Consider the following 113,897-nt stretch of genomic DNA (forward strand, 5'->3'; position numbering starts at 1 on the left):
GGTTGCGTTTTGCTAATCCATAACATTTTCTTTTGCATAGGCTTACGAAATTTCAATCATCTTCCTCTCAAGTCCATACCCTTGATGATATTATCAAGAATGATTCCTACATAACTCACTGAATTGAGGGCAAGATACGTATGGATATGACAGCCGTAGTATTAATTTAACTGAGATTTGAGAGCAACCCTCTTAGAGGTAGTGGTGAGTCTAATGCAATGTTGTAATACTCAATGTAAATTAGCAAAAGTCCATGACCATGAACATGATGCTACTAATATGTTGTTTTTTGGTCAAGCAATCAAACCATCATTGGATGAAACCCAATTTAGAAATTTAATGTTTATCATTCTTCCATTTGAAATACTGTGAACCCTTCCATCTACATTCTAAGAAAATGTCAAGTTTGATATTTATAGAGAAGAAAAAGAAAATGCCATGATCACGGTCAAATTATGGACAATTTTCTGGCACTGCTCTGTCATGGCAAAATTGGCAAGTCGACTTGTGGAAGTTGGCTTCCATCGCTTCCATGAGTATAGCAATTTCATACCAAATCCACTCTAGAGCATTCAGCCCCTAATCCTGGAAGTGGAAGTCATGCAACAAGTGGTTCTCTATATATAAAATAAAGTATAATACAGATGTAAGAAAAGTGACTTCAAATGCCGACTGAAACACAATGAAATTCTCTCAATGCTCCGTCAAACATAATGGGATCCCCATCAGAATCTAATGCCCCTTAAAAAATTGGGGAACAAAATACTCTTCCAACAACTCTTTTTTACATCACGAGAAGACTGCACAGTTTGACGAAAAGCACAAGCATCACCGAACTGGTTGTATTTTTCTTTACAAGTCAGGCCTTAATTCTGTAGAAACAAAAGAAGCATTGTGCAATTTTCCCTAATATCAACACAACATTCCATTTATAATATTGAAGAAATACAGAGGATGTAATCATATCACAATTACGAAAGAAGGGGGCAACATCCAACCTGCTGGCTTTGAGCAAAAGCATATTTCACAAAATCCTATGGCATCCAACTTTGGATCTTGAGATTATCCACTGAGAGTTCTCTTTCTGACACCAGCTTTAGTTTCTGCAAAATTTAAAAAAAAATATTGACAACTAAATTGGCTGTTCAAATATATCAGAGCTAAATCTTATTCTCATTGAGCAAGGATCCAGTTCAAGGAAAGAAAAAAGGAGCGAAAAAAGGCATGTTACTTGGTTCCCACTGAAAACTAGAGTGCAAGACTTAAGTGTGATCAATTTTGCAAATCCACTTTTTCTTAAGATGAATGTTCAAAAGCAAAAAAGCTTGAAATGTTTTTATGAAGTGAGCGTAAACAAAAATGACCATAAAGGAAGTGATTGGAGAGGCTTGGTTTTTCCAAGCAAAAGATTAGAAACCAGGAACCAGCTGGTACTTTTGGAGTCAATTCAAACTCTAAAATCATCAATGTTTCATAACTGAATGGAAAAATGTTCAACCTTATGTGCTTAAATGATCAACTGATTTACAATGTTAACTAGAGAAAAATTCTTTTTAACAGGGGACAAGTTAGAGAGTATGCTTCATTCAAGTCATCGATATAGTTTCTCTCTAAATTTTCTCCATCTTTGGCTAGATTGTAAATGGCCAATTAGGATTCTACAAATCAAATGATGCCACTCAAGGTGAAAGACCTCTAGGTAAAAGGCCATATGAGGTAATGAGAAAAAGAATGATGAATAGGCATTTTATTACCGTGATATATAGAAGCGGGTCATCAATACTAGAAGAACCCAGGACTACTTCCCTTCTGAGTTTTGTTGTGAGCTTGTGACAAACTCGTAGCTGGCAGCAGTGTCAGGAAAAAATATCAGGTGAGAACCGAAATTTAACTGGAGCTCTAGAAACAAAGAGAACTTCTTTAAAAAACTTACCTCAGATCTAGTAGCCCCACCAATGATAAATACAAAAATTCGTTGGCCCATCTTCTTGAATTCGTTAGATGCAATCCTTAAACTTGAGTCACTACAAAAGGTGGCAAAAGAGTAAGAAGTTGAAATCTCAGCATTATTGAGATGAAAGTTGCAGTTCTAATCAGGGATGGACCCATGCTAGCAGAGAAGAATAAAGAAAAAAAAAAAAAAAAAAAAAAAAAAAAAAAAAAAAACTCCAATAGACATCCATATAGTATTAAAAAATTATAAATACTTAAAACTGTTGTTTCAAAATATATTAAGATGCAATTATTTACCAATAAAGACAAAAATAAAAACAAAATAATATATATTTTTTTAATACTAGGCTGGCCATGATTTTTTTTTTTTTTTTCCAGTTGAAATAAGAGCATTCATAATGGTGGTGCTAAAATTTTTAATTTTTAACAACTCAAAAAACTTATTTATCTATTTTACTACCTAATTTTACAATACACCCAATATCAAATGTTCTATTTTTTTTTTATCACTTTATTTAAAATAATATAAATAACTCACTAAAATAATAAAGGAAGCAAGAAAATTTGAGTTTTTTAATTGAAGAAAAAATATAATTTTAATAAAATATTATATTTTATTTTTAACAACTTGTTACAGTCAATTGATATTTATATTAGTTTACTATTGCAAAAAATTTAGCTTTAGTTTCTCCAATAACACATAATTTTTTGGCTCTTTAGTAGTAAAATCTTTTTTTTTGCTAAAGTACAATTACCATTGTGATCGTCTTTATTGTTTTTGTTAAGTTTTTGTGTTGAGTAGTTGTAATTTAGGTGAGGCTAATTAAGCTTATTGAGGAAAATGGGGACTGAGGTTTTGGAAAGGTGCCAACTAAAAAAAAAAAAAAAGAATATATATAATAACTAAAAAATAATTGGAATGGGGCCGGACTCTCTTGGCCCCCACCTGGGTCTGTCCCTGATTCTAATACGCAGGAGCAACCTCTAAACTGTTATCATCAATCATCAACCAAATGCTTTAACTAGATAAGATGTGACATATTGAACATATAACAGAAAATAGTAAAGAGCCCATGGGCTAAGATCATGTTAACTGAATGATCATACAGGTTACAGGAAGAACAGATCTAACAGATTGTCTATCTGCACTGTGCATGCTAGTCATGGACATAGCAGATTACTCCAAGAACTGGGATATAGAATTGTGAAATTACCTTGAGTATCCATCATCAGAATTTCGAGGTCGTGCCCAATTCGTAGTCCGTCTTGATCTCATTGAATGGGCAGAAATTTGACTTGGCTGCATTGGTGCACTCGGGGTAGATCTCCGGGAGCCTCCTCTCTCAAGTGGACTCGGTACATTCATACATGAGTATTCATTCTTTGGTAACTCACCTTTGCCAAGATCTTCAATAAGCTCCTGAGACAAAACGATGTTATGTTAGACTGTCAATTAAAATATAAGACCATGCAGAACATAGTAACACATGTTTATCTAGATTCCATGGCTTCTGAATCCTAATGAAAGGTAAACACGGCACAATCACAATTGAATTCCACTTGCTCAACAAAAAATTCAGTTGTGAACAGGAATAACCATTGAATCCCAATGAAAGGTAACCACCCATGTTTCATACTATATACTCTTTTTATTTTCTTCTTTTAAAATAAAATGGGTGACAGCTACTTTTATGAAAGTGGACAGTTACACAACTAGTTTATACCTTTCATATCAGCAATGCCAAACTGTCAGGCAGCAGGCTGATGATGGGTGAGCAGAAATGGTATAGTTATCAGCCAAAACGTCTATTGCCATGGTATATTTACAAAAATGATACAGCTACATGATCATGATTAGGCCATAAAAATGTACAAAAGAGGTAGGAATAATAAAGTTTTTGGTCTCCCACAATACTAATCAGCATCACCATAACTAAAATTTGAACAAACTATATTTATGTAGTTTGATCACCAAGGGCTTAGATAGTGCTCATACAATAAATGTCATCCTGTTTCAAACTAAATAAAAATAAAAAAAGTATTGCAATGCGGCAAAAGGTTTCATCAATACACTAAAGACATCAAAGAAAGCATAGCTGAACTTTTATTTAACTCTCCGTAAAATTAGGCAATGCTAAACATCTGAAGAAATTTATAGGAGAAGAAGGATACAACTCTATAAAGACATGTAGTAAGCAACAAAAAGTGGAGAGGCTTGCATCATGTGATATGATACCTCTAGCATGGGATAAAATCGTGATAACTGCCATGTCTCTTCCTCACCAGAGCGATCCTTTCTCACTGCCTGCTTTGTCTGATAATCAAGAAAGTATATTTATCAACTGTTAGGTTTTGCATCCTTTCCCCCCTCCCCCACCCAAACTTTCATCTAGTGTACACAGGATCTTCATCAAGCATTCCAATTTTCAAAAATGTGTTTTACCTTCTGAGCATTGAACTGGAGTGAGAAGCTACCAGTTTTCTTTTTATCATCTGATGATCCCCCAAGCAATCGCATATTATTTATCACCGTCATGTCCTCACGTGGTAATCTAGCCAACTAGTTAAATAAAGGGGAAAAAAATTAATATAACTAATTGCAAAATGAAAATTTCTCTCAGCTGTACACAATAATAATAGAAAGGTGTTAAAGATGATTACTGTACTTGTAAGAAATTGGAAGATTAATGAGGCAGGGAATTTTTGGGTAAGTAAGAAAGTAAATTAAGAAAAACTGCATAAGTAACTCAAAAAAAAAAAAAAAAAACTGTATAAAAAGGAAAAAAATGATAATTGAAGGCTCAGCGAAACCAATAACAAAAACACTTCAATCAGAAGCACTAGACTTTTGATGACATTGGAATATTTCCTTTTCACTCTTATACAGTTATACTACTACATTTGGATTAAATTAAATCTAATCAGATTCAAATATTTTCTTCTATTGATTCCACACACAATATTTTTTTTTGAATAGATCACATATATATTTTTAATGATTCCTTTTTTAAAATGTTATTTTGTACTGTACAATTCCTTTGTTTGTGGATCCATTTTCACATAAGAGGTAATTTGTTTTGGACAATATATATATATATATATATATAAAGGATATGATTCAATCTCAAATCCATTTGAATGTAGCAAATAATAGTAACAGTGGGGCCTGACAATTGATGTACATTCGAATCATAGGAGCTAGTACTCGGTGATATGCTCATATTGTTTCATAAGTTGAGCAGTGTTAATCGTGATACACACTCATATCAAAATTGTTTGATATATAACTATATTTTTTCTTTTTACCTGTTGCAAATCATAGTTATAAAAGAATTGGTAAGTATAACTGTATAAAGTATCTCCTAATAGTATGAAAAGACATCTGGAACATATTTAAATTTTAAAGCAACTAATTTATTTTCATTGTGAACTAATGTAGGACAAGATGAGTTTTAATTTTTACCATTTGTATATTTTTTAATTTTTATATAATTTTCTTAATTTTAGGATATAGGATTTATTTTCTTAATTTTAGTTGTTTTTAAGGGTTTGTTGTTCAAAATAGAGTCCTATGATGGCATTGTATCAATTAGGATAAGTTTAGGAATATTTTTACTTGAAAATAAGTTTTCTAAAGCCTTTAAATAGGCTTGCAATATGTAAAAAAAAAATAAATTTAGAATATCAATAATATTTTTAGAGAGGTTTTTCACCTTTTTTTTGGGTGGATTACAGAGTTTTTCCTTATGGATTCATAGAACCTTTATGGATTTAAGGGTTTTGTTAAGCTAAATGAGATCTAGCCCTGTTTCATGTTTCCATCTTGAGTCATGAACAATGAGAAAAAAACATGCCATTGAGCCCATATCCTCTCTTGTTTCTTAACAATTGGGAACTTGGGAAGATGACCTATACTTTATCCTTGCTCAAAAAAATGAAGACTAAAATTTGGGAAAGAATAACATATCTTTTTTTACTGCTTCTACTAGTGTTACTTTAGGTCTTCATCTACCTTTCTTTGTTCTCTTGACTTGAACCAAATCACTTTTCCTCATCAATTCATTAATTGTTCTTTACATATAACCAAACTATCTCAAACGAATTTCCCTCATATTTTCATTAATAGGAGACACTCGTATCTTTAACAAATTTCTTCATTTTGTAGCTTATCTTTGCATGTGTTTCCACTTATCTATTTTAATATTCTCATTTCAGCAATGCTCATTTTATGGACATGTTGCTTCTTGATAGTCAAACATTCAATAACATATATCATAATTGGTCTTATAGAAATTTTTTAAAAACTTTCCTTTAACTTAAATAGGTATTCTATGATCATACAACACTTCTGATGTAATTTTCCAAATCATCAACCCTATTCTTATCTTACGATTCACATATTCCTTGATCTCTCATATTTTTATGAATTATTGATCCAAGATATTGAAATCACTTACTATTTGGTATCTCAAGAACATCAAATTTTACTACCTCTCCATCTTTGTTTCTCCTTGTATTAGACTTATATTCCATGTACCTAAGACTTTTTTATTCTAATGCATCCCTCTAGATTCCTAAATTGGTGTCAACTCCATGTTTAGTTTCATCAACTAAAACTATATCATCTACAAAAAAACATATAAAAAGGGACTTCATCTTGCATCGGTCTAGTAAGTTCATCCATAACTAGTGCAAAGAGATATGAAATATGAACTCAAAGTTGATTCTTGATGCAAACCTATTGTGATAGGAAATTCACTTGTCCTCCACTCAGCAATAGAGGTAAGCTCATGGAACCTAAGGTCAAATCAATGCATTACATTAAAATTATCCTTAATGGGAAGCTTAAAATCAAATTTAAGGATCCTCAAAATGAACTTCCTTTTTTACTATTACATTGCATTCAATTGCAACACGACAATCAACTCATGGCAATACTGCAGATCTTAAAAAGAAGTAATTTCAGATCTTTTTATTTTTGATAAGCAGAAGTAATTTCAGATCTTAGAATGAAAAGTAACTTCTTGAGGTGAAATGGAGATGCAGATAAAATAATCAACTAAAATCAGCTTCAAAAATCATAACAATCATTGGTCCAGGTTTACTTCATCAGCTGCATTTTTTTTTTTTTAATAGATTCTCCTCGACAGAAAAAAAAAAAAAATTATGTATCTATAAAAATACAAGAATTGGAATTCTGTGGCTACCTGCATTAGCTTTGAAGCTTTATCACCCTCAAACTTCTCAGGATAGACAGATGCATAAATCATCAACAAACGCAACTTATTTTCAGGAGTTGCATCCTGCATTAAAAAAGTCAACAAGAATAGATATTAGCAAGTATTTAGAACAAAGGAACATCCCTTTTTTCAGCAACATGGGCTTAGTACATTACCTGTTTTGTCCTCAGAAAATTGATAACATCCTTGGCTCCTGCATCTCCAAAAACTAGATCCTGTTCCAGCTGCCCAAGTTCTCGCAGTCCCATTTCTCTGATAACTCTGTTAACTTTTCCAGCAATCTATAATGAAATAATCAAGTAAAACAATCAAAATGGAAGAAACATGCTCCGATACTCTAACAACTCCTTATAATCCTAACTTTGATATTTATCTCTGACAGTACTTTTCAGACCAAACTTTCAGATGACAGTTCTATTCCAAATTCTAAAGTCCAGTTTTGGAGATAAAACTTCAAGAAAATTTAATAGAATTGCATGTCTGCTCTCACTTATGCATAAGAGCCTTTTGACCCTTTTTTTTTTGTTTTGGGGGGGGGGGGGTTAAATACTTGAAAATTTACAGTGTTTAAAATGCCTTGACTCCAAATATACAACAATGAAACAATTAAAGATTTTGCTATAAATCTTTTTCTTTTTTCTCTTGGTTCAAGACTACAGTAGTTGTTCTAATAATTTTGCAGCATTGTGAACTTTCTTAAACACCCAAAAGAACTGGAAAAAAAGAAAAGAAAGGGAAAAAAATCACTCAGATTGCATCTGGATGAATAAAGTACTCATATTTCTCCTTGAAGTAAATGCCAACATGTTTCATCCAACAAGGAATACAAAATTTGATGAAGGAAGAAAACAAACCTCCACATGGAGAGAAATCTTCTCAACTTGTTCAGCGTACTGTGGCAAAGCTTGAACCATTTTTTGCAAGTCTCGTGTAGATATTTCGCCTCCATCTCTAGATAAAATCAAAGAATGTCATAAGTGATTGAAGCTAAGTGCAAAGCTGCATGATGAAATTTTTTTAAAAAACTCTTGACACCAGGTATTTTTCCCTCCCTGGTTTGAATCCTACTTAATTTCTAATGAACTCAGCAAGTCCCATGAGAAGTAGTAAAATCTGTATAAATTGCATTTCAAATATCATAAATCTAAAGAATGGTTAGAAAATCAGAAAAATTCAAGTCATACTTCACAAAGCCCTGGAAAAGAAAATCAGCACCTAAATCATGGCTAAACTCAACCTAGCCTGCTCCACATACCATAGACATCTACCCTTCATTTTGTGGGTGCGTGTGTGTGTGTTCCATGTTCCTCACTTCTCACATACCTGATAGAGATCAGATGCATTTTGGTCACCTCTTAACTGCATAACCTTTGCCTCCCTAAGTTCTATGCCCTCTTTATAATACTTAAACAATTACCTAAAGGATCCTACCATTAATGAAACTAAAACAGCAACCTATCTGACGCAGGGCAACCAGAACAAAATTAAACAACATGAAATAAAGATAGGAATTTAGGAGTCAGCACCTAGACTTGCTTGGAGTTGGGAGTCGGCACCAGACCAAAGAAACCAAAAGGCAACTTTTCATTCATCTCTAAAAGTTCTCCAAAAGGAGTACAATACTTTGCTTATATAGGAAAACTAAACCCTAGTTCTAATTGGCTTAGGAAACCCTAATTGCCTTATTATAAAAATAACCTTGCTTCCAAATATTAAAATACTAATAGCTTAATAAACTACTAGAGCCTAGAACATAAAAATACTATTGACTTGAAAAAATAAATAATACTAAACTAAAATAAAAGTCTTCTTGTGTCTTCTGCATCACTATCTCTTACATAATCCCTCATCAAATTTGTAAATTATATATTCTATCCTGGGTTTACTTATTTTACAATCCCAAATACCATATCCTTCCACACTTTTCATTATATTCCACAATATATTTAACTCTTGAAAGAGAGCAACCTTTGTAATCAAAACACAACTGGACCCTTATTAATGTTAATTTTTCACTCACAAGCAAGAAGGTTACCAATTTACTAGATAGTGACTTTTGACTTAAATGCTTCCTTTTTATTTGGCAAGTAACTTAAAATGCCACTTTTTTATTATTATTATTATTGACAATTAGATGCATCCTGTGGCTCTTGAACCACAACATAACCATCGACCTTACTTCAACAAGGGAATGAGGTGCCATTTGAGCTAAATCTCATTGAGAACTTAAATGCATAACTATAACAAGCATCAGTTTCATTTTCTATCCCCAAGATATGTTTTATCATCACTGACTATCTCTTGTCGCCGCGAAGATTTTATTTTCATGGTTCTTTGTTGTCTAGATTGACATATTCAATTTCACACCACAACGTTGACACTCAGATGGAGGAGAATTCAGTTCTGAAATAGCAGAAGATCTTTGTCCTATTGGACATATGCCATGGTATTGCTTAGAGAAAAAAGAATTTTAAAATAGTGAAATAAACAGTGATAATGTATTAAAACTTTAACATTAACACTAATAAGCTAAAACCTTGTAACATGTAAAGTTCAACCTCAAAAAGCCAAAAAATCAAATAGTACAAATCCAAGCCTGCACCAACCTTCCACTCTGTTGGATTTGTGCAGCTTTGTTCTTCGATACGAAGTTGCTCATCTTCTCATACAAACGTTCACTAGCCTGATACGCCAGTTAGTGGAAAAAAGAATTCATGCAATATATCAAAAAGAAAGACTATAAAGTTGACCTTTTATAATTTATAATCAAGGTGGATAGAAAACTAGGTTATTTAGATATTTATTAGTTTAGAAATTGAACCATAAAAAATTTATACTGAGTGTTGTACATATCAAAGAAAAGGTAAAGGGGTGATGAAAACAAAAGACTAAAAAAGAGGTTTAATGATATTTTAAAAGAGGAACCTAGTTGAGACTTTGACTTATATAAACAGAAATAAAAGGAGTAATAGTTTCTGAAAGAAAAAATAATCTTAATATTCTAGGATTTAAAGGAAAAAAAAAAGGCAATTAAATATAATAATTCATTAAATATTTAAAATAAGCACAGTTTTTTATTCCTATAAATAATAGTCATAAGAAAACTTTCTGAAAAAATGTTTATTATAATTATGAGAATTATTAATTAAATGTGGAAAGAAGTCTGCTCCTTAAAAATTATTTATTATAATAATAAATAAATAAAAATTATAAGGGGTTCAACTGTATATGCATTAGACATACATCTGCTATGTGTGCATGGCGAAGCTCAAGCCAGACTGGATCATGGTCCTCCAAAAGGACCTCTTTTCTTTCAGTTTGACCATCTTTTTTGCTGGGAACCTAATATGAAATATATGCTATCCATTAAAATAAAAAATAAAAAGACAAAAAAAAAAGGGGGGGGGGGGAATGAAAAGGAAAACATAATGGGGGAAAACACAAAAATGACATGAAGACTTACCTCATATGCATATTTATTTCCATCCATATCCAATAAATCATGACACATAGCATCATAAGTCCATTCATGTATGACAGGAGCAATCTATACATGTAAGTTCAACACGCTCAATAAAATCAAACTAAAAGAGCATACCAAAATAATGTCATAACAGGAGAATTAATATAACCTGATCAACTGATCTATCCAAGATTAGCAGCTCGCATGTTTCAGTCTGTGGAAAGTTGGGAATGGAAGTTTTATACTTCAAAATACAGTTCCAAACTGCAGTAGCAAGCTTTGTAGGAACTAAATCACGAAATGCTGCTGCTGTAGAGTCATCAGGTGTCTTGGCAGCTCGATATCGTACAAATGGCAGCTCCTAAGAAAATGCAAAGGTATGTTGAAAATTCCATAGTAAATAAAGAAGAGCACTGAATTGATTATCAAGGAGTATATGTTTCCACATATAAAAAATATGATGAATTCAAATATTCAACCGTCAATGCCTACTCCAAAAAATAAGTTTCAGTGCTTAATTTCATGCTAAAGCTATGCATTAATCTATGTATCTTTAACTTAAAGGTCTAACACAGCCAGACCCAAGCCCATGTAATGAGTGTGGTCCCATGTTTGCCAACCTGCATAAACTCATAATTCAATTCATTCTAAACATGAATCCAAGGTTTCCTCCTGCATAAACCCATTGCTCAATTCCTAAACATGAATCCAAGAGGTAATGACTCCAACCACCTAAAAATAGTTTTGCTAAGGCTTTGTTTTGTTCTATTAATCCTAGTTAAACCAAACTGAATTGTATAACCACCATTGCAGACTTTACACATGGCCAAAAAGATAGAAACATGGTCATTCTAGTCATCCTCTTTTGGAAAATTCAACCAAAAAGAGAAGACTCTTAACATATGCACTAAACTCCAATAAAACACTGAGCTCACTGTTATCATTATTTATTAAGAGCTTCTTAAACATATGCATATGAGTGATAAATTCGATGTTGAACATGACTGAATCAGAAGATACAAATTGAATAATGAGAAAGAGAGGAGCAGAGAATATAATTCAACTTGCTTGATCTAACCAAGGACAACAAAAATAAAGCAACAAATGGTTGAGTGAAAATCTGTAAGGGATATTGAAGACTAATGCAAAAGGATGGTACTAAAGATTAGTTGCATGCAATATCAGTGCATTTGTGGTAACTAAAAACTTAGTACTGGAGTAGATCACAAGCAGAAACACAATCAGAAATATAAGAGTATTTTTTTATTGGATAAAGTTTGGCTCCAAACATGTTTGGGGCTATCTTTTCCAACCCATTACATGACAAATTATAAGACTATCCACGTGTATTATTTAAACAAACCACATGACTCGTTAAAAAACCATGTCACTAAAACTACACATGGATGATCTATTCAATTGCCACATAATAGGTTGGAGCAAGATAGCTCCAAATATGTTTAAAGCCAAACATTTTCCTTTTTGATTTACCACTAAGGAAAAAGTTTGGCTCCAAACATGTTTGGGGCTATCCTTTTACTATTAGAAATATGTGGTTAAATGATTAAATTTATCATATCTCAATAACTTAAACTTTTGGGACAATCGGTAGTTTAATATGGTATCAGATCATGAGATCCTAAGTTTGATCCTTGTCTCCTCCACTCTATCTCCCATTTAAAATTCTCATGTGTTGGGCCTCACTTATTAAAAGGTAGTTTTAGCCCACACGTGAGGGGGGAGTGTTAGAAATATGTGATTAAATGATTAAATTTATCATATCCCACTAGCTTAAACTTTTGGGACAATTGATAGTTTAACATTTACAACCCACTATGTGGCGATAGAATGGAGCATTCATGTGTAATTTTAGTTCTTGACTTTGTTAATGAGTCATGTGACTTGTTTAAATAATTCACATGAAGTCTTATAAGTCAACACGTGATGGGTTGGAAAAGATGGCTCTAAACATGCTTAGAACCAATTTCCTTTTTTGCAATTATTGGTGATTTAATAAATGGTGGCCACATGTAATACATAAGCTTACTTTGAATATAAGTAATCACAAGAAAGAACATTTTTAGGATAAGATTCATACCTTCAATGAAGCAAAAACTGTAGAAATTCGAGTTGCCATCGTATTCAAACAAGCATCAAACTTTCGAGGGTTATCAATATCACCGAAAAGTTCCTCCAATGCTCTTTCATGATCAGTGACAAAAGCCTGCATTGAAGGGACATTGCTTAATTAAGATTTTTTTTAAAAAATTTCTTTTAAATAGCTAAAAAAAAAAAAAAAGTAAAAATCAATATTGTTGGGATGCTCAGCAGTAACTATAATCTTAAATGTCATTGCCTACAGAGCACTTAGGGTAGCCAAATGCAGGAGTGTCTGTAGCCAAATGTACCTCACAATTTACATACATATTTTGTAAATTTCACTTATATTTAAGCATTTCAAAGCAAAGCCCGGCTCCAATGTCTCAGAATCACCAGCTAATGAGACTTCAGCTTATGCTAATTACAATCATGATTAAACATTTTTGACTATTCATTAAAGAAAGTCTTCTAACTTGAGGACCATCTGTCACCATGCCTACACTCTGCAAACCTCAATACATTATATGCAATGATGTGGTGAGGAGAACATTAACACAACACAAATTATATTATGGAAGTGTTTTAGAAAAAAATTCCAGCAATAACACAAGATTACAGTCAGGAGAAGAAAATATAACCCAATTTTCTGAAGTATAATCCAGAAAGATAATTCTGGACACAATTCACCAAAGTTGTGCAAATAGGAACTTCTCATATAAATAATATTTTCTTCATAGTGTATTCATAAGTTGAGTACAAGAAGATGGTGTTTGCAACAATGGAGATCTAAAACTAAACAGAATAGTTGATTCCCTAAAATTAATATGAGGCAAAATGATCAAAATAGCATCAGGAGAACTGAAAGAAGGTATTGTCAACAAATACCTGATTATCTATGGGAAAGTACTCCAAATTCATCTGCACAAACAAAGAAAAAAAGATTGCGCACAATATAATTAAAAGGGAAAACTACCAAACTTCTAACAAGAATCAATAAAATAACAATGAAGATCTAGACCTCTCTCAGTGCACGTATGCGAGGTAAGACACTTGTATCACTCTTGATGTGATTTACAAATTCCATTGGGACTGGTGAACTGAAAAATACAAATGCCCTGGAACCCAACAAGCAGGAAAGGAAAGAAAAAACAAAACAATGATCACAACAACGCTGGCTGAAATTCTAAAAAGAAATATAAACTAGAATTTTCAGAAAGCAGTATCCTTTGCATACTTCTTGTATAAAGGCTCCCTTCCAGACATGTCAGACAAAAACATAACAACACTGCATGCTAGCAAAAAGACAGGGTTAAAATGGATCCATCTTATCAATTTTGTGCATTAAATTCCAAAATTCATAAGCAAATGCAAGATAAGCATAAACTGTGGATATATCCACATAAAAAAAAAACTAAAAGGGAATTGGTAGAAAAATCAAACTGACAAGTAGGCATACGAGGTATTAGTAAATTAGTTGAAAATTTACCAAGCCCAGAAATTTTCATTTCAGTAAATGCATGGAACTACATAGCAAAATGCTAGATAGTTTTCAACAAAAAACATATTTGATGAACACCTGATTGGTAACTCTAAAGTTCCAAACATCAAGTGACATTTCTCTTTCTCGATCTGAAAGAGAGGATCCCTGCATATTTATCATAGAGCCCCTGCTTGACTTTACTTAACAATATACATCGAGTATGAGAATTAGATGATTTTAAATCTTTGTGCTATCTGCTAGTTAATTTTGGTAGTATGATAGTGCAATTATAGCGGCAGCAACATGTAGCTCAAAATGTATGATTACTGTTACAAACAAGGACCAACATGAGTGCAACATTAATGATTGTGTATGTTAAAGAATGTATATAAGCATTTTCTCTTGAAGGAAACTAAGGAAACAAATATGACTCATAACTAACCAAAAGAAACAGAAGAAGAAGAATTTACTTTTCTTTTGACGGCTGGATGAAATAAATAGCATCCATGGATGGCAGTGGTTGCCTTCTCCGGAAAAGGTCTTCGACCACTACAATGAAAGAAGATCTCTAGAAGTTACAAAGCCAATAACCAGCATCGATGAGCCACATTGCGCAGTTGTTTGGTGCAATTGTTGAAGTGGGTTTCAAGATGATGACATGCATAAATTTTTTCAATTACAAAGTTACTCATTCTCCTAATAAGACTTAATCCCATGACCTCACCCTCCACCCAGTAAGTTAACATTATCAATAACCAGTGTTGAAGAACAAATTATGAAGTTGTTTGGAACCATTGTTGAAGTGAATTTCAAAATGATGCCATGAATAATGATGAATGCATTTTGGAGATGACAAGGACCACATTACAAACACACTCAGTGAGACTCAATCCCAAGACCTCAATTTCCACCCCATTTTTATTGATGAGAAAGTGCCATTTAAGTAGAGCCCAATAGCAAAATGATGACATGCATTATTTTTTTTAATGTTAAGTTACACACATACCAAGTGGGTCTTGAACCCATAACCTGACACTCAATCCCATTATTATGGGAAGATGAAGTACTGAGTCGAGCTAAAGCTCATTGGCGATGACATGCATCAAATCAAAATGAAAAGGACCACAAATTGAAAGCTTATAGGTAAAAATACATTTAAAGCATCATGATGGAACTCTATGAGTGTGAAACATGGAATATCAGAGTTTGCATTCAGCCAATGTTGAATGCAACAAGAAACGTGTAAAAAACAAAAGCTTAATCCACAAATGCAAAAGCAAAAATTTACAAAGAAAAATATATTTTGATGCTTACATGAAACTCCTTGGTCTGTGATGTCAGCCATTTTACATGAGTGAGACATGACTTTCACCGTAACTTTATCCATGATGAGTACCTACAGAAAAATCACTTGTTTGAATAAAATAAACTGTCATGGTCAACTCCACAATCATAAAAACCACACAAAGTGCTATCCATGTATTCAGAATAAAAAAAATGAGGACAAGTCAAGTACTGGTCTGACATCATAGTATGGATGCTTGTAGTTGTAGGTATTAGGTAAAGGCAGCAGCAAATGTCAATGAGATTCCAAAAGAGAAGCAGCTAAGGTCTAAACAGTAAAAACTCTTTACTTTATCTTTCTTTTTTTCCTTTCATTTTTATAACTAATTTAGAGCATGTTTGAATATGTTGAGACGTACTATTAGAGTTATAGTTCAACAATTAAAAATTCATCAATTTCTAACAGCTTAAGTTTTTGGGATGATCATAATTTATCACTTTTTATTGCCACAATGTGGATAATCCTAGCTTCATTTAGTGAGACAACATCCATAGAGAACAAATCAAGTTCTGCTATAGAGTAATTAAAATCATGTGTGAGTATTTTTTTTTCTCTCTCTAGCATAACACTATTAGTAAACAACCAAAAAAACAAGCTTCTTCTACAATAGAAATTCGTTATTGGCCAGTTTGAATAATGGGGAGGGGGCGAGAGTAGAGTAGAGTTGACCCAGAATTACCCTGACCATCCAAACTGACCCTATTAGTAACACAGAAAATCTTTAACAAGACAACATAAATGAAAACACACACACACTGAGCGCACCTTCCATGTTGACTTTGAATCCCCAGTTCTAGTTGATCCAAGCATTTCATTCAACAAACCTGAAAAACCCCCCAAAAAAAAAAAAAAAAAAAAAAAAATGGTAAACGACTACCGTTTAGCTAAGTTACACAAATGACAGAAATATTTCCGTCGCTTCATTCAGCTCTTTTTTAGCTCTAATCAAAACGACTACAAGTTTCTGCAGTTTTCTATTCCCACTAAACGACTAATATTTCTTCTAAACGACAATAAAAGAAGTTTTAAAATATTACCATTCTCGTTTCAGTTATTGTCAACTTTTATTGACAAAGCTTCAACGTCGGTTGAACTTGTAATAACGCAATAATAATATAATATCCTAAAATTCGAAAATTTTCTTTTTCAAAATTTTCTCGGCGACCAAACGGAGTTTAAGATGAACCTGAATTCCGGAAAATTTTTAGTTTCATATATCCTAAACCTCCATTCGGTTGTAAGAAAAAGAAGGCGAAAAAGCTCAAAATATTGACTCAGATTTTACGTTTTAATTTTGATTCCCTTTCTCTTCCTACATTTCCTCAGGAAACAAACGGAAAACGAACCGGAATCCAAAAACAAAATTCTAAACAGAAAGAGAGAGCTTACGATCACGGCTAATTTGGCGGAAGCCTTTGTACTCTGTGGCTCCGCCATGAGAGGACGAATCGGAATCCGAGAATGACATTGTCGCGGCAGCAGATTTGGATTTAAAAAAAAAAAAAAAAAACACGCAGATTCAAGGAATGGAATCCCAAATACAGAGAGAGAGAGAGAGCTGTGCGCGTGTGTTTGCTAAACGAGAAAAGTTTGTTATATTTGCGTGGGAACGTGTAATTTGGAACGTGAAGGTCGTTAACGTTTCAGGGACAAGCAAAGATGCCTCGAATTTTTTTTATTTATACATCTCCATACTGCGTCGTTTTAACACTTTAGGGTGTGTTTTATGACGAATGTGCCCTCCAGAAGTTTTACGTCCATAACATTTTTACAACAAATGATAAGTGGTTAATTGGTTGTTATTGGTTATAATTTGAATTTACCACTGAAATTACTTTTCTACCTTATCAATAACAACCTGTAACAACCTGTCACATAAAATTTGTTGTGAAAATATTGTAAATATAATATTTCTCATATGCCCTCTTACCCTTAATAACCGTCTATGGACTCTTAACAAAGATTGTAAGAACCTAGCCTCATGCATGCGCCACTTACAATACATGATGCTTGAAAGGGTTTTTGAAATTTTTCGGTAGTAGGATAAGCGGATAACTATGGATCAAAGATAAAATATAGGCTATAAATAGCTAGTTTTGTCGAATATTGAATGTTCAAATTTAGTTAGATAATAACTATAAAATGTTTAAATTTGACTTGAACTTAAACAAAGCCTAAAAAATATGTTTGAGCTTTTTAGGTAATCCAAACGCTTGAGTTTGGCTTGGTTTGACTAAATTCATTAGTCAAGTTTAGCTTGAGCTCAATATCAAGTTTTTGAACTTGAAATCCAAAACAAGTACATTAATAAGCTCATATTAAGCATATTATGAACTCATTTGGTTAAGATATGTGGTTTCAATGCTCAATTAATTAAAAAAAATAGTAAGATATGGATTTATTTTTCAATCTCATATTAGGCATATACCAACCTAAACTCAGCTTATTTTTTATCAAGCCCTAATGTTTTAGGGGCCTGTTCATGAACAATTATTTTATTCTATTTTTTTGCTTGAACTTGGCTTGTTTATTAAATAAGTCTAAAATTAAGGCTCAAGTTTGGCTCATTTATAAACAAACAAACAGGAATATGTTTTTCATCAAGTCAAACTCAAACTGTTTATGAATAGCTTAGTTCATTTATTGCCCTATTAAAACATGTGATATGTAGTTAGATATAATTAAAAAAGTTTTGTTTTGTTTTGTTTTTTTTCAATTTAACTATTTTCTCTTGTCTCTCATTTTATTCTAATTTGCTTAGAACCATTTGCAATTATATTTTTTAGTTCTCCATTTTTATTTTTAGAAAAATATATTTAAATTATGTGGTCCAAAACTCCATGTAATCGAGGGTTGAATTTGGACTTACCAATTGACATGAGAAGGTTTCAAGTTTTAATTGTGATAACCTCGATTGATATCCCTAGACTTCTCTTTTTTTTTTCCTTGTTACGCTTTGTTATTCATATGGAGTAAAGAATAATCCTAATTTCTAAATCAAACTTGATTACAAGAGGATTAACATGGTTTTCACAGGATGAGGTACCGGTAGAAGTTAACCTGCAAGATTAGGTATGAGACAGGGCTGATCTGAGATTTTGACACTCATGATTGGTTGAAATTCTAGCCAAGTGCACGAGATCAATTGACAAATTCATCTCATGTCAGAATCTTGAATAGATCTAATTTAAAATGAGCGTAAAATAACAGGAATCATTGTTTGGTAACATGTATGGCTTGCATGAACATTTCAAGAGGCAGTGTTTTTTCTCCCCTTATTAAAACTCTAAATCAATCCAGATCAATCAATTATTGTAGCCCTAGTATAGAGTGAGGTCCCTCAAAGAGCGCCCTTGACCAGATCATAAATAAGTTGTCACGAAATACAGGGCGATTGTTAATATTATTATCTAAGCTTTTATGGCTGCATTGGCTTCTTCAAGATGTATGAGTTTTCTTGTCTTCTGCCACTTTATTTACTAGAATAATTGGAGTAAAATACACATCGTACACAATAACGTCTTTCATGAATAAACCAAATGTATTGAGATTAACTGTCCCTTTGATTGTCACAATTTTTTTTTTTATAGTACTTGTTACCAAAAAAAGAACCATTTTCAAAGTACCTTGCCAATTACAACTCGATCCATTCCCTCTTATGATAATGCCAACATCTTTGCCAAATCTTATCACTAGGTCGGTTCTATGATCTTGTATTGAAATTTAAATTGGCAACTTGTGACCTATCTTGAGTTGAGAGAGGTTGTTAGATTACATTAGACTATAGCCATATTGGTTCATTGTCCTTTTCTAGCTTGTACAACCCTCACTTATATATATTGCACTAGTAAAATATCTCTAAATAGGACTTCCTTATGAAGTTTAACATGAAATTGAATAATACTATAATTATCCTTTCAAAAGTTAACCAAAAACCATAAAATCCAGCTTGAAAACTTCATTTTTGATTATTAAAAAAAAAAAAAAAACCCTCCCCGAAGCAAATCTAGCATATATGAGCTTAGCTTTGCTGATCCATATTCCGTAACAGCACAGATTCGATAATCTCACATTTGATAATGTCATGAGCCACACCTTCTACGTCATCAATCTAAATTTATACATCTATATATATATATATATCGAAAATATAGTATTTATTGTTATTACGCTCTTATTAAGTTACATTAATAATTACATCATCACCACAGCGCACCCTTGGTACAATGGTTACTCCACAAGTACAAATGCTTGTGGGGTGTTGGGGGTAAGGGTCGGGATTCAAGTTTTCAAAAGGGAGTTTCACACACATATATACTTAGATTAGGTTAGAATAGAAATTTTATCTTGTATTTAAAAAAAAAAAAAATTACGTCATCCGCCCATTTTCAACATTGTTTCTCCTATTTTAACTATTTTTTTTCTTATTAATTTTCCAATTTATTGTTATACTTTCTCTAACTTCTCCTCCCTCTTTTACATTTTCATCTCCCCACTACTATCTACCTTAATATCACTTTTCATTTATCCATTTATTTTCCTTTATTTTTGGCTTTTCTTATTCTTCTCTTCTTACTATCAATTTGCAATTCTCTTTCCCATTCTATATATAGTTTTCCTACAAACAAAAGGTTATTTCTCTCTCTCAAATTTTTTCTCATTTTTTTTGGTTTTTATTTTTCTTGCATCTCTACTTTAGGTTGATGAATTTTTGTATTATTTGCAACTCTACTTTGATTTGATGTGATTAAGTTTTATGTTTTTAAGTTTTTATCTTTTTTTTATTCCTTTTTATTTCATAGATGTTATCATCATATTGTATCATAAAGATAGTATATAAAAATATAATGTTATTTTATTACATAACATGACTTGGATAATTTGGTATTTATTACTATATATTTTATTTTTACTTTTTTTCTTCTCATATTATTTTCTATAAATTTCTTATTATTGTCTCTCTCTCTCTCTCTCTCTCTTTAATTCTTCATTGCAACTCTACTTTATATTGATGAATCATTGTGATTTTTAAAATTCTATTTTGGATTCATACATTTGGTATTATATTTTTTAGTTCCTCATTACAAGAAGTCTCTTTCTCTCCACAATAAAATTTTGAGAATAAATTATACATATTTAGAATAAGTTTGATATGGGTTTTGATTGTCATAATAATTTATTTTAAAAGAATGTGTGGGAGGTTCGAGGATAGCACTGGTACTAGGCCATAACCGAGGAGTGCACAGGCCCATTATGGGGTATCCAAGGACGGTGCCCTTATTGGGCCACGACCGAGGAGTGTATGGGCCCAACAGATAGATGGAAAATGCTGGGAGAAGGGAATCAAACAAGGACCTCTCACAACCCCAGGAAGGAGAGAGGAATGCTACCACTACTAAGAGGTTCGGATTGAGGCAAGTTGCCTTGGCAAGGGACAGAGAAAAAGGGACAGGATGCATGATGAAGAAGCCACCGCCCATCACCTTTGCATTAAATGCACTGCACCAATTAGGACAATTGCATTTATGAAGGAAGTGACGCCTGAATAGTGCTCGAATAGCCTGTAGCACACCTTGCATTTCCTTCAAAGAAGGGATGAGACAAGCATCTAGGGTAAATTCACCACCTTACAACTAGAGGGTCAGGATCAAGTGCAAACAACTATAAAATGAGGGGAGAACCCCATTAAGAAGGGGACACAAAGAATTAGGGAGAAAATTACTTAAACACATGTTGTTGTAAGTTGGTGTAACACCTTCCTCAGTCAACCAAGGGAACATTAATACAAGACTTTAGTTTTTCCCACTCAAATCCTTTTTGCTTTCTATCTGATTCATGTTTCCCAGTGTTAGACCATAAGACAAGGAATCCACGTGTTGGTCTGCTTTTCCCATCTTTAAATAAATTGATTGTAGTGGGCTCACATCCAAAGCCCAACTCCTAGCCTTTGGGCCTTTGGGTGCCACCTTTATGCCCCACATAGAATGAATAAGTTGAATAATTTATTTTAAAAAAATGACACACACACACACGCATACTTATTTATTTATTTTGCTTAAATATATAATCAACCCTATGCAATTCATTTAAAAGTAATGTCATTATAACAAATGAATAATTGCTCTAAAGATTACATTTGCATATTTATAGTCTTTATGTTTAGAAAGACTTTAATTTAAATTTACCGAATTGGACTGAAATGCTATGTTAATGTGATATAGTAAAAGGGTAACAATACTAAATGCTAAACTTAAAGATTTTAGATATTACAAGTTTAAAATTTATATATTTTTTAATAAAATTGGATATAGAATAGATGCTTTCAACCCAAACATGTTTTTTCCTATTATATATATAAGTGCACAAAATAGATTGAAGTGGATCAAAGTGAAAGTGGTCCAAATGGACCGAATTGGACCAAATACAACAAAGTGGACTGAATGGACAAAATAGGACTGAATAGGAACAATGTGGACTGAATAGAAACAAAGTGGGCCGAATAAGAACCAATGGACAGATAGGACCAAAGTGGACAGAATGGACCTATCAGGACCAAATTAGACTGAATAGGACTAAAGTGGACTGAATATAACCCGTGTAGTCTGAATAAAACCGAAGTGGACTAAATGAACCAAATAGAACCAATGTGGACCGAATAGAACTAAAGTGGATAAAATGGACTGATTAGGACTAAATTCAACAGAATGGCCCAAATAGAACTAAAGTGGACCAAAGTGGATAGCTTGTACCGAATAGGACCAAATATAACCAAAGTGGACAGGATGAACGGAAAAGGACCAAAGTGGACCGAATATGAACAAAGTGGATATAATGGACCGAATAGGACCAATGTAAACCGAATAGAACCGAAGTGGACTAGTGGACCGAATAGAGCCAATGTGAACCGAAGTGGACTAAATAAGACCGAATGTCCTGAATAGAACTCTAGTGGACAGAATGGACTAAATAGGACCGAATAGAACCAAGTTATATCGAAGAGGACATAATGGACCGAATAGAACCAATGTGGACTGAATCAGACTTTTGAATATTTATCATTTTTATTGTATTTTCAGGGATTATATTTCTAATTTCTAATATTTATTTTCTTTGAATTTTTTAACTTAAAATTAAAGAAGTTAGCCCAAATATAATAAATCATACTTTTCAACCCAAAAATTAAGGAAAAAAAAAGATTTTTTGAGTTGAAATTGAAAAGACAACCTACAAAAAGAATCAACTTATGGTCCAATTAGTCTAAAATGGACTTAAGGGGACTGAAATTGATTGGATGGACCGAAGTAGACCTAATTGGACCAAATGGGATTGAAGTAGACCTAATTGGACCACATAGAAACAATTTAATTTTAGGGAGAACAAATTATCTTTAACAAATTTTAGAAAAAAAATTATACATTATATAACGATACAAATTATTATTTATTCTCATACATCACACGGTTCTGCGACTAGTAGCAATAAAAGATGAAACTAGCAACTGTTATGCAAATTGCAAAAGAACTTATACATTAGACAACAGAGTGAGAATAAATCAATGCCAGACTACCGCACGCCTTACCTATAATTTTCATTGAGCAGTGAACTAGAGAAACCCCTTTTCTTTGCAGCATTGAATGGCTCCATCAAACATTTCATTGAGCCCATACTTGTACTTGAAGCCGGCATCTAAGAGCTTCTTTGATGAGAGACCCGCTACTCTATAACCTTTAATTTCCTTCAAGTAACTGCAAAAAGGTGAAAAGAGAAAACATTTTCTTCATAACTTTGTAATAAAAGGAAGAGAAGATTTAATATTTTAGTTTCTAAACGATCATGGAGAAGAAAAGTTGAACTTACTCTAGTGTTGGTATTTGAAATTCTGGGTATCTTTCAGTAAGAAATTCAGACATCCTTTGGAGTGTTATGGCCACTGAGGAACAAATGTACCTTCCTTCACAGTTGGACATTCAAGGAGAAAAATATTTGCTCTTGCCAGGTCATCTACGTGGACCATAGAAGTATTCAATAGATGACTGTATTGATCCTTGTCACCTACAAATGATATACGAGTTAAAAGCAATTTCCTTCCAGGAAAATATTGGAAAAAAAAAAAAAAAAAAACCTTGATGTATAAATAAAGGATTTCTTCTTTGCATTTCCATATGACAAGCTAGTGACACCTTCAAATTGACACCAAATCCCTTTTTATTGCAATCACATAATGTACAAACGAGAGCAGAGAAAATTTTGTAATAATTAAGGATTGCAAAAGAGATTGTTCAGAAAATTAGAAATATCTATATGAAAAAAAAAAAAAAAAATTTGGTCAAGTACCTTCAAGGCTTCAACATAATTGAATTGGTTCGTTTTTAACACTTATCTTTATGCTACCTCTCTTTTTTCTTCTTTCCTAGGCCTCTCATTGATTCTCACAATGCATTAGACCATGCAATAAATTATTCTCTCACTTTTCACCAAAACTAGTCTCTAAGCCATATGAAAATTTGACAAAATTAGTTAGAATGTATTTAGAGAAAGTCAACCCAATGTTAATCAAGATTTATTCGGTGTTTGGTTGCTTCATTCAATAAGGCAAAGTTTTATTAATTTGAACTAACATAGTTTAGCATTACTTATTTACTTGTAACTTTAAAAACCAATTGAATATAATAGATAAATGTTTTTTTCTTTTTTTCTTTTGAAGGAGATAATTGATATCATTGAATACAGTTCACATAAAACGCAACTCTATGCAATATAATGTTTTGGTTAAGACATATGAGAGACAATACATACCCAAGACCATAGACAATATTGTTCGAACTGAGCCAGGAAACTTGGGACAAATGAAGGGTCCAACAACAAAGGAAGGAATTATGGTTACCACATCCAATCCATGTTTTTCTCCAAATTCAAGAACTGTCCTTTCGGTCAATGTCTTGGAAATCATGTAAGAACCTCCAAAGTTCTTTAGGGATTTAATTAGATCTACATCAGACCAAAAGCTCTCATCCATTTCATCTTCATCCTTGCCATTAAACAGAACTGCTGATGCACTAGAAGTGTACACAACTCGCTTCACAGTCTTGGAATTCAGGCACGCCTTCAAGATACCTAGTGCTCCATCGATTGTTCTTTTGGTTACTATTTCTTCAGGTTCTTTGTCTTCAAAATCAACAGGAGTGGCAACATGAAATACACCTACACATCCTTCAATGGGTGCATTGAAACTCTCTGGATCGCTGAGATCTGCATTGAAGATTTGGAGTTTCTCTGATGCTCCTGGTAGACTTGTAAGGAAGCTAATGTCTTTCTTATTCTCTGGTCAAAGTGGTCATGTACATGAAATTCTATCAATTGTCTTTTGTTACACTATGTATAAAAAAATATAATTAACTGAGTTGATGTACTTAAGAACTAATTTATCATTTAAACATAATATAAACATAAAACTGGACCCAAAGAGGCATATAAGCGAATCTGGGCCATCCAGCATTTTTATCTGTGATAGAAAAACAGTACTTTATAATTCCTATACAGCCATCAAAGAGGCATATAGTTTATTTAGTAATAAATACATTTTTTAATAAGTTTGCGATCTGTATCCAATGAATTCCACTTTATTCCAATTTTAGGTGCTTGTGTGTGTGTGGTTTTATTTATTTATATAATTTTCAATTGAATCTAATAAATAATAGGAGTAACTAGAACAAAGGAATTAATTCTTGCTATATTCAGCAAGTTATGAGAAAAAATAAAGATGAAATTTGACATATATGTGGCTGAAAATAAATATTATTCTCATGAATCTTCTGAAGAGATGTGGACAAGCTTCGAAAGGGAAAAAAAAAATATTAACAAAATTACGGAACTGAGGCAAGATATATATAACATGAAGATACCCTCAAGCTCATTTTGCTCTTATATATGAATACTCCTTGATAATCAGGACTAGCATATTTGAGTTTTATATATATAGCCTTGGCAGAGATGTGGCTTACCTGGGTCAGACCGAATGGTGGTTCTAACATGGTAACCTTGATCAAGGAGCCTCATGATCATCCATGATCCTATATACCCTGTACCACCTGTAACACATACTGTACCCTTATCTCCTTCCATCTCTCTCTCTCTCTCTAAAAATGGATCACAAAAATACTTTGTGCCTTAACTTCCTTTATCCCCTTATCAAGATAGCTTGACTTTTGTGGTATGAATTATGATATGATCACCAACCAATATGAGTACTCTTAATTGCCACATGAAAGCAACACTCTAATAATCATTTAGTTAAGAAGGTCAAAAATAATTATCATCACAAAGAGAAGCAAATTAATGGGATCTATCACATTCATCATCTAGTTGTGTATGTACCCTTTTAACTTTTTTTCCTTTTTCTAACATCACTTATCCCTTCACACCAAAGTTTGTTTTGTGATCTGCATTAAGTCAAATGGTGTACTGTCCACAACAACTCAAACTTATATTAGATTAAAGGTCATTAATTTCGACTGTATGCTGTTAGTACTTAGTATCATGTACCGTGTGGAAAAAGTCAGGTTGATTTTGTAGGATTTATCACCGACTCTATTAATAGGCCAATGACTTGTTTTGAAGCATTTTGCATGTGTTCGATCAGTTTGCAAATCCTTATTACTAGCGTAGGCTGAAAGGTACACTATAACTAAGAAAAAGCCAATTTTCACTTTAGTAGTTGAGTTATTGACTTTTGACTATCGAAAAATGAAATAAGTTTGGCCTGAAACTTGTATGTAATCTGTTCCTTTACTTTTTAGGCGTGAACTTTATTGCCTGTTTCCTTTAATTGTAGTATAGAATATGTACCTCTTTTTTTTTTTTTTGTTTTTTTTGTTTTTATTTTTTTGTCTTGCTAACAGATGTTTTTAGGATAATTGCCAATAAATAATCTTAAGAAAATTTTGACATAACTTTTAAGGGAAATGTAAAAAGCTGTAAAAATTATTATTTTTTCCATAAAAATTTTTTTAAAATATTTTATAAACTAATACCCTTAGAATATCTATTAACTTTTTTCATTTGTTATATTAGCTTCTCACTTATCGTAGTAGTATGAAAAGTGAAAACTCAAACGCAAGTGCAAGTGGAATTAGAAGCAAGAGTGGTGCGTGATGCGTAGAAAAATGTGTGTAATATTATAAGTATCAATAAAAATTTCTCTTTTATTGAGATTTGGCTTGAGTGTGGTAAAGACATATTACAAATTATAAGACACTTTCTTCTTCTGAGTGTAAAAATTATTCCAACAAAATTGCAGCAACGAAATGGTGCTTTGATAAGGCACTTTCAACAGATTGTTCTTAAAGGGAAGAGAAATGGTGCTTTCAAAATTTTCTTGACATAGCCAAAATACATTGGATATAGAGTAATATGTTAGGAACCACAGGAGATAGAGTAAAAAAAGTAGAGGAGAGTTGCCAACTTCATTTGTGAGATTTGAGAGTATTTTAAATAAATTGAGTCGAGTTGAGTATTAAAAGTTCAGGATTACATGTTCAAACTTGAACTTGAGTTTAAATTTTTTATTTCAAACACAAGTCAAGCTCAAGCTCCCAATTAGATTACATGATCAAGCTTGGTTCATCTTCTTATCGAATGGGTTTGAGCTTATCCACAAGTTACTTGATTAATTTATTCTCTTCCCAAATATAGTAAATACTACAACTAAATTCCCCTTTTATGAATATATGCTAATAATAAATGACTAAATATAGTTGAAATTATCATTTGAGTTTGCAATGACAACTTCTGGTGTTTGCAACAAAAACATTTGAGGTTCAAATATATTAGATCAAAGAATAGCAATAAAAAGTATGAAGTTAAATATGATACGACAGTACGGAAATTGAGTTGAGCTGAGAAACAATAACAAATCTTATGAAATTTGCAAGTTTAATCAATTAGTATTCGACTTTTACCTAAAAAGGTCCTAAACCAAAACTTAAATTTGCGGTTAAGAGTTGTATAGCCAATGGGCACCTCATAATATTTTTCATATCTCTATTGTAATTATCAAATTATAAAAATAAAAAATAAATTTTTTTTTAAAAAAGTTAAATTTGTGTGGTATAATGATTTAAACTTAAAAAAAGATAATCACTCAAAAAAAGAAAAGAAAAAGATAATCTAACTCTTGGGCCTCTAGATCTTGACTATGGGCTACACTTATAATTGAAATAGTGATTTTTGTTAGCTGAACGCAATAAAATTGGGTTATCGTTGGATCTAGCTGTGTTTCGGGTGAAAAGTAACCATAACGAAGCATCCTCATGTTATTAGTCATGATCAATGGCCCATTATGTTATTTCGCCAATAGCCCAATACCATCCATTACACGTGAAAAATCTCTCCCTCTTTCTCAAGGAAGACAATTTTTTTTTCTTTTTCTTTTAAAAAGAATCAAGATCAATTAATTATTGAGTTTTTCTTCTTCAATTATTGGGGGTGATAATATATTTTTTTTTAAATGTACCTTATTTTTCTTAGGTGAAATATATTTATTGTACTTAATCATCTTTTTTATTATTATTATTATTATTATTATTATTATTTTTGATTACCTATACAAAATAAGTAGGCATCTCGTAAACATTTAAAACCATATACACATGATTTTTTTTTCTTTTTTCTATTTCTTTCTGGATAAATGATACACATGAAAGTAAAAACTCAAAGCAAAGCAAAAGCAAAGCTCAAATTAATATAGATAAAGGAATCCTCTAATTTCTACAAGATTTTCTAGTTTGGGATGGTCATTTCGAATCAATACATAAAGACATTAAGGCCCAATCAAAATCATGTCCAATAGTCTAAGTCCAATACTACTTGGTGTGTAAGCTAAAGAAAGCATAATTCTAGCTACCTATAGTTAGCATAGGATTTAGCTTGGTATAATTACTTATCAATGGGTTCATTATAACATACTGTTCTTAATAATAAAAAAATGTAACTATTAAAGGCTTTATGTCGTGGACGTAAGCAGGTAGGTTGTATCATATAAATTCCATTTCTTTCTCTTGCTTCCATTTTGTCTTTTAACATTATTTTATTTTTCTCCTTTTATTTTCGCATGACGTTAGGCTTTTTTTTGGCATATATTAATTCATATATTTAATCTGTAGATGAAGGTTTTCTATCTCTAACTACTCTGCAAAGATCATCCTAATTTATTTCCTACCATAGACAACATATGGACAATCTCATATGCGTATTTCGCAAATCTAATATTTTCTCACAAGACTATCTTGGTAATTTTAACTACAATCAATGTGAACATGCATATTTTTTGTGCACCTAATTTACCTAATTTCTTTTTGGTCACATGTCTTTATCATCTCCAAGCATATTTTTTTAGACCACGCCTCTAATTAGTAGCCTCCACAAGTATAATATGCATTTTACTCATCATTCAAGTCTCAATCATTGGCGCATTTGACTTTTATTCTAGCCTATCATCTACAGTACATCTGGCCTTCATTCTAAACTAAAGTTGTTTTTAAGCTTCCATCTTGGATTGGAGGTAATATTAGTGGTAGCTCTATGCAAAAATAATGTTATACCAATTAAAATTTGTAATCTTAAATGTTATGATATAGTTGTGAAATTTGTCATGTCTTTAGTATTATTGTTCCAAATGCTTGTCAATGTAAATCTTGTGTCTTACATATATATTCTTTAATTCTTTGTGCTAGAAAAAGATTAAAATAACTTAGATATGATTATTTTTGGGTACTAGAATAAGAGACTAAGGGCTTTCAAGTAAGATTACTCTTTTATTTCTATTCTAATCTAATTGTTTACTTTTATATGTGTGTGTTTGTGCATGCTTCCTTTTTTTTAATCACTATTTTTACAATAGTTTTTTTGTTCTTTTAATGTGTGTATTTGTTCATCTTTCCCTTTTTTTAATCACTATTTTCACTTTAGCATTTTTGTTCTTTATAAAAAAGAGATATTAGTAGATTTGAAGCGTGCACACAATAATTATTGAGAAATAGATATTCAGGGGTTTTATTTTTATTTTTTTAAAAGGATACTAGCTCTATGTTTTTTAGTATTCTAGTTCATAAAAAAAAAAAAAAAATTATATGGAAAACAATAGAGTATATTAGAGCATTAGCATTGGGGAATGCTAATGCCAAATCTAAAGGAAATTTAGCATTTTTATCCCCAAACCCCTTTGCATCAGAGAATGGTATCCAGCACTATTGCAAATTTTTTTGCAATACTGCTACAGTACAATTCTATGTTTAGAATTGTACTGTTCACAGTATTGTAAAAAAAAAAAAAAATTTTATTATGCTTTTCCCCGCGAAATCTTCTCTCTTCCTTCTCTGTTTCTCCATTTGCTCTCTTCTCTTCAGACCCAAACACCATCGCTGAAGCTTCACCAAGCCTCTCACCCATCTCCATCGCTGAAGCATCACTACCCACACCCACTGTCACCACAACCACAGCCACGACCACAGCCATAGCCACCACAGCCACCACCACCACCCACAATCTCAACCCCAACCACCATCAACCACCATAAACCAAAACCCACTCACCCACCCACCTGCCACCACCGTAAACCCCAACCCAAAATCAACCCACCACTAGCCACCACCACCACAAACCATACCTACCATCAACCAAAACCCACTTACCCACCTACCTTCCATCACCGTGAACCCCAACCCAAAATCAATCCGCCACCAACACCGTAACCCATACCCATCAACAACCCCAACCCAAAATCACTCCGATCAACCCACGAACCCAACCACAAAAATCAAACCCCAACCCAAAATCACTCCGATCAATCCACGAACCCAACCACAAAAATCAAACCCCAACCCAAAATCAATCCGATCAACCCACAACCAGCACCCAAAGCCACTCCGATCAACCCACAAACCCAACCACAAAAATCAAATCCCACCAAAATCAATCAAAACCCAACAAAATTAAAACTCACCAAAAAACGATCCACGATCCACCGCCCAGCCACACCCAGCACCAGAGAGACCCACAAACTTGAGAGGCAGTCAAGCATAGAGAAAGGAAAATGGAGGGGCAGAGAGAAAGTGACAGAGAGCATGGGAGAGAAAGTGAAAAAAAGATGAAAAAAATGAAGAACTCCAGCAATCTGAAAAAATATAGCGAGCAAGTGACAGAGAGCATGGGAGAGAGAGTGAAAAAAAGATGAAAAAAGGGAAGAAGTTCCAGCAATCTGAAAAAAAATATAGCGAGAAAGAGAGAGAGCATGGGAGAGAGAGTGAAAAAAAGATGAAAAATTTGAAGAAGCTTCCAGCAATCTGAAATTATATAGCGGTTGGAAATAAATAATAAAAAATGGTTAAAAAATAATATTTTAATAAAAATAGAGTTTTTGGATGTAGGAGAAATGATAAAATGGTATGGTATAATGATAAAGTAGTGTTTTAGAATGGTAAAATAGGATAGCATTAGCATTTCCCAATGCTAATGCTCTTATATGTTGTCTTGAATCTTATTATATTTCTCATTCTTGAATTCTAAAAAAAAAAAATTAAGTTCACGTTTTAGCCCGAAAATTGAAATTATGATTTCGTCCCTCTTGGTACATAAAGTCTTTCAAAAAGTAAAACCAAAACTAGAAAACCCAGAAATTGCATAAATAAAATCGAGCTTGACAACATTGTTGAAAAAAATCAAAAGGCACACCATATCCACAATCTTCGCATAAGCAGATCTAGGGCAAAAATGGCCATATAACTTTAATTTTTAAACCATATGGTCAAACAACCCTATTTTTATACTATTTAGCAAAATATCATTGTTTTAGAGCTCGACATTGTTGATGTCAGAGTTCCTGCAGAACTTGATATTAATAATTTCAAATCTATGCATATTTTGCCACTTAAATATTTTTGAAAATTTTGTGCAAAACTTGACACTTTAAAATATGCATAGAATTCGATATTGTCGAGTTCTAATCAAAACTCAACATTAGTGACATTTAGTTCCAAAAGAGTGGTATTTTGCTAGATAATTTGAAAAAAATGGTTGTATGGCTGCATAATTTAAAAATTAAGACTATTTAGCCATTTTCCCCCAAAACTAGCATGTACTTTTTTTTTTGGGGGGCTGAATATGAGCTTTAACTTTGCTTAAGCATTCACAGCAAGGTTCTCAAAAAATATAGTTTTTAACAACTCAAAAACTTACTTTATTTATTTTAACAACTCACTTTATAATATACCTGTGGAGCCCAAAATCTGCGGTCCCAGCCCACCTTGTATTAAGGGCCCGAAGCCCAGGCCAAGGAGCCCCACTACCAAGGGTGTATGATGAAAGTCCCTTAAAGGCCCAAGAATGTGGCCGAGGATGATCTCACGCTCAACACCTCACAAAATGCCTGAAGAAAAGGACAAACTCAGTACAAGAGCAGTACAAGTGAGAAAGCTGCCAACACCATAATGTGGAGCCCAGCGCTTGACAAGCCCATACTCCATATCATGCTATTCAGCTTTTCCCAACCACTCTGACGTAAGGATTGATAGGACGAGTAATTGCCCCAAACAAGGAAAAACTGACACGTAGATGAAGAACGTGAAGTGAATATTAGTATAAAAGGGAAAGTGAGCTAAAAAGAAGTGGAGGACAAAAAAAAAGAGAGGAAGAATGGTGAGAATGTAGTGCTCCTCGGACTAATTTCGAGGAGCCAAACCTTTCAAACTACATCGATGTAAGGCTCAGCTATACAATCCAAACCTACCTTTGTATGAGCTCTCATGAAACCAGGACTAGACCCCTGCTCAGCGCCTAAGGGCAGACCTTTCCAAACCCACTCTCTACAAATTGTATTGTTCGGGCCCTTTACATACGAGCCCAACGTCATTCTTGGGTCGTTAAAAATTGTGTCCCTACAATTGGCGCCGTCTGTGGGAAGGCTTGCGCATTGGCGCAGGTGGCGGTGGAGTCAAGTCTCTAGAAAGTAGAGGTTCACGAGGTTTCCTCCATCTCCGGCGACATGCAGTTGTCGCTCCGACATAAACTTCTGCTAGGGGCTACGCCTTGCAGTGCCAATGGCACGGACAGCTTTAGGGGCTTCCGACCTCAAGCCAACTCTCCCCGCCCTGGTCTAGGGGCTGACCTTCGAAAAATAAATAAATACAGAGAAAAAACTACTTAAAAGAAAAATTACAAGTTTTGGACAGAACCAAGGCCTTGTATGGTCCTCGGACTCAAGTCTATGGGGAAACCAAGTACTCAAAAGAAAAAATACAAGTTTTGGACAAAATCAAGGCCTTGTATGGTCCTCGGACTCAAGCCTATGGGGAAACCAACTACTTAACAGAAAAAATACAAGTTTTGGACAGAACCAAGGCCTTGTATGGTCCTCGGACTCAAGCCTATGGGGAAACCAAGTACTTAAAAGAAAAATTACAAGTTTTGGACAGAACCAAGGTCTTGTATGGTCCTCAGACTCAAGCCTATGGGGAAACCAAGTACTCAAAAGAAAAAAATACAAATTTTGGACAGAACCAAGGCCTTGTATGGTCCTCGGACTCAAGCCTATGGGGAAACCAACTACTTAACAGAAAAAATACAAGTTTTGGACAGAACCAAGGCCTTGTATGGTCCTCGGAATCAAGCCTATGAGGAAACCAAGTACTCAAAAGAAAAATTAGAAGTTTTGGATAGAACCAAGGCCTTGTATGGTCCTCGGACTCAAGCCTATGGGGAAACCAAGTACTCAAAAGAAAAAATACAAGTTTTGGACAGAACCAAGACCTTGTATGGTCCTCGGACTCAAGCCTATGGGGAAACCAATTACTTAACAGAAAAAATACAAGTTTTGGACAGAACCAAGGCTTTGTATGGTCCTCGGACTCAAGCCTATGGGGAAACCAAGTACTCAAAAGAAAAATTACAAGTTTTGGACAAAACCAAGACCTTGTATGGTCATCGGACTCAAGCCTATGGGGAAACCAAGTACTCAAAAGAAAAAATACAAGTTTTGGACAGAACCAAGGCCTTGTATGGTCCTCGGACTCAAGCCTATGGGGAAACCAAGTACTCAAAAGAAAAAATACAAGTTTTGGACTCAAGCCTATGGGGAAACCAAGTACTCAAAAGAAAAAATACAAGTTTTGGACAGAACCAAGACCTTGTATGGTCCTCGGACTCGAGCCTATGGGGAAACCAACTACTTAACAGAAAAAATACAAGTTTTGGATAGAACCAAGGCCTTGTATGGTCCTCGGACTCGAGCCTATGGGGAGACCAACTACTTAAAAGCAAAACTACAAGTTTTGGACAGAACCAAGGCCTTGCATGGTCCTCGGACTCAAGCCTAAGGGGAAACCAACTACTCAACAGAAAAATACAAGCTATGGACACGACCTGGACGTTATATGACCCTTAGAATCTACCTCGGAGAAGAGTTCCCCATTGATAGTTGGGCTAATCCCTAAACTGCATGGATTCCCCAATCTACCCTCGGAATCCTCAGCACCAAGGGGATCGATGCAATACAGGGCAATGTGTTGTAAAAAACACAGTCAAAATTCCTTACAGCTCAGCCACCCTCTCGGATGAATTATTTAGAGTTTATCGTTCTCGTACGATCGCCTTGCATGCATTACGAAGCGCTCAGCCGTTATCTCGGTTAGTTTCAGGAGTTTAATTTACTGGGAATTACCATTACTATACTTGATAATGTCAATAAGTTCAAATTAGTAGGAATTTGCTTCAAAGTTTTTCCTGCCCTAAGCATCATTAAAGGAAAATGCGCATTTAATATTCATGCACAAAGTAGTGATTGCAGAAAAGAAAAGTATTTGAGAGTAAGCAAATCCATTTCTTATTAAGACGAAGGAACAGTACAGTGTACAATGAAAGAGCTTAAATAAGCTCATACTGAAACTAACTACACAAGCGAAAAGAAAAGATACAAGGGAATGAAGAAAAAGCCGAAGAAGAGATGCAGAGAAGAGACGTGCTGCCACTCCAAAATTCTGTCTAAGGAAGCCATTCCTCAGTACTTTTACATGCCTATAACTCAGGCAGCAAAAGAGCCCAACTTTGGGGCTTGCACCGTTGAAGAAAAGGTGCAGAGAGCCTAACTTCGGGCTAGCGCTGCTGAAGAAAAGGTGCAAGGAACCCATCTTGCGGCCAGCACCGTTGAAGAAAAGGCGCCGGGAGCCGGAAGTTGATGAGCCTCCACGTAATCACGCCTGCAATAAAGCAGACGGCGCTGATGGGCGAAAAACCTTGCTTCTTACGCGCCAAGGATCTGGTGCGACCAGTACCTGCTTCGGATTTTGACTGAAAGAGGGAGAAATACCATTTCCCCCTTGTCAAAACGGAGGACTGTCTTGAATCTGTGCCTCCCTTGTCCGGACCACATCACCTTGAGTATCGGAAGGATTCGGTGCCTTTGAAGCGGGTGAAGACCTTTCATCCCCACCCACGCCTCAAACATATTGCTCTGAGGCAGAATGGCACTGAAGATGGAGATCGTGGGTATGGCAGAAGGATTATGATTCTGAAGGAAGCAGAAGGGTTTATATGTAAGGGGAGTGACCCCCTATCCTATTTATACAGAGAGCAAACCGGTGGCATTTAATCCATGCAAGTTTCCAAGGAATGCTACGGACAAGGCAGACTTGGCTCAATTTCCAACCTCATCCGCAGCCGTAGGATCTGAAGATCCTCGTGAAGGTGCGCCTCGAATACTGGAGCATCAAAGGGCTCCGTGTGAGTGAATAAAGGAATGCCTCTTAATTTGGCACATCTCACATGTAAATGGGAAAACAAAAATATTGGCAGAAGTACAGAATTTGAGTAAGCCATGATGTGGGCCCTATCTCACCAAAACCCTCCTCCCCAACAACAAAGCCGGGCAGTAGGATTTTGAGGGGCTATTGTGGGGCCTAAAATCTGCGGTCCCAGCCCACCTTGTATTAAGGGCCCGAAGCCCAGGCCGATGAGCCCCACTACCAAGGGCGTATGATGAAAGTCCCTTAAAGGCCCAAGAATGTGGCCGAGGACGATCTCACGCTCAACACCTCACAAAACACCTGAAGAAAATGACAAACTCAGTACAAGAGCAGTACAAGCGAGAAAGCTGCCAACACCATAACGTGGAGCCCAGCGCCTGACAAGCCCATACTCCATACCATGCTATCCAGCTTTTCCCAACCGCTCTGACTTAAGGATTGATAGGACGAGTAATTGCCCCAAACAAGGAAAAATTGACAGGTAGATGAAGAACGTGAAGTGAATACTAGTATAAAAGGGAAAGGGAGCTAAAAAGAAGTGGAGGACAAAAAAAAAAAAGAGGAAGAATGGTGAGAATGTAGTGCTCCTCAGACTAATTTTCAAACCACATCGATGTAAGGCTCAGCTATACAATCCAAACCTACCTTTGTATGAGCTCTCATTAAACCAGGACCAGACCCCTGCTCAGCGCCCAAGGGCAGACCTTTCCAAACCCACTCTCTACAAATCGTATTGTTCGGGCCCTTTACATACGAGCCCAACATCATCCTTGGGTCGTTAAAAATCGTGTCCCTACAATACCCAATATCAAATATTTTATTTTAATAAACAACACATTAAAATAATATAAATAAACAAATAAAATAAATATAAAAAACACTACACATGGATAGACTTGAGAGAGAGAGAGAGACTAATTTAATAATGAGAGAAGAAAGAGAAAATAATTTAATATTTGTAGCAACTTGCTACAGTGAGCTGCTACTACTAATAGCTCACTATAGCAAGTTGGTAAAATATTTTAAATTTAACAACATTGCTATTGGGTGTTTTTGTGTGTTTAGAGCTCTAAAATAACTAAAAACTATTTTAAAAGCATTAAAGTGAATGCTATCCAATACAGCACGGATTCGAGAATCTCACATTTGATAAGCATTTGATAAGGTCATGAGTCATGAGCCATCTTCCACGCCACCAATCTGTATAGCCACTTAATGAAGCTAGCAATGGTTATGCAAAATACTACTTATGCATGACAGAAAGAGAGAGACAAAATAAATCAATGCCGTAGTAAGGCACACCTTACATATTTTTCACTTAGTCACTTATTCATTTTACTATAAAAAGTTTCTTAAAATAATTTATCAACATAATCCTTTTATAAATACTGAAAATAGTAAAATACAGTACTTCGATCTTCTTCTAGTCACATACATTTGGCAGAATCCAAAATTCATTGAGCATTCATGAACTAGAGAAAACCCTTTTCTTTGCAGCATGAGCATTCATGAACTAGAGAAAACCCTTTTCTTTGCAGCATTGAATAGCTTCATCATACATTTCATTGAGCCCATACTTGTACTTGAAGCCAGAATCTAAGAGCTTCTTTGATGACAGACCCGCTGTTTTATAACCTTTAATTTCCTTTAAATAACTGCATAAAAAGGAAAAATATAATAATAATAATGGAACTTCTTTTTCTTAACTTTAAGTTTTTAAGATTAAAAAGGAAGAGAATAATTAAACTTACTCTAGTGTTGGTATTTGAAATTCTGGGTATCTTTCAGAAAGAAATTCAGACATCCTTTCAAGTGTCATGATCTGTGATGAACAAATGTACCTTCCTTCCGCTGTAGAACATTCAAGGAGAAAAATATGTGCTCTTGCCACGTCATCAACGTGGACCATAGCTGTATTCATAAGATATTTATATTGACCATTGTCACCTGCAATGATATTTGAATTAAAAGTAGTTTTCTTCCAGAAAATTATAGAGAAAAAAAAAAAATATATTCATATATAAATTAAAGATTTGGTTGTTTGCATTTCCATATGACAACTAATTAAGGTCTTCAATTAACACCAAAGTTCATTTTATTTTTTCAATCACATCATTTACCGTATGAGAAACTTCAAGGTAAGATGTTATAGCATATTTTTTTTTAATTTTCTTTTTTCTTGATATACCTTTTTCCATGAAATTCCAATTAAATTTCATGTTGCAAATATCTAACCACAGGCATAGGTTTGATACGAATTTTTTGTCAAGTACTTCCAACTAATTACTTAGTTGTAATTATTCTAATATTTATCACTTTCACAATACGTCAGGCAGTATAATAATGAACTAACATACTATTTATACCCTTTGAATTTGAGGTTGCTTCTAAATTGATCTATCAATTAACTCTTCAGTATTAGAAAAATATATATGTATTCCTTCTATAAACATCCGAAAGAATCTTATCATCAACTCATGCAAAATTGACATTGTTTTAAGAGAAAAAAAATGAGGTTGTTTTTAGGCAGGTTAATGGAAAAAATATGATGAGCCATAATAAAAGGAGCACATTAACATCATTAAGGGTGCAAATTATAAGTTTTAAAAGTTGAGAAATTGATTTAGAAGTAACCCCTAATTTGAAAGGTGTAAAATGCATTTTAGCCTAAATCATTATTTCACTTTTCGCTAAAATAAATAGACAATTATATCATTGAAAACAATTCACATCAGATGCAACTATTTGCAACATAAATGTCAAACAAGTGAACAAAAACATACCCAAAATCATAGCCAATGTTGTGCGAACTGAGCTAGGGAACTTGGGACAAATGAAGGGTCCAACAACAAAGGAAGGAATTATTGTCACCACATCCAATCCATGTTTTTCTCCAAATTCAACTACTGCCCTTTCTGTTAATGTCTTGGAATATACGTAGGAACCTCCAAGTGGCTTTATAGCTTTAATGAAATCTACTTCACTCCAAAAGCTCTCATCCATTTCATCTTCATCATTGCCATTATACAAAACTGTTGATGAACTAGAAGTGTACACAACTCGCTTCACAGTCTTGGAATTCAAGCATGCCTTTAAGATGCCTAGTGCTCCATTGATTGATCTTTTGGTTACTATTTCTTCAGGTTCTTTGTCTTCAAAATCAACAGGAGTGGCAACATGAAGTACGCCAATACATCCTTCAATGGGTGCATTGAAACTCTCTGGATCGCTGAGATCTGCATTGAAGATTTGGAGTTTCTCTGATGCTCCTGGTAGACTTGTAAGGAAGCCAGTGTCTTTCTTGTGCTCTGGTCATATATGTGAAATTCTATCATTTCTTTTTTGTTTTATTTTTTTGAGAAGCGTAAACTGGACCCAAAAAACTGAACTCAAAACTCAAGATGAGATTTCTATTAAGCTAAAGTCGGTCATCCGGCATTCCTCAGGAAAAATTATTTATTTTTATTCCCTTGAATGTCATAGAATAACTGTATTTAAATAACAAATTCATTTAAAGAATCTCGTAGTTTAATCAATATTTCTTTATATTTCCAAAGAAGACGTTCAGGTTCGAATCACTCCACCTCAATTATCGAATTATCAATAAAATAAGGGGAAATTACATTTTGCTCATCTGTGATTTGTCCGAAAAACATTTTGTCTATATGTAGTTTAAAAATGAGCACTTTACCTATTTGAGGTGAGCTTTGTTTGTCTTCTGTTACTCACATTTGTTAAAAATAAGGATAAATTTGTATTTTTGCTACTCTTTTATATATATATATATATATATATCATTCCAAAACGTTAAAAAAAAAAAAAAAAAATCTAAAAAAATTAAGAGAAAAAAGTTCTAAAAGAAGTTTTATAAAATTTAAAAATTTCCAAAGAAATTTTCTGAAGAAATTGGTCGACTCAATAACGGTCTTGAGCTTCTTGAGATATGCATAAAGGTATGTCGCATTGAGCTAAGGGAATAGACAAACTTGGTAGTAGGCTTGGAAGAAGACACACATGAAGTGATCTCACAACTGACTGACCAAGGTGAGAATTGCTTTACTCTTTGCATTTTGGGGATGAAGGACATAGGTAAGCTGGAATGCACGGATGCGGAAAAACTCACGCCGCACCCATGTCCAATGCGGCAACGCGCGAGGGACGTCGTTGCTCACGTGTAGGTGCTACGTCCAATTTTTTTTTTTTTTTCAACGACTCGCATCGACACAGCTCAGACTTGGGCCGAATCGTGCTGAATTGGGCTGATTCGCGTTGACTCGGGCCGTATCGGCTGTATTGGGCAAAACTGCCGAAATAGCCAATTCGGGCTGAAATTCAAAAAAAAAAAAAAAAAAGTGCAAAACGCATCATTTGAACTTAATAACAAACCTTAAAGGCCTAAACTCTCTTACGTACCATTTGTATATGTGCAAATCAGCTCTCTCTCATTCGTCTCTCTATGTTGTGTGGCTATATGCTCTACTGCTCTCTGCTTCTTTGTGCTGTGTGCTTTGCTCTCTGCCTTTCTGTCTCTAAGACATTCAGCCACTGAGTCACGCCTAAACTCTCACTCTCAACTCACTCTCACACTCACATAATCTCACTCAACTCACTCACTTAGTAGTGCTGTGTGCTCTTAAATTTGGTATATGTTTATATATTGTGAAAAAGTATGTTTAGCAATATATTAAAAATATAAAAAAAAATATTTTTAATAATTTTTTAATCGCTGAGTCCCGCCACACCCGCACCCACACTCACCTTTTTCAAAATTTGCCGAGTCCCGCAGTTACATTTGCACCTGAGTCTCGAAACGCACCCATACTTCATAGTAGTTAAAGACAACTCTAGCGAAGACGGTTTATAACCATAGAGCTATTCATCGCCACTTTGAATTCCGAGCCTGGGTGTCTCTACCTGATGAAGTGGCAGATGACAATGAACTCGAGAATATTTTTGGAAGGCAGATCATGTCCACTACAGTGGAGCCGAATGTAAAAGTATCTTGTAGTTCCGGACAACATCTCGACAAAGGAAGATTGGGATACTCTAAAATCAGCATTCCCGGAGAGCACAAATGGGAGCAGAATTGTGCTTAGCACACGATATAAGGATGTAGCTTCACATGTCGACCAATATAGCGTCTCACACCAACTTCGACTACAAACCAAAGATGAGAGCTGAGATTTGTTTACACAAGTGGTGCGCCTTCCGCCTGAAACATCTCAACCTGAAATCTCTCCAGACGTTGAAATACAAAAATTAAAAAAAATTGCAGAAGAAGTATTAGGAAGATGTGGGGGCTTTGCCACTTTCCATCTTACGTCTTGGGTATCTATTGTCAGGGACCAAAAGGGTACGTAAATTGTGAGGAGCTGTCCAGGGTATTAGAGCATATGGATCATAATCAAACACCATGGTTAGAGACCTTGGAATTAAATGAAAAAGACTTACCTCTTAACTCTCTCTTTACTCTGACTTAATTGACCGAACTATTGAAAGAGATCTCATCTTGCTTCTTGCATTTACACACACAGAGCAAAGAAATATCATTTGGTTGGATTATTTTTATTGTGCTAATGATGAGAAGAATACGGAGTTATCAAGATTGGTTGAATGTTCTTAATTTTGGTTGGAGTTATCAAGATTGGTTGAATGTTCTTAATTTTGGTTGGATGATTGTTTTGGTTGAATGTTTTTCATTTTTACAAAACTTTTCATACCCCTTTTTTTTTTTTTAAGGAGTGAAACGTAAAGGATAGCAATAATACAAATTTATCCATATTTTTAACGAAGGTAGATAATTGGAGATAAAGTGTAATTTGCCCATAAAATAAATAAAGAATACAATTCCTAATAGCCATCAAAGAGGCCTATAATTGTTAGTTTCAGTAAATACATTTTTTTTAGGGTCCGGTTAATGTGTGCCAAGAGCACACATTAAGTTTTTTATTTTTAAAAACATTTTCTTGAAAATTGAAAAAGCTGTCGTTACTTTTTTAATTCTTCAAATATTTTTTGGCCAAAAATGAAAATTAATGTAGGGCACACATTAGTAAAATCTTTTTTTTTTAATATGTTGGTCTTTAATTGATATCAACTAACGACCTGTAATAACTAATGACCAGAACACATAAATTCTTTCTATATTCATTATTCAGCGACTTATAATAAGAAGAAGAAAGAAAGAAAGATGATATATTTGACCTGTAGCTTGTCTGAAGAGATACAGACAAGTTCCAAAACCAAAGGCAAATAAAATTACAGAAATTAAACAAGATACCCTCCAAGATCATCTTGATCTTATGACTATTCCGTTAAGACATTGAAAGAGCAAGAGCTAGCTAGATAGCCTTGGCAGAGATGTGGCTTACCTGGGTCGGACCTAACGGTGGTTCGAATATGGTAACCTTGATCAAGGAGCCTCATGATCAGCCATGATCCTATGTACCCAGTACCACCTGTAACACATACTGCACCCTTATGTCCCTCCATCTCTCTCTCTCTCTCTCTCTCTCTCTAGAGAAAAATCACGAAAAATACTCGGTGGCTTGACTGTTCAAGATAACTTCGCTTTTGTGATATGATATTAACCTAATCCAATGACTTTATCAACATAAATTTGACAATAAAAAAATATGAACCTAATCCAATGACTTTATCAACATAAATTTGACAATAAAAAAAGAAGTATTTTTTTCAAGTACTTTGAGATAAATCTAAAAGAAAAGTATTTTTTTCAAATACGAGATAAATTATTAAATTTTACCACACTCAAATAGAATATGCAAAAGAGTTGTCAATAAAATAAAATTATTATTGATGCTTAATATATTAAACTCATTTTGCTAAACACACCATTCTTTACTATTTTACTCACTATTTATTTCATATCACTTATTTGCTATCTCACTACACTTCTTATGATAGCTTATATCATTTCTTGGATATTGGATTGGATAAATATAATCAGAGTCGAAGCTATATCTAGAACTTACAAAGCAAACAAGAAAACAGGGATTAGGGATTTGTTAGTAAACTATTTTAGATTTTTTTTTTTATATTTATAAAGAAAAAAAACAAGTAATGTTTTAAGAGCTTTTTTTTTTATTTTTTTATTTTTTAAATAATTTGTTCACAATTACCCTAAAGTTATCAGTTAACAGTGCCATAAAATTATTCTACAAAATTGTGATTATTGAAATCATGGAGTAGAAAAGTAAAAAAAAGGAGACCTTTCCTCAGTCTCCTACGTTATTGGCATTCTTCACAATTTCTGCACACCTTGTTTGTAGTCAAACATGCGAAATAGTCGAAGAGACTCTCACCAGCCTAGTGCTAGAGTAGGTAATGACTCTCACACACATGAAAGCAATACTCTAAACAATACATTAGGAAGGTCATACATTTATCATGGGACATTACGATCATAACAAAATGCTCATATATGACCATATCACAATTCTTTCTCCATTTCAATATTCCTCCTTGAAAAAAGCCATTTTGATTTCTCTTTTATCTAAAAGCCAAAAACAATTTCATTTAGTAATAATTGAAAATAAAAAGGGAACAAAAATAGTGCTTTGAAAAATTTCTTAGACTATATCACAATTCTTTCCTAGAATCAATCAAAATATTATTAGAAAAATGAAAATTTAACGAATGTCCTAAGGACATTAGTGTATGAAATATTTTTAAAATTCTTTAATTAAAAAAAAAAAAACTCATTTTTGACTATATTTTATATTTCCCATAAAAGTGGTATAATTATTGTCCATTAACAAATACCCTAAGAATACCCATTAACCAAATCCTTTGAAAAAAGAAGAAACAAAATCTTATTTATCCCCCCACCCCCCCCAAAAATAATGAACGTAAACTCAATTTAATGAAAGTACAATTTTTATTAAGTTCTCTCAAGTCCCTTCAACTTCTCTCACAATTAAAATTTATACTAAATTACAAATTACACTAGTTGTAGTTAAAAATTCACCCCAAATTAACCAATTTTGTGATTAAAATTTATCCCAAATTCCACCATTTGCGGTAAAAATACACCCCCTTTACACTTTTGCAATTCAGCCTGAATTACTTTTTTGGTTATAATTCATCCTGAATTATATATTGGTGACTAAATTTATCCTAATTAATTACACTTTTTATGATTAAAATTCATCTGAATTACACATTTATTGTTAAAATTCTTCTCTCATAATTACACCACTTGTGGTTAATAATATTCACCATGAATTACAACTGTGTGACTAACGTTCACCTCAAATTACATCTTTGTGGTTAAAATTCACCTCCAATTACACTCTTGTTGTAAAAATTCACCCAAAATTACTCATGTGTGATTAAAATTCACCCTCAAATTACACCTTTGTGGTTGAAAGTCATCTTGAATTCCACATGTATGATTGAAATTCACCATGAATTATACCCTTTGCCGTTAAAATTCACCATGAATTACACATTAATTTGTGGTTAGAATTTACCTTGATTTACACCGTAAATAGTTCCAGACTTCCATGTCACAGAAAACATTATTCCGCAACTTGTTTTTGGCTGATGGTAAAATACTCTCCAATCACAAAATGTGCTATCTTTTCTTAGCAGTGTTCTCTCACTTTTGTAAGCTCCACCAATGACGATCATTTATAGACACCTTATTTTGCAAATATTCTCTTTCTTTTGAGCAAATTGGTCTCAGAGGCCAAATGACCATTCCACATGTTTAACAAATTCTGTAAGTGATCCGAAGCTAAAATCCACAATACACTAGAAACGTGATGCCATAATGGTATTTTGTAAGTTAAAATCAAGGTTTAGACCAACATGATGTTGGGTGCACTGCACCATGGGTCCAGCCCACATGCTTTTTCAAGAGCTCGTTTAATGAGCATGTCACTCCATGACTTGTGAGAAGTCTGCTTCTCTTAATGAGTTATGAGAAGTGAGCCAAAGTGTGTTGGACACGCTGAAGACAAAAGAAAAGAAACAAGCAGCCATTCGGCCAATGAGAGCTGAAGAAATAGATTTTGGTTGAAGTAAAGTTACAACAGAAAAGAAACAAGCAAGGCAATTCAAGGCCATTCGGCCAATGAGAGCTGAAGAAAGAGATTTTGGTTGAAGCAAAGTTGAAGTAAGTGGCTTCCATTTATTGTGATTTGATGTAAAGAGTGTGGAAGGAAGAAAAGAAAGAAAAGGTGAAAGAAATAAAAGGGAAAGGCCATTCGGCCATTTGAAGATGTAGAAAAAAGAGGAGTCCTAGCAAGTGAGACTGAGGGCTAATTGCAGTTTGGCAGAACTGCGTCAGTGAGTAAGTAAAAGAGAAGAGAAAAATAGAGAGAGCAAGAGAAAATTGTAAGAGATATACAGTGAGAAAGAGAATAGTGAGTGAAAAGAAAAAGAAAGTATTTTTTTACTCAAGTTGTATTTTTAAGTGTTGTAATCTCTATTTAATATAGAGAAATTATTCGGAGTTTATCCCGTGGTTTTTTCTTCAAGAAGAAAGGATTTTTACGTAAATATTTGTGTTCTTATATGGTTGTGTTTCCGTTGTACTTGCTAAAATTTATACACAGTTATAGAGAATTTTTCCCAACACATGATACAAAATTATATATATGATTTCCATTAGACAAAGAATGGTCTTACAATAGTCATACATGATACATGCATGGAATTAATTTTGATTGATCCTAAAAAAAAAAAATTATTAGAAGTCAACTAAAAGCTTAATTTACATTGGATTAAATGGCAAGCACTTGTGAACATGCAATCATTGGATAGTCCTGTTAACATTTGTCCTTTCACTGTAATTATCATGGTTTTCTCGAGAACTTTTTGCCAAAGATGTATGGATTAAAGAAAACCCTTTTCTTTGCAGCACCGGATAGCTCCATCAAACATTTCTTGGACGCCATACTTAAACCTGAACCCAGTACTTAAGAGCTTCATCGACGAGAGACTTGAATGTCCATAACTTGTAGACTTTTTAAAGTGACTGTCAAGAGAGAGAGAGAGAAGGAAAAGAAGCTAAAAAGAGTTCTCTCATATGGAAATTGTGTTTTGAGTCAATGTGGAAACTGAAATTATGAAGAAAATAAATAAGAGAAACACTCACTCTTCCATATTTGGTAATTGAAATTCCGGGTATCTTGCCAAAAGAAATTCATACATCTGATGCATTGTCATTTCGGCCGAGGAACAAATATATCTCCCTTGTGCATTAGGATATTCAAGAAGGAAGATTTGTGCACTAGCCACATCATCTATGTGCACCATAAATGAGTGCATAAGATATTCATAATGGTCCTCTTCACCTGCATTCAAATGCTCTTTAATTAGTTACCGATCTCCTCGTGAAATAGTCTGGTCAAAAAATGGGAAAAAAAAATGTTAATCTCCTAAGGCTCTAACAACTCAAAGAACTAAGGTGAAATTGAAGAATGTATAACATGAGAAATGAAACAAACCCAAGATCATTGCAAGTGCCAAAGACACCGAGGAGGGAGTAGTAGGACATATGAAGGATCCAACAACTAGGGGAAGAACCAATGTTATAAGATCCAATCCATTTTTTGCCGCAAACTCTAGTGCTGCCCTCTCGGTTATGGTCTTGGAAAGCAGGTAAGAAGGATTTACAAGCTTGCTACTTCTACAAATATCAAGGTCACTCCATGTACTTTCATCTGTCACACTTAGACCTTTGTTGTTGTACAATATTGTGGCTGCACTGGAGATGTATATCACTCTTTTCACTGATCTCTTCGAATTCAGGCATGCCCTCAAGATTCCTAGAGTTCCTTCCACAGCCCGTTTGGTCACAGCTTCCTCCGGCTCTTTGCCATCAACATCCATGGGATGGGCAAGATGAAAGACTCCAATGCATCCTCCAATGGCTGTGTTGAAACTGTCTGGTTTGTTGAGATCAGCATGGAAAAATTGGAGCTTTTTTGAGGCTTCTGGTAAATTTGTGAGGTAGCTGATGTCTTTCTTGCAATCTGATCATAGTTTTAAAAGTCATCACCAAGTGCTAGATAACATATTTACGTGGTCAAAATTTTGCTTACAGAAATAGTTTCTTGTCCACATGAAGTAAACATCATGACTAAAACTTTATAACCATGCACAAATTTAATTTAATAATTAATAACTAATTTACAATTGAAATTATATTATTAGAGTTAACAAGATATAATCATTTTCATTTATTAACTTATAAAAGTTAAATTCACAAACCTTGTTTGGTAAGAAATCATACATAATCTTTTCTAAGAAATAGAACATTTATAATAATTAGTGAATTATAAATTAATAAGTTGACATCTTATGAACTTGTCTTAAAATTTTGATGATTCAATCTCACATCTATGTAAGAATTTATATGTTACACATTTAAACATATAAAGTTATATATATATATATATATATATGTCCTCAAATTAAAACTCATACTCACAAGTTTATTTTTGAACACATTATTATATTTGAATTTACTTCATTTAATTGTCAAATTTAAATTTAAGTTTGAGTTTGATTTATTTGTTATATAAATAAACATAAACAAGTTTTTCTGAATCAGGCCGAAATATTTAATAAATAGCATGGAACCATAGAGATTGTATATTCCTTTTTTATATATTTTCCATCATGTACAATATACATCTATCATTCTTGTATGAAACAATTTTGATGAATCACTAGTGGTTGTAGGTTCAATAAAGCACTACTCGTCAAGTTTGAGGCACCCCTTGTCAATTTATGTATAGCTTGTGTTTATAATTATGTTGCAAGGTGAAGTTAAATGGTTCTTATTACTGGAAAATAATATGACAACACCCCTTCCCCATTCTCCCAACAAAACAAAAAACCAAGGTGAAAGTATTATAATTAGAGTAATAATTCAGTATTCCAAGAGTAAAGTGACATGATTCTCTCTTTTCTCACATAAATGATAGGTTTTACTCCAACTATTAGATTAAATTCAAATGTACCTAACATTTTTAATAATTGTTATTAAAATATCCAACTTCAAAGTTCAAATAATTATAAAGATGGTTGACTAGCTAAAACATGTGGATTGGATACTCTTTAACATATATATTATAAGAGCATAGTGTATTTGTTTTTGTTAAATTAGAAAAGAAGAACATAAAAAATGATGTCAAGAGAGAAAGCGCAAGTAAGAAAATTAATGTATTTTGACTTAACAGCCATTGTCCACAATGGAAAGTCCCTACACTTTTTTACTATTCTAAATCTGTGTGTTACAATAAACAAATCGAATGCAGAGTATATATAAAAATATATTAAACTTAGGGTACGTTTAGTGTGCAAGAATGGAATGGTTTTTTTCTTTGTGATTGTCATTTAATTGTTTAGTTGCATTTTCATTATACGGAAGAAACATATATATATATATATATATATATATATATATATTTTTAAATGAGGACAAGTATAAGTCTAATCAATTTAAATTATGATATTAAATATAACAAATCAAACAAAAAAAATTATAAGCTCATTTTTTACATTTTATTTAAAAGTATGTATTACCATTTTTTTGAAGCATATATATATTTAAAATATATATCAAGCTTGTTTTTTTTACTTATCATCATTTTATTAAAACAAGTGAATTTTCATTTCCTAGAATTTAATTTTTAGGGGTGATGTTGTTTGATTTTTTTTTTTTTTTTAAATTGAGGTAGATAGCAGTTTTTGAACAAAAAATAATAACAAATAATAATTATCAATATAATTATTTAAGGGTATTTTAGAAACTTAATTGAAATTATATGACTCCATTTTATAATCACATCATATTATACCAAATTGTAAAATAAATATTCAAAATTTTATTCATGTGTCATCATCAAACATATAAATAATTATTTAGTTATATTTTCTTGTAATTCCGATAATACTTATTCCTATTTTCCAGAAGTCACAATTACCAAACATGCTCATATATGTTTGTGTATTTGTTTGTTACAAATTTGGATCCAAATAAATAAATAAAAGAAGAATTTCTCCAGGCAAATCTTGACTCCACCATAGCCGACTGATCATTTCGGCTTTCAAGCTCTCAGATACTAGACTGTTGGCTGAGTTATTGACTCTACAACATGATTTTCCTCTTAATACAAGTCATCAAATATTAATTCATTGATAATTTTCTTCTATTTAAAAAGACTAATTCACCAAAACCTAGAACTTGATACAGTTGAACTAACTCTATCACATGCATTTACAGTACGATACTTATTAAGGAGGGCAAAACACATTTTGACTCTTATATACTTCATATCCTGAAATCAAGTGAGATCGACCATGTTCCTCTTCTGTTTTTTTTTTTTTAAAATATTTTTTCCTTTTATAATAATCATCAACATGTAAAAAGTAAAAACCTTTCTTCCAAGTATAATATTTTGATGCTCAAGGTGTTCATCAATTTTCTGTGTATCACCTTGAACTCAAGGGAAACCCCATATAGATATCACAGAAAGCAAAGTTCATTAGGTATAAGAGAAAAGAATCTTACTTGCTGGGTCGGATCTAACTGTGGCTCGGACGGAATAACCATGCTGAAGAAGCCTCATGATCAGCCACGATGCTACATACCCCGTTCCTCCTGTTACACAAACTGTACCTTTATCTTCTTCCATCTCTCTCTCTCTCTCTCTCTTTCTCTCTCTGTGTTAATTTATCTTCATGTCATCCTCCCAGCACTCAAATAAGGCCAATTCTGCTGCCAATTGAGGGGTCACGTGGTTCTTATACGTGTATTATTACATTTTAAAAAAAAATTAAAAATGACACATTTTCATCATTACTTTGTAAATTTCTTTACTATGCAATTATATCAGTACGTGACGTCTCTCTCTCTCTCTCTCTCTCTCTCTCTCTCTCTATGTGAAGAATCTTGTAGTTCAAGAAACATCTCTCTCTCTCTCATGGTCTTTGTGAAGAATCTTGTAGTTCAAAACACATTTCTTGATGTTTCTAATTGAGATATCAAAGGTTATGTCATGGTTTATGTGAATCAAGACACATTTCTTTGGAAAATTCTTGGGAACTTCCGGAGTATGGATAAATAGTACTTTCTTCTCTTACATTCATAATGGATCTTATTATGAATGTAAGAGGAAGGAGTATCATTCTTTATGCTTGGAAGTACATAAAAATTACTCCGTTTCTTGATGTTTCTAATTGAGATATCAAAGGTACAAACTCCTAATAATTATAAGTATTAAATTATTTCTAAAAAAAAAACCTGTCATAATCTACGACTAGGTGTCATCTAGCTTTTAAAAAAAATATACACCAACATGTGCACATTGTTTATTAAACCCTTTTTTTTTTGTTTTTTTGTATATGACATAGCGTTTACGTTTCTATAATGTGAATTTATTCGTGTTAATCTGTTACAATACTTACCTTGCTAAAATCCACGTTAAGCTGAGTGATGCCGCTTTCTAGCATAATTGTGTTTATACTTTATATATATACCTATAGGCTCTATAATATGCCTCATTGTTTGAATTCTTGTTTATTATGTACTAATGCAAAATGATGAACCAGAAAATAAATCATCCAAACAGAGATAAAATGAGCATTAATTCTGATGTACATGCATTAATTAGAAGTGGAAGAACGTTACAATAGATTATGTAACTGCTGATCATTAAAGATGATTAGCCCAAATAACCGATACGTTACAAAATGCAGTAGAGCCTGGTTAATGACATAATAACAGCAGCCTATATGATCCAACCCCTATAAAAGGAAATCAGACAAATCAAGGAAAGGTACACAAAAAAACTCTAGAAACCTAAAGAAGCATTGATTACTTAATTATTGTGTGTTGGAATTATAATTCTAACTTGATCATCATCGCCGGATTTCTAGGGAAAACCCCACTGGTGTTTTCTCTACCAAAATCTCTCTTTCCCTTTATGCAGGTAGTGGAAGAAGATGTTGGCTCCGTTTGACGAATAACAAACCGAAGATTTTAGACATCATCTCACAAAAATTTTCTAAAAAAAATAAATCTACTAATGCAAAACTTTCAAAAGGTAATAATATATTTTAAAAAAGGGTAAAATATCACCGAGTGTTCCTTTCAAGTTTCAACATTCATTAATTACAAAGTAAACGAGTTGAAAATAATACAATATGACATCTAGCTAGCATGCTTTCTTTATAACCTATCCTTTTATTTTATTTAATTAAATATGATGTAGCTAGCGTAAATTAATCATAGGATTTAACTCTATAACCTTCCTGCAACGCCCGTTGCGCCGTTAGAGTTGGACGCCACTGGTTTTGCATATGTATGAGTTTTTTTTTTTTTGAAATGTGCATATGTATGAATTTAATTCATATATTCATTCTACATCTATTATTTACTAAATCTAAAAGCAAAGCAAACGATTAATAGTTTAAGAGTTTTGTATTTAATGACATACAAATTTGCTAATCTTTTTTAAAAAAAAATAATCAAATCAAATCATTCCTCCACCATTATTGTAATTATCAATTTAATTAAAAAAGAAATAAAGAAATAAAAACTCAATCTAAAATGTAGTCAACTCAGCCAAAAAATAAAATAAAAAGAATGAAAAGAACTCAATCTAATCGTAATTGCTTGATGATAAATCAATCCAAATGGCAAAATTATTCGCTAACCTTTATTGAAAGAAATTACATAACTTTTTTAATTTCCCCAAAGATTACAATTATTGAAAGCTAGATTTGTTTTCATTTGTTCTCAAAAGACAAAAGTGTCGTTTTCATCATTATAATTTCATGGTGGCCTTGGGCGTAGGGGACCCCAAATTATTAGTCATTTTCATACTGGTAGCTAGAGGGCTATATGATCAATATTGATGAGGCATTTTCCTCATAATTTAAAAAAAAAAAAAAAAATGAAAGAGTCAGCGCTCATTTACATGAACTTCCATGAGTCTATTTTTATATGGTATAAAAATTCTGCTTATTGTCGTTTGCTTCTATTCTATTCGAAATGAGCTGGCCCAGCTGTGTGCCAATCTGTCTGATTAAATAATAAAAACCTTGGAAAGCTACTAGGTTTTATTTTTGGTTTTGCAAACATAATATAATTTTGCTTCAGAATTTGAACATTGTAGATGCATGGCTGGTTTTAATATATATATATATATATATATATATATATTTGGCTATTGTTTTATTTGACGATTAAAAACTTTACCAATTGAATTAACTAAAATTTATTATATACAATCATTTTAAGTATGATTTTATAAATTATATACATTATTTATATCATCTTTTTTATTGTTAGTTGTAGTTGAAGTTTGCAACATAACTTTGTACCATTCGTCCTTACATTCCCCTAAAACTATATTAAAAAAAAAAAAAAAAAAAAATCACCCTACCCTGTGAACACGTACATGACGAGAAATCTTATTAGAAAGCCAACGCATTACATATCTAAAAGATTACATTCCTTGATAAGGCTAATACGTCAAACGTCAAACGTCAATCAAGCACGTATTCAGCGGAATATTGGGCCATTAGTGTTGATATTGAAACAGAAGTCAATTCATGCATAATGACAACAACAAAAAAAATTCTCTACACATGCCCTCAATGTTCATGGCCCCAAATCAGTACAAAAACCAGTCCAGTCCATCGGGCTTAAGTTTTGGGCCAATAAAGACGCGTAATGATATTTAAATAATAATTTTCGTTGTTTAAATAAGATAATACGTATTTTTACAATACTGTTTTATTTATATGTATTTTTAAAAATTTAAACAACATTATCAGGACAACATTATTAAAGAACAACATTAGCCTAAATTTGCATCTTTTAACTTAATAAGGCGCAAAATTAAAAAAAAAAAAACATAAAACCTAACTAGAGTCGGCAGAAAGCTCTACAATACGTCTCTATTCGACAGAGACAATGGGAAAAGTAGGAAAATACACTAATACTAATACTTCTATTTTTGGCCCAATCTTTGGATGGGCTTTGTCACATGATATTGGCAATAAGAGTGACTCGGGCTGGGGTTTAACTTCACATCAAAATCTCTGATTATTGTTCCTTTTTTGCTTTTTTTGATTTGGGCCAGACAAGACAAAACAAGACAATATAATCATCCTTATCCAAATCTAACATGTCATAGTAGTATAGTGCAGTTAATATGTGCCCTTATGGCACACATTAACTATCTATTTTAAGAAAGTTTTTATAGAGAATTAAAAAAACTGTCAAAACAATTAAGTACTTTTTTGTTTTTTCAAAAAAAGTTTTTAAAAATAGTTTATTAATGTATGTCCTAAGGGCACACATTTGTAAATTCCTAATTGTATTTAACAAAGTGTAAACCCAATATTTTTACAATAAATTATAGATAGTCGTTATTGATTTTAATTTGAACTCACCATTAAAAATTATTTTTTGCCTAATAGTAATGGTTAGTAACAATCTATCACTTAAGATTTATTATAAAAGTATTTGTAAAAATGTGTTGTGAATATAATATTTTCTTAGTCATTTGCTATCAAATAATAGTGAATCATGTGATTGTCGTCATGGTGAGAGATGCCTTAGTAATTAATAATTGGGACATTCATTCAACACATTTTGAGTTGTATGTATAATTCATTCTAATAATGGAACATGTCTTGTTTTTTCAACATTTATAATTTTATCAAATATTAGATTTCTCATTAATTCTCATCATTTTACAAGCTATAATTATTCGTATGATAGTATACTTGTAGTTATATCATTTGCTTCCAGGAAAACTTTTATTATTTTCACTTTTCTTAAATGTATTCTTTTCTAAACATAATTAGTGATGATAAATATTAGTCATAGAAGTAATTATATCATTTGTTCTTATGATACTAGGCATAGATCTATAAAAGAAACCATCTTACAACAAGTAACACGATTTGCATGGTATGGATTCTATGGAAGTTGATTGAAAATTCAAAACACTTTTGTCAAAGCAATACCCCGTACTTCAAGTTAATAAGGATGGAACTTGGAAGTACCATTTTTTGGGCCAAAGGTTATTGACTTAAATATTGTATATTTTCTCTAGAAGAATCATTTATGAATGACAAATAAAACTTTGAATTTCGTTGATATACCTAATAAAAATTGATGTTCATGGATTTCAGTTAACATAACTCGTAAAATCTCTGATGGTTAAATAAGAATTATGGGGTCCAATTCTCATTTATACCAAAATCTAATTGATGTCTTGGTTCGATGATAGCCTTTTATCACTAGGAGTTGACACCATAAGTTGTGATGAGGATAAAATTAGTTAAACAAGAGTGACGGACCAAGCTTGAGGAAGATGACGAGATGGAACTGCACCGTCGGCATTTCTTCAAGACTGACGGAGGAATGAAGGAAGATCACACATGAATCCGGGCATCCTGAAGCTGACGGAAGTAAAATTAGACAGACGGGAGTAAACTTGGGCAGACGGGGTTAACCTAAACTGACGGCGTCAGTCTACAGATTGATTGATCTGCACGTTTACGTATATAAGTGAAATAACTTGCTCCCCACGTTTCAAGGAACCTAAAGACTCCTATATGGAAAGAATCCCGTAAAATACGCCCAAGAAGACTCCTATAAGGAAAAGACTTCTACTCCAAGGAAGAGAAGTCAACCATCTACTGCTATAAAAACCCAAGCACCCCCACAAAACGAGGTACGCATAATTTACCCTCTCTAGCACTCTAGAGCAGTGAGAATAGTTTTAACTTGACCGTCGGAGGGTGTTTGGCCGATACCACACCGGTACCCTCTGCTAGGTTATTCCTTTTTGTTGTGCAGGTGCCATTTGATCGTACGGGGAACGTGTGACTTACTGGTGGTACTATTTCCGGCATCATCAGTTGGCGCCGTCTGTGGGAAACGTAGCACATTCTCGCTTCCTAGACAGAAGAGTTACATGGTACTCACTCGCTCAATGGCGACTACCAACGACGTTCAAGAAGAAGAAGCCCCTACGACTGCTCTTGAAAGACAGGTGAGGACACTCGCAGCTGCCGTAGAGCGCCTCACCAAACAAAACCACGACCTAGAAGAGCAACTGAGACAGAAGGATGCAGCCCCAAACAACCAAGGAGCAGATCAAGAGGGAACCAGCGCCGACAGGAGAAATCAGGAAGGGCCCCAGGCTAGCAACGCCCCGAGCAAACCAGAACGGCAGAACACGAGCATCCCCTCCCTCGCAGAAACTGCTCCGCCACTTGTTATCGCGGAGATGCAGGCCATGAAGGAACAAATGGAGGTTATGATGAATGCTCTCAAGGGACGAGTATCAAGCGACCTGGACGACCTTGTCAACCGAACTGACTCGCCGTTCACCACCACCGTCAACTCCTACCCTTTACCAAGTAAATTCCGCATGCCACAGATAGACAGTTATGACGGGGTCAAGGACCCGCTGGACCACCTGGAGACCTTCAAGACCCTAATGCACCTTCAAGGAGTAGCGGACGCCATCATGTGTAGGGCCTTCCCTACAACACTGAAGGGCGCAGCGAGAATTTGGTTCAGCCGACTGACACCAAACTCCATCAGCACCTTCAAAGAGCTCAGCGCTCAGTTTACCGCACACTTCATTGGAGGCCATCGATACAAGAAGTCTACAGCGTGCTTGATGAGCATGAAACAGCGAGAAGATGAAACTTTAAAGGCTTACATCTCCCGCTTCAACAAAGAGGCACTCTCAGTCGACGAAGCCGACGATAAGATCCTTGTTGCGGCATTCACGAATGGCTTGAAGAAGGGAAAGTTTTTGTTTTCCTTATACAAAAACGACCCTAAGACCATGTCGGAAGTGCTTTACCGCGCCACAAAGTATATGAACGCTGAGGATGCGCTGTTGGCTCGGGAAGAGAAGCCAAGGAAAAGAGAACGGCAGGAAGACAATCGGCAGGACCAAGGCCGAAAGAAGACAAGAACAGGAGACCGGAGGGAAGAAAGGCGCCCTAGACCCATGGGGGGAAGGTTCACGAGCTTCACTCCGCTAACAGCCCCGGTAGATCAAGTCCTTATGCAAATCAAGGACGAAGAGGCTCTGACATTCCCAGGAAAACTGAAAAGCGACCCCAACAAACGTTCCAGGGATAAGTATTGCCGTTTCCACCACGACCACGGCCACGACACGGCTGATTGCTATGACCTCAAGCAGCAGATTGAGGCCCTTATTAGACAAGGAAAGCTGCAGAGGTTCGTTAGCAAAGAGAAAGCGGATCCCCCCGTACAAGACCAACACCCCCGACGGGACAATGAGCGACCGAGGCCTCCGATCGGGGATATCAGGATGATCGTAGGAGGAACGGCTGCCGCCGGGTCATCCAAGAAAGCCCACAAGACCTATCTTCGGATGGTACAAAATGTTCAGCTGACGGGAGTCGTACCGAAGATAGCACGGAGAAAAGGTCCCATAATCGGATTCTCAGAGGAAGACGCGCGACGCCTTCACCATCCACATGATGATGCGCTCGTCGTCAGCCTGCGTGTGGGGGACTACAACATGCACCGGGTTCTGGTCGACAATGGCAGTTCAGCGGATATTTTATACTATACAGCGTTCCAGCAGATGAGGATCGACAGAGAGCGGTTGATCCCAACCAACGCCCCGCTTGTTGGCTTTGGCGGGAGCCGGGTATTCCCATTGGGCGCAGTCACATTATCCGTCATTGTAGGCGATTACTCTCAACAAATAGCCAGGGACGTGACGTTCTTGGTGGTCGATTGCTCATCAGCCTACAACGCTATCCTCGGGCGACCCACGCTCAACTCATGGAAGGCAGTAACTTCCACCTATCACCTAATGATCAAGTTCCCGACTGATTACGGAGTAGGCGAACTGCGCGGGAGTCAGATGGCCGCACGCGAATGCTACATAGCCATGATGGAAATGGAAGATCAGGTTCAGGCTTTAAGCATAGAAGAGCACCGGACGGTAACAGAGCCGGTCGAGAAGTTGGAAGAGATACCCCTTGACAATTCCAACCCTAGTCAAACGACCAAAATTGGAACACTCGCTAACACCATGATCCGTCAGGAGCTCATAGCCTTCCTCAGACGCAATCGAGACGTATTCGCGTGGGATCATGAAGATATGCCGGGGATAGATCCTTCAGTCATGGTGCATAGGTTGAACGTATCGCCCGCCTTCCCACCTATCAGACAAAAGAAGAGAGTATTTGCCCCCGAGCGAGACCGAGCCATAGCAGAAGAAGTCAGAAAGCTATGGGAAGCAAGTTTTATTAGAGAAGTATACTATTCCGACTGGCTAGCAAATGTGGTGATGGTCAGGAAGGCGTGCGGGAAATGGCGGATGTGCGTGGACTTCACCGATCTCAATAAGGCCTGCCCCAAGGATAGCTACCCCCTCCCGAGGGTCGATATCCTAGTTGACTCTACGGCTCGACACCAGCTGCTGAGCTTCATGGACGCCTTCTCGGGGTACAACCAAATCCGAATGCATGAAGCCGACCAAGAGAAAACATCGTTCGTAACCAGCCAAGGCCTCTTCTATTACAAGGTGATGCCCTTCGGCCTGAAGAACGCAGGCGCAACGTACCAGAGACTCATGAACAAAATGTTCGCACAGCAGATTGGGAGGAATGTCCAAGTCTATGTGGACGACATGTTAGTGAAGAGCCGAAGGGAGGAAGGTCATCTAGGAGATCTCAAAGAAACATTCGACACACTTCGCTCCTACAATATGAAGCTCAATCCAGGAAAGTGTGCCTTTGGGGTAACGGTAGGAAAATTCTTAGGATTCATGGTGTCTCAGAGGGGCATCGAAGCAAATCCGGACAAGATCCAGGCCATCCTGGATATGGCACCACCAAGAAATGTGAAGGAGGTGCAAAGCCTCAACGGAAAGATAGCGGCACTAAACAGGTTCGTGTCAAGGGCCACGGACAAGTGTTTACCCTTCTTCCGAACATTGAAGAAATCCTTCGAGTGGACTGACGAATGCCAGCAAGCGTTCGAAGAATTGAAGGCTTACCTTTCCTCCCCACCATTACTAAGCCCGTCGCAGCCAGGAGAGGAGCTTTTTCTCTATCTAGCCGTCTCCCTCGCGGCAGTTAGCGCGACCTTGATCAGAGAAGAAGAGAAAGTGCAAAAGCCCGTGTACTACGCAAGCCGAGCGCTTCATGGGGCCGAAGAAAGATACCCGCCCATGGAAAAACTTGCCTTTGCATTGGTTACGGCAGCCCACAAACTCAAACCGTACTTCCAAGCCCATACGGTGAACGTCCTGACTGACAAGCCTTTAAGGCGAGCAATGAGCAGTCCCAAGGCCGCGGGACGATTGGCATTATGGGCTATAGAACTGAGTGAATTTGATATTCAATACCGCCCACGGACTGCCATCAAGGGACAGGTCGTCGCCGACTTTATAGCTGAGTTCACTCATGATGAAGACAAGGGGGCAGCAGAGTCCCCTCAATGGAGTATATATACGGACGGGTCATCTAACAGACAAGCCGCAGGGGCCGGCATTGTGCTATTATCGCCCGAAGGAGACACCATTGAATGTATGGTCCGTCTTGACTTCCCTGCCACCAACAATGAATCAGAGTATGAGGCTCTGATAGCAGGGCTCGACCTCGCCAAAGCGGCAGGAGCCGCGAGGGTAGTCATCTACTGCGATTCACAGGTCGTCACTAACCAAATAAATGGAGACTATGAGTGCAAGGGGCGAAAAGATGAAGAAGTACCTTGGTGAAGTAAAGGCGAGAGTGGATGACCTAGAAGCTAAAGTTGTCCAAATTCCTAGAGAAGAAAACGAGCGAGCCGACCGCCTCGCGAAAGCCGCCTCAGCAGAACAAATGGTCATCCCTGGTAATGTACTCTCCTTCATACAGCTTTCTCCGCTAATAAACCTCAGCAACATGCAGGAAATATGCTCCGACAGAAGCTGGACGACGCCGTTAGTTTCATACTTGAAAAACGGGGTCTTACCAGACGAGAAGGAAGCCGCAAGGAGACTTAAGGTCCAGGCGGCGAGGTTCGTCCTGATAAAAGACGTCCTTTACAAAAGAGGTTTCTCCCGACCATATTTAAGATGCTTGGGTATGGAAGAGGCAGACTACGTCATGAGAGAGGTACATGAAGGAATCTGCGGAAACCACTCAGGGTCCAGATCGTTGGTACACAAGCTTGTGCGAGCAGGGTACTATTGGCCCACCATGCAGAAGGACGCCGAAGCCTATGTCAGGGCCTGCGACAAGTGCCAAAGGTTCAGCAACATTATTAGGCAACCAACCGAAGAGCTGACCCCAATGACGGCCCCATGGCCGTTCGCACAGTGGGGCTTAGATATTATGGGACCCTTCCCTACAGCAGCACGACAGCTAAAGTTCCTGGTGGTAGGCATCGACTATTTCACAAAATGGGTGGAAGCTGAAGCTTTGGCCACAATCACGGAGAAAAACGTACGAAGCTTTGTTTGGAGATGCATCATATGCAGGTTTGGCATTCCTAGAGTCTTCGTCTCGGACAACGGACGGCAATTCGACAACGACCCCTTTCGAGATTTCTGCTCGCAACTAGGAATAAAGAACCACTATTCCTCCCCCGCCCACCCTCAAGCTAATGGCCAAGTCGAAGTAACGAACCGATCCTTGCTCAAGATTATCAAGACTCGGCTCGAGGGGGCAAAGGGTATATGGCCCGATGAATTGCCAAGCATATTATGGGCTTACAGGACGACAGCAAGGACACCCACAGGAGAAACACCATTCCGACTGACGTATGGAGGCGAAGCGGTCATACCAGCAGAAGTTGGGCTCACAAGCTACAGGGTGCACAACCACGACGAAAACAAAAATGACGAGGCTATGCGACTACAGTTGGACTTAATAGACGAAATCAGGGCAATAGCAGAACAAAGGCTCGCTCGGTACCAGGACCGTATGGCTAAACATTACAACTCCCGGGTTCGACACAGGGACTTCCAGGTTGGAGACCTTGTTCTTAGAAAGGTCATGGGCGCCGCTAGGGACCCTACCCAAGGGAAACTCGGCCCCAATTGGGAAGGACCCTACAGAGTCACGTCGTGGTAAAGGAAAGGCACATACCATCTAGAGACATTGGAAGGAAAGAAACTGCCGCACCCGTGGAACACCGAGCACCTACGAAAATACTACCAGTAGGAGCGACAACACGAAGTTCAATTTTTTCTTATTTTATTTTACATTCCGGCAAGACTTTAGCCTCACTCCTCAGAACTATCATTTACTTTAATCTTTTGCAACAATTCTTCTTTTTAGCCCAAGGGGCAGGATTTGCTTTTAAATTACTTTTATTTGAATGTATGGCAATAAGAGGAGTTTTTCAGAAATTACTGAAGTGTATTTTTTCTACGGTCTAGTAAGTTCGCAACCAAAACCGCTAAGTCCATAACATATGGACCAAAAAGATGTCAAAGACATCAAGGCTAAGGCCGACGGTCCGGGAAATCTAAAAAGCTGACAGGCCAAAAAAAAAAAAAGATGTCAAAGACATCAAGGCTAAGGACTAATGGTGTTAAAAACACCAAGGCTTAAAAAGCTGACGAGCCAAGAAAGATGTCAAAGACATCAAGGCTAAGGCCGACGGTCCGGGAAATCTAAAAAGCTGACGGGCCAAAAAAGATGTCAAAAAAAGGCTAAGGACTAATGGTGTTAAAAACACCAAGGCTTAAAAAGCTGACGGGCCAAAAAAGATGTCAAAGACATCAAGGCTAAGGACTAATGGTGTTAAAAACACCAAGGCTTAAAAAGCTGACGGGCCAAGAAAGATGTCGAAGACATCAAGGCTAAGGCCGACGGTCAGGGAAATCTAAAAAGCTGATGGGCCAAAAAAAAAATGTCAAAGACATCAAGGTTAAGGGACTAATAAAGGCTTAAAAAGCTGACGGGCCCAAAAAGGGATGTCAAAAACATCAAGGCCTAAAAAACTGACGGGCCAAAAAGATGTCAAAAACATCGAAGCTAAGGCCGTAAAAATAACGGTAGGAAAAAGCTAAAAGCTTAAAAAACTGACGACGATTAGATGAAACAATCATCATATGGACGTAGCCCTCAAACCAAGACGTACAATAATAAGTCATCAAAGCGACGGATTTAAGAGATTGACGACCTTAAAACAGCATCCAGCAGCAAGAGCTGTAAACCGACGGTCACCAAGCCGACGGAGCTTAGAGCCTAGGCATGACATCATGCCAGCAGGGGCCTCCAACAGTACAAAATGGCTGACGAAATCCAAGTAGACGGGAATAATTACCAAAATTTCGTCTAATGCCACCATCAACAAAGGGATATAAAAGCTACGGAAATTAAACACAACAGTACACAAACAAAAGCCCGAAGGAAACAAAGGGAGCACTTAAAAATTGTTTGAAACTACAACTGATCTCCAAAACAACTATTTTATACATAATTTCAAACTGTTCTCCAATACAACTATTTTAGCCAAAATACAAAATAAAAGCTAAGGGGCAGGAACGTCAGCATCCTTGCCGTCAGTTCGATGGTCTTCAACATCCACAATCACGGCAGGAGAATCAGAAGCGGCAGGATTGGCAGCAGGCTGGGCTAGGACCACACTGTCGTCGTGCCTCAGAGTAGGCTGACGGAAACTGTCATCCCCGTCATCCATGGTGATCCCAGATAAATCCAACTCCGGGTAGGCCGACGCGACTTGCTGAAGACAATCTTCAAACCCGGTGCCATAATATTCACCACACGAGTTAAAGAAGGACTGCGACACTTTGAAATCTCTAATCGCGTCAGCCCCCGCCGTCTGCAGCTTTTTGCCTAGAGCCGTCACCTCTTCCTGGAGTTTATCATTCTGACTACTGACCTCCGTCAGCTTCTCCTTAACTTCCTGCAGCTCCTGGTTGAGGGTACGGACGACATCCTTATACTGGGCCTGCTGGTTCATCAGGTTGGTATTGTGACTGCGGACTCGAGTGACGACCCCCTCCTTCGCCGCACAACGATCTTGAAGGGCCTTGACACGCACCAAGGCCTAAGAAAACATATCCGTCAGTTGAAAAGTATACCAAAGCAAAGCGAAGCTTCCCCAAACAAAATTTTAGTAAACATACCCTGGTGAGGTCAAAAAGGACTGACGCCCCTAGTTCCTCCGTCCCCACCTAGTCACAAGGTTCAATATCCATCGGTTTGATCAGGGACCCAACCTCCCCGACGGCATAATCTTTGTGAGTCAGGAGACGGCAGGGGCCCTCACTGACGGGACCGGTGGAGGTCATCACCCCCTTGCCCGCGCCATGAATAGGCTTAGGAAGGGACTTCTCCTTCAGTGGTTCATCCCTGAGAGTGACGGCAGATTTCTTTGAGGGACGGCTGTCCTCACCGTCAGGCTTCCTCTTCGTCACCTTAGCGACGACCTTTGGAGTTGACAAGGCCTCCCCTGCTGCCTCCTTATTTTTTCTCTCCTCCTTCTGACGGGCTGCAGCAGCCCTTATCCTTTGCTTCGCAGAGTCAATTTCTACAACACAAAGAACACCGTTGGGGCAGGTAACGGAGGAATAAAACTGACGGGATAAATAAAAGCTTACTCACGTCGGCGTGCAAACTCTTCTAACCTTCGAGCTTCCGCTGACGGATCTGGGCCCCCACAATATAAGTGAAGGGTGTCAAGGGTGATCAAATCCCTGCACTTACGTTCTTCCAAAGGAATTTCCAGAATCCGTTGGATGAACTCCTCCTGCTCGTCGGTTATGCGCGGACGGGTATAAGCTGAAAGAAATAAAGTGTTGTTAGCGTCGCCTCAAGAAACACATGAGCCTCATAAGTGACGGGATTAACCTGAATCCCTGACGAAGGCCCAGGTGTTGTCAAAGTAACCACGGGGCATCGTCGCCCACTCCTCCTGACGGCAAACCCAATCCGTCCCCTCAACAAAAAAATGCCGACTCTTCCAGTTCCTATTTGAGTCTGGCATATCTGACACTAGCCTTAGCCCTTTCTCCCGGGCATTAAAGTGATACGTCCCCTTAGACGAGGCGATGTGGTGAGGCCTATAACAATAAAAGAATTCTCCTAATGTGAGCTGACGGTGTCCTCCACTAAGACTGCCCCAGAGGATTTCAGCTCCTATAAAAGTCCTCCAGGCGTTTGGGGCAATCTGGGTGACGGATATTCCAAGAAAGTCAGCGAGTTGACGGTGTAGAGCCGTCAGCGGTAACCTCAGACCCGCAGCAAACATGGCATCATACATGCCAACGTCAGCTGTCCTCCCGGAGTAGCACCTCTCATCCTCTGTAGGGAGACGGAGGGGGATATGATCTGGGATTTGATAACGAACCCGTAACTCCCTAAAAACTTTGCCACTCATCCCAGGTGAAAATTTGTTAACGGCCCAATCCTCAGGAAGGATAAAGGGACGGCTATCTCCGGGACCCTCCGAGGTTCCTTCACTGGATCTCTCATCCCCGTCACTATCCTCTCCGTCAACATCCACTCCATCCCCGTTATTTCCATCCCTTCTTCCCTCATCCTCATCTCCCTCGGCCAAACTCTCATCGTCGTCAGGAGATTGGGCTGACGACCCTCTCTCTGACGGAAGGGAGAAGTCTGACTCATCACCAGAACCAAAGGTTTCGTCGTAGCCCACTCCTTCGCGGACTGACGACTCCTCACAAGACGCGTTACTTGACATCTGACTACCTACAAGTGACGGGTTTAAGCTAAGTACCTAGGCTGACGACCATACTAATGAGGCAAAATAAAAAAGGGAAAAGAAGAAGGAAGGGAAGAGAAGATGAAAACTTACCGGTATGAAGGCCTTCTGGACGACTCTAAAAGACAGCGCCAGATAAACCGACGGAAGTGAAGCTGACGGAATGAGGGCGACGGTCTTTCTCTCCACGATCAGCAAGGATGAAATAGTGAAAAATGAGGGGAGGTGCTGTTTATATATAAAAAAAAAAATGGCGCGGAAGACGAGGCGACGTCTCGTCGAATGTAGAGCTAATAGGAGCAAGCCACCTGTTCGAGGCATTAAATGCACAAGATCCACACAAACGATATCCCAGTAAAACAAACTCCACAACCCATCAGTACAAAGTCTGACGGAGGTATGGAGTAGGGGGCAAGTGATGAGGATAAAATTAGTTAAACAAGAGTGACGGACCAAGCTTGAGGAAGATGACGAGATGGAACTGCACCGTCGGCATTTCTTCAAGACTGACGGAGGAATGAAGGAAGATCACACATGAATCCGGGCATCCTGAAGCTGACGGAAGTAAAATTAGACAGACGGGAGTAAACTTGGGCAGACATGGTTAACCTAAACTGACGGCGTCAGTCTACAGATTGATTGATCTGCACGTTTACGTATATAAGTGAAATAACTTGCTCCCCACGTTTCAAGGAACCTAAAGACTCCTATATGGAAAGAATCCCGTAAAATACGCCCAAGAAGACTCCTATAAGGAAAAGACTTCTACTCCAAGGAAGAGAAGTCAACCATCTACTGCTATAAAAACCCAAGCACCCCCACAAAACGAGGTACGCATAATTTACCATCTCTAGCACTCTAGAGCAGTGAGAATAGTTCTAACTTGACCGTCGGAGGGTGTTTGGCCGGTACCACACCGGTACCCTCTGCTAGGTTATTCCTTTTTGTTGTGCAGGTGCCATTTGATCGTATGGGGAACGTGTGACTCACTGGTGGTACTATTTCCGGCATCATCAAGTTGAAACTTTTTCAAAAAAAAAATTATGTCCATTTGGTTATCTAATAATTTTCTATAGCTTTTTAGTTAAATATGATAAAAAAAATAAATTTTAATAGCTTTTATACTAAATATGTGACAAAAAATTAAAAAGAAAAAAAAAAAAAAACCAAAATGCTAAAATTTGTTGCCAAAGAAAGACATTGATTGTGGAATGTCAACCATCCCGAAGTTTTGACCAGAAGCTAAAATGGTTTAAAACCACACATTAGCATTTTGATTTTTATCATAGTATACCAAAAAAAAAAAAAATTTCAAACAAGAAAACTAACCTCATCTATCATGTGTTTCTATTTATTATTATTATTTATTTTTGACTTGCCAGATAATGACTACCTTCTAGATTGCTATTAAGTAATACCAATGAATATATATATATATATATATATATATATATATATATATATATATTTTTTTTTTTTTCCTTGAAACGACAAAGGATGACTATTTCCATAGTTTATTCAAACAATGATACATTGATACTATTCCCAATCCCATAGTTGGAAATTTTGGAATACTGACACTTTCTATTTCCAACTTTATCTACGTATGATCTCAATTAAAATAAAACCCAGATGGCCAAATCCAATATCTTATTCCCACAACATTTCAATTCCAAAACAAAAAAAATAATACATAAAAATAAATATAAAAAAAACTTAATTTTCGTTCTCTCTCTCTCTCTCTCTCTCTTTTATAATACTCATGGATTCCAATTTTCAAACTCACCTAACAACCTCCATAAACCCTTAGATTCATTCACCCAAAAAAAAAAAAAAAAAAACAGGTAGAGTTAAGGTTGAGACAACCTTAAATTTTTTTTTTTTTTTTTCTACCTTAAAATTTGCTGTTCTGTTTTTCTGGAAAATGCACATATCGATTTTCCAGCTCAGTGATTGCGTGTAGATCGCAGCCTTTTGCTTTTGGAAATCACAGAAAAAAGGAAAAAAAAAATCACGGAAAGCTAAGAAAGAAAGTACTATTTGTGTTTCGAATTGTACTTTTTGTTTTTGGTTCGAGTATGCATAGATCTGGAGCTACGATGGCTTGGAACGTGTTCAAGTTCTGTACGGCTCTGCGTGGACTGGGCTCGATCATGATCCTTTTGGTTCTTGGGGTGGTGGGTGTCACCTACTACGCTGTCGTTTTGACTACTTATGGCCCTGCTTTGTATGAGGGTGGCCTCGATTCTCTCATTTCTGTTTCCATTTTGATCTTGTTCCATTGCTTGGTGAGTCGTCAATTACTGATCACTATTGAGCTTCCAATTTTTGTAAATTTTGAATCTTTTTGTTTTTTAGTTGATGGGTTTTGTAACATTTGTGCTTTCAAAATTGTTTCTTGATTGAACATTTGTTTTGACAAAAATGAAATATTTTGTATGGAATTTAGCTTTCTAGGAAGTTACATAGTATTTGCTAATTGAATGTCATTAAATCTGAAGGCTTTTTTTTTTTTTTAGTGCATTTATGGTTAGAGATGAGAATGTTGTAAAAAAAAAAAATGGTATCTGATTAGGATTATATCTATATGGAAATGGAAGAAACCGACACTAAAAATGGAAACTTTGTAATGCTTAATGCAGTTGGCGATGCTATTATGGAGTTACTTTTCTGTTGTCCTGACGGATCCGGGTAGTGTTCCTCCTAATTGGAGGCCTCCTATTGATGAGGAGAGAGGGGAGGCCGACCCGTTGAATGGGTCGGAATTCATTAACTTGCCTACAGATCCTACGAATCAGAGAATCCGGTTCTGTAGGAAGTGCAGCCAGCTCAAACCACCTCGGTGTCATCATTGCTCTGTTTGTGAGTCCCTACTACATAGAATTTCTTCATATGATTTAGTATGTATCATGGCATATGAAGTGATTTTGGTTTGTTTGATCAGGTGGGCGATGTGTGTTGAAGATGGACCATCATTGTGTGTGGGTTGTTAATTGTGTTGGGGCATTAAATTACAAGTATTTCCTTCTTTTCTTGGTATGTTTCTCTACTCCATAGTCCCTAAGATTATCAACAGGATGTTAATTGGGTGCATGTGTAATTACTAATAGGAAAATCTATATAAATAAAAAAAAAAAAAAAATTTTGATTGGTTTTTGCTCAGCTTTGGAAAATGCCATTTTCATAAAATAATAATACAAATCTGAAGTTATGTTTATTTTGTTTGTGCGACTGCATGACTCATGTTTTCTTGACGCTATAATAAAAATATGAATTTGATCACTTTTCATTTGTAAAATGTCAATGCAGTTCTACACGTTTCTCGAGACAAGTCTTGTAACACTGTCATTACTTCCACATTTTATAGCATTCTTTAGTGATGGAGAAATACCTGGAACTCCTAGCACCCTTGCGACCACTTTCCTTGCCTTTGGTAAGGTCTAAGTAACCTATATGTCTGACTTGTTTAATTAATTCTCTGTATTTCTATTTAACTGTTTTTGCTTTATTTGCAGTCCTAAATCTAGCTTTTGCGTTGAGTGTTTTGGGGTTTCTGATCATGCACGTATCATTGGTGTCCGCCAACACCACAACAATTGAGGTGCTTTATTTTCCTTACCTTTATAGATACATTACACAATCTTTTTCCCTTTTAATTTTTTAATTGGGCTGTGCTTTTATGCTACTTGCTTGAGATGCCAAAAGACTATGGACTTAGTCAAGCTGTTAGAGCAAAGTTACACATTTAGTAGTGATCTTGTGGGCATTTGGAAAAAACCTTAATTACATGGAGTGGCCTTTGTTGAATAAGAGCAACTTTGACATGGTGTCATGAAGGCTAAATATGGGGAGCAGTGGGGTGATTGGTCTACGGTGATCATGAATAGACCTCATGGTTTTAGCTCATGGAAAGGCATTTGGGCTGGTTGGAATGGATTTTCTGATTTTGTGTCTATTAGGGTGGGGAATGGCAAGAGAATCCAGTTTTGGCATAATGCATGGTGTGGAGATCAATCTTTACACATATTGTTTGTAGACTTATATTCCACTGCAGTGGAGGACTATCTGTGCATTCGTTGATTATGTTTGGAGAGGATGGTAGAAGTGGGTGTTGGAACCTTAGATTTCTTAATGATTTCTATGATTGGGAGCTAGAAGGGGAGAATGATCTGATGGATTTGCTTTACTCTGGATAGGTTGTAGAAAGAAATGAGAACTGCTTATTTTGGAATCCAAATGGGAAGGTGAAATTCAGTGTTTGGTCCTTTATGTTTGTGACGTGCACCTTTTTCTGTATTCCCTTGGGAAGGTGTTCGGGGCAGCAAGGTTCCGCTTTAGGTAGCTTTTTTTGTTTGGATAGCAGTTTTGAAATCTAGACTTGTTAGACAGAAGGTTTTTTGTTTTTGTTTTGAGAAGCTTGTTGAATGGAAGTCAGTGGTTGTTAATAGATGTGTAATGTGTAAGGGAAGTAGAGCACTGGCTGTTGCACTTTACTATTGCTAGGGAGCTGTGGTCTTTTGCATTCAGGCTTTTAGGGTACCTTGAGTAATGCAAGGCTAGGTAATTGATTTGATGACTATTTGGAGAGGGGTTGTTGGACATCACCATAACAGGATAGTGTGGCAAGCTACTTTGCATTGCATTACGTGGACCATAAATAGAGGAATTGCTGGACTTTTGAGAATAAAGAGCAATCTATTCAAGATATTAAAAATAGCTATTTGAGATCTATGTTTGAATATTGTGCATTGATTTTTTGTTGTGGGGGAGAGGGGGGGGGGGGGGGGGAGGTGGTATCTTTATAGTTCTATTATTGATTTTTGGACCTCATGAGTGTCCATTTGTAATTCTTTAAGGGCGCTTGCATTTGAGCAATCCTTCTCTCTAATAAATTATTCTCTTATCAAAAACAAATTGTACTAAGATACCATTCTGAAGCCCCTTATTAAGCAATGCTCTTCCTTAAGGAGAGGCTGCAGCAGATGTGTATTGTGTTGCTAATGGATTTATTGCAATGTGATCAGGCATATGAGAAGAAAACCTCTCCAAAATGGCGCTATGACCTTGGTCGAAAGAGGAATTTTGAACAGGTTGGTACAATTTACAACATATTGACATTCTGTTTAACATCTTCATAAAACTTAATCAACTGTTAAATTATATGGCGATATCTTCTCAAATTTGGTTGTAACTCACAGTTCTAATTAATATAAAGCTAGCATTGATGTATTATATTTGTTAGAATTACTATGTTTTGAATGCCAGAAATTTCTGAAGTATATTGGGATGAATTATGAACGCATGAATGGAAAAACAGGACAGCCTTACTACCCTCTAAAAGGGGGAAAAGAAAGGGAATTTCCCATTAGTTATTGAAGTAATTGAGTAGCCAAATGATTAGGACAACAAACCTCAAAGCAGGAAAATTTTGACAGTATGGCCAAACTTCTTAGAGACTCCTAATTCATGTAATCTTTGCGTAATTGACTTGTAGCAAAACACGATAATGATTTTCCTCGGGACATGAATCTGTGATTACATGGCATCAGGATATGTTAAATAGGAGAGTGGGGTGTAGTATTGATAGTCACGTATCATACATCTTTACACTTGCGTTCTTTTATAATGAACTCGCATGGTAAGTACTGTCAAAATTTGAAATTAATGGTAAGAACTTAATCTTGGACCCGGCTTCCAAAATTTGAGGATGATGGATGTGGATACTTCTGTTTCTTCACCACCTCTTGTTCCATTATCACCCTAGGCATCTCATGATTCTTAATGCGTTTGTTTTTTATTCTTTGATGTAAGAGGAACCATATGACTTTACTCTTAAACGTTCATTTTTCTGTTTGTGTATTAGGTTTTTGGGACAGACCAACGATATTGGTTCATCCCTTCTTATTCGGAAGAAGATATTCGACGGATGCCTGCACTGCAGGGGCTTGAATATCCATCAAAGCCTGACTTTGATTCACAGGAGTTCTAAGAAACATTGGTGCAGTATCTCAAGAAATCCACTATTCACCCTTGTAAAAATAGATATGCAGCCTCCCGAACTGTTCCTTAACATCTTAATTAATTGGACAGCTTACAACTAATTGGGCTCCTAACACATTCAATCCCACGGGCATCTTGTTGTAGTGTAACAAAGGGGGTAAAGAGAGAGGAGAGGAAAAGAGGTGTATCAAGGGGGCTGATCAAAGGAAAAGCACATGGACAGCCGAATCAATGTCAGTGGCATCAACACGTTAGATAATGTTTATTTCATGTTTTTTATCATATCTTTTGGGAAGTTTGGGAACAGAAAGATAAGGGCTGCAAGTTTTTCAATGTCAGTGGCTTCCACACATGTTAGAGATGGCCGTTCCAGTGTATGCTTGTCAGTTATACATTCTTGTGAAATATCTAATTTCATACCATATTTATGCTTCCTTTATTCTTTGATATATGGATGTTGCTAATGGCATGAAGATTGTGCCGTTTACACCCATGTGTTATCCTCTATAAGTTCTTTCAAATGTGTGGACACTGGCAGAAATGTATTTTGATGGCATTCATACTGAGCAACTTGCATCGAGCTTAATGAGAGGGTTTTTTTTTTTTTTTTTTTTTTTTTTTTTTTTTTAAAGATAATATTGTCATTATTGGTGAATGTTTGTTAAAGTTTCCTGAAAAGAACAAAGGATGGTTTCGAATAAGTCAACTTGATCTAGTACTCAACCATATAGTAAGTAAAGGATGGTTTCGACAAGATTGATAGTTGCCAACAGATTTTCAGCCTTCAAGCCAGACCATTATCAGGCGGTTGGCAAGCTTGAGTTGCCAATATATCTCCCTCTGCCACTGCCACCGCCACCCTCACCCTTCCTTCTTTTGGAGTCCACAAATTTGCAACTGTCAACACCTCTCTCTCTCTCTCTCTCATTTCAAGTTTCCATTTTTCCTCCCCTCTTCCTTTACTTATCTTCCTTGTCATTCGATTGTTAACCCCCACCCATCAAAACTATTGTATCCAACCATTGTTCAGAAAACTTGAGTGGTTCAATTAGTTTGAAAGGCAATAGGTTTCTCCCCCACCTGAAATGGTTGGGTTTAATGGTGAGTTTACTACCTATCTAATTTCGACTGGCCCATGAATAGCCTTAGCTAGGATCGTTGGGTGAGTGGTAAGTGACTATGAAGATTTTATTGGTGTAGAAAGTCATTGGTTCCCACAAAATGATAGCCTTAGCTAGGATCATTGAGTGAATGGTAAGTGACAATGAAGATTTCATTGGTGTAGAAAGTCATTGACCCACAAAATAATCTTAGGTAGGCAAAGACGGACAACGAACAACTTTTAATTCACTTATTACTTTGTTTTTAAGAGAGAGAAAGAGCCTTAAGTAATTTCAAATTAAGCAGCCATAAAACATGTTGGTTTTCTATTATTTTCTATTTTTTATTATGAGTTCTATTCTTTTCTCTATTTTAGAAGAATGCTAGCCTACTTGTACCTTGTTATCGGATAACGTTTTAATGGTTAACATTTTGATATCACTATTTTTTTTTTTTATAAACAAAAAAATCTTGATGTTTTGCTTACAAAATGCTAAGAAGAATGGGGGGTGGACTTTCAAACTGGGAAGGGGTGTTCACGGGTGTGGTTTGTGGAGAAGTATTTGGATGGGTTGTGAAGTTTTTAGCAAAAACATCCAATTTAAGGTTGGGTTGGGGAATAGAGTGAAATTTTGGACAGACCGGTAGTGTGGAGATCTTTCTCTCCATTTGGCTTTTCCGGTCTTGTACAATTTTGCTGTAAACAGAGCGGCTTTTGTATACTCATCTTTGATATGCCAAGGAGCGTGGGAGAGAGAACTTGGGATGTTCGTTTCATTTGGGGTCCTAATGATTGGGAGGCGAATGTGATGAATGATTTCCTCTGATTCTTGGCATCCAATTTACCTTCAGTGATTGATAGATCTCGTATGAGATGGAAATTGACGAAGAACGGGGAATTTAATATCCGCTCGTTTTATCATAAATTACACAGTTCTTCTTCAGTTGTTTTTCCTTAGAAAGGTATTTGGAAGGTTAAACCACCCCGGTGTGTCTCTTTCTTTGTTTGGACAGCCGTATGGAATAGGATTCTCACGGGACATAACTTGCAGGCACTGGCGGCTCCACATGCAAGCTAAGGTGGTCACAGGACCACCTTGACTTGCACTTGACTTGCAAAAAATTGTATATATACACTTGCTAAAAAAATATTATATGCTAAAACAACTTATTGTGATCATCCTAATAAAAATGTTGAACATCCTGACTTGAGAATTACAAAAATTTGGGTTTAACAAAAATAAGAGTAATGTTACATTCATAACATTTTTACAATAATTTTACAACAAATTCAATGTAGTAAGCTGTTACTAATTCTAATTTAACCCAAATACCGATATTATTTTTTTATCCACCAATAATAGTTTTTTGCATAAGATTTATTGTAAAAATATTGTGAATGTAGCATTACTCTAAAATTAATTCTCTCCCCCCAACATACTTCATGATCCCTTTTATAAATTTTTTAAAAAAAAAAATCTTAAATAACAACAATAAATACTAGCTTAAATAACAACATATATAAATCAAACAAAAATAAGACAAGACCAAACAACAACAAGCGAACAAATTATTTAAAAAAAAGCCTATTATAAAACAAAAAGATAAAAATTGCTAATCATTTAAATTTGTAGACCATGCAACCTATTCAATAAAATAATCCCTAATTTCATTTTTCCTTAAAAAATAGTACTAAGAAAAATATTGTGGTTATGAGTTCTCTTTGATGGTGATGATAATTATACTCTTTTTGACTTTGCAAACAATTTTGCTCTCCTTAGTGATTTGACTTGCAATTGTAGAAAATATTCAAGTTATCGCTTTATAAGATTTTGTATAATTAAAATTTCTTAGTGACCACCTTAAAAAATATTTTTAGAGCCGCCACTGCTTGTGGGTTAGGGGTATTGATTTCGTTGATTGGTGTATTATGTGTCGTCGTTATGGGGAGATAGTGGATAATTTGTTGTTACATTGTGTGAAGGCTTATAGGTTGTGGAACTTTGTCTTTAATACTTTTGGAATTTCGTGGGTTCTCTCACATTCGGTGACAGATTTTCTATTTGGTTGGTGGAATTGGTTGGGGAAGCATTCATCTTACATTTGGAATTTAGTTTCCTTATGCTTGATGTGGTGTATTTGGAGGAAACGAAATCGGCAAACTTTTGAGGACTTAGATAGATCCGATGACCAATTGTTTACTCTCTTTTCTTATTCCCTTTTTGATTGATCTAGAGGTTGGGGACTCGCATCTAGTGATTCTCTCCCTTTGCTCCTTAGCTCTCTCTTCCGTTGTAATTAGTGCTTCTTTTACGTTCTTGTTTTTCTATCTTTTTTTGTTCTTTTTGTTATGCTTTGTGCTCATTTGCATTTAGCAGTTTTTTGAATATACATCTTTCTTACCTATAAAAAAAAAAATAAAAAATGCTAAGCTACAATATTTGTTTCCTTTTCAAAATAATCTAATCTTAAAAATATCAATTTTTAAAAGGACACCATTTACTAAATCAACCCCTAACTTTAAAACAAAAAGATACTAGTTCTCATATTAGGATCTTCTAAAAAATTAAATTTTAGGATTATTTTAACAAAATTTTTTTAACAATTTTTTTTTTAAACTCCTATCAATCAAATTAAAAATAAATGGGCATCAGCATTTTTAAATTTTGATAACAAAAATTACTCAAGAACTCTAAAGAATTTTAATTAATATTTTATAATATGGGACGAAGTAACAACCTTATACTAGTAGGTTCTAGTTAATTTGTTTGATATCTTTTATGGTTGGATAAGAATATAAGATATCGCATCTTTTTCTTTTTTGTTAAATGAAATCTTTTTTGTTTTTTCACTTTTTTATTAATCATATATATATATATATATATATATATATATGGAAAATACGAGAATGTTTGAAATTTCTAATCCATGTTGCTTCCGAAGGAAGAAAATAAAATTAAAAAAAAACACAGAAATAAGACCGAACATTCTAGCTTATTAAAGTCAAGATTCGACTACACGTGTCGTTCTGCCACTCTCAAACAACAGGTATATATATAAATCATTTCCCATTCATCAGAACAAACTAGAAACTCGAAACCAGGCCATTCTCGTTCCTTCTTCTCTCTCTCTCTCACATTCTTCATTCATTCAATCGTCTTCCAAGGTAACTCTCTCTCTCTCTCTCTGTGCGTGTCTCTGTAGCAGTGTTGGGTTTTTGTAAGTTTAATTCCTTACTTCCTTTGAATTCAAAAACATATAACTTATTTTCTTTTCCTACATTTCCGAGAAACTTAATTACCGTAGAGAGCATCACGTAGATTTTGGATTATAACTGTTTCTTACTGTTTTCTCTCACGGTTTTAATTTTTTAATTTTTTTTATCAAACATAGTGATAACACGTTTCCATAAGTCTCTGTATATAATGCTTGTTACAAAGAGAATGTTTCCTGAATTTGGCTGTTTTTGATTTGTTAGTTTATTAATTAAATTTGATAATTACTTTTGTTATCCTCATTTTTTGATGATGTGTCAACCTAGTATGTCTTTTGAGTATCTCGGGTTGGGTTTCTGTATCATTCTTTTCTTTTCACACTTTTTCTCTGCAGTGAAAGTGAAACATAGCAGAATAGCACAATCATTTTTTTAATTTTTAATTTTTAATTAATTTTTTTTTTTTATGTTGAATGTTTCTGTCTTTAGCATTTGATTTTGTCAGCTTGATGATAAATAAAATTCAGAGCTCTGTCTCAGAAATCAAATAGACCTTAAAGTCAATCTTAACGATTCTGCTTATTGAAAAGTCATTCTTTTTGCAAACACTTGATTTGCTGGTTTCATGATCATTTGTAATCGGGTGTTTTTTTTTTTTTTTATGCTAAATCTCTCATATTTTTGTTCTTCCAAGAACAATAACCTCTTGATTCGAGGTCAATATGCCACGGATTTGTAAGCATTGCTAAATTGTTTTGTTAATTTTTTATAAATGAAATTAACACAGAAGATACAAGTTAAATTAGTATTATTTTTCACCAATTCTCAACTTTGTTTGCCAACCAAGCAGATTTGTACTTGAAATGCAGAGGTTTTTTGAATGTTAGTTGTTTCTTATTCTGGGTTTATTTTTTTTAGAGGCATTGGCACAATACGATATGCAGAGGGGAAGAGAAGGTGAAGATAGTTTCTTTCACCCGGATGACCTATTGGGTGGTTTCCAGGGCTTTGGATCCCGTAGAAGTATGACGCCGAGCCTTTTTGGAAATAGGGATCCGTTTGATGATCCCTTTTTCACTCGCCCCTTTGGAAGTTTGTTTGATTCTGGCATGTTTGGTTCAAGTGATCCAGCCATTGGCAAAGATCAGATCAGTAGAGCCAAGGGAATAACAATAGAAGAATTAAACTCTGATGATGAGGGACAAAATGAGGAAGATGCAGGCACTGGGGCTGAGAAAGATGATCGTCAAAAGCATTCTTGGTCAGGCATAGAACCTTCTGTTGAGCTTCCAGATGATGATGATGATGTTGATGGTAATTGAACATATTTGTTTTGTTTACTGGTACATTGTGAATTCTCTATTTTATCTTGGGATTTTTTTTGTTTAATACTAATTGATAATGACTGCTGTGGTTGATTTTGTAGAGACAAAGAGCAAGAGTGTGACGTCTTGGAATGACCATAACAAGGTTGAAGGAGCACGTTCCCAATCCAGCAAGGTCAGCATGCAGACTCGTAGAGTCACATATGGTGGCGTTGATGGAGCATATTACTCTTCTACAAGAACTACACGGACAGGTGGTGATGGGGTAAGTAACTTTTTGAAGGGCAAGTTGATCCACTGTTTATTTTTATTTATTTATTTATTTCTCGGTTTAATGTTGTGATTTTGAATCAGGTGGTGGTTGAGGAAACCAAGGAAGCAGATAGAACAACAGGTCAAGCTTCACACAGGATCTCTAGAGGAATTCATGATAAGGTAGCTGGGGTTATACAGTTAATTAGAGGACCACGATTACGACAGCTCTATTCCAAAAATCTCAATTTTAGGTTGATCAAGCTTTTGGAATAAATGATAAATAAAAAGAGAATGTTTCTAATGGATAACCCATCCCTTTATCCATTGTTGGTGCCTGGTGCAGTGTGTTAGTGCACTTGGTCCTCAATTATTCTTTCACCTACATGTATATTCTCATTATTTTGACTTGGGAGATTTAAAACCCAAGAATAAATTCCCTAAAATTTATAACAACCATTTCACCTGCACAATTTTTGATCAAGATGTGATTGAGCTATATATGTTTTTATCATACTGTCCTTAGTTGATCCATTTAATATATAACTTGACCTCATGTGGTTCACAGTTAATTTCCTTCTTTAAGCCCTTGTGGATAAAAGTTGATGTATGAAAGCATAAGGAAATGGTCTCTATATTATTAGACATGGAAATGTAGTTGTGTTGATTAAGATGGTTACATTGCTTATGCAGGGTCACTCAGTTACAAAGAAGCTTAATTCAGATGGTAAGGTGGATACGTTGCAAACTTTACACAATTTGAATGAAGGTTTGTTCCTTCTATCTTTCTTGATTATTTAGAGGCAGATTGTGTTTTATGCCATCGTTCAGCCATAGGACTAATGTTTTGATGCTTATTCCAGACGAGCTTGCTGGTTTTGAAGAAGCATGGAAAGGTAATGTTAAGGGGCATTTGCCTGGCTGGGAACATGGATTTCATATGCATGGCAATGCAGGTAAATATTGTCTTTGTTTCTCATTGTAAATTTGTTGCAATTAGATGATATTTATAGCCACAAAACAAAAACTAAGCTTTTTAGAGAATTCATTGTTTGAGACCTATAGAGTGTTTGATTACACACACCATAGGGAGAGGGAATTTTTGAGGCCTTTAATCACTCTAATTTTTTATTGCATTACACTTTCACCTGTTCTGGAAATGTGGCTCAATTTAGCTGAGCCTTTAAGCCCAACTAATTGTAATTATAGCTGGAAATGTAAAAAAAATTCATTTAGTTTGATAGGTACTTTTGAATAACTTGGCCATACTTAAATAGATGATTGATAAAAACAATTGGGAGTAGTGATCATTGGTATGTCTTAGCCACCGGTCTTTACTACTAGATTCTACCTCTAGTGTGTATTCAAAATTAATTCCATTTCAACTGGGGGCTTTCAGGTAGTAGCATACACCAGAGGACCTTTTGCTACTTATGTCAAGAAAGTTTAAGGGGGTGTTTGGTTTGTGTTTTTAAACAACCATTTTCAGTTTTTAAACAACATTTCACGCATTTCAACGCATTTTTTTACCCACACGTATTTCCACAAATGTTTTCAAACAACAATTTTCAGTTTTTAAACACATACCAAACGGACCCTAAGCTGTCTAAACTGTGAAACATAGAAGGTCATAATTGTCTGGAATCTAGGACTGCATGCTTGTCACTGTGTAATGTTGAGGGTCCTTTTGTTTATTTTCAATATCTTTAGGTACAAGATACAACTATTATAAAAACCAATGATGAATGCTAAACTCTTGGTTATTACACGGCATGGTACTTTTGTGTTTTATGCAAAATAGTGAACCAAACTATGTGCTCATGCATTCCATTTGGTATCATGAATATTGAGGCATATAAAGCTGAGATTAGAGAGTAACACATCCAAAATCCTTTCTTTTTTTAGTCTTCTTAGATTTTATATGTATGGTGCATGAAGATGTAAACTATTACAGAGATACAATTTTTTGTATATTTTTCATTTCTTAGATGTCTCTGATTGCCCACAGCTCCATTGCTACTACAATTTGTAGCATTTTCACTGTATTATATTTGGCTATATTTATTTTTTGCTTATTTATTTACTTTTTTTTTTTTTTTAATTTGGTTGTGGTTTATTAAACATAAGTTTCGTGCTTTTTATCTTTTTTCCCCATGATATTGTTTTAGAGAAGGCATAACTGATGTTCCATGACATGTTTTCTATGTTCTATCCTTATTTCTTGATGTGCTACTGCTCTTTTGTTGCTGCTTGATTTTTGATTTAACATTTGTTTATTGTTTGGTCTGGCTACCAATTGTTTTAAATCCACTATAATTTTAGGTTCTAGTAGCCGCGAACAGGGGAAAGATATTTGGGGAGGTTGGGCCCTCCCATCTATGGAACAGCCCTGGAAAGCCGAAGGAATGGGATCGAACAATGAAGCCAGAAGCAATTCTTCTGCAGGGAGAACAAAAAAAGTTGTCAGAATCAATATAGAGTAAATTGCTTTACTAGGTAATGTTGGCTTAGTTTCACATATACATACCTACAAAACCGAGAGCTAGGACTTTGTGCTGACCACCCCCAAGTGTTTCTGAATGTTACCTGTGTTACTGTGTTAGCGATGATGTGTTTGGGTAAGAATAGCCGTCTCTAAAAGTTGTTGGTCAATTTACCTTTGTGACAAGATTTATATTGAAGTTCTAAAATATTCATTGTGAAATTGTTACTGTTTAAGTACATGCTTGCGTTCATGCAAAGAACAATCTTTCTTTTTGTTTTGAGTTGATTCTTACTTTTATTGGGATTGGCTTTAGATGAAAACCAATGTAAATGGTGGTATTGGTTATGAATTAGATTATTATTGAGTTGTGTCTAATGATCAAACTTACGTTGTGCCAAGTGATTATCCTTTATTAGTCAAGAAGTTTAAAATGGGGATTGAGATTGATACAATGTCACTTTTAAAGGTTAAGATGGATCACTTTTAATCTAATCTTGACTCTTATATCAAGAACTTTTTTTACCCTTTAAATTTGGAAAAGTCAAGGACTAAATAATGTTTTACAACTTCTTACCACAACTATGACGTGGTAGAATGTGATTCTTAAAGAAAAAATAGTGGGTCCATGTGTAAGTGATAGTTAACTACTCACAATTTGTCACGTTAGAGTTGTGGTAAAAAAATTGTGGAATAATTTGTGGTTTTAGAATTACTCTTTAAATTTTGACATTTTTTACTACTAAATACCGTTTAGCTCTCCCAATAATGTGGTGATTGCATAGCTATTGTACTAGATCCACATCTATCCAAATCCATAAAAATTTATGTAGCTGCTCTCTTCCTATCTGGGTCCTCTACCTTCTTGAGTGTGTTGAGTCTGTTTACTACTTTTCCCCTTTCATGATGAGGGATCCCTCACCCACTCTCAAACTTTAAACCTCATCTAGTCATCTTCACTCTTAGAATTCCATTGCCGCCAAAGCCATCCTACTTTAAAAATCTTCCTAAATAGCAACTTTCAAAACACTTCCATCACAGCCAATCTCAAATACTTCCTCCCCCCCCTCCCCTCCCCCCAACCACCAACAAAATACCCCAAAAATCTCACTAACTCCACCATTCTACCCTCTCCCTCTCCCGTACCATTCTTTCCTCTTCATACTAAGCATGGAAGAAAGAGAAAAAGCTCTCTTTGAAGTTTCGATTAAGGCTTGAGAAGCCTCGAGTGAAATTCCATTAGAGGGAGAAAAAAAAAAAAAAAAAAAAAAAACTCTCCTTCAGTCCTTTGTTATATAGTCTAAGATAAGACATTCTTTCTTGTTGGATGAAGGAATATAAGATGAGAGGTTTTCAAATCCTTATTAAGCCAAAATTTGAAGCCTAATTTTCGACCATATGCGCAATTAACCTAAATAATCAATGTGGAAACTTGATATTGGGCCAAAGACACAAGGCAAAATACTTAAATGAGCCATGTAAGACAATTTAACTGTTTACAATCTTTTTCACAATTTTGTTAAGTAGGTAAATAATGATTGGGGTCACTTCACTCTTAAATAGACTAAGAGTGTGTTTGTTTGGAAGTGAAATAGGGTGGATGAAAAATTTTGGAAAGAAAATGAGAAAAAAAACATTTTTGGTGGGTGTTTGGTTGGAGGAAGGGGAGGGAAAAAAATTGGTGGGGCCTAGGTGTTTTCTCTCCGGACCCATCAAAATATTTTCTCTTTAAAATGGAGAGAAAACTAAATAGAAGGAATTTGATAGATAAATGACAAAAATGCCCATGTGCAAGTCCGTTGCTTTTTTTTTCTTTTTCTTTTTCTTTTGTGATTTTTTTTTGTTTTTTTCTTTAGACGTGATTTTTTTTCTAGATATGATTTTTATTTCCTAATAAATTAGGGTGGTTGCTTTTTTTGTCACTTTTTTTTAATAGGGCATCACTTTTTAACAAGGGTATATGAGTAAATTTATACAAACATATTTTTTTTCATCCATTCACTTTTTCACTCCCAACCAAACAAAAATAAGGGAAATTAAAATATTTTCTATCCCCTCATTTTTCCACTCTCTTACCATTTTCTATCATTCCACTTTTTCACTCCTCCAATCAAACAGACCCGAAAACTAACACCATTGTTATAGTTTATATTATGCACGGATTTAAATAGTTCAAAATTTTCAAGTTACATTCATAATTATGAAAAAAAGTTTAAAAGAAAAAATATTGTCCTACTAGATCGATTACACTTAAACCAACAAGGTGAGCTTTCCCACAAAAGCGTACTAAGACCAACTCACTAGAGTGTAAACTAAGCTCACAATTATTGAACTTCAGTTAGGCCCTATTTCAATGAATTTTTCCCTAGGATATCCTTAATTACTAGCTTGTATTGCTCCTCCCACAGAAAAGCAGAGTTGCCCACCATTTTTTTGATTATTAATTGCTCACAATCTAAGAGGAAACAACAACCACAAACAGGAAAACAATACCAGAGTAGGAAACCCCTAGTTTTCAATATTTCCAATGGGAAAGAGAGACAAGAAAAACCTTATATTATTAAAGGGCGGCTGTAATAATCAATGTAGTGCATTGAGAGCAATGTGATCCCAATTAAATCTGTGTGTTGGTGGTTGAGCCAAACACTCATTTGTTTTTGCCAAGTCATTTCTATTGCGAGTTTGTCTAGACATATCACTTTGCATGCACGTTCTGATTTTAAGAATTAATCATAATTTGAACAAATTGCCAGTCATTCCACAGTGGTTATGGTCAACTATCTAATGTGGTAGAATAGAATATGTTCACAATGTTCTTCTATTCCGTTTCCTATCAAGAAAAAGAAGAAGGAAAAGAAGTTTAGACTACATTCGCTTCGTTTTATTATCGTAGCATTTAAGATTGTTGGCCTTTTGCCAAAATAAACCATTCTCATGGTTTGGCTTGTTCCCAAAAAATGTCACTGTGACATATCTACACCCTTATTATTATGCGTCCTTCATTTTAATACTGTACCTCAGAGCATCTCCAGTAGGTTAGGTAAATTTTTGTACTGTTTGGAGAATAAATAGTGACTTTTACCTTTTAACTACCTACTTTTTCAGATATACTTTCCAACAGATTATTTATCTTATTCTCTATCTCATTTAAATATTATTTCTTCATTCATTATTTATTCTTTTTTTAACAACTACACATTTTCTAACATTTTTTTATTCAATACCTTATTATTATAATAGAAGAAAATATTTGAAGAATGAACAATATCCCATTAGACTTGATGAACTACTGTTCATGAGCCAAAAAAAATTCAGAATATAGAGAGTTCATTGGAGAATGAACAGTAGAAAGTATTTTGTGTTTAACTCTCTTATTGGAAATGCCCTTTATTGTTCACCCAGTTGAGAACAGCACAGCTAAATGCACGAATATTTTGACAATTGTGTAGAAAACCAGAAATCTTTCTGTAATAGAATTTAAAATATATATATATATATATATATATATATGAATCTAATGTCCACCATTAAATTACTGCTTAAAATAACAATTTCAGTAGCATCTAAGAAGGTAATATAATTATGTTTTAGGACGAGGGTTAACGTTATGGCTATTGCGGGATCCTTCATGGGACTAGTTGGCGACATGTTTGATTATTGCTTCCAAACTTTATCGGCTAGTTTTTATATTAATGATTTAATTACTGTATAAGGAAAACAATATGGTTTAAGAATTAGATTGTGTTTTGAGTTTGCACAACAAGAGGCACCTAGTAACCAAGAATTGCTCAGCAAATATGTTTTTATAGAAGCGTATTATGAAAATTATTATACTTTATACTATTTATACATCATGTAGACATTTTTTGAAAAGTTGTGGACAATGGTGTATACATTTTATATATGGCGTGTGTAAAGAGTGTGAACACTATTAGCGTGAAACAATTACAATTCTAAATGATCGCATCTATACTTAATGACGAGAGAGGAATAGATGAAAACTTTATATATGTAAGCCGAAGCTCACCTCAAAATAAGTACTTTAACTCCCAAAGTATTTTAGAGTTAAACACTTATAAAATCAACATCCAGCACTCTTCTTAACAATGTAAAATAAAGCCGGACAAGAAAAATTCATTATCGATATGGTTGCCCATGGATATGGAATTGCCCATGCTAAGGAAGGTGAGAACTAGATCGCGAAGGATTTATGATTAATATACAATCAATTCGTAAAATCATTTGATTTGAGTTTATAAATTATGATTATAATTCACATTGTTGTGGTAGGAAGAATAGTTTAAGTGGTAAAGTTTTTGTGAAAAAATCTATTATGGAATAAACTACAGTTATAATTAAAGTACCTTGAAGATATTTTACTTTCACATGTTTAATAATTTATTTATTTTTATTATAAATGAAAAACAGGTAGAGGGGGGCGACCTGAAAATTAAAATCTCATATAAAAGTTGATAACATCCATAAAAGTCTCTTTTAATCCAAAAATGAAAAATGATAACCAATGGAGGGAAAGTTGGTAAGAATAATTAAGCTAATACTTCTATTCGAAAAAATGATAAAAAGCAGTGGCAGTATATATGTTTGGATCCACGTTTACTCCTGCATTTCATGTTTGCGTTTGGAAATTTGCTGGGACCCATGCTACACAGTAGACAAATAAACGCTGAGGAAATGCAGGAATGAAAAGAGCTGAAACGCAAGCCCAACGCATCATTTCATTAAATGAAAAACGCTTGTTGAAGTACTGTTCATTAAATATAGTATATCCACTTGGCACTACAATGTGGAAATTAAATAGAATATCTTTTGGTATACGATCATGGCTTGTTAGATTCAAATTTTTTAAATATATGTTTTTTAATTACACTAGCATGATACTGGTATTACTTCTTTAAGAAGGAATTAATATTCATTGGGGGTATTATTGTATTAGGCCATCCTTTCCTTTATATTGAGAAAGAATATACTTTCCTTCATAACAAAGAAAATCTTAAAAAGGCAACCAAATTAATTTTTCTTCTGCATTAAAAAAGTCCAATTAAGTAACTAAACCCAACTAGGAATTTGAGCGGTAATATATTTATGACAATTTCAAAGCCAGTAGGTATGGTTTTAAATTTTAATAATTATTCATCTACTCCTCTCTCAATTAAAACCTTCCTCAGTTGCTTCCATGCAAATAAATCAACGGCTAAGGCACATGCCCCACCGCCCCCACAACCTCTTATATATAAAGCTAATGCCCCACAAGCTCTCAATCACAACATTTTCTACCCAAAAAAAAGAAAGGGAAAAAAATCTCAAAGATATCGATTCCAAAACGTAAAAGAAAAAAGATGTCTTGTTGGTCTGCTGATTATGCCACAAAAGCCTATCTCCGCACCCTAAAGATGGTGAGAAAGAGCAAACTATAATGATATTATCTCTCTTTCTAATTCTTTTTATTAAAATTTAATTTCTATCTTTATATATGACCAAGTTTTTTGTGTTATTTTTATAGGGAACAAGAGGTAAGGAGCCTGATGTGGCCGAATTCATATCTGCCCTTGCTGCTGGCAACAATGCCAAACTCATGGTGATTGTATGTGCTAGCATTGCTGGATCAACCACTCTAGCGTTAGTTGCAGCAGCTCATCAAACAGGTGGCCATGTTGTATGCATTTTGAGCAAGCTTGATGAATTGCATGCTTCAAAGAAAGCTCTAGGCTCCTATGCAAACAGGGTCGAGTTTGTCGTAGGAGATGCATGTACCCTTTTGTTAGATGATTATAAAGAAGCAGACTTTGTGCTTCTTGATTGTGATATCAGTGATCATAAGGGGGTGTTCTTAGCAGCACAAAAGGGTTTAAAGCATGAGAAGAAGGCACTTATAGTAGGGTACAATGCTCTCCACAAGGGATCTTATTGGTGGTCTGAATTGAAGACACATTTTTTGCCCACTGGAGAGGGGCTTTTGGTGACTAGAATGGTTACTAATGGAGGCCAGAAAAGAAGCCGTTGGGTGGTTGCAGTAGATAACTGTACTGGTGAGGAACATGTTTTCAGGGTCACTAATTCCCCACCAAGGAAACAAATTGAAGCTTAAAACCTTGTTTAATTCTCTGAAGAGTAAAGAGGAAATAGCTAGTAGATAACAATTTTCTTTTTGTAGTTTTGTTGACATCTAGTAAGAAGGAAGCTAAAGTTTTATGAGGTTTCCTCTATCATCACAAAATTTTTTTTAGTTTCTTTAGAACAATGTAGATGCAGTAAATCAGATTTAAACATAGTATATTTCTCTAATTACATAAAGTCCTCTTCTGCCCTTGGCGGCTGCTTGACTTTCACACAAATTTTTTTTTTTTTTTTTTTTTTTTTTTTTTTTCACTTCACAAAAGGGACTCATAACCTATATTTTTTTACATCACATAATTAAGGTTCTCACAATCCACATTCTTTTCTCTCTTCACATATTGAACTTATGGCTTATATTTCTTCACTTCATGAAATGAACTCAAAGTGCATATTTTTCTACTTCACAGATTAGGCCTGTGGCCCATATTTGGCCACATAACAAAATGGGCTCATGCATGTTTGCGTTTCTCTTGTCTCTTGAAATGGGCTAAGGATCGGCTTCTCTAGTAAAATCCGATCTTTACACAAAAATAAGTGGGTTGGATAGAGTTTATGCACATGCCTAAATATATAACATACTAAGCCCTTGTTAATCAATAGGGCCTCAGACTAATTATGGCAAAATAAAAAGTTCCTATCTTTGATAATTATTGAAGATGGCCTAGTAGTATTAATCATAGTTATAAAAGCTGGACTGAACATTAACATGGTCTAAGAGCTTGGTCACTAGTCAAATTGCAAGGTCAAATAAAAAAATGAATATTTATATATAAAAGTTTGAGAAAATAACATAAGTATGTAAATTTTTTTTTTTTTTTTAAAAAAGTGTATATGCCTAACTAAATTAAACTCCTCATTTTAATTCAAACTTAAGGTTTCACAAGTAATAGCACTAGAATTCTATAAAACAGTATAGAGCAATGCATTTTTTTTATTATAACTTTTTTCCATTTTCTCCTCCTTAAATTACCATCTTATCATACATTAAATAATAAATAAGTCAATAAAGTTGACTTGTTATTATGATATTTTGGAGGCCTTTTTGAAATTGAAAAAAAATCATGCATAGTCTTTTTCTATTTTTTAAACCATTAATTGTCATAAAATTTTGGGTCCTTTTATAATGGGAATGGAACCTTTTTATTGAAGTGGTAAGACCACTTTGTAATGGGCCCTAATGCCTTGGCCTTGAGCCAGCCTATGTGTTTGTCAATGACTCAATATGGTAGGAAGCAATGTATTATTGTCTCTTGTACATGGGATTTAATAGGACACTAGACATGGATATGAGTACTACATTATTAACCAAAAAAAAAAAAACCATTCCATCAAAACAGAAAGAGAGATTCTTTTTTTTTTTTTTTATGCCAAGATCAATCTTTTCATTAATAACCAATAAAAAGCATTATAGCACCCTAAATTTAGAGAGAAAAACTTGTAGCCGTTAAGTAGTGATATGTGGTGGATTTGTTTCTTAAAAAAAAAAAAATAAATAAAAATTGGTCCACTTCGATCTAACCATGTCCCATTGGCACTCAAATTAGTCTTTTTCCACTCCAATCTCAACAAAATCATTACCATTCTTTTGATTTTTGAGGAAAGGCAAGGGATGAGCTTTACAAGGGAATGATCTAAGCTTGTCGGGGAAACCTGAGAAAAAAAAGGATAAACAAGGGGTGTTCAACTGAATCATATTTTATACCCATTTTTTGTTTCAACTGGATCAAGGGTTTGATTTCAAAATTATTTTGACACAAATACCAAACAATTAGAGTGAAAAATGATATTTTTGAAAAGTTAGAGATTGTTTTAAAATATGGACAAAAGTTAAGGACCAAAATAAAATTAAATCCTTTTTTTTTTTATATAATTATAGGATCACATAAAAAAACTACAATTGCTCATGATATAGAAGTGGAAAAAAAAAAAAAATAGTCATGAATCAACGTAAAAGCAATAAGCAATTAATCACAATTTACAGTAAAATTGTTGTTACAACAATTGTAACTTCTTCTTTTTTTAATGTAATACTAAAATTATTCTTTTTTTTTTTCTCCTACAAGGCTACAACTATTGTAGTTGTTGGTGAGAGATTTGCACTCATATTGCGAACTACAGTAGATAATATTATTGAGTCGGCGAGCAGTTTTAAATTTTAAACATGTAATAATAGAGTGACTATAAAATATATGTTTAACAAATCTTTTTTAAAGAAAAGGAAAACAAAACGAAAAGACATAAAATATATATACCTTGTAGCTTGTAACAAATTATTTTGACTTTCATTTCTCAAAAAAAAAAAAATATTTTGACTTTCATTCCCCTTTTCTTGATGTGATTTATCACTGTCCTAATGATTAAAAAAATTGCTATCTCTTTCTATTGTCATCATGGTCAGTGCATATTAGTCAACATAATAAAACTCAATATTATTATTTTATTTTTTAGGAAATAAAACTCAATATTAAAACGATACATGAGATGAAGACTACATTTTTATTATGATATGCATCAAAAAATATTTATTATATTAGAAATTGAATTTGTATTATTGCTATAAGAAATGACAAAATTCATTCGTCATCCTTCCATCATTGAATTTTATTTCTATTAGAAATGACAAAATTCATCCGTGACTCTTTCATTAATCGTGAGTAACGTAAAAGGTCATCTGCATGTAGGATAAAATATTATATTCTATAATAATAAATTACTAATTTTGAATTATAATAAAATTTTCTCAAAATAAATTTAAGAAAAAATTCTTTTTCCTAAAATTGGGCTTCAAACATAAGCACCAACTTCAGCGGACTCTTTCATTAATTGTGAGTAACGTGAAAGGTCATCTGCATGTAGGATAAAATATTATATTCTATAATAATAAATTACTAATTTTGAATTATAATAAAATTTTCTCAAAATAAATTTAATAAAAATTTCTTTTTCTTAAAATTGAGCTTCAAACATAAGCACCAACTTCAGCGGACTCTTTCATTAATCGTGAGTAACGTAAAAGGTCATCTGCATGTAGGATAAAATATTATATTCTATAATAATAAATTACTAATTTTGAATTATAATAAAATTTTCTCAAAATAAATTTAATAAAAATTTCTTTTTCCTAAAATTGAGCTTCAAACATAAGCAACAACTTCAGTTGCATAATAAAAATGTAATCAATCTCTCTCTCTCTCTCTCTCTCTCTCTCTCTCTCTCTCTCTCTCTCTCTCTCTCTCTCTCTCTCTCTCTCTCTCTCTCTCTCTCTCTCTCTCTCTCTCTCTCTCTCTCTCTCTCTCTCTCTCTCTCTCTCTCTCTCTCTCTGCAATACAATCGGTCACACCTAACCCCAGTAATTGGCTTCCACCTAAGTGTGCGTTTGTGAAGCGTTAGGATGAAAATTTTGTGCGTTTTGTTGAAAAATGGTAGGTCACACGATATTGTTCATAAACTACCAAACTCAGCAAGACGCAAATTTTAAGTAAATTTGGATCACACAACACTATTCACATCTTTAAAAATTATTTTATTATAGTGTTTTTAGCAAATAAGCAGTATCCAAATATATCCTAATTAAGTCTTATAAACCAACCCACACAACATATCAACTTCTTGACCTGAAACCATATCTTGTAAATCATGAAGCTATATTTGTGCCCAAACCCATCTTGATTTGCGTAATTTCAAGTCTTATATATAAAAAGTTGGAAATGATTAGATGTAAATTGTCATTCCAAATTTATAATATCATAAACATTTTTGTTCGAGCAAACTTTTTAAAACTCAAACTATTACGTGTTGTTAAATTTATAGAAGCAATTGTTTGTTCAAATCCTTCAAACGCAATTTTAAAGGAAATTCTAAGTTTAATTAGTTTTTTTAATAGAGTTAGTTTTTTTTTTTAATTTTTTTTTATATAGAACTTTTAATAGAGTTAGTTAAACATTGTATATAGTATATACCTACATACCGGAAATTTCAAATCTGACAAGTTACCATTTTAATAATATACATAAAAAAGTTACCTCAACTATGCATGAGAGATGAGACCTTGTCATTGCTATACTGCCATATACACCACTTAATAATAGCTATTCTGCCATATATACCACTTAATCCATGATCAAAACCAAAGTCCAATAAACACCAAGGACAAATTCAAAATTTATACACACATGCTACTATATACACATACATAAACAAATATATACATTGATTGAAGCTTCTACTTCTTAATCCCTTACCCTCGTCCTAATGCAGCAAAATTCAAAGGGATGAGCTTGTTGGTAATTTATTTAACTCTAGACTTTCAGAATTAATTCAATTAATACTAAGTTCCCAGATGCAAAAATTTTCGCAATATTTTTTTACAAGTGGTGAAGTAGGAGTAAAACTTAGTCCTAGTATGCTATGATTGTTTTCTCTATTCAGTAGTTGTGGAAAAAGTTGTGAAATTTCAATCAATTGGATTCATCCCCGAAACACGTGCTCCTCACCGGACCGTGCATCGATGTGCCTGATCCAACGGCTATGATGAGCCATCCTCCCACTCCCACCAATATTAGTACTCCCTACATGAGCAATATCCAACCCTTTCTCCACAGGCAAAAACACTGACCTCACCACACGTGCCCCTCTCTCAAGCACCCCATGCCATCGAGACCCCGAAACCGCGTTTCCATCTCTCGTATTCGAATTATTGCATGCCAAAACCGCGCCTCTCTGACCCAGTTTCGCAAACCTCAGCACCCTGTCGAAATCTCCACGCTTGCAATCCACCACCAGAAAATCCACACCCACCAGCCCAGCCATCGCCACCTCGGCCTCACCCACCACCACCTCAGGCGGCGGCGCCACTTCATCGTGTTCTTTCATGGCGTTCATGTACTTTTGTCTTGACTGCTCGTCAGGGACTACGCACACGTACCGCCCGCGCGTGTGGCGGGCTGCGATGGCCAGGCCTATGCTTGTCACGATTGGAGCGCCGTGGAACCAGGCTTGGACTATTAGCTTTGCGTTCCAACCGGCTGCCATGGTGGAGAGGAGCTCGGCTATACTGGATTCTTTGAAGCTCTCACACTGCGCAAAAAAAAAAAAATATAGAAACAATCATAGTTAGTATAGTTTTTTGAGAAAGTTTGAAATAGAATAGTAGGAAAATATATATACAGGTGGGTTCAATTTTGGATTCAGAGTATGCTTACAGATTTAACAGTGTCTATGTAAGCTTCTAAAGCAGTTTCTGGGGACCATACGAGCTTCATAACTGTCTCTGAAGAATCTGTGTGCTGGTGGTGTTTGTGTGTGTTTCTCTCTCTCTCTCTCTCTCTCTCTCTCTCTTTATGTCTTACTCACATATATACATGCACACGAACAACTTTGACAGAGAATGGTGGTGTGGAAGTGACTGTGTGATGTGTGTGTTGGGTTAGCTTTTTATAAATGCTGGACAGGGAGAAAAGGACTGCAAGCTTCTTACTTTTGTTACAAGCGTTGACATTGCGTGGCCGCACAATTAGAACATATGGGTGGCTTTAAATAACTTTTGGATTTTCTTGGCACCTGGAAACTAAAATATTTAATACTTTGGCAACAACATTGATAACGCGTGAATAAGAAAATAAATAGATGTAAATGGAGAGAAAGCATATTCAAGAAAAGAATTAGTCTAGTTTGTCTTGACAATTTATTTTTGTAGCGAAAAAATCTTTAACAACTACTTTTTTTTTTTTTTTTTTTTTCAGTTTTCACTCATAATTGTGTAAAACAAATTAAATAACAAAATATATAATATATAAAAATTCATTACATTTAGTTGAAAATTTAAAATTTAAATTTAAAACCACGATACCATAAGTAGCTCATGGTATTCTACACGACCATAGTTTATGAATTTATGACTAAAGATAAAATTTAATTATAAAATTGATTGTAGACTAAAGTTACAACCTTACTCAATAAAATAAACATTACTCCATATTTCGAAAATCTAATCGTTGAATTGTATATTCTTTATGCACTTAATACACATGTCAAATTTTGTATCAATTGAGTACTATTTACTATATAATCTATAAGTTTATATTTTATGCATAATTTTAAACTACATAAACTTGCAATTTAAACAATTTATTGATAACATAGCTATAAATATTTAATTTTCTAGAAATTTTGTAAACATAGAGAATATAAAAAGAAGATGTAATCTAATAGTAAATTTGTCAAAATTTGCATCCAATAAAAAGATATTGAGTAATGTTGTTGACTAAGTAATGTTGTAGTCTTAGTCTACAACTGATTTTTTTACTAAACTTTGTCTCTAAATTATTATATCTTTTATTGGTTTCACATTTATGATAATATTATAATATGTTCTAACATCCCCTTCAAACTCAAGGTGGATGACTAATTAAAGGGAATTATTAACCAATGCCCTTTGGAACCATTTTTAGAAACATTTGATTGAGAGAATAATAAAATAATAAATATTGTTAATAGTTTTTTATATTTCCCATAAAAATTGTGTCAAAACTTTCTAATATAGTTTATTAACAAGAGTTCGGCTAGTGTATGCTCTAAGAGCATACATTAATCATCTATTTTGAGAAAGTTTTTATAAAGAATTGAAAAAATTGTCAAAATAGTAAATCACTTTTTCATTTTTTTCATAAAAAAGTTTCATAAAATAGTTTATTAATATATGCCTTAAGGACATACGTTAGTAAAATCCTATAAACAATTGTGCTAACTGCATTCGTTAACATGACCCTTGATTAAAACTTGAACAACAATTTTTCAATTTAAGGAAGATCTTCAATGCCCATTGAAAGAATTGGAAACAACAAATAAATACCTAGAAATTATCATCATTAATTGTAGAGGAAGAAGTGTATGATGCACCTAAATAACGTGGAAGAACTCAGACACAAGAGCGCAGCTGCGCAAGTAGTCGCATCTCCAACAATTGTACTATGCGGACTGCGGGGCATGAGCGTGTCACCTAAATGAAACTAGTGTGTTAGGTTTTTGAGTGCATGTGAGACACGCAAGGGTTTTTCTAGAGCAGGAAGCAAAGCGTGCAACTACAAGGACGCCCATGATTGGGACTAAGACTATGTATGAGGGTGTGTAAGACATTAAGGCAACAATTTTGAGAAGACCTGGATGCAAATCTGAGTCAAGTATTAATGTGGATCTAAATCTCAGGTGTGCAAAAGTGACGACAAAGCTATATTAAAGGGTCATGTTAATGGATACCATAATAGGAAATTTTGACACAACTTTCATTAAAAATATAAAAAGTTGTCAACAATATTTATTGTTTTATCATTTTTCCAATAAAGTGTTTCTAAAAATAACTCCTAAACCAATGCCCTTAAGGCATTGGTTAACATTTCCCTATATGAAAATATAAATAAGAAAATAAAAAGATTTAGAAAGAGAGAAAACATAAGCAAGAAAATAATTAACTTGGTCCAGCTTAATGGCTTACGTTCATAGCAGAAATCCCTCAACAACTGCATCATGCAATTTAGAAATTCATGTGTATATTGAAAATCCTAAAATTAAAGTAGCCCTTAGTAGTGCATAATATTAATGTTACAAAATCATAATTTATATGGTAATGAAAATATTCTAATATATTTAATAGATTACATATTTATGATAATATTATAATATATTATGAGGACTACTTATCAAGGGAGTTAATACTGTACTGGAGGCTGTAACGGTTTGGCCAGCGGTACGATATATTTCGGATACCAGTCAATACCGGTGTACCGTTTCGGGTTTACTGCTATTTTATATATATATATATATATATGTATGTGTGTGTGTGTGTGTGTGTGTATTATAATAAATATAAAAGTTTACCATAAAACATTTCCTCAATTCAGAACTAATTATTCATGGTTTTAGACTTTAGTATCAATTAAAAGAAAAAAAAAAAAAAAACACACAATATAAAAAATAGAAAGCTTAAAAGTTACCATTGCATACTAAGAAAACAAATAATACTAATAAGTTAATGCAAATAAGTTACCATTCTGCCCTAACAAAATTCAAAAATTACAAAACTTAAAAATAAAAATAAAAATAAAAACTTTTTTTTTGTACTAGCCGGTATGCCCGATACCGGCCGGTATTTTTTCCAGTACGAAACAGAAGGGTTATATGTATCAGATTACTTGCCGGTACGGTATATTCCGACGGTACCAGCTAGTACAGTACGGAATTGACTTCCTTGCTACTTATTTCTTGCTAAATCCACTACTAATAAATTTGGTTGAAATTTTTAATGTGATCTACAACTCTCAAATTAACAAATGGTGTGACATTAGTTTTCACCACTTGGACTTTCATAAGATAAATTCCATGGACCTTCAAACTAGTTCTCCTAAATTGTTTAACAAGGAAAGTTATCTTAGTATCCTTTAAATTATCCTCAAAGAATCAATGTTCTCTTCTTTGGCAGCTTTCAAGGCCATGGACTTGTTCCTAATGGTTTGAGGGAGGGTAAGCTCACATGTTTGCAAGAAACCAACTATTCCTTAACTTTGATAGCGTCTAGGTCCTCACTTTATTCTATGGCAGTAACCTTAGCACGAAACCTCTCAAGTAAAGATTAACTTCCTAACAATTTTAGTTCATCAATCTTTTCTCCTAAGTTAGGAATTAACTATGTCATTCAGCAAGGCATATAATTCGTTAAAGGTCCCACATCCTCACACGTCAGAGTCTTTTCAAACCGAAATGTTAGCATTTGCAGTTTCGAAACTTTCATAGCTTTGGTACCATCATGGGTGATTGGGTGGTCTCTAGTATGGTCCAAACTTCCTTAGCATTTGCATTCAACCCGTCGCTATTTAGGTTAGCAACAGCTACACATTCAAGGGACCATTGATCATTAGGGGTTTCAGGTCAAGTCCAGCTTCTCTCAACATAAAGCTAGACTTCCTCATCGACGGACTTAAAGGAACACTCCGATGTGCATATTCCAGTATGCATAATTATTACCATCCAAGTGCAGCAAGAAATCTTAAAATTATTGAAAAAGGAACTTCTTTTGACCCCTATTTATATTATGCAGCGGATTACCAAATTATATTAGTCAACCAATTATGTAAATCTAATTAGAATAGGGTAATTACCATGAGCATTAAATATCACCATATGATAAGTAATAAAAAGTAAAGCAATCAACACAATATATATGGTAATGAAATGGAAGATCGAGGGATGTATTCAAAGAAAAACCCATTAAAAGGGTTCCTTAACCCCAAGAGGGAATTCATTAAATAGAATGAAAGTTAACAATCTAGAATAGACCCTTGTTACTAAACTTTACCCTGTAGAAAATTTATTGACATGACCCCACTATATCAGCTTCAAGCTGCTTGGACTTTTCTATTTTGAAAACATTCAACAAACTACGTTCATGACTTTAAGGACCACCTTGAAGATTTGATTTCCTGCAATAATTTTAGAATGGCTCTATGATTTCAGCTCTAATCCACTCTATGTCAACTAAAACACCGTATTAATTCTTCTTTTAGCCTTTTGAACTCATGGGTTGGTTGATTTTGGGGTTTAGTTTTTCTTTATTCAGTGTACGACAATCCTCCAAGAACCTCTTAATAAGCCCCTTTATGTGTTTGCAGTATGGAACACTTATTAAGTTGACAACAGACTTATTTGAAACACGTTAGAATCAAGTTTTTCGATTCTCAATCAAGCAAGCAGCCATCGAGAAGTGTAGAGACCCTTGATTTTAATAGAGCGAGTTGCTATATATGAAAGTCTGACGAAACCAATGCTTCCATCCTTCAAGGGACAGTCGAAATTACAGATTTCTTTTCTTCTTTGAGTTGTTTCTTAGACACTTGATCGTGAGCTTATGATGATGCACTACAAACTCAATCGAGTTACAATATCATGAAATTTGTCAACTTAAAACCTAATTATATATAAATATTTTTTTTGTTAAAATTTCTTATGCATTACATACTACAGTGTTGGCTCTACACGTGCGCATGCTCCTGTACGGCTGTACGTACACATGATTTGTGTGAGATTAATTTCATGACTTTTTGACTCTCTTTTTTTCTTTTTTCTTTTTCTTTTTATGAATATGAAATCACGAGTCCGTACAAAGGTGGCTTTGAATTTTATTTAATCATACAGATGAACCGGCGTGCATGTTCATCCACGGTTCCCGCTGTTTTATTCTTTCATTGTCCCCAAGTTGCACCATATAAAAATTTGATTATTTTAAAGCTGTAGTGAACAGGTCAATGAGTGACCAAGCAGAGGTTAGTACGAACTGCCGACTGCTAGCTCAATCTTCAGTTCTTTACCAACCATAGAATAAAGTATAGCTTTGCACTTGTTTTCTTGACCTGAGGTAACCAAAAAAAAAAAAAAAGATTTTAACTTTGCTCTTCAGAAAACCAAAAAAGTGTTGCATAATTGTTGTATGTGATTTTAAGTTGGATAAGTCACTGGCTCTCATTGCCAGTACAGCCCGTACCTTGAATTATTCAACTTGTTACGATACTTAAGCCTCCAAAAAGTTAAGAAGAAAACAACAACCTTCCCACCTTTTATATATCCATTTTTTTATGTTAAAGCATGTTGATTAGGTTGATATTTATACAGATGTGATATGAATCAAGATTGTTATATTTCTATTGGGATAATGACGCTTTTTTTGTTGTATTTGTAGTCATTATATACAAAGGTCAATGTCATGTACACACTACGTAGTCATTAATTTTTAGTATACTAAAAATTAAGCAATGATCTCACACTTCATATATACTACTAAATAATACGGACAGTTGCACATAGTCTACAACATGATTTAACAATATCTTCCTTTCTGCAAATTGTATCTAAAATAACCTAGTTTTAGGAATGATAGTATATAATTAAGCAACCATGACGAAAATGATTTTGAAAAGTGTGTTAGCAGGGTTCTTTTTAAGACTATGCTTATCTTAACATAGGTTGTTTTTATAAGGAAACAAGTTGTAATTAAGATTATAAGTTTCATAGGGGACGGATCATGAACATGACTTCTCCTAAGTCAAAACCAATCCAGTTGCTATAAAATATAGAATGGTGTCCTTAGACCCAAAGAAATTTCTTAAAATAAAAATAGCTAGAATGGCGCTAATGAAAAATTTGGTGATGCATTTGATAAAATTGTCGACACTTTAAGACTTTTTAAGTCCATTTAACAAGCACCATTTTCGCGTGAGGTTGAGGGTTTCAATAATTTTCTGCCAGGATTGGTCTGGATAACCACTAAACTTTTGACATGATCTGATTTTTTTGCCTTTTCTTTTTCTAATTTCGATGTTAATAGTAAAGAATAAGTTATAATAGTTCATGACTTCATGGAACCCCTGCGACTTGCAAGGCGGCTTATAATAGTTCTAATGATGTTATAAGTTACAAGTTATAACCAATAACTGAGTCTACCAAAGCTGCTGCTTAGCTCTTATCATGAATAATTAATAAAAGATGAGGAAAAAATTAAAGAAAGTGAGAAAAACGTACGAGAAGATATCTCCTAATTGTTTATATGTGTATAAAACAAAAGTATGACACCAACCGAAAAGGGCTTCAACCATCAAACCCCAAATTTTTATATTTGAATACATTTGTTTTATACCTACTCTTTTGTTTTTAGTGTTCCTAACAGACTAGGAAGATGCCAATATTTGGATTGAGTTGGTCATTTTCAAAATCTATCTGAGAACAAAGACCATGACAAGCATTATAACACATAAATCTTGTAGATTCATCTTATTTGATTGGAAAGAGTTTTATTAATTGTTTATTAAAATTATTTAAAAGTTAAAATATTTACAAATAGAAAACATGTTTTTAATTTTGAGTTTTATTTACTTGAAGCATAGTACCTATCTAACATAAGCATGTAGTAATTTAAATTTTTTTTTTTTTTAAAAAAAATTGTTGCTCCAAAACTCTTCAAAAGAGTAGTTATCAAGGCAAGCCTGGTCCAGTTCCTCTTTATTTTACAAACCATTCATTTCGTTTATTTCACGGTTCAAATTTTTTTATATCATTTAAAATTTTAATTTAAATAACAGACTATACACCTCTAAATTTGTAAAATCTAATCTAAATAATGAAATGGACAAAATTTGATTGGAGAGGACAAGTTGTAAAGGCAAACCGGATCTAGTTCACATATACCTTTGGTAACATGTTGTTTTACTGGGCAATGGGTGCATTATGAACAAAAGCTCTCGAGGCACACATATACATTAATTTCCACAGATTAAAACTTTATACAGCTTGCTTATTCGAGATTTTGGGGTATTCTTTGAGGTTTAATTTTTAGTTCAGTATCAAAAAGTTGGAATGAGCTTCTCTGTTGACATGCAAGATATAATGGCTAGACATACAAGGGCCACAACTCTCTGCAAAATTGGGGCTTCCACAAAAGCTCTCGCCCACTTATAGGTTATATTTTGGGCTACTCGCCTGTGTCTTGAGTTCTGGTCACTAGGCTTATTTTGGTTTTTTTTATTATGGGCATTAACATTAGTTGTCTCTCCTAATTTTAGATATGCATGTTGATGTTTGTCATGACATGAGTATGATTTTTTGTCCCTTTTCTCCTATATTGATATGACATTTGTTGTTGAATGAAATTCAACTCATCGAGATTTTGAGAACTTAATTTATTAGGACGCAAGAGAGAACGATAAATAAACAAACAAATGTTAAAACATATTTTAACCTGTTTGTGAATTACGTAGTTTTCGATAGCTTATTTACATTTTATTTATCAAAATATATAATTTTCGATAGTTTTTATGTTTGATATGTGATAAAAAGTTAAAAACTAGCTTTTAAAAGGAAAAAAAAAAAAACTAGTTTTTATAATAATAATTATTATTATATATATTTTTAAAAAGAGCTAAGATAAAAAGCTTCTTTCTTCTTTTTGTGGCCCTACTAGGTATTGGTTCTCAATAAATTTTAGAGATAGATAACGGTTTTGAACCACATGGAGCTTCACAAAAAAAATATTATTACCAGGTTATCACTTGAACTCCATTATATTCTTGTTGCTTAATTTGTAGTATTATTTTGTTTCCCTTGAGCAACTAATTGAAATCCCCTCTCCTCAATTGCACATAGTAGTGGCACTATGTGTGTGATTGAGAGTGCTTGAAATTTATTTATATTTATTAATTTGTATTATCCTATTTTGTGTAATATTATTTATTATAATTATTTTGTTAAAGTACTCTTGGCAATACCAAATCCACTCTATAAGACCTATTTAAGCTTGGGAGATATATATATATATATATTTAAAATCATAGTTTTCAAAACATAGATTATATCATGAATCAATACGTACGATTCATATAAAAATGTTAGAAATTCATTAATATATACTATTTTATTATGTTCAACCAAATAGTCTAATAATTTTGTATTAAAACAAGTTTACCAATTTGTTGGAATCGTTTTCTCCATTTGTTTTGAAATAAGAAAATAAAAAGATTTAGAAAGAGAGAAAACATAAGCAAGAAAATAATTAACTTGGTCCAGCTTGATGACTTACGTACGTTCATAGCAGAAATCCCTCAACAGCCGCATCGTGCAATTTAGAAATTCGTGTGTATATTGAAAATCCTGAAATTAAAGTAGCCCGTAGTAGTACATAATATTAATGTTACAAAATCATAATTTATATGGTAATGAAAATATTCTAATATATTTAATAGATTACATATTTATGATAATATTATAATATATTATGAGGACTACTTATTTCCTGCTAAATCCACTACTAATAAATTTGGTTGAAAATTTTAATGTGATCTACAACTCTCAAGTTAACAAATGGTGTGACATTAGTTTTCACCACTTGGATTTTCGTAAGAAGATTCCATGGACCTTCAAACTAGTTCTCCTAAATTGTTTAACAAGGAAAGTTATCTTAGTATCCTTTAAAATTATCCTCAAAATTCTTTACCAACCATAGAATAAAGAAGTGACTAAAGCTTTGCATTTGTTCTCTTGAGCTGAAGTAATGAGAAAACCAAAATAAATCGTTTGCTTCATCTTAAAATTACAGTAGTAGATAATCTTGTAATGCATAATGAACTCAAGGATTCAAAATTTAAGGATGGAAAATAAAATGTTCCAGTTCATGAAAAGTTTTAAGATTTTTCTTGAATGTAAAACTAAAAAAAGTAAAAAACCGAATGACCACTCCTGCTCCTGCCTTCTGAATTTTTCGCTTTTAAAGTCAATAAAAATATCTTAAAGTTGGGAGTTGGGACTAAAAGTAGGTGTAAAAGTGTTGCATAATTGTTGTATTTGATTTTAAATTAGATAAGTCACTGGCTCTCACTGTCTGTACAGCCCGTACCTTGAATTATTCAACTTATTACGATACTTATTAGCCTCCACAAAGTTGAAAAGAAAACAACAACCTTCCCACCTTTTAGATATCCATTTTTTTATATTAAAGCACGTTGATATTTATACAGATGTGATATGAATCAAGATTGTTATATTTTTATTGGGATAATGACGCTTTTTTTTTGTTGTACATGTATGTAGTCATTATATACATAGGTCAATGTTATACACACTACAAAAAAGTAAGCACTGATCTCACTTCATATGTACTGCTAAATAATATGGACAGCTGCACATAGTCTAAAACATAATTTAACAATATCTTCCTATCAGCAAATTGTTTCTAAAATAATCTAGTTTTAGGAATGATAATATATATAATTAAGCAACCATGACGAAAATGATTTTGAAAAGTGTGTCAGCAGGGTTCTTTTTAAGACTTTGCTTATCTTAACATAGGTTGTTTTTATAAGGAAACAAGTTGTAATAAAGTATAGAATGGTGTCCTTAAACCCAAAGAAATTTCTTAAAATAAAAATAGCTAGAATGGAGCTAATGAAAATTTTGGTGATGCATTTGAAAAAATTGTCGACACTTTAAGACTTTTTAAGTCCATTTAACAAGCACCATTTTTGTGTGAGGTTGAGGGTTTCAATATTTTTCTGCCAGGATTGGTCTGGATAACCACTAAACTTTTGACATGATCTGATTATCTTGGTTGGCCAAGATACTCATAATGATTTTTTTGCCTTTTCTTTTTCTAATTTCGATGTTAATAGTAAAGAGTAAGTTATAATAGTTCATGACTTCATGTAACCCCTGCGACTTGCAAGGCGGCTTATAATAGTTCTAATGATGTTATAAGTTACAAGTTATAACCAATTGTTAGGTTCTAAAAACTTAGGTTTTTATGTATTTAGAACTCTATTATGTATTATTGGCAAATCATGATCAAAACAATGTGTTTAGAAGTGTTTTAGTCTTGCTCAAAGTTGTGCATTTATGTAAAGTTGGAATCGAGCTAATGCAGAAAAGATTAATGCATTTCGGCCTGGCTCGATCGATCGAAACTTGGGCAGAATATTTTTTCTGCAGATTTTCCAACTCAACCCTAGTTGTTTTAAAACGTTTTAGGGTTTTCTAATTTGTTATAAGTATAAAAGGCAAACCCTAGCCACGTTTTAGTGTTGCTCATATTGCGATTTGTGTAAATCTCTTGTGAGATCTAGTGGAGCTTTCCTTTACACAAACTTAGGATTTTCAAGGAGAAGATTTATCTACACCTTGATGATCAACTCGGTTGCTACCATTGAAACTTAAAGAAAACACAAGCAAGTGTGCTTGTTTCTGGTGGTAAATCCAAGAAAGAAGGAGTCCGTGGATTCGGAACTTGCACGTGGTCGTGTCAGTAAGTTCTACTGGTTGGTAGCAATAAGAAGTCGAGTGTGGGGGCTTGTAAGTCTTATTGTACGAATTTCGATTCTTTCAAGATAGTGGATTCAAGTTTACCTTGAGGATAGCTATGTCAAATCCTCCCTAGATTTTTACCGTTTTGGTTTCCTGGGTGATAATATCTTGTGTTATTTATCTTTCCACTGCTTTGCATGATATGATCTTTGTTATTGTGATAACCTAAATTTGTTAAATTGAACTAATTAACAACTTGGTTAATTACCTAGGTTAAATCAATTGTTTGAAGGGGTCTAAAAACTATCACCAATAACTGGTCTACCAAAGCTGCTGCTTAGCTCTTATCATGAATGATTAATAAAAGATGAGGACGAAATCAAAGAAAGTGATAGAAAAACGTACGAGAAGATATCTCCTAAGTCCTAATTGTTTACTGTGTATAAAACAAAAGTATGACACCAACCGATAAGGGCTTGAACCATCAAACCCCAAATTTTTATGTTTGAATACATTTGTTTTATAACTACTCTCTTGTTTTTAGTGTTCCTAACAGACTAGGACGATGCCAATATTTGGATTGAGTTGGTAATGATTTTCAAAATCTATCTGAGAACAAAGACCATAACAAGCATTATAACACATAAATCCTGTAGATTCATCTTATTTGATTGGAAAGGGCTTTATTAATTGTTTATTAAAATTATTTAAAAGTTAAAATATTTACAAATAGAACATGTTTCTAATTTTGAGTTTTATTTACTCGAAGCATAGTACCCATCTAACATAAGCATGTAGTAATTTAAATTAAAATAAAAAATAAAAAATTGTTGCTCCAAAACTCTTCAAAAAGAGTAGTTGTCAAGGCAAGCCTGGTCCAGTTCCTCTTTATTTTACAAATCATTCATTTCATTTATTTCACGGTTCAAATTTTTTTATGTCATTTAAAATTTTAATTTACATAATAGACTATACACCTCTAAATTTGTAAAATCTAATTTGAATAATGAAATGGACAAATTTTGAATTTGGAGAGGACGAATTGTAAAGGCAAACCAGATCTAGTTCACATATACCTTTGGTAACATGTTGTTTTACTGGGCAATGGGCAATACGAACAAAAGCTCTTGAGGCACGCATATTCATTAATTTTCACAGATTAAACCTTTAAACAGCTTGCTTAGAGCATCCACATCCGGATCTTATATCTCATCTTATTTTACCATCTCAAAAAGCTACTTTATCAACTATACCATACCATTTTACAATACACCCAACATCCCAAAACTCTATTATTTTACCATCTTATTAAAATATTATTTTTTTAATCTTTTTTTATTATTACTTTTCCAACCGTCATTTTTTTTTTTCAAAATCAACTATTCCCAACTTTTTCAAATGCTTGCATTTCCATCGGTCATCTTGCCCATTTTTTTTCTTTTCAGTTTCTTTTCAATTTCAATTTATTTCCAACTATTTCACCAACCTGCCAATTTTTTTTTTCAATTTATTTCCAACTATTTCAACAATTGCCAATTTTTTTTTTTTTTTAGAAAGAATCTGCCAAACATCAACAGCAATTCTTAGATCAAAATCCAAACACAAACACAAGCTGAATCCACCTATTCTTGCAGAAAGAGAAAAGAAACACAAACACAAAATGGATCAAAACCCACCTAGTAAATTGCTTTGATTTTGATTTTGATTTTATTTGAGAGACCGACGGAGCTTCAGTGAATCGGCAGAGACAGAGGCAGAGGCTTGGTGATTCGGACAGCGGCTTGGTGATCGGAGAGAAAAGCGAGGCTTGGGGACAGCGGCTTGGTGATCGGAGAGAAAAGCAAAGCTTGGTGACAGTGAAACGGATTTGGAGATGGGTGAGGGTGAATCGGCAGAGGCAAAGGCTTGGTGATTCGGACAGCGGCTTGTTGATCGGAGAGAAAAGCGAGGCTCGATGACAGCGATGGCTTGGTGATCGGAGAGAAAAGCGAGGGAAAGAGAAAAGCTTGATGGCGCGAGAGAGAGCAAAACCCAGTAGTGTAGGAAGAGAGAGAGAGAGGTTGAATGACTGTGTGCTATTAAAATAAATTTTTTTTGGATGGCATAGCGCTACAGTGCGATCTCATATGTGAGATCGCACTGTAGCAGTATGCCAAAAAATTTTGGCCGGTCCCAGGTTTAGCAATCCAATTGCTGGGGTAATTTGGGCCCAAATGCCAAATATACTTTACAATTTGGCATTTGAGAAGCCCACTGTTGATGCTCTTATGCAAGATTTTGGGGTACTCCTTGAGGTTTAATTTTTAGTTCAGTATCAAAAAGTTGGAATGAGCTTCACTGTTGATATGCAAGATAAAATGGCCTGACATACAAGGGCCACAGCTCTCTATAGAATTGGGGCTTCCACAAAAGCTCTCGCCCACTTATAGGTTATATTTTGGACTACGCACCTGTGTCTTGAGTTCTGGTCACTAAGCTTATTTTGGTTCTTTTATTATGGGCATTAACATTACTTGTCTCTCTTAATTTTAGATATGCATGTTGATGTTTGTCATGACATGATTACGATTTTTTGTCCCCTTTCTCCTATTGATATGATATTTATTGTTGAATGAAATTCAACTCATAAAGATTATGAGAACTTAATTTATTAGGATGTAAGAGAGAATGATAAATGAACAAACAAATGTTAAAATACACTTTAACCTGTTTGGAAATTCCATAGTTTTCAATAGCTTATTTGCATTATATCTTTCAAAATATATAATTTTTGATAGTTTTTAAGTTTAATGTGTGATAAAAAGTTAAAAACTAGCTTAAAAAAAAAAAAAAAAAAAAAAAAAAAACTAGTTTTAGAGAGGAAGATAAAAAGCTTCTTTTTCTTTTTGTGGCCCTACTAGGTATTGGTTCACAATAAATTTTAGAGATAAATCCAAAAAGGTTTTTGACTACGTGAAGCTTCACAAAAAATATTATTACCAGGTTATCACTTGAACTTCATTATAGTTTTGTTGCTTTGTAGTATTATTTTGTTTTCCTTAAGCAACTAAATGAAATTCCCTCTCCTCAATTGCACATGGTAGTGGCACTGTGTGTGTGATTAAGAGTCCCTAAAATTTATTTATATTATTAATTTGCATTATTCTATTTTGTGTAATATTATTTATTATAATTACGTTATTAAATTGCTCTTGGCAATACCAAATCTGCTCTATAAGACCTATTTAAGCTTGGAATATATATATATATATATATATATAATCATAGTTGTCAAAAATATAGATTATATCATGAATCGATACGATTCATAAAAAAATGTTAGAAACTCATTAATATGTACTATTTTATTATGTTCAACTAATAGTCTAATAATTTTGTATTAAAACAAGTTTATCAATTTGTTTGGACTCATTTGCTCCATTTGTTTTGAAATAAAAAATTTTCTTTGAAATTTTTTTTTTCCCATTTTCAAGTGACTGTCTACATGTAAAATATGGTCAAATTTGTAAAATATTTTCCAATAAAATCATTATAAAAAGTTATAAAATGTTTTACTTTTAAGATTTTGGTAAAACATTTATGCGTGAGTTGGGCCCAGGCAACCATGTCTGCCCACTTGATCAAAACCCAACATAAAGCCCAAGGCCCATCAGGCGAGTTAAACTTAATATGCATGGGGGAATTAGCATTGGGCCTTATCACAGCGGGTCCAACCCCAAGATCGGGAACATGGCTGAGGGGACAACAACTTGAGAGGCTCTTGAGTGGTCAGCTAAATGCTAATCGATAAAAACGTGGTCGGGGTGAAACGCGAACCTAGTGAGATCGGTAGCCAAGGATTGATAGTGCCATTGGGGATCCACCCTCAAACACTCTTCAGCATTTGGAACAAGTTCCAAGGAAATCCTCTAAAGTTGTAAGGATTGGGATTCTAATCAATGAACATAGGAATGTGTGTGGAAGTGGGAAGATAATGATTATGACCCCACTAATAAAATACTATAAGAAGGAGAAGAAGGTAGAGGGGAGGGGGTTAGGAAAAACTGGGGAGTGAGAGACAGAGGGCAAAACACTGGGAAACACTGGGAATCTAAGTGAACTAGGTGAAGTTGGGGCCTAGTTTGTAAGTTTGAGACTCAACCCATGTATAAATAAATTGTGTCACAAATACTGTCGTCAAATTAGTCTTGGGCTACCACAACATTTTACAAAAACATATAGTGGTTTTCCCTTCCCACACAGCCACCAATCTAGTGGGTTGGGCAATTGGTACAGACAGTCTAGTGGCTAGAACCACCATTCCGACAACTGGTGTTAGCAGTTTGATAATTGGAGCCATCGTTTTGGTGACTACCGACTGGTGTCAGTGATTCAATAATTAGAGACGTCGTTTCGACAACGGTCCAATCCATGAAGACATCGCTCCAGTGAAGCCATCTTTTCGACGGTCCAATCACTAAACCTTTAGTTGACGACCGATGTCGGTAGTCCAATGGCCAAAGAAGCCGTTCTGGCAATCTTGTAACCAGAGACGTCATTTCAACAGCGATCCAGCGGTCAAAGCTGTCATTTCAACAAGAAGTGTTAGTGGTTTGATCACCTAAGACAGCACTCTAGCAACAGTTGCCGATGGTTTGATCACTGGAACCACCATTCCAACTACCAATTCCAACGAACCAATCACTAGACGCTTTGATGGTTGAACCAAAGACATCATTTCAACAGCAATCTAGTGGTCGAAGCTGTCATTTTGACAAGAAGTGTTGGTGGTTTGATCACCTAAGACAGCACTCTAACAATAGTTGCCGATGGTTTGATCACTAGAACCACCATTCCAACTACCAATTCCAACGAACCAACCACTAGACCAACGGTTTCGATGGTTGAGCCACCAATTTTGGTGATTTGCTTGAAAATTTTCAAATTTTAATAAAAATTTCAATTTAAACTCACATGTTTATATATCATCCAACAAAAGCAATTCTTATAATACAATAAAAAATAAAAAATAAAGAGAGAGAGAGAGAGAGAGAGAGAGAGAGAAGTATAGTAGGATTCATGAGTTAATCTTTTTTTTTTTTTTTTTGATCATGCTAACGAGTGACTTTAAGACACTGATTAAAAATCCAATTAAAAAAGTTTTAACATCACTTTTATGAGAAATGAAAAAAGCTGTCAAAATATTAATTATTTTTTTTTCTTTTCTCATAAAAATTTTCTTTAATTAGATTCTTAACCAATACCCTAAGGACATTTTTTAGCATTTTCCTTTCTTTTTTAAGGTTTAATTATACGACCTATGCAGCTAGTTGGCTTATCCTGTGCAGACCGTTAAAAACGGTTGGCTCTGCCGTTGAAACCTGAAAGACCGAACAAAGCTGTACAGAACCAGACTCAGCTCTATACTCTGTCCTAAGTTTTTATCTCTCTCAGCTGAACTGAACTGAACACCTCAAGTTAATGCTTCTCTGCGTAAACTCTCCTCACCAGCCATGGAACTCAACTCTCCCAACTCTCACTCTCCTCCCAAATTGCAAAACTTCAAACGACGTGAATCAAATCCATGCAAGACTTTTAACAACTGGGTTTATCAGAAACGATTTCCTCACCACCAAAATCATCCTCAATTTCATTTCTTCACCGCACGCACATCTCATTGAATTCGCTCGCCACGTCTTCTTTACGCGCCACGCTTTTCGAGTTCGTCGAAAACAAGAGGACCCTTTTCTTTGGAATGCGGTTATGAAGTCGTATTCTCATGGGCGTGAACCAAAACAAGCTTTGGCTATGTTTTGTTTGATGCTTGAGAATGGGGTTTGTGTGGACAAGTTTACTTTCTCTTTGGTTTTGAAAGCGTGTTCTCGGGTGGGTTTGGTGAAGGAAGGAATGCAGATTCATGGGTTGTTGAAGAAAATGGAATTTGGGTTGGATGTGTTTTTGCAGAATTGTGTGATTTGGTGGTATTTGAGATGTGGGTTTGTTGAAATTGCTAGGCAAGTGTTTGATAGAATGCCAAAGCGGGACTCGGTTTCGTATAATTCGATGATTGATGGGTATGTTAAGTGTGGCATGATTATAGCGGCACGTGAATTGTTTGATTGCATGCCGGTGGAGGAGAAGAATTTGATTTCTTGGAATTCAATGATTAGTGGGTATGCACAATCTAAAGATGGGCTTAATGTTGCATGGGAGTTGTTTGAGAAAATACCTGCTAGGGATTTGGTTTCATGGAACACAATGATTGATGGGTGTGTAAAGCATGGAAAGATGGAAAATGCTCATCATTTGTTTAATCAGATGCCAAAAAGGGATGTGGTTAGTTGGGCAAATATGATAGATGGGTATGCAAAATTAAGTAGTATTGATGTAGCTAGGAGTTTATTTGATGGAATGCCAGAAAGGGATGTTGTTGCTTGTAATGCCATGATGGCTGGCTATGTTCAAAATGGTTATTGCATGGAAGCTGTAAAGATTTTTCATGATATGTTAAGTAAGAGTGAAATGATACCTGATGCTACCACATTGTTGATTGTTCTTTCTGCAATTGCCCAATTAGGACACATTGAAAAGGGGATTGCCTTACATCGCTATCTAGAGGAAAATGGGTTCTCTTTGAATGGAAAACTTGGTGTTGCTCTCATTGATATGTATTCTAAATGTGGCAGCATAGGGAATGCTAAGTCAGTCTTTGAGAATATTGAAGAAAAAAGCATTGATCATTGGAATGCTATGATTGGTGGATTGGCCATTCATGGCTTGGGCAAATTGGCTTTTGATTTGTTCATGGAAATGGGGAAGCTTTGTGTAAAACCTGATGATATTACATTCATTGGAGTGTTAAATGCTTGTGGCCATGCTGGCTTGGTGAAGGAAGGGCTGGTTTGTTTTGATCTTATGAGAAGAGTTCACAAGGTGGAACCAAAATTGCAACATTATGGATGCATGGTTGACATTTTTTGCCGTTCAGGGCATATAGAAGAAGCCAGGGCACTAATAGAGGAAATGCCCATCAAGCCAAATGATGTGATCTGGAGGACTTTGCTTGGTGCTTGTAAAAATCAGGAAAACTTCAATATTGGAGAGCCCATAGCTAACTACCTAATTGGGTTGGATTACAATAATCCAAGCGCATATGTACTTCTGTCTAATATTTATGCTGGTCAAGGAATGTGGAATGATGTTAGTAGAGTTAGGATGATGATGAAAGAAAGAAACCTAAAGAAAACTCCTGGTTGCAGTTGGATTGAACTCGAGGGAACTGTCCATGAGTTTTTTGTTCATGATAAGTCCCACCCTCAAGTTACAGAGATTTATTCAATGTTAAATAGTTTGTGGATTCCCAATTCAGGGGCCAGCTATTGTCAGAGTTGAGTTAATAATCTATGGATAACAAGTAAATTGCCGAATGCAACTTTTTAAAAAGAAGCCCCACCTTTACCAACTTTGCTCTCACTGCCATGTTCATAGTATGTGTAAAGTGTAAAAGTTGATTGCCTAAAGACACGATTCTTTGCATCATATTAAAAACTGAATATAAGTATCTGCATCACATTGAAAGAAAATTTATCAACATGACACTTAAATACCTATTCCCTTCTGTAGAATTCCCTCCCTCTTCTTTTGGGGAGGATTGGCATATCTTAGTCCATACATATAACATTCTAGTTGTGAGAGTGCAGAGTACGTTTGGAACATAGGTAGATGGAGGGAGAGGACACTCTCTTCTCCTCTCCCTCCATCCAAACATAGGGTAGTGTTTTGTAGAAAGGAGTCATATTATCTGATTGCATGTTTTAAAATCATATATTACCCAGAAAAACTTCAGTGGTTTATTTGGGGGAAAAGATTCATCCTTTATCAAGTTTTGATGCCATTTAGCAACTTCTTATTTTTTGTTATTTCATAATGAAGTTAGCAATAACTTGGCAATTCCATCCAAATCATAAGATCAACTCTTCTTCTTCTTTTTCCTTGGGTTTTCTTTTGTGGATGAGGTTGCAAAACACAAATGTTGATTCTGACCACATAACAACCACCATCATTCTCCACCCTCCCTGACTCTGGGAACCATAGATGATTTAACTGTACTGTCACGCTTTGAATAGGGAATAAAAAGGTGAAACAGAAAAGACATAACAAATGAAGAAGACAAGAAACATTCACAGGCACTACAGCCAAAACAAAAAAGCCTATCACTCTATATTCAGAGACTGTTCGTTTTCATATATGGAACATATGATGCATGATAAACCATGTCAGCCTATAACTTTAGAATACATTCAATATGAATGATTTCATAAAAAGCAAGATTCCAAGCACTGCACCAACATAAAGAGCCAAAACATTAGTTTAAAAAACTTTTTTTTTTTTTTTTTTTTTAAAGGTGTCAAAGGCTTGGAGCGTAGCATTGAGGTTGGAATTGGGAACTTAGAATTGCTCGACCGCTTTGTTTCCAAGATACATTTTGTCCATTTCCAATTGGCCATTACCAGCTCTAGAATATTTTTTTCAAAATCACAATTTCACATGTTGGAGATACAAGGTGTTGGAATTTACTGTGACCGATTTAATTATTTGAAAGGAAAAGGCCCTAAGGGGTTTTGCAATTGAAACCAACATCACCATTCACAGAAGGGGAGAAAGTGATAATAGTGTTACATACTACAGCAAGCCAGTGATCAATGACATTGCAGCAAAATACTTTCTTTAAAAAAGTACAAACTAAAAACTTCAATAACGAGTCCTGCTAATGCTAATAATAATAATAACCTACTCTCCTCTCCTTCAATTTATTTAGCCAAAAATAAAAAGAAAAAGAAAAACCTAGTTCTGCTAATAAAGGAAAGCTACCTTTTACATAGCTAAAGTTTAATGCAAATCACTTCTAGTCCTCCCACAGATACAAGAACCAGTACGTACATTCACAACTTCGGTCATTAAGCAATAACTCAACTGTAACAAGAAAACCTAATTAACTGAGAGCTTGGACATCAGTAAGTAGTTAGTAACAGCCTCTTTTTTTTTTTCTTTTTTCTTTTTTCTTTTTTTTCCTTTTTAATAAACAGCCTCATCTATAGTAACAGCTTCATCTAACCCTCTGTCTCTGAAAAACAAAGCAAGAAGAGATAATCAAGAGCTGCTAATAGGTCCACTGAGCTCTTGCATCACATTTTCCATGGACGGCCGTTGGTTAGGAGAATCATGGGTGCAAAGCCAAGCGATTCTCCCAAGTTTAGCTGCTTCTAATTCTGAGAACTTTCCCTCTAGGTTCATGTCAACAAAGTCTTCAAATTTGCTGGATTCTGCCCCATGGCGAGTCGATTGGGTGATTATACGCTTTCCAGTGAGGATTTGGAATACAATCATACCAAATGCATATACATCACTCTTTTCAGTGAAGCGACCAGTGTTTGTATATTCTGGAGCTAGGTATCCCATGGCTGCACTGGCCTTGAGTGTGGAGAAGACAATGTCATCTGCTAGAAGTTTGTGCAGGCCTGAATCTGAGAGCAAAGGATTATACCGTCCATCGATGAGCACTTTCTCAGCTGATATATTCTGGTGAACTATAGCAGGTTTGGTTCCTCTATTCCCGTGCAAATACACAATACCTGACCAAGAAAGGATAGCAGAATTTAGAACAAGGTAATGATACCATCCCTCCCAAGAAATAAAGCAAATAAGATTTTTGAGACTATACTATAGTTGAGTAGAGAAGCAACACCAAAACAACTTGAGAACCACTACAATTGATAACTTTTGTGAAGGTGAAATAAGCTGATGAGTGTCACATTTTAAGGAGATCTTTTCTAACTTCTTCCAAAATCAGGGAGTGTCCCTTCCTTATTAGGCGTAGTTCATTTTCAAACAGCTTTGCAAGTATTGTGGAAGTTAGAAGCACTGTTTTAGTCTGTTCTATGGAACATCCACATACAAATTTGTCTGGATGCTTCTATGTTCATTTTAAAACTAAACAAGTCATAAGATGTTCTCGCCATACCCCCTGTTTTCTCCCCCAAACTCCAAAACAAAATTTTAATTAAGTAATAACAATAATAGCTTTATAATCAAGAAGACAGAGATAGAATGACCTTCAGCAATGCCATTGATGATAGATACTCTGGTGGACCATTCAAGAACCTTTCCACTGCCACCCTGAACGTCAAGATACTCCAACAGACTCCCATTTGGGACAAAATCATAGATAAGAAAACACTCCCCCCTGCCTTTCGAACAGCAGAAGCCTCTTAACCGAACAAGACTTTCATGTTTCAATGAGGTCACTATCTTCAAACCTTTCAGGAAATCAGCTTCATCTGACTTACAGCTTGTTTTGGCAATGCACTTTACAGCAACAACAGACCCATCTCTGAGGACTCCTTTGTAGATAGAAGAGAAATTGCCCTTCCCCAATAAATTCACCTCTGAGAAGCACTGAGTTGCACGCTCCACATCCTCTAAATTGAACATAAAGCTTTCAAGAACCTCCTGAGAGAACCCACTTCGACCTTTAGATACTGGGTCCCATCCATTAGAGTACTCAAGACTAATGAGAGGAGACACACTCTTTCTATGGATTTCCTTAACCTGATCAGTACTAAGTCGGCTATCTGAAGTGTCAAAGGCACTTCCAATTTTCTGTTGTCGTCGACGATACCATGCAAATGTGAAAAGTCCAATAACCGCCAAAGCAATAATAACTCCAATCGCCCCCAAAATTGCACCTATTTGTGGGGATTTTGATGGTTTTGAACACTGGGTTTTGCCACAGTCAGACTTTAAGGGCACTGACTCTGGGAGAGTTTTTGAAGAAAGATTGCCAGGTTCAAATGGTTCTGGTCTATTTGGGTTTAGACTATCAGTAGCTTTGCAAATATTTAAGCCAGAAAACCCAACTCCACATAGTCCTGGATTGTTCTTGTATTGGAGTCCACCATTCAGTCTCTTCAAACCTGAGTTTTCATCCACAAGGCCATAAAAATTAAATTAAAGTTTCCAAAAACATCTCCACAAAAAGCACTAGTGGATGTCAGTGGACAAGATCATATTACCTGAAGGGACAATGCCTGTGAGAGAGTTATTTCTTACATCAAGAACTTCTAGGATGGGAGGATTAACTAATGTTAACGGAATAGAGCTGAAAAAGCTATTAAAGCTCAAATCCAACCTTGTTAACATCTGCAAATCACCCAAACTTGCAGGGATTGCGCCAGTCAATTGATTATATTGCAAAGCAAGAACACTAAGCCTCCTCAGATTTCCTAGCTGTGTTGGTATGCTCCCAGTCAACTTGTTGTAACACAGCTGCAAAACTGCAAACAAAGAAAAGAAAGATTGAATTTTTCATTTATGTTTAATTATTGAGTTTATATGAATACCCCTGAAATTGAACGATGCTGTTCAAACTATATGAGCTAACTTATGGATTTTAAACATACATGAAACTTTCTATAAATTCATTTTATTCAACTTCAACATTATGTAACTAGGGGGCAATCACTGTACAGAAATAACAGATCTAGAGATCCTAAGTACAAACACAAATGCCTATAAAATTCATGGAAACTAAGGCTACACTGAGCAAGAATGAAAAGCTTTTCACTACACCCAGTCTCTACTCTCTAAAATACCGAGTTCATAAATGACCCAGCATACGCAAATTCATACTAGATTAAACCCAAACACTGAATAAAACAAGATAATACGAATTGGGAAATATATATTTTTTAAATTGAAACTTTCAATGCACTTATAAACAAATTCTATAAAATAATTAAACTCAGATCAAAGATAAGATACTTAAGAAAATTTACATAAACTCAAGCTTGAAGCTTTCCACTGCATCCAATTCACTCAATCACATGTGAATAAGAGGCAAGTACCAGATATAACAGCAACCATTCAAACTTTCTAAATATATATACACACAAGATTGAATCTTTCACTTAAAATGGAAATAAACAATGAAAAATCAAAACAAACCTTGAAGATTAGACATGTCACCAATCTCTGAAGGAATCTCCCCAGAGAGATTATTCACATTGAGATACAAATCACTGAGTTGGGACAACCGGGAAATCCCCTTTGGTATTTTCCCACTCAGAGCATTGAAGTGCAAGTACAACCCAGTCAAGCTCTTGAGGGAAGCCAAGGCTTCAGGTAATGTACCAGAGAGTCCCTTCCCCTGCAGAGAGATATTGGCCACAAGGCCTTGCTCGTTGCAAGCCACGCCTTCAAAAGAGCCACTGCATGGATCAGTGTTTGCGGTCCATGAAGTCAAGAACTTGTTTTGTGGGTCCAGAGAGGCCTTTACAGCCATGAGAGTGGGAAGCTCAGTGAGAGAGGAAAGGGAAGGAGAGGGAAAGAGGAAGAGAAAGAAGAGACAAAAGTAGAGGCTGAGAGGAAGAGGCATCTTTGTTCTGAGCTAAAGTGAAGGAAAAGTGTGAGACTTTGTGGGAAAGTTTGGAAATTTTTTGTGGCAAAGTGAGAGAGAACTTACAAAAACTTCTTTTATTGTGAGAATGTTGGAGATTTTTCTGGTCTTACCTTATCTGGGTATGTTGGATTTTTATGTTTGGAAGTCAAGTGTGGTAAGTAAGGGACAGAAACAGAACTCCAATCTCAGAAGAGGAGAGAACAGACATGTTTGGCTTGAAGGAAAATGGAAGAAAAAACAGGAGGGAAACGTGGGTTGTCCTTGTTTTTTGCTGAGAGTAAAGCTTTTTAAATGTTTTATGGGTGCGTGGGGAAACGTGTAAGGATTTTGAAGTGAAGGTTACAGAAGTGAACAGTAAAAAAAGGTCCCAGCAGATAAAATAAAGAGAAACAAATGAAAGAAAATTAGAAAAAGTGGGTGAAGGAGGAAAATTGAGAGAGATTCGAATCTCAGTGGTGGGTACTAGTGTGCAGGCTTGGATTTAGCTTTTTCTTTATTTAATTTCTTCAGGTGTCTAAGTAAATTTGGAGGTCCAAATCAGTGATTACTAGGGCATTTTGAAAGGAGAAAAAAAAAAAAAAAAGCAGTCACAGACTCACAGCATGTGACATGACTTGTCCTTGCTTGTAGAAAATATAAGAGAAGTTGTTCATTTGCTTCTTTAATTTCAATTTTTGTCAATTTTGGGAGTATTTGATATATACATTTAAAAATTAAAAATATGTGTTTGAAAATATATGTAAAAATATGAGTGAATGAAAAAATGTGTGAAAATACATATAATATTATTTAAAAATTGAAAATATGTATAACTGAAAATATGTGTTTGAAAGGGTATACCAAACAAAATAATCTTCAAAAGTTGACATGTGCTGTCAATTTAAATAAAAAGGACCCTAGAGAGTTGGATTGGTTGTTTTTGAAAAAAAAAAAAAATCTTTTGTTATCTTGTTTCTTTGTACACTTATTAAGTCAAAATCTGATAAAAATATGGATTTTAAATTGACTCTATGTCAAAATGGCTCAATTAGATAATAAAACATTAAATAGGATCCTTAAAAAAAAAAAAAGATTTTACTAATATGTGCCTTTAGGACACAAAATAATAAATCAATTTTGAAAAAACTTTATCGAAAATTGAAAAAATTTTGATATTTTTTTCAATATCCAATAAAATTTTTTTAAAAATAAATCCATTAATGTGTGCCCCAAAAATAAATTATGCAACATTTAGAAAGAGGATCATGATAGTGCTTTCCATAACCAGCTTGAAAGGAAAGAATGGAGAGGGAAAAGGTCAAGTGGCCCATATCAGATATGACATGATTAGATTCACTGATTCAGTACATGGAGAAATCGTCTGGAAAAGTTTTATGAAAAATTCAATGCTTTCCAGTGCATCACTCTCTGGGCCCGTTTGGTTATAGAGTTTAAAAATTATTGTTTAAAAAAATGTGAAAATTGTAGTTTAAAAAGTGTTATTGAAATACATGTTTTTAGTATTTATAAAACAAAAAAATGTGTTTGGTATCATGGTTTAAATAACATGTTTTAGTGTTCAAAAACATAAAATATGTGTTTGGTATGTGTGTGTTAGATGATAAAAAAAAGTTGAACAAAGTACAAAATAAATATTTTTTAAATCAGTAAAGTACAAAATAAATATAAAATATTTTTTAAATGCTGCCGGTTGTGTCTGTGGGCGTGAGAGCATTATTTCAAAAAGCTGACTGGTGGGCCTTAATATTGTTCAACTTAATTACAAAACTGCCACTCAGCAATAGTTTTTGTTGTTCAAAATCAACCTGAAGGTGATTTCAAAAACTATTGTTTTAAACATATGTTTTGAGCAATATTTTTCAAACAGCCCTGTTCCAAAATGGTTTACCAAACATATTTTTTTTGTTTTTGAACAATATTGTTCAGTGTTTAAACACTAAACAATATGTTTTGAAATCAATGACCAAACACCCTCTCTATTTTGCCTCTGCCATCAATTTTAAAG

The 113,897-nt window shown here is 34.8% G+C and overlaps 9 protein-coding genes and 1 pseudogene across 10 annotated transcripts; 4 read left to right on the forward strand and 6 right to left on the reverse strand.

Annotated features, from left to right (window-relative positions):
* Window positions 1-604: 604 nt before the first annotated feature.
* Window positions 605-17,136, reverse strand: LOC115957845 (protein transport Sec1a-like). The gene is made up of 22 exons (XM_031076179.1): window positions 16,971-17,136; window positions 16,347-16,405; window positions 15,551-15,632; window positions 14,707-14,785; window positions 13,991-14,041; window positions 13,775-13,871; window positions 13,642-13,674; window positions 12,755-12,880; window positions 10,826-11,017; window positions 10,657-10,740; window positions 10,437-10,535; window positions 9,800-9,876; window positions 8,048-8,144; window positions 7,349-7,474; window positions 7,161-7,256; window positions 4,397-4,513; window positions 4,190-4,267; window positions 3,168-3,373; window positions 1,934-2,024; window positions 1,755-1,844; window positions 999-1,103; window positions 605-872 (listed from the first exon to the last, which is right to left on the reverse strand). Exons 1-21 carry the CDS (start codon window positions 17,047-17,049, stop codon window positions 1,035-1,037), a joined length of 2,028 nt encoding a protein of 675 aa, XP_030932039.1. The 5' UTR covers window positions 17,050-17,136; the 3' UTR covers window positions 605-872; window positions 999-1,034.
* A 5,840-nt stretch (window positions 17,137-22,976) lies between these two features.
* Window positions 22,977-25,849, reverse strand: LOC115958498 (annotated as a pseudogene).
* A 10,899-nt stretch (window positions 25,850-36,748) lies between these two features.
* Window positions 36,749-41,941, reverse strand: LOC115958499 (vestitone reductase-like). Its single transcript, XM_031076910.1, has 5 exons — window positions 41,743-41,941; window positions 38,155-38,679; window positions 37,123-37,318; window positions 36,896-37,026; window positions 36,749-36,854 (listed from the first exon to the last, which is right to left on the reverse strand). Exons 1-5 carry the CDS (start codon window positions 41,861-41,863, stop codon window positions 36,844-36,846), a joined length of 984 nt encoding a protein of 327 aa, XP_030932770.1. The 5' UTR covers window positions 41,864-41,941; the 3' UTR covers window positions 36,749-36,843.
* Window positions 41,942-45,034: 3,093 nt separating this feature from the next.
* LOC115958603 (protein BRI1-5 ENHANCED 1-like) lies at window positions 45,035-49,102 on the reverse strand. Its single transcript, XM_031077030.1, has 4 exons — window positions 48,924-49,102; window positions 45,850-46,377; window positions 45,498-45,696; window positions 45,035-45,377 (listed from the first exon to the last, which is right to left on the reverse strand). The coding sequence occupies exons 1-4, from the start codon at window positions 49,045-49,047 to the stop codon at window positions 45,236-45,238; spliced, it is 993 nt and encodes a 330-aa protein (XP_030932890.1). The 5' UTR covers window positions 49,048-49,102; the 3' UTR covers window positions 45,035-45,235.
* Window positions 49,103-64,668: 15,566 nt separating this feature from the next.
* On the forward strand, window positions 64,669-69,556 carry LOC115958329 (probable protein S-acyltransferase 14). Of its 2 annotated transcripts, none has more exons than XM_031076734.1 (7): window positions 64,669-65,410; window positions 65,765-65,984; window positions 66,067-66,158; window positions 66,432-66,555; window positions 66,638-66,727; window positions 68,140-68,212; window positions 68,986-69,556. In XM_031076734.1, the coding sequence occupies exons 1-7, from the start codon at window positions 65,201-65,203 to the stop codon at window positions 69,221-69,223; spliced, it is 1,047 nt and encodes a 348-aa protein (XP_030932594.1). In that variant the 5' UTR covers window positions 64,669-65,200; the 3' UTR covers window positions 69,224-69,556. The 2 variants fall into 2 exon arrangements, with proteins under 2 accessions (XP_030932594.1, XP_030932593.1); XM_031076733.1 differs by having other exon boundaries at window positions 64,672-65,410; window positions 66,638-66,723; window positions 68,147-68,212.
* Window positions 69,557-73,311: 3,755 nt separating this feature from the next.
* On the forward strand, window positions 73,312-77,779 carry LOC115954734 (myeloid leukemia factor 1). The gene is made up of 7 exons (XM_031072662.1): window positions 73,312-73,389; window positions 74,356-74,751; window positions 74,864-75,027; window positions 75,117-75,197; window positions 75,708-75,783; window positions 75,878-75,970; window positions 77,337-77,779. Exons 2-7 carry the CDS (start codon window positions 74,376-74,378, stop codon window positions 77,495-77,497), a joined length of 951 nt encoding a protein of 316 aa, XP_030928522.1. The 5' UTR covers window positions 73,312-73,389; window positions 74,356-74,375; the 3' UTR covers window positions 77,498-77,779.
* A 5,006-nt stretch (window positions 77,780-82,785) lies between these two features.
* LOC115954764 lies at window positions 82,786-83,843 on the forward strand. Its single transcript, XM_031072695.1, has 2 exons — window positions 82,786-82,910; window positions 83,018-83,843. The coding sequence occupies exons 1-2, from the start codon at window positions 82,854-82,856 to the stop codon at window positions 83,600-83,602; spliced, it is 642 nt and encodes a 213-aa protein (XP_030928555.1). The 5' UTR covers window positions 82,786-82,853; the 3' UTR covers window positions 83,603-83,843.
* A 4,214-nt stretch (window positions 83,844-88,057) lies between these two features.
* On the reverse strand, window positions 88,058-88,962 carry LOC115955198. Its single transcript, XM_031073261.1, has 2 exons — window positions 88,833-88,962; window positions 88,058-88,707 (listed from the first exon to the last, which is right to left on the reverse strand). Exons 1-2 carry the CDS (start codon window positions 88,890-88,892, stop codon window positions 88,099-88,101), a joined length of 669 nt encoding a protein of 222 aa, XP_030929121.1. The 5' UTR covers window positions 88,893-88,962; the 3' UTR covers window positions 88,058-88,098.
* A 15,811-nt stretch (window positions 88,963-104,773) lies between these two features.
* Window positions 104,774-107,029, forward strand: LOC115954676 (pentatricopeptide repeat-containing protein At2g45350, chloroplastic). Its single transcript, XM_031072596.1, has one exon. It carries the CDS (start codon window positions 104,917-104,919, stop codon window positions 106,825-106,827), a length of 1,911 nt encoding a protein of 636 aa, XP_030928456.1. The 5' UTR covers window positions 104,774-104,916; the 3' UTR covers window positions 106,828-107,029.
* Window positions 107,030-108,115: 1,086 nt separating this feature from the next.
* Window positions 108,116-112,202, reverse strand: LOC115957320 (probable leucine-rich repeat receptor-like protein kinase At5g63930). Its single transcript, XM_031075541.1, has 4 exons — window positions 111,439-112,202; window positions 110,508-110,768; window positions 109,548-110,408; window positions 108,116-109,067 (listed from the first exon to the last, which is right to left on the reverse strand). Exons 1-4 carry the CDS (start codon window positions 111,866-111,868, stop codon window positions 108,586-108,588), a joined length of 2,034 nt encoding a protein of 677 aa, XP_030931401.1. The 5' UTR covers window positions 111,869-112,202; the 3' UTR covers window positions 108,116-108,585.
* Between the last annotated feature and the right edge of the window lie 1,695 nt (window positions 112,203-113,897).

Source organism: Quercus lobata, chromosome 8 (genome assembly GCF_001633185.2).
Source record: "Quercus lobata isolate SW786 chromosome 8, ValleyOak3.0 Primary Assembly, whole genome shotgun sequence".
Lineage (NCBI taxonomy): Eukaryota > Viridiplantae > Streptophyta > Magnoliopsida > Fagales > Fagaceae > Quercus > Quercus lobata.

What these genes read in the sequence shown, in the direction of transcription:
- LOC115954734 (XM_031072662.1), top strand. Translation starts at nt 74,376, where the DNA reads ATGCAGAGGGGAAGAGAAGGTGAAGATAGTTTCTTTCACCCGGATGAC. An exon ending in TGATGATGATGATGTTGATG is followed by an intron (nt 74,752 to 74,863) that starts GTAATTGAACAT and finishes TTGATTTTGTAG; the next exon opens with AGACAAAGAGCAAGAGTGTG. An exon ending in TCATATGCATGGCAATGCAG is followed by an intron (nt 75,971 to 77,336) that starts GTAAATATTGTC and finishes CTATAATTTTAG; the next exon opens with GTTCTAGTAGCCGCGAACAG.
- LOC115954764 (XM_031072695.1), top strand. Translation starts at nt 82,854, where the DNA reads ATGTCTTGTTGGTCTGCTGATTATGCCACAAAAGCCTATCTCCGCACC. An exon ending in ATCTCCGCACCCTAAAGATG is followed by an intron (nt 82,911 to 83,017) that starts GTGAGAAAGAGC and finishes TTATTTTTATAG; the next exon opens with GGAACAAGAGGTAAGGAGCC.
- LOC115955198 (XM_031073261.1), bottom strand. Translation starts at nt 88,892, where the DNA reads ATGAAGCTCGTATGGTCCCCAGAAACTGCTTTAGAAGCTTACATAGAC. An exon ending in ACATAGACACTGTTAAATCT is followed by an intron (nt 88,708 to 88,832) that starts GTAAGCATACTC and finishes TTTTTTGCGCAG; the next exon opens with TGTGAGAGCTTCAAAGAATC.
- LOC115957845 (XM_031076179.1), bottom strand. Translation starts at nt 17,049, where the DNA reads ATGTCATTCTCGGATTCCGATTCGTCCTCTCATGGCGGAGCCACAGAG. An exon ending in TGGATAGATCAGTTGATCAG is followed by an intron (nt 10,741 to 10,825) that starts GTTATATTAATT and finishes TTACATGTATAG; the next exon opens with ATTGCTCCTGTCATACATGA. An exon ending in ACCCGCTTCTATATATCACG is followed by an intron (nt 1,104 to 1,754) that starts GTAATAAAATGC and finishes TAAATTTTGCAG; the next exon opens with AAACTAAAGCTGGTGTCAGA.
- LOC115958329 (XM_031076734.1), top strand. Translation starts at nt 65,201, where the DNA reads ATGCATAGATCTGGAGCTACGATGGCTTGGAACGTGTTCAAGTTCTGT. An exon ending in TGATCTTGTTCCATTGCTTG is followed by an intron (nt 65,411 to 65,764) that starts GTGAGTCGTCAA and finishes TGCTTAATGCAG; the next exon opens with TTGGCGATGCTATTATGGAG. An exon ending in GACCACTTTCCTTGCCTTTG is followed by an intron (nt 66,556 to 66,637) that starts GTAAGGTCTAAG and finishes CTTTATTTGCAG; the next exon opens with TCCTAAATCTAGCTTTTGCG.
- LOC115954676 (XM_031072596.1), top strand. Translation starts at nt 104,917, where the DNA reads ATGCTTCTCTGCGTAAACTCTCCTCACCAGCCATGGAACTCAACTCTC.
- LOC115958499 (XM_031076910.1), bottom strand. Translation starts at nt 41,863, where the DNA reads ATGGAGGGACATAAGGGTGCAGTATGTGTTACAGGTGGTACTGGGTAC. An exon ending in CACCGTTAGGTCCGACCCAG is followed by an intron (nt 38,680 to 41,742) that starts GTAAGCCACATC and finishes ATATATGACCAG; the next exon opens with AGCACAAGAAAGACACTGGC. An exon ending in AACATTGGCTATGATTTTGG is followed by an intron (nt 37,319 to 38,154) that starts GTATGTTTTTGT and finishes ATATCATTGCAG; the next exon opens with GTGACAATGGTCAATATAAA.
- LOC115958603 (XM_031077030.1), bottom strand. Translation starts at nt 49,047, where the DNA reads ATGGAAGAAGATAAAGGTACAGTTTGTGTAACAGGAGGAACGGGGTAT. An exon ending in GGCACTTGCAATGATCTTGG is followed by an intron (nt 45,697 to 45,849) that starts GTTTGTTTCATT and finishes ATTTGAATGCAG; the next exon opens with GTGAAGAGGACCATTATGAA. An exon ending in CAATTACCAAATATGGAAGA is followed by an intron (nt 45,378 to 45,497) that starts GTGAGTGTTTCT and finishes CTCTCTTGACAG; the next exon opens with TCACTTTAAAAAGTCTACAA.
- LOC115957320 (XM_031075541.1), bottom strand. Translation starts at nt 111,868, where the DNA reads ATGCCTCTTCCTCTCAGCCTCTACTTTTGTCTCTTCTTTCTCTTCCTC. An exon ending in CACAGGCATTGTCCCTTCAG is followed by an intron (nt 110,409 to 110,507) that starts GTAATATGATCT and finishes ATGAAAACTCAG; the next exon opens with GTTTGAAGAGACTGAATGGT. An exon ending in CATCAATGGCATTGCTGAAG is followed by an intron (nt 109,068 to 109,547) that starts GTCATTCTATCT and finishes TTTCTTGGTCAG; the next exon opens with GTATTGTGTATTTGCACGGG.